We start from the raw sequence: 144179 nt of genomic DNA on the forward strand, positions 1-144179 counted from the left end.
TGATAATTCAATATTTTTGTGTGTAACACCATCATATCATATTTACACACAAGGATATTTAGAAAGATGAAATCACATTCACAAACACGATACATTCAATTTAAACATGTTTTCATGATACAATTTTACATGGAATGCATAATCAAATCAAAAATAATTTTATGCAAGCATAAATAGTTATGTCAAACATTGGAATACATTCAATTATTCATATCACAACAATGTCAAACATGTACCTACAACAAACACACTCCAATATCCCACTAACTACTACCATGACTAGCATGGAATCCGAACTACAATAATAAGAGCACTTCTATTCTCATACATTCAAATCATGATTAGCATGATCTTCAAACTCTAGCAAAATAGTCTTAGATATCCATAACTAAGTGAGTGTGTGAGCAGGAAAGTGTTGCATCGTAGAAAGTAAATAACATGTGATGCACTTGCATCACTTACTCACCACGGGTATTTACCCAATTTGCATGCTTTTGTATTTGCATTTTTCTTGTTTCTTTTCGCATGACATTTTAAGTCACATGCGATGCTTAGTATTAAGCATCACGCATTTTGCTCTGCTGCGCACCTGCAATGCACATTTATATAGACAATACAATGCAATTTTTAACATTTAGATTTCTATCATACAACCGAGATTTTAAATGATAACTAAGAGGCAGGATGACCGCCCTGCCTTGCACGAACAAAGAGGCAGAGAGACTGCCCTGCATGTCGGATGGCCCAAATGGCAGGGGCGAAGCCTCTACCTTATGAGGTCTAAAGAGGGGGAAAGGGGCAGAGACAGGGGGTGCACCCCTGTTTGTCGAGGAAAAAATAGGGGCAAGGGCAAAGCCCCTACCGAAGGAACCCCAACGGCGGCAGGGGCATTGCCCCTGCCTATCGAAACAAAAAAGAGAGACTGAGAGGGGCAGGGACATCACCCATACCGGCAAAACCAAAGGCGGCAGGGGCCTTGCCCCTACCTGCCGGGAAAGAGACAACGAGCAAAGGCGAAGCCCCTTGTCGGGAAGGTAGATGTGACAAGCCTCTGCTTATCCGAAATAGAGAGTTGACAAGCCCAACTTGTTAGCAAAAAAGAAGTGTCGGCAGGCCCAGCCTGTCGGCAAAGAAGAAGGTGGGGAGGGGTCTATGCCCCTCCCGCAATGCCAGTGAGAGAGATAGAGAGAGAGCGAGTCATCTGAGCGGGGCCGGTGAAGAGTCCGCCAGCGTCGTCACTAGAGGGTTGGACCGTGGAAGGTAAGAAAGGAAAAAGGATGAGCGAGAGAAGAAAGAGAGAGTGGAAACAGAGGGTGTCGGTCGGGGTCGGATGCCCAACGAGGCTACCGGAGAGGGAGGCAATTGGGTGCCTATCAAACCAAAACTGGAGAGAGAGAGAGATGACAGTGGGGACATGAGGTGCTCTGGTTAAGGTCGCCGATGGTGGTAGGTGGCCGGACATAGGGTGGGGTTGCCAGTGAGCTGCACGGGACAAAGAATGGAGAAGAGAGACACGAGACAAGAAGAAAAAAGATGAAGAAGAAGAAAACAGAGAGGGGGAAGAGATCACCTGAGAGGGCCAGACGTGGAGTGGGGGTCGCCGGCGTTGGGTGGCCGAAATACGGCGAGCGGGAGAGAGGGCTCACCCGAGGGAAAGGGGCGACAAAGGGGGAACGACCGAGGGAGGAGAACGTGAGGTGGTCGGCGAGGTCTTCAGAGGGAGCTGTCGGTGGGCCGTCGGAGAGCGGGGGTGAAGATGGCGAGCAACGCAAGGGCGGTCGACGAAAGAGGGGAGAGAGAGAGAGCAGGTTTGCAGAGTTAATTTTGTGCCATAGATGGGTTGTTTTACATTGAAATTTAGCGATGGATTAGTGACAGAAAAATTTTGTCTTAAGATCCATCGCTAAATAGTGATGGATTAGCGATGAAAAATTTCTGTCGCTCATCCGTCGCGAAGTTGCCATAGAATGTTTCTGTCGCTAATTAACGATGAATTTTGAGACAAAAATTTTTTGTCGCTAATTTTGCAATTAATTTCAATTTTAAAGACGATTAATTTTTTCTCGCTAATCCATCATAAAATTACCATGAATTGTTTTCATCGCAAATTTCTGTCGCTAATTAACATTTTTCTTGTAGTGACCACATATCATGTCTTATTCGCTGAGATCAACAAGGCCTTTTCCCACAAGCACCATTTAATATACAATTTCAAGTAAACAACTTTTCAATATATTAAAAACACTTTTTTGCTTGCCTATTTTCATTATATATACATATATGGAGAGAGAAAGAGAAAGCCATACATATTGTTGTTTTTATAAGGATCATCTCGTTGTCACTATACCTTTTAACAATTTCTTACTCTCTTCCTAATTCTCCAACTGTAGTCAAGCAATTAGACTAACTTGAAGTAATTGCATGTCAATGGATGCTCTATCAATTATATCTTCATTATGTGATTAACGCACTCACTTGTGAGTGGTTTGCTTTATTTGTGCATTGACAACTATGTTGGACGTGCTCTTTGTGGGTTTGCATATTACAAACTTTTATACAAAAAGTAAAATATAGACGAGTACAATGGTTTTCCTGGTAGCTTTATCATTTATTTCTTATTGAAAATATATAGTAGAAACAAAATAAAATGTTTTGACTGATTTATATTTTGAAACTATGTATTCTTTGGTAAGTTCCATTTTTTTTGCCATAGTTAGTTCAATCTCTGCCCAAGGACTTCTCAATTAACTGGGTAAATTGTCAAAACAACCACGAAAAAACATTGCCTATTCTATGGAATATTCATGTTTTATATTGGGTTTGTGACTTTTGTCTACGAGGGAAGCAAATTGATGTGGATGCATGAAACTTATATCTGGTCAGGAAATTGCATAAAATTTCAGTAAGTTTGCAGTTTTTGAACTGTGCAAGCAAGGTTTGAAAAAGTTCTTTCAATTAGAGTTCTTGTATTGCATGATGCTAAACTATTTTTTGCATGCTATGCTCCAATGATTGACCTGTAGTTTAGAGTTGAGGCTTGACATTGCTTCATATAATTCTTGGCTCAAGCTTGTTGGGAATTGAAAATTAGCTTCAACTGTGCAAGTCCATACCATGTTGTGGTGAACATAATGTCACCAATTTGACATGATTTACAGTTGTTTTAATGGAACATGGCATGAGATGAGCTTGAGTAATCAAAGTCTTTTGAGTTGATTATGAATTCAATCATGTTTCTGCCTTTGCACATCTTGCATGCCCTAAATTTGCATTTTGGCTAAGTGAAGTCATGTTCAATAAACTTTCAAATGGTTGATTTTTCTCTGTCGTGACTAACCATGCCATGTGATCCTTAGTTACAAATGTGTTTTAAGGTTTTTAATTAATATTAGGGGTACTAATGTAGTTGTCTTGGTTTACACTTTAGAAATTTTCCTTGAATGACATTTATTGCAAACACAACTCTTGGCATGGAGGACAATTTTTCGATGAATTAATCTCTTGAATTTAGCTCCTTCCTGTCAGTTATATGGATTGTTGCTCTTGTAATCTCCATGTATCTTGCTTATGTAACCAATAATTGGCTTTTAAGTTATGTAAGATGATAAATATACTACCTTGATAACATGTTTGAGTTTATGAAAGCCATACAATGGAGTTGGAGTGGGACAGTTTGCTCATATCAGGGTGGTGTGTGAGACCTCTCTTCCTTAATAGGTATTTGGTCATTGATTTTGTCTCTTTATTTAAAGAAGTTGGACTTTTCGGCCTTTTCATGTTATCATTAATATATTATCATCATGTGATTGAGATAGGAAAGTTCAGCCTAATTTTATTTTGTGAAAAAATTCAACTTAAGTTCAATTATCCATATAGAATTGATGAATTTTGTTAGTGAAATTCATGAAGCTTTTAAATATGATATGCTGCAATTTGTATTGTTGAATCTCTTTGTTGAGTATTGAATGCTGCCTCAAGTCTAAAGTTGTATATATTTTTTTAAAAAACTAATTTTTAGTTTTTTATTTAAAGGTTTATAGCATATAATGACAATATCCATGTCTCATCGTTATAGCCTATAGATAGGGGTGCACACAAGCCGAGCTCAAGCCAAGCTTAGTCTCAAAAAGCTCAGCTTGAATTGAGCTGAGCTTGAAAAATTGTGTACAAACTCGGCTTGAGCCTGGCTTGGATCCGCTCGAGTTGCATTAACTTACATTAAAAAAATCAATTGCATAGAGGATACAATTTGAACCCAAGACCTCACCCATACACGATATATAAGTTACTCACTTAGCTAAAAGCAAGACTAATAGTCAACAAAAATAATACATATCTTAAAATTAGTCTCTATATGACACAATTAAATAAGCTTAATCAGGCTAATCGAGCTTAATCAAGCTTAAATGCCTGATCAAGCTCCTTAAACAAGTTCGAGTTGGGTTTAAATGAGTCAAGCTTGAGCTAGCTCGACTCGTTGTGCGCTACCTATAGGTAACCTATAACAGCGAGCCAAGTATCTGGCTGTTAAAACAACCTTGCCGTTAAAGATTGCCTCGGTGCAGTCGGTGTTCCCAATTCCAGCGAGATTCTTTGTTGGTATTGGTTTACTCTTTAATAGTTAGTATGACTGTTATTACTCAACAAAAATTATATATTTTTTTCAGTAAATTTTTGGTGAGAATTCTTGTGGTTATAAGCCTATAGTGGCCAGATATATCGCTGGTATTAACCTGCATGCTTGTAGTGGATCTCAAAGCACAATTGGGATCTCGCTGGGACTTGCCAAGTTATGGGACAAGATATACTGAAAATGGGTAAATTGTGTTGCTTCTTCAAGTTAAAAAATGCAAAACAGATAAGGTTGTACCTTATTTCAACCTGGATCTGACTATTTGCATAGCAATTCTAGTCTATATCCGGATAGACCTGATCATATTGTTTTGGGTCCAACAGTATTAGTTTGTTCCAGTTCGTACTTGGGTCCAGATGGAAAAGGCTAAAACCCAAATTTAGATTAAACACCTAATCGAGATATAAGACGTATATGCATGTGGAGTCGATAACCCATAAAATTCAGATACAGATGTAATAATACTATACAAAACCCAGTTCCAATTATTAATCAGACTAAGATATCCGTTATATTCAGATTGGATCAGCCATCTGAACCGTTACATCTATATATAAACCAGTTCAAGCCGTACTCGAATCCAACCCCTGACTGATTACTAGGGATTCAAACGGGTAGGATCCAATATTGGGTTTTTGTGATTTTTTGGCTGTTCCCACCCATCCGATCCGGTTGCGTCCCTAAGTGATATCAAGGTACAAGCCTGTCTGTGCAACATTATGTCTGTGACGTACCTCAGCTTGCACTCGTGCCGTGTCCCCTCTACACGCATTGAATCGGTACCAGGGTAGTTCCTATTTCCTACCGACCTAACTCGGTAACGTATCCGGACCCCAATAGGTGGGTCAGTGTTGGGTCTTATCCGTACCCGAAGAGCCCGGCCCCGAGGCATTTACTATTTGCAAGGGTGTTTTCGTCAATAAAAAACTCTCAATAAGTCAAACACAATTAATGCTAGGGGTGGCAAAATCTGACCTGACCCGCCAACCCGCTTCTTAGTCAGGTTAGGGTTTAGCTTAAAGGGGTTTGTGTCGTAAATGGATTGACCCGCCTAACCTATTTATTAAACGGGTTGTGTTCGTGTTAAGGGTATGCCAACATGTTTAACCTGTTTATTAAACGAGTTAGGCGGGCGGGTCATTTACGAGAAAAGTTTAGTTATTTATGTTTATCTTGATGAGTGTAAGACAATTTGGTGCATATGTTTGTAGTATGGTTGTAACTTGTAAGACAATTATGTTGATGTTGTCTTTATGTTTATGGCTTTACCTTAAGTTTTATATTGATGTTTTATGTTAATGTTGGCAGTATAATTTCATATTGAGATTTGGTAGAAAAAAGTATGATATGTATTTTTTTTATGTGTTTTTAATTGTGTTATTGGGGTTATCGTGTCGACCGGTTTAATAAATGGCTTGTCGTATCGTGTCGACCTGACCCGTTTATTAAACAGAGGTTAACCGTGTCATGTCAGGTTACCCGTTTAATAAATGGGTCGTGTTTGTGTTTGCCACATTTGACCCGTTTAATAAACGGGTCATGTTCGTGTTGAGGTATTTTGACCCACCAACCCGTTAACCCGACCCACCAACCAGCCAACCCGACCCGATTGCCGCCTTTAACGCCCGTTTTGGTGCAACTCGAGAAAGTGCCGCAAGAAACCTCAACGTCACGTCGCATTCGCATCTCTCTCTCTCTCTCCACTCTACACGCAAAACCTGAACTTTAAAAATCCTAGCTCGCCTTTGAACTTCTGTAATCGCAACATTTTCCGCGATTTTATAGCCGAGGAATCCCTCTTTTCTCGACCACCGACCTGCAGATATCGCGATATGCCAAACGCGCACCGCGCTACCCATCGTGACGCCCTCGCATAGAGAGAAAAAGAGAGGGAGAGGGGGGAAAAAGGGAGGAAAAACGAAACCCTAGAAATTTCCGTCCGGCGCCGGTGACGCTTTCGTCTCCCATCTCGTCGCCGTTTCAACGAGGCACCTTCGCCGGCGTTTCGTTGTCGTCTGCTTCGTTGGGAACTCGGAGAGGCAAGGGAAAACTAGGGTTAGGGTTTGGAGGACGGACTGGGTGGGGGTGGGGATGGTGGTGGTGGCTTGTGGCGGGTGCAGGGGATGAGCGGATGCCATCGGGAGGAGGCGATGCCTCGGGGCGCCGGAGGAGGTGCGGCGGCGGAGAAGTCGTGCCGCTCCGCCGCGGCGATGGATTTGTACGCTCAAGCGCGGAAGGCACTCTGCGAGCGGTCGCCGTTCGAGACGCCGGAGGAGGCCGCTAGGATCCCGTCGCTGCCCGTACGGCTCTCGGCCTTCTTGTCGAGATTCGCTGGGGAGAACAGCCGGCGGAAGCACCGGAGGTCGCACCACAAGGCCGACACCGGAGAGGGCTCTCACGTCCCGTTCAGGTCAGAGAAGAGCATTTGGGCGAGGACGGAGGAGTATTTCCGGCCAGTTACGTTCGGGGACGTCGAGACGCTCGCGCCTTTGTCCAGGATCGATTTCTTGTTCGGGGACGGCCCCGTGGATCCTTGCCTTCTGAACCCTTCGTCTGTCATTGGCGGAAATCCGCCAGAATTTGATCGAGAGGGCAACACGGGCAATTCTGTTCAAGGTGTTGTGAGTGGTGCTGGCGGGGAGGAGGAGAAGCCCGTTCCAGCTGCTGGCGGTTCTGGCAGGGAGGAGGAGAAGTCCGTTCCAGCTGCGGGTTGTTCTGGCGGGGAGGAGGAGAAGTCCGTTCCAGCCGCAGGCAGTTCGGTGCCGGTTGTTCCAGTTGTTGCTGATGTAGAAGAGAAAACGAAGACACAGATTCCGAATTCGAACGTGCAAGGAACAAGCTGTGAAGAGGAGAAGGACCACTATCCTATGGAAATTGATACACCAGTTCCAGTGAGAGTGTTAGAGAATGGCAATGCTGATGCACAGTGCGACGGTGAGGGCGAGGGCGCTCTCAGCGTGGAAGTTAAAGAGGAGCCAGTGTCAAAAACAAGGAAAGGAAGGGGAGGAAGGACAAGCAAGAGGAATCTCAGGGGCGACCAGGTCAGTGTACTTGGTCGCCGGCAGGTTCAGACTCGCTCTATGTCCCCTCGAATGGATTCTGCCACTCCTACTGGTGCTGAAGACTCTGAAGTTGGTGGCATGAGCTCTGGTTCTGTCTGCCAAGTGAGGTTGCTGCAGTCGAGTGATATTGGGCAGCTAGTGAGCTCGAGGAGCAAGGTAATTCCACCGAAGCGTAGTATCAAGAAGAGGAATCTTTCAGAGAGTGATCCCGAAGTGGAGAAGTTGGTGGTTTCACACCCGAAGTGGGGGGATGATACTTGTACTCGTTGTCATGTCTGCTGTACGAGCACTGGCGAAGAAACTAATCGGATTCTGTCATGCGCTTCTTGCCACCTTGTAGTGCATCAAAGATGCTATGGAGTGAGTGAAGTTCCGGCAGGACGGTGGTTGTGTTCTTGGTGTTCGTATGTAGTGAGCTTGCGCAGGAAGCAAGGCTATAGGCTTAAAACCAGTGGCAAGCTCTCGGCTGAAGATGGTGCAGATTCTTTGAATAGGCCTTGTGTTCTTTGTCCAAACAGCGGAGGGGCTTTGAAACCCATTGCCATGGCTGGTGAAGATCGTGAGAAGTGTGGGTTAAGGTTTTCCCACTTGTTCTGCTGTTTGTGGATGCCTGAGGTGCACGCCGAGGATGCTCAGACCCTGGAGCCAATCGTGAATATTGAGAGGATAAAGGAGAACTACAAGAAATTACCTTGTGCTTTGTGCAAGGTTAAGTATGGTGCATGCATCCTCTGCAGTAACGGTATGCGTGAAATGCTTTAACTGGTTACACAAAAACTTTCTAGTTGGTAATTCTAGTTTTCCTGCTAGGTTGATGCTAGCATCTTAGGCCACGAACTTTCCTTTGTTACTTGCTGTATTTTCGATTTATTTATGACATGATTTTGAAATGCTTGAACTGGTTACACAAAAAGCCTATGTACACATGCACTGATAATGTTCACACACGTGTGTCTATATATATGTGAGAGAAATTGGATCCTCTTACCGTCCATAGGGTATGGACAGTGCTGATTTTCAATGTTCTAAGTCATATTTTACAAATCAGTCCTCATAGAAGTGTTCAACATGTTTTATTTGCTAGGAAAAGACTGTTGGATCATGTTTTTTCTGATAAAAAAATATGATTTTATGAGCTTTGAAATTTATGAAATTTTTGCGTCATTGATTTTTTAAACCTTATAAAAGCATGTTCACATGTCAAATGATCCTAACGTCAATTCCTACTAAACAAACCATGTAGATCACATCCGGAAGGTCAGATTAGAAAAAAAGAACCAAAAAATTAAAAAAATTTAGAAATCAAAACCATCTGTTCTCTCCCACCCGGGTAGGAGGAACCACTCACTCACACACACACACACTCATATATAATGGATTGGTAATGGTGTCATTACGTACAAATAAGTTTGGATCTTGTATGTACAAGTTGTTTTGATCCAAACTGGCCTCATGGATGGACCCAGCATGTTCAAAACAGTGGGAACTGGCTTTTGGATCATGTTTTTTTGATAAAAAACATGATTTTATGACCTGAGTAAGTATCAACATTGTAGGCCGTCAAGTTTTGAAGCCTTGTAAAATCCTACTTACGTGTCGTAGTCTAACGATTCAAAAGCCAATCCCCACTAAGTGAAACATGTAAATAACATTTATAAGGTTGTTTTTATGAAAAACAGCAGAAAAAAAGGAAAAAAAAGGAAAAAAAGGAAAAAAGGGGCTTGTAGGTCATGGTGACATGACCAAATCTGGCCCATATATATATAGTTAAACCTTTTTATATTAATGCTAGCATTGTTCAACTGATTGAAATGACCAAAACACCCTTAACAGTGATGAAATTCATTTCTAAAACTATGTGGTTACTTTTTGGTGTAAAGTGAGTATTTTTGTTTTGTAGACAAACAAAAAGCCAAACATATTTTTTAAAAAGTGATAATGTGTACTTTATAATTTGAATAGGAAAAGTGAAAGTGAGTTTTTTGGCTCCTGAATATAAGTGTTTTTTCAAGAATGCTATTGTTTTTAAAGGCGTTTTTGTCATTTAAATAAGTTTTTTCTGAGAAGTCATTTCAATCAATTGAACATTGCTAACATTAATATAAAAGTTTTGACATTAGAAACACCCTATTTATGTATATATGACTGTTAATTCTTATTTTCTAAATTTGATTTCTATTATAAATAAATTGTATGAAAAACTAAAAAGAGATCTTTTTTTTGAAGTAGAAAACAAGAAATTTACTTTGGTGAGAGAATTTAGCTTTTCTCAAACATAGATGAGATTTAGGGTTTCCTATTGCAATGTTGGGGGGCGATTTCTTGTCACCAAGTGTAGTTACTAGAGGCTTCTACCTATCTTTGGAAGTTTGTTTCTTGGAAAAATACTTTGGAAGCTGGAAGCTAGGCTTTTCCAAAATTCAATTGCCAATCAAAGAATTTGTCTGCACATCAGCTTTAAAATGGCTTCCATAAATGAGTGCAGTGGCAACTGAAAACATGTAGTTGCTTGCATTAAAGAACAGAATATGGTGGAATTTATGTACTGCGTTATAAAAGGAATGCTTGCGCTGATGTTTGAGGCACCTGATAGGCTTTTTAGATGCTTAATATCTGACACATTCTTGGTTATGGTATACATGCTAATGTCATGGAGCACATATTACTGTCTAATATGATTTTATACCTTATTATGTTCCTCTTATTTAATCCGTTTCACAACATCACAGCTTCGTGCAGAGCATCTTTTCATCCTTTATGTGCTCGTGAAGCAAAACAAGGAATGGAGATACGGCGGAAGATTGGCTCCGATGATGTAAGAGACATCCTTTGTATATGGATCTTGTGAACTTATATGTGTCAATGTAGAGAGACATTCCATCATGCAAGTTTAACTTGATGATCTTTGCAGGTTAAGTTGCTGGCTTTTTGTTCAAGACACTCTCCTGTTCAGGAATTTGGATCTCCACAGTCAGGACCCTATATGCATGGCACTAAAGAAGACCCATCAGTGGCTAAGCTCTTCTCCAGCTTGCCATCTGCAAATGGGCCTTGTAAATCCAAGAATGAAATTAGAATAAAGAAGGCAAAAGTAAAAGGATGTCGATTGGAAAAAGTAATTAATGAGAGTTCAGAGAAGGTAGCTAGAGAACGGTTGTTAGATGGCAAAACTGAGCTAGTTATGGACTCGGATGTTATGACTACACAACATTGTAGTGCTTCTTCATCCAATATTATTAGGGCGGCATCTGGAAGTGTTGAAAGAGATGGTTGTGTTGATACTGGAAGACTGGACAGCCCTGCTTGCATTATGACATCAAAAGAGGTAACTGAAACCTGAAAATGCTAGTCTCCTTAAAGATTGCTATAGCACATTTAAGTCCTCATACATTTAAAAACATAATGGAAAATGGGGTTCTCTTAAAACATTTCTTTCAGCCTGATCCAGTGGCTGCTTACTACATGTGGATTGGATTCAATTGATATTCATCTGGTTTGGTTGGTCAAAAATTTGGCTGCATTATGCAACTGGCCAAGGTCATGAATTATTGAAAACTCTGTTAGCTAATATTTTTTAGTGTTCATTTTGATAGTGCAATTTTGCAGTATGTATCATTTCTAATGTTTTGTTTTGGATCAATATTCCAATGAACAACCCACTAAAAAATGAAACTTGTTCTGAAGTATTCAGATGCCATAGACCCTTTTTACCCATTGCATTCAGTAAATCAATGTTTAGTGGGTTATGCTTATGCATGCCCACATGAATTTAGGTATTTCCGCTTCCTGTCTTCTCTCTGTTCTAGAAATAACTTTATTTTTATATTATTTTGAATGATTTAATAAGTTTTGTTGGTGTTTCTTTCTTTTTGCTATATTGTTTAGGGGTGTATTTTAGCGTTATATGTGCAGTGCTTTTTGCCTGGTTGAAATTTGGAATGTGAGGTGCCAAATGTCAAAAAGCATTATATCAGTTCTGCTCAAAGTGAGTGTCACTCAAAACTATTATGAGTAACATATTTCTTTTATATCTATCAAAGCATACTCTGTGGAGACCATGATTTTTAACTTTTCTTACATTTGTGTAATGCTCTTCTGTAATTTTGGAAAAGATGAGTGGTTCTAGTTTTGTCTGATAATAGGGCTGTATTTTTCTTCTCTTGGCAACCTGGAACACAGTTGTATGCCTTTCCTATTAAGTAAAGCATTAACATCTTGTGTTTCTTTTCACATTGCTTTTCTTTCCTGGAAGGCAGCAGATTCTGATGACATAGATGAACTCCCTATTTCGTCCTTACGGCCCAGGAGAAGAAAGAAAAGTGGAAAATGGTTTTTGAGGGATAGTGGGGCAGGTAGCTCACCTTTGGAAACAGACATGCATAAGGTAAACTATGGAAAATTAGGTGACAAAGATGCTGAAGAGACAATGCTAAGCATTGAATGTGATGGAGATGTTGATAAATCTTGTTGTGTGGATCAAGAATGCCATAACTTTATGGAGCTGGAAGTCATGGAAGAGGTAAATGTCAGTTTAACTTTTCTTGTGTATATGCATGTCAGTTTAACTGTAAATTTGTATATCTTATGAAGGAGCAATTGGTACATAGAATTGTATTACTGGAGGTGCTGAGATTGTTTTTTTTCATCATACTTGATGTTCTGTGTACTAGTTTTCTTGTTCAACTTTTATCCCATGTTAGATCATGCTTAATTGTGCTATTGTTACTTTCTCATGAAGCGGATTGCCCTGTACTCTTTTGAAACAGAGGGCTTACTGCTCTATATTGTGTTTTTATTTCTATTTAATGTTAAATCTCATTCTTAATTTGTGGTATGTAATGGAATTTTACCCACTTATTTAAAGCAGAAAAATACTTTGGCAAATGGTTTTACTGTTCTGTGATTATTGTTCATACTGCACCTTGCTAATATTTTATGTTAGTATGTACATGATTTATTGAGAATATAGCATTGTCTTTTCATTTGTTCCTGGTCTTATTCACTTTCCAAACTCTTACACTTTTTGCATGAAATTATATGGCAGTAGTGCTTAGAGTTTTAAGAACCAATCTTTCTTCTATGGGGGGTGGGGGAAATATGATGTAACTTTTTTTGTTTTTTATTTTTGTTTTGTCCTTTAGATCCTTAGTGAGGAATCTTTCTTGAGAAGATTTTTGGGATTTTTGGCCTTCACCGATAGTGAAGACTTTTGTGTAGAGCATGTACTTCGGTAAGCAATGTGGAGAGCATATGCAAAGACTTAGGATTCTTAGTACTTTGTGAAGTTGAATATGGGAGAGTATGGATCAACTCTTTAGAAAGTTCAGTCTTTTTGGCACTGGATGCTTTAGATTCTTTTCTCCATCTTGCTATTGTACATGATCCAGGAGAAAATGGAAATTTATTTCGGGGATTTGCTTTTGCATTCATTCTTGTTGTTTGGAAGGAGTTCAAGTCCTTTTTTTTTTCGGGTGGTGATGGTGGTGTTGGAAATCTCCCATACATCCTCCCATGAAATTTTATGTCCAGTAGGACAAAATAGCATGTGCTATGAAGTCAAGGGTAGGGATTTCAAGATTACAACTTTTACATGTCCTTTCATTTTTTACCCCTCTTAAAGTTGAGATGAGCAAGTGGCACACTTCATTTAATTGAAGTAGATTTCCTATAGTTTAATATCACAAGCTGTCAATTAGAGGACAATGGGGTAACTTGAAAGCAGTGAACAAAGGAGGAACTTCCATATGAACAAGACCAAAAGTGGGTAGCCAACATCATAAAACAAAATATTTTCGCGGGTAGGGGGCTTTTTGTTACATGTATTTGTGCCACATAATGTGGAGCCACTTAAAAGTTAACATCTCTCATGTTTGCATCAATGTGACAAATACCGGCAATATTTAGAAAATATCACTAAAAAAACATGATATAATAGCTCACCATTTTAAACTTTAAAATACCTCGATATTTAGAAAATATTGCGGTGTTTTTGTTAAATAATAAATGTCACTTTTTTTATCACAATAATTTATGTTTTCATCACGAGATTTAGCAAATTACAGAGATAATTAACTGCTTTAAATTATTTTGAAATGCAATACTAGTAAAGTGTAGCACATGTTTTCAAAACATCCAACTTTGGAAAGTGTTGATGAATGAATGCTTTATTTCCTGTAAAAAAACATTTGGAAAGTGTTGAGAATGGAAACCAGTTTCTTAAATTTATCTTGAAAATTAAAAGCTTTTAATGTGTTGGCCATTAAGAATATAAAACAGTTTCCCAAAATCTATTTATGTTTGAATTTTGAACAAAGACCTAGAACGCGAGTTATTTTCTAAAATTTCTATTTTGCCCCATATTTTTTAAATTTAAACTTATTTTACTTTTAACCAATATTTTTCAAAAAAAAATGCTAGATATACAAAACTTTTCAAAATTTCACGAGAAAAATCTAGATGATGAATTGGCGTTTTAAACTTTTGTCACAATGGTCTGCTTGTCATTGTCTCCCTTGGCTCTATTAGCTAAGCTGCATGGGAACCCTTCATGCGAATCCGAAGTAAAGGTTCTCTCTCTCTCTCTCTACACACACACATATATATATATATGTATGTATGTATGAATGAATATATACATAGATACCCCACTCTCCCCCCCTTCTCAGCTAACTAGTGTGGTGTTGTCACCATTTTCTACATAGCATTCATGGGACCCATCAAGGTTATCATGGCATGCACACATATGTTGGATGTGCTTCACTTCTTTGTTGAGGTTTGAGGTTTTGCTTTCAAGTGAGTTGTTCCACTGATGAACAAACAACATAGTATCTCCATTTTCAAGTTATTTCTTTATCCTTTTGTCTTTGTGTAATGATTTGGAGAAACAATTATATGATTCTAGTGTTCCCTAACAGTCCAAGTTTTTCCTCCTTTCTCACTAAGAATGATTGGAATGTTATTTTAAAGAGACTAAGTATGGTACTGAGAGAAAACTCTTTTGTTGTAGCTCTTCCAACAGACTAAATTCCTACTTCTGGAGGGTTTCAGGTTGAGAGAAAAGTCTGTTCTTGTCCTCTTCCAATCAGCAGAATTCCTAGCTCTAGATGACCTAACGGCAAATCTTTGTTCAATTTTCCCAATATAGACTTTCCTTTCTGAAAAAAGAGAGCAATATGTATGGTTGGGCTTGGTATGTTATTCCATTAATTTCATATCAATACATATCTAGTAGCCTTATGATATTGTCGAGGGCATGACTTAACAGTCCTTTGTTGGTCTTTTTCCAGCTAAGATGCTTGAACATCCGCTTGATGTAGAATGCGCGTATTGTGTGTTATTATGTGTTTTTCTTGCTTGGTTTTTTCTGTTGAGGTTTTCTTGGATTGTTGTCTAAGATTTACCAAACCAACATAGCATCCACATAATATATGCTAATCCTATGATTTTCTACTTTATTTTGGCACCAACCAGACCTATAACTTTTTTCGTCTTGACAGATGGGCCATGTATCATCATTATCTGGGAATCCGGATTCAGTTGTTGAATATGAAGGTATGTATTAATTAATTGACAGAATTTAAGACTAAGGATTGTGTTTGTTTATTTTTCATGTGGATGCAAGGGCCTTCTATTTTTATTGTGAAAATTCATTGTGCAACATGTTAACTAGGTGAATTTGGATATGTTGTAGAAGCAGAGGAAGTGATTTTACTCTCTCTCTTTACTCTTTCTTTCTTATTCTTCCTTTTTCCACCTTTAATTAGGGCAGGTGTTCCCTCTTGTGCGTTCACTAAGGTGGTTGTATTATATCATGGTTGGATGACTTTTTGTATTCTTAGATTTATCACAAAACATTCTATTTATGGACCTATATGATTAATGATTTGTCTTTGTTTCATTTGTCATTCTGTTGGTGATTCTCCTGCCATGCCCGCAAGCTAAAGCTGTCATGCATGTTCATGTTTGTTTTTTATTGTTTGACTTTATTAGGTTGAACTTGCCAAAGACATTTCATTTCCTGTTGAATTCAGTGTATTTTTTGGCACTTTAATAGACAGAAATTTCCTCCAAAACATTTTATCTAAGTCACAGGGATTCGGCCAACCGGGTGCCGCACCTGCGTCGACGCGATGCGGGTGTGGGTGCGGCGCCCGGTGCGGTCAACCGGACCTTGGGTGCGGTCAACGCACCCAGGGTCATTTGTGTCCATTTTTTGGACAAAAAAAAAGAAATGGCTGCTTGATAGAGTATTTGTTTGCTTCTTGTAACTTGTGTTTGGTTGGTAAATACTAGCCGACACATGTTCCTCGTCATTATGGAAAAAATAAGGACGTTACCACTAATGGTTACTTAAAGGGGTTTCATGGAAAATGAAAGAAGAATTAATTCTACATGATTTTTAGTTACTTTTATCTTGGGAAGAAACTTCTTAGAGGCTAGCAAAGGAACGGTCTGCTCAGTTCCCATTCCACGGGACTCCAATTTCTAGGATAAATTCATGATGAGAAATGCTATGGCTATATACCTTGGAGGTGGCCACCACCAATGGAATTTACGGCCTGTTTGGAATCTCGGTGCTGGGATTGGCGTTTATGCATTTGGGATGAGAAGTGAAGCCCTTTCTCTTTTGTATTTAGGCTAAATCATGAATTTAGCAGCTGCCACTTCTTCAAATACGTAAACTTAATAAACACCCATCCCAACTACAGTTTCTAAACAGGGTCTTATGGTAGTCGGGTAGAATCACTTTAAAGTTCAAAGGTGGTACTCCTCAGGTGGGCAGAGGGGACCTCAAGGGTTTTACCAACTGGAGGCCAACCAATGTGCAGTCAGTGAGGGGAGGAGGGCTTGTACTATCTAACAAAAAAAAGTTTCAAGGTGGTTAATTACTCTCTCTCTCTCTCTCTATAAGTAATCAATAAATGCATTAGAAAAGTTAATTGCTTTGACCGGTAAAATATCATGTTCATTTATGTTTTACGCTGCTGGAGTGTAGGAATGAAAGTGGGGTTGGGTAGACCTAACCCAACCCGAATTGACCTAGCTCGACTCGGTCATGCCCAAGATGAACATTCATTAGTGTTAATGTTGTTAACTGTTAAAACTTAAAAATTATATATATATATATATATATATATATATATATATATATATATATATATATATATATATATATATATATATATATATTTGCTGCACCCCCACACCCAAGATTTTTTAAAGTGCCACACCTCCGCACCTGCACCCGCACCCACACCCATTATATATATATATATTTGTCGCACCCCCTACCCAAGTTTTTTAAAGTGCTGCACCCGCACCCATGTGACATAGCATTTTATTATTATCTTTGTAGAAGGAAGATGTGATGCGCAGTCACCTGGGTAGAGAGAGAGAGAGAGAGAGAGAGAGAGAGAGAGAGAGAGAGAGAGAGAGAGAGAGAGAGAGAGAGAGAGAGAGAGAGAGTCGGCTACACAATAAGAAACTCGTTAAGATGTTATTAGGGCTACTCTCTATGTTAAATAGAGAGAGGCCAAAAAGAATAAATTACATCCAAGTCCATCATTAAATTAAAATTTCAAATAACCTCTAATCTAAGAAGACTTAAACTTAAAACCACCTATTCTCAACACTCCCCCTCAAGCTGGAGCATAGATATCAATCATGCTCTGCTTGTCACAACATTTTGAGAAATTTGGTCTAGCAAGAGGCTTTGTAAACATATATGTAACTTGGTCTTCCGACTTTAGATATTTTGTAGTGATTTGACCAGCTTGAACCATATCTCTTACATAGTGGCAATCAACCTCAATGTGCTTTGTTCTCTCATGAAAGACAAGATTGTTCGCTATATATGTTGCAGCCTTGTTATCACACATCATGGTCATAGGAGAGGAAACCTTCACCTGAAGATCATGAAAAACAGTACGAACCCACATCAATTCAGCAGCTGTTTGGGCCATAGCCCGATATTCTGATTCTGCACTCGACCTAGAAACCACATTTTGTTTCTTACTTCTCCAAGAAATCAAGTTGTCTCTCAGAAACACACAGAATCCTGTGGTAGATTTTCTATCCACTACAGATCCTGCATAGTCAGCATCAGAATAGGCCACTATCTCCAGAGTTTCAGCAGATAAGGCTGAAATAAAAGTTTTCATCTGATTTCCAACTCTGACATCGGAGACAAAATGAGATATGGGATATAATGTACATTGTTGTGTCCCCTTGCGTAGAGCAATAGGCCTGTTATCATCATCATAAAGATCACTATTGTCAGTAGAACTTACCTCAGGGGAAGAAGAAGATGAAGGCACTTGCGGAGGTGGAGCTCTACGCACATATACCAATGGAGGATTATTAAATCTGGAAGAGGATGAAGTTTGGTTCGGTAATGAGGGCACAAATTCCAAAGGAAAAGGAGGTATAGGTAATGGAAAAGACTCAGCTGGATCAACCTGCAGCGGGGAACCGGTACTAGAGTAATATGGAGTGGATTCCAAGAAAGATACATCTGCACTGACATACTCTTGGCGAGAAATAGGATCATAACATCGATATCCCTTTTGATTTTTTGGATAACCTATAAATATGCATTTTGTAGCTTGAGCAACTAATTTATCACGGTGAGGGCCAAGTTTGTGTACAAAACAAACACATCCAAATATTTTTGGTGAGAAAGAAAAGAGTGGGGCATTAGGTTTTAGGATATGTAATGGAATTTGATCACCCACAGAAGACGAAGGTATGCGGTTGATCAGATAGCAAGCAGTGGTAATCGCATCACCCCAGTATAACGCAGGAACATTAGATTGAATCATAATGGTCCGGGCAACATCAAGTAGGTGCCGATGTTTTCGCTCAGCCACCCCATTTTGTTGAGATGAATAGGCACATGAAGTTTGGGGTTGAATGCCATGATCTTGGTAAAATTGTAACAGACCTTTTGATTTAAACTCGAGCATTATCAGTGCGAACAATCTTGACAATAGATTCAAATTGAGTTTTTATTTCAAGAATTAAGGATTTGATAATACTTGGAACTTCAGATTGTTCTTTTATTAAAAACACCCATGACAACTTAGAGAAATCATGAACAATAACAAGATAGTATCGACACTGAGTCCTAGTAGGAATCTTACTAGGATCCCATACATCTGCATGAAGAAGTCCACAAACTTTATTACTAGACTGACTCTGACTCGAAGGGAACGAACTTCGATGATGCTTGCGCAACTGACATGCTTCACACTGAAATGATGTAGTGGAAGGAATTTGAGGAAAGACCGAACGAAGCTTTGACAATGAAGAATGACCAAGACGACGATGCCACTGAACAGGACTGAATGAGTGTTCCACTGCAGCATGAACATTACCCACTGGATAATGTAGGTAGTAGACTCCATTTGCTTCATAGCCTCCACCAATCTTCTTCCCCGTCAGCAAATCCTGAAAATGACAACCCATCGGATCAAATATTACTCTACAATTTTGTTCTTTTGTAAGACAACTAACAGAGAGTAAACTTTGAGGAAAGTTTGGAGCATGAAGAACATTTTTCAACTGTAAGGAGGAGGATATAAAAATATTTCCCTGACCAACAACCGGGGAGGAACTCTCATCGGCTAATGAGACTCCTCGATGAACAATAATATCCGTTAGATTTGAAAAAACAAGTGAATTTCCACACAAGTGTCTGGATGCACCAGAGTCAATAATCCACTTACTGTCAGTCGGATGAAGATGATTTCCTGTTGAGTAGGCAACACCAGCTGCAGGAGGAGTAAAACTCAAAGGACGAAGAGCTATCAACTCATCATATTCAGCACGACTGAGGGTGATACTACGGTCACTTGCAGAGATATTATCCTATACATTTGTTGCCTCGATAGTAGTAACATTTGCTTTAGGAGCATATGACTTTGATGAAGAAGAGGTTGACCGCCCATGCTTATCCCAGCAACGATCTTCTAAATGTCCAGATTTTCCACATAATGTACATTGAAGCTTTCCTCTGCCTCCCATACCACGTCCACAACCTCGTCCTCTGATATTCTGAATATTTTCACGCCCATAACTAGATGAGACAACAAGAACAGATAACTGAGTCACAGGCTGAGATTGTGGAAGAGAGATCGCAAGTCTACTCAGACGATTGTATGCATCAGCAAGAGTAGGTACATCTGATCCAGTCAACATTTGGACTTTTGCAACAGAAAATTCTGAAGAGAGACCTGTAAGAAAGCGAGCAACCATGGTTTGTTCTTGATGATCCTTTTGCTTCGAGCAACAAAGAGGTCTGTGAGCATTAAGTCTTTCAAACACAGTTTTGACAGAGGCATAGTACTAGTACTGGGCCATGGTCTGATCTCCCTGCTGCAAATTATATATCTCCTGTTCGACTTGCAGGATACGACTCACATTAGTCTCTTGTGAGTACGTATCTCGAAGATTGTCCCACATCAGTTTGGCTGTATTATAGTAAATTAATCCATCTGCAATATGGGGTTCGACACTATTCATGACCCATGACATAACTATGTCATTATCTTCATCCCAAGTAACATATTTTTCCAATTTTTCGGTGGGTTTGTCTTCCAACAAAATATGTTTTCGACGATGTCCAGATACCAACATCATAAAAGTTCTGGACCACCTGGCATAGTTGGTTTCATTCAACCTTACAGAAGAGCCGTACGAGAAGGGATTGGCAAAAGCCTTATACTCCCCAATATGTTGAATTTTGGAATCACATTTCGAAGTTTCAGCCATACTGAAGATGTAATTCAATTTCAGCAAAAAAAATCAGATTACCTCACTTGAACAACAAGTGTTTTAATCACGCGTCAGGCAATATGACCACCAGTAAAGAACATCAGCCCACAAACAGGAAGAATTTTCCAACACAGCAGGGAATCACACCTGCTGTTTCCATGACAGAAAAAAAACAGCAGCCCACAAACAGGGAAATTTTCCAACATAGCAGGGAATCACGCTTGTTGTTTCCACGACAGAAGGATAACTGAAACTAACATGCTTCTTCCACAACACGCATGTTAAAAAAAACCACGACACAGCAGGAAATCACGACTGCTGAAATCCATATTCTGAAATAAAACAACCAACTAAAATCCAGGGAATCACGACCATTGCTGCTCCCAAACAAATCACGACCAACGATAATATGCAAACGCAGAAAATGAATCACGACAACTGCTGCTCTCCAAACATATAAGGCTCGACAACCAGTAAGAATATCAGGTCTTCAGGGCACGGTTAAACAAATCAGTCATATCTCGATCACACGCAACAACACATGAAATGAATCTCGATCACACGCAACAACACAGGAAATTAAAATTTCTGCTGCTCCCAAACAACAGGAAATCACGACAGGAAATCACGAAAAAAAAATCACGGCAGGAGATCACGGCAGAAAAAAAAAATACTCCAAACTGAGGAGCTCAAGGGTTACGGCTCCACATCTGCTCCCTTAGATCTGATGACAGATCTGGGTCAAATCCCAGATTTGTTATCAGATCTTCCACGACAGAAAGAACAACAAACCTGATTTCAATATAAGTTTTTTTTTCGTCGGTGAAGATCAATCCCTATTGATTACACTCCCGAGATCGAAGGCTCTGATACCATGTAGAAGGAAGATGTGATGCGCAGTCACCTGGGTAGAGAGAGAGAGAGAAAGAGAGAGAGTCGGCTGCACAATAAGAAACTCGTTAAGATGTTATTAGGGCTAGTCTCCATGTTAAATAAAGAGAGGCCAAAAAGAATAAATTACATCTAAGTCCATCATTAAATTAAAATTTCAAATAACCTCTAATCTAAGAAGACTTAAACTTAAAACCACCTATTCTCAACAATCTTATGCATATATGCATGCTTTATTTGTGACCTTTATCATTTTTTACGACGTGCATTTTGTTAAGAGTTGTATGTGCATGTATATGAATACATATTATATGTATTATATATGTAATTTTATTTATAGATTGTATCTAGGTCATTTTGTATTTTTTTTTGTTTTTTATATATAAATATGTATACACATATATGTATATCAATACATATATATGAAATGAAATGGGGATCTTCGAAACACGAGCTTAGATTAACAAGAGCAAGTGTCAAGAATGACACTAAAGCATAACCCTTAAAAAGGGTATAACTGGAAACAAAATAAAAATAAAAATGTATTCTTTATTGATATGAAAAACCAATTGCTTAAGAAGCATTGGAGTAAAATACAAGAGGGGCTGCACCCCTTTATATACACAGCTGAAAGAGGACTCAATAGAGCTGTTGGGCACAGTCCAACAGCTCTATTTAGAGCTGTTGGAATGTGTCAGTCCAACAACTCTATTAAGAGCTGTTGGAATGTGTCAGTCCAACAGCTCTATTGCTAGTCAAGTCTGGACAGGACTTGACTAGCAACAGTCATTCTAGTTCAAACTGAACTAGATGACATAAAGACAAAAAATAAAAAATAAAGGAAAAAAATTACAGAAAAGAAAGAAATGAAAAATGTATATATATATAATATAATATTATTATATATACATATATATACAGTTTTACATTTTAACACTCCCCCTCAAACTTACGGTACAATGAGCGAAAGTTTGTCTAAGAGAAAGTGAAATCGGGGAGCAGCGAGAGGCTTTGTAAAGAAGTCTGCTAACTGATATTCTGAAGTGACATATGGCAGATCAATTATCCCGTGTAGATATTCCTCTCTGACGTAGTGACAATCCATTTCGATGTGTTTGGTGCGTTCGTGGAATGTTCTGTTACTGGCAATGTAGATCGCACTTTTGTTGTCACAACACATTTGTGAAGCCTTTGTTGCTTCAACTCCCATGTCAGCAAGCAGTCGTCGGAGCCAAACTACTTCCATGGTCGTGGTTGCCATGGCTCTGTATTCAGCTTCGGTGGATGAGAGAGATACCTTCTGCTGCTTTTTACACCTCCACGAGATTAATGATTCCCCTAAAAAGACACAAAAGCCAGTGGTTGAGTGTCTGTTATTGGGATCACCTCCCCAATCAGCATCAGTATATACAATTAGATCAAGAGAAGAGGAGGAAGATAAGAAAAGTCCTCGTGAAAGAGAGGACTTGATGTATCTGATAATACGCATGACTGCTCCCATATGAACAGAAGTAGGAGCATGTTGAAATTGACTTGCTGTATGAACAACATGTGCTATATCTGGTCTGGTAATGGATAGATAGGAAAGTGCCCCGACAAGCTGTCTGTAAGGAGTAGGGTCTACAAGAAGTTCTCCATCATCAATCTTCATTTTAACATTAACAACTTCTGGAGTGTCGACTTTCTTATCATCAGTAATACCAGACCTGAAAACAATATCAAAAGCAAATTTAGTCTGAGATAATAAATATCCTCTAGGAGAATAAGCAACTTCAATGCCTAAAAAATATCTCAACAAGCCCAAATCAGTCATTTCAAAATGAGATTTAAGAAGTGTTTTGATTGTTTCAACTCCCTGTTCATCGCTTCCGGTGATGATCATATCATCCACATAGAGAAGAAGCACAATGATCCCTGCATCAGAATTCTTAATAAACAAAGCAGTGTCAGTTAAACAGAATTGAAAACCAATATCAATCATAACACGACTAAACCTATCATACCAAGCTTTTGGTGCTTGTTTAAGTCCATAAAGAGCTTTTTCTAAGCGAAGGACTTTACCCTTAGGAATACTTAGACCAGGAGGGGGTTCCATATATACTTCTTCAACTAGCTTTCCATTTAAAAAAGCATTTTTGACATCCATTTGAAAAATAGACCATTTTTTGATAGAAGCTAAGGCAATTAAGGTTCGGACAGTAGTCATACGAGCCACCGGAGCAAAGGTTTCTTCATAATCAATCCCATATTCTTGGGCATAACCTTTGGCTACTAAACGGACTTTATATCTTTCAAGAGTACCATCACTCTTGGTTTTAATTTTATAAACCCATCGACATCCTATAGTTTTCTTCCCTGGAGGAAGATCTTGAATATTCCATGTAGAAGCCTTTTCAAGTGCATCTAATTCAGCTTTCATGGCTTCTATCCATTTGATATCATTTTTTGCTTGAAAATATGTGGATGGTTCTTCATACGAGTGAATTAATGCAATAACTGCCCTATATGTGGGTGAGAAAGACTCGTATGATACAAACTTTTCTGGAGGCCTCGAGATTCGGGTTGATTGTCTAGTTGGAATGTTAGAATATTTCTCAAGTGCACATGGAGGATTAGACTCTTGTCGCCTGGAATATTGAATACTAGTATCTGTATGAACTTCTTCATTTTCAACATTAAGATCAATAATTCTTTGATCATCATCAAAGTTACAGTCAAGGTCATATTCATTAGATGTTGATGTTAGATCTAGCAAAAAGGAGTACTCAGTGACGTCTTTTAATTTTCTAAAATCAAAGAAGCTCTCCTTTTCAAGAAAGGAAACATTTCTAGACATATAGTTTATTATTTTTGAAGTCAAAACATCTATAACCTTTCTGGTTTTCAGCATATCCTAAAAAGGCACAGGGAATCGCACGAGGGAAAAGTTTATCATTTTTGTCAGTAAATATGAAACATTTGCACCCAAATATTCTTAGTCTAGAGTAGTCTGGAGAAATGTTCATAAGTTTTTCAATGGGAGTGATATTTTGTAACGAAGAAGATGGCATCCTATTAATGAGATATGTGGCAGTTAAGGCAGCTTCTGCCCAAAAGTCTTTCGGGACTTGATTTGCTATTAATAAAGTCCTAGTGGTTTCTATAATATGGCGACGTTTTCGTTCTGCCAGTCCATTTTGTTGAGGTGTATAAGGACAAGATCTTTGATGTGTGATGCCATGCAATTTAAGATAATTTTGAAAATCTGTGGATAAGAACTCTCCCCCTGAATCTGTGCGAAAAATAGTAATATCATTTTGAAACTTGTTTTTAACCATATTATGAAAAGTTTGAAAGTATGAAAATACTTCAGACTTATGTTTGAGAAAGTACATCCATGTATGTCGGGAGAAATCATCGACAAAAATAACATAGTAAACAAATCCTCCTTTAGAAATTACTGGTGCAGGACCCCAAACATCCGAGTGTATTAATTCAAGTGGTCTTGAAGAGAAAAAGGTTCTGTTCTGAAATGGTAATCTTTTCATTTTGCCGAGAATACAATCTTTACAATCAAATGATTCAGAATTACAAAATTTCCCTAGATTTGGAAAATGTTGGATTTTGGCTATATGTGGGTGACCAAGTCTCTTATGCCACAGTTCCAACTCTATTTTTTGAATATTATAACAAAAAGCTTTCTTTGGCATTTTCAAAAAATCCATGTAATAGAGTCCTCCTTCTCTATGGCCTTCCCCAATCAGCTTGCCTGACTGGCGATCCTGTACCCAACAACCATGAGAAGAAAAAGAAATATTACGCCCATAATCAGAAATTTGAGATACAGATAAAAGATTTAAATTTAATTTGGGAACATGTCTAATTTCTGGAATAAAAAAATTTTTTGTTTTATAAATTTTTTCAAAATTTCCTATTCCTTCTATTTCAAGAGAAGTCCCATCAGCAGTAAAGACCTTTGACACACTTGTTTTATTTTTAACACATTTGGATAGACTTTGATTATTTGGGGTCATATGAAAAGATGCACCAGAGTCAAGAAGCCAAGAAATTTTACCTAGATCAGAAAAAGATGAGGCTGCTGCGCCGGTTGAAGCTTCAGATTAGGAAGAGACACCTTTGATGAGAGGCTGAAGAATCTCCATTAGTTGGGCCAGGGAAACTGGTGCATCCTGATCTTTAGGCTCCGATCCAGCAATTGCAGCTCTTTTTTCTCTCAGCTCCTTAAGTTTGGGACATTGTGGCCTGTAGTGTCCCGGTTCATGACAGTGATGACAAATAACTTTTTTCTTATCATAGTCACCATTTTGTCGGTTAAAGTGAGGAGGCCTATATGATCGAACATGATTCTCTGGTCTAGACACGGCTAAAACGGAATCATCTTCAATTTTTAAAGAACCTTTCCGGAGACGATTTTCTTCCATTGTTAACTCTTCAATAGTTTCAACAATAGAAGAAATTTTTCCCCGGTGAAGTAGGGCCGATTTAGTGGTTTCAAATTCCGGCCTTAATCCAGTGATAAACTGGTAAAAATGTTCGGCATCGAGTTGTTTCTGACGAAGCTCGATGTCTTCGGCACAATGCCACTTTGGTTCTAAAAGGGAAAGTTCTTTCCAAAGTTCGGACAACCCATTGTAATATTCACGAATAGTTTTGTCTCCTTGTGTCATCATTCGAACTTTTTCTTGGAGGTTGCACACGTGTGCAATATCTTTAAGGGAATACATATTCTTAAGGTATTCCCATGCCTTATCGGCATGATCAAATTTGGCAAGACTTGAGCATTTTTTAATGTCAACGCTATTGATAAGCCATGACATTATCTTCGCATGAGATATTCTCCATTCTTTCCATTTCTTCTCGTATGAGGCAATAACCTTGATTTTCTCTTCTTCCGATAGAGGGACCTCTTTATCTCCCTCTTTTTTAGTAAGAGATAGCTTAGGTTCCGAATCGGAACCATCCACAATCCCCCATAAGCCTTTTCCCCATATATGGTGCTTCATGATTGAAGCCCATGTTACATAGTTCGTATCGCTTAGTTTCATAGGCATGATGGTGACTTTATCATTGTCATCCATCGATTACAAGGAGAGAAAGAATAGGGATAGAAGAGAAACAAGGAAAATGAAAAAGAAAGAAAAAAAAACAATACAACAAGATGTGAAATCTTCTCCAATGAAGTGATAAAACACTTCTCTTCAAGTGGCGAACACTTTTGCAAACGGGCACGGAAACCGAGGCAGTTTTTCCTCAAGATTTAGTACTTCCGCGGCTTTGATACCATGAAATGAAATGGGGATCTTCGAAACACGAGCTTAGATTAACAAGAGCAAGTGTCAAGAATGACATTAAAGCATAACCCTTAAAAAGGGTATAACTGGAAACAAAATAAAAATAAAAATGTATTCTTTATTGATATGAAAAACCAATTGCTTAAGAAGCATTGGAGTAAAATACAAGAGGGGCTGCACCCCTTTATATACACAGCTGAAAGAGGACTCAATAGAGCTGTTGGGCACAGTCCAACAGCTCTATTTAGAGCTGTTGGACTGTGTCAGTCCAACAGCTCTTAATAGAGCTGTTGGACTGTGTCAGTCCAACAGCTCTATTGCTAGTCAAGTCTGGACAGGACTTGACTAGCAACAGTCATTCTAGTTCAAACTGAACTAGATGACATAAAGACAAAAAATAAAAAATAAAGGAAAAAAATTACAGAAAAGAAAGAAATGAAAAATGTATATATATATATAATATAATATTATTATATATACATATATGTACAGTTTTACATTTTAACAATATATGTAATTTTATTTATAGATTGTATCTAGGTCATTTTGTATTTTTTGTTTTTTTATTTTGTTCATGGGCATTATGGTCTTTTGACCAACTAGCCATTGGGAGCTCCCAACGGCTTGATATTGTCACTGTTGGGAGCTCCCCAATGGCTAGTAAGCCTCTCTTGTTCCTCTCTCCCATGTATATATATGGGACATTAGGGTCCCAGTTCTTCAATGCATTATGCTAGGCATTTTATATTAATAAAATAATTATTTTTATATTGTTAATGTGTACAATATCTAGCCGTTGGGAGCTTCCCAATGCCCAGTAGGCCTCTCTTGTTCCTCTCTCATGTATACACATGGGACATTAGGTCCCAATTCTTCAATGCATTATGCTATGCATTTTATATTAGTAAAATATATTTTTTATATTGTGAGCGTGTGCCTTTGTACCTCTTGAGAGCTCTCCCTTTGTGGATTGTGTTGTTTAGCCATTAGCTCTTGGGACCTTGTTCTTGCAATTGTTGGCATCTACTTTTTCAAGTGATAGTGGTGCTCATGTTTGTGGATCCTTCATCCTTCTCCCTCATTTTTTTTCATCTCCATGATCGAGAAGGAGGTTGTCACCATCATCCCTATCAACTTCGATGGAAAAAACTACAATAGATGGGCCATGACGATGAAGAGATTCCTTGTTGGAAGCGAACTATGGCACTTAGTTGATGGTTCTACACCGGAACTCCAACTGGTTTAAGTGATAGTGGTGCTCATGTTCGTGGATCCTTCATCCTTCTCCCTCATTTTTTTTCATCTCCATGATCGAGAAGGAGGTTGTCACCATCATCCCTATCAACTTCGATGGAAAAAACTACAATAGATGGGCCACCACGATGAAGAGATTCCTTGTTGGAAACGAACTATGGCACTTAGTTGATGGTTCTACACCGGAACCCCAACTTGTTCTTTCCAAGAATGTGAACGGGGTGGAGGAAGCTCTAAAAGATGGTGAAAAAGGTGAAGGCTCTGTCCGATTATCGAAAAGCCTGAAGCCTGGGGTCCTTTTATTGCTCATGAATAGCATAGACCAAGATCCATATGATGACATCTTGAGCTTTGAAAGGGCCGATGAAGCATGAACATTTCTAAAGGAGATGTATACTAAAAAAGATGCTGCCTATTTGTTTGTACTTAGAGATAAGATTCATTCATGCAAGCAAGGTGATCAAATCTATGAGAAAATACTGTGACAAATTAAAAAGATTGTGGGATGAAATGGCTAGGCATAATCCCATATGGGATACACCTAATGATGCCAAGCAATGGAAGAAGCGCATTAAACAAGAACAATTCTTCCAATTTATGAAAGGGTTGAGATCCAAATATGAAAACTGCATATTGCTATTATATATAGACAAGAGACTCGTGAGACTATCTCACTATATGAAATTTTGGTGGAAGTGTGTACGGAGAAAACAAGGCTGAAGTCTTCAATGAAGCCAAAAGAACCCAAGGAAACTGTGTTGGTCGTATCTAGGCCCGGTTCAAATTTTAAAGCCTACAAACCTCTTCACTTCAACAAATTCTAACAAGATAGTGATGAGAAGAAAATGATTATTTGCCATTTTTGTAAAGAATCAGGGCACATCAAACCTTATTGCCCCAAGATGAAGAAGGTGGATGAGAAGAGGGTGGTTTGGGTTCCTTCTCAAGAAGGACAAAGAGTGGATTCGCTGATGGTTCTAAAACCATTGGATATCTCTTTTTGTTTCAATTGGTGGGGGCTCTTCAACTGCTATTCAAAGCTCCATCCACCACCACCGGTGTCACAGTCTCCATCTCTTCCCCTCCCGGTATGAACTCTTGGCTCTCGGATTCAGGAGCATCTTTTTTGAATAAAGTATGTGAAAATTCAAATATGAAATGCACAAGCACAATACAAGTCCACCAAGGGACAATACAAAGGCACTAAGGCACTACACAAGCACAAAGTGCATACAAAAGACTTCAAAGAGTAAAAAACATAAACACAATTACATCAAAAATATTAACTTTATTACGAGAGAATGCTTAGAAAAACATTAACAACAAATGAGGGGGAGATCCCCTTTATATACACATGAAGAGGCTCAAAGAGCTGTTGGGAGTAGGGATGCACACCGAGCCGAGCTAACTCAGGCTCGGTTCAAGCTCGACCTGTTTAAGCTCGGCTCGAGCTCGTCCATGAAAGAAAATGACCCGAGCTTGTAAATAAGTCTAGGCTCAATCTACATAAATGAGCTGACCACTAAACTCGATAAAGATAAAAAAGCTCGACTAGGCTTGTAAAAATAGCATATATAAAATATGTTTGCAAAAGTATAAACAACAATCAATGTTTCTCTAACGGGCATGCTTTCAACTTTTTTTGGAAAGGCCACAGTATCAAATCAGCTGCTAGTATAACTTTTAACGTTTTACAATAACTTAGCCCATGTTTTTAGAATATGTATTATTTTTTCCCCATAATAGTAAAAAATGGACAGTCTGGCCTAACGATGACGTATTTGTACACATTTTGGAGAGGTTGGGGATCGAGTTTCACCTCTTCAAAAGTGAAAGATAAATTATTTTTTAAACCTCGGATAAAGCTCTGCTCAGCTTGAGCTCGAAACCGAGCCGAGTCTGGACAAGGCTGTTCCACCTCGGCTCTGAGCTCGAGCCGAGCTTGAACAAGTTTTTTTCTGAGCGGGTCAAGTTTGAACAGCCTAGGCTCGGCTCAAACTTGGTTCGTGTGCAGCCCTAGTTGGGAGCATCCCAACGACTATAAATATAGCCGTTGAGGGAGCTCCCAACGACTCTTAAGGCCTTTGACAAAAATGCCCTTAGCCAAATACAAAATTACAAAAATAAAAGAAGAATAAAATGACTGATGTGCTCGTAACGGGCACAACCTATTATAAAAGATGATAACCCTAGAGGGTATTACCTATTACAACATTATAAATAATTAATATATATATATATATATGTATGTATGAAAATACATATATTATATATATATACATGTCAAACTTAACACTCCCCCACTCCCCCTTAAACTTACATTGTGATTACCGAGAGTTTGAAAATACAGAAAAGAACAAATGGAAGGATCCAAGTCTTCATTGATAATCTTCACCAAATGCCTTCATCGGCTATCTCCATCTTCATGATGCTTCAAATTTCTTTATCAACCCATGTTATCTTTAAGGACATGCAAAGAGAACAAAACAAAAGTTTCAACTATACAAAGGAAGATACCTTAACTAAATAGATTTAAAAGAAAACATAGGTTATATGTATATAGTTTCAAAATAAATACATTTTGAACAAGAAAAATACACACACATATATATATATATATATATATATATATATATATATATATATATGGAAAGAGAATGATTAAGTTCCATATCAAAAACATAAAGACAATAATTTTAAAAGCGAGTAAGATATGCACCTTAATCATTAATTTTAAAATTTTAGAACCATTAGCAACAATTCAAGCAAGGTACAATAACCATTAAGATAGGCATAAGAAACATGCTTTAGAATCATTTTTTAAGAATTTCTTGTTTAGACGGTCATAACCATAAAAACAACATACAAAATTTCTGTACATAGTATAATTTTGATCACTAAAATTCAAAAAACAAGCACATATTAGAATCCCAAGAGAGTGCCTTAAAGGCTACAATGAGATACAAATCTAAGTGGTCACTTATGGACCAAGAACACTCTCATAAAGAAGATACACGACTTACTAAGTGTCCCAAGTAAAAAAGTTGTTATTAACAAAATGCTTAGAAAAACACATTAAAATATCAGTATGATATAAACAATTTTGCAATAATGTCTCAACGGATTGGGTAAATATTTCAAATAAGATACCATTCATTAATTATACTAAGCAAAATACGACATGTATATCAAATGTAAGAACTCAAAGGAGTACACAATAAATGAGGAATTAATTAAAATTCATCCAAAACATTCCAGACAATCAACATGGAACAAATCTAAATATCCTCGACATATATATCCAACATGCAATTAAAGCATATTCAATGCACATAATAATGCATCAGAATTTTTTTCAATGAATAAACATTTTACATGCAGAAAAACGAGCAGTGAAAAAGATTAGAAAGTTCATAGAGAGATTTTAAAAATCCCATATTCAACAATTTATAACATAAGAAATGATATTTGCAAATCTCAACTCCAGTTCGCTCATCATAAGTGATCACCTCTTATGACCTCCAACTCAACGCCCTCAAAATTCAAGTGTATCAGCGCATAGGACAAATGATCAGACAAAAACGTTAGTAATAATCATACCAGTGACCATGCATCAATATTACTGGCTATCTAAAGGTGCACATAACTCACTACAATCATGGTTGTAAAACTGATAAACATAGATCTCTTATCTAACAAAAAAAGGTCACTCAAACAAGAGAGAAGAGTGGAGAAGGCAGGATAGGCAAAAGTACTGTAATGAAGACAAACTAATGTAAAAAAGCAAGAAGATTTAAACACAATATTCAAATCAAAGCAATAAATTTTGCAACAATATGTGATTTAATCAATAAGGACCAAAATGATTACAAGCAAATAACAATTGAGCCATTACTAACAATGATTGATACGAACATACAATAAACAACAAAGGCTAAATAAACAATTGAGTGATACAACTCACTCATAGAGCCAGAGGTCAATCAATTATCAGTGAGAGCCAAAACATTGACAATCTATACTGATAAGAAGACAAAGATGCACAAATAACTCACCTCCACAACTAACTCTGACTCCACAACACCGAGGCACACAAGATAAGCAATTGAATGATACATCTCACTCATAGAACCAGAGGTCAATCAACTATCCTTCAGAGCCAAAACATTGGCAATCTATACTGACAAGAAGACGAAGGTGCACACATAACTCACCTCAACAACTAACTTTGGCTCAACAAACACAGAAGTGCATACAACTCACCTCGATAAGGAAAAACAAAAAATAATGGATGTATTGAAAGAAGTGTGATGGCCTAAGCTATACAAAGAAGCAAATAGGAAATCCTTGAAAGACATTCCAAGGAACAAGAACCGATTTGACAAAAAAATTCAAATCAAGTGAAATCCTCAAATAAGTTTAGTAAAAACATGCAATAAATGCAATCATATGACAAGATAAGATGTCCACTAATAGATACAAAATGGACAAGCACAAAAATGAACCATAAAGGGCATGCACAAAGAAGGCTCTCATAATCCATAAATTAATATTTTATTAATACCAAGTATGCAAAAAGCATAATACTTAAATCCCATTGAAGATAATGTTCATTAAAGAGTCATAACACAATCACAAGACATAAATGCCCCTAAGGTCTCTAAAGAGAGCCCTCACAAAATCCTTTTCAATGAATTTTTTTATTAATGATTATGATGCACTAAGCATATAAGGCACAACTCATTCATGTGCTATGTCACACGGACTCGGCTAGGGAGGCGCCACACTCGAGTCGACACGCCTCGACACGGGTGCGGCTTCGGACTCGGCCCAGACTCGGTCAACGCCGAGTCGGACTCGGCCCAGACTCGGTCAACGCCGAGTCAGACTCGGTCAAAGAGTCGAGGCCGAGTCCGTCCACATTTTGGACTCAGTCAACTTTGACCGAGTCCAAAAATGTCCATTTTTAAGACGAAAAACAAAAAAAATCATTTTTTATATAACTTTTTTTTAAAAAAATGTATATAACCTGACTGCAATGCACAGACTGTGCAACTGCAACTGCAACTGCACAGTCTGTGACTGTGCACAGTCTATGCAACTGCAGTCCATTTAATTGGGGATGTGTGATCTTTAAGGGGAAGCGTGATTCCTCCAACGAAGGGTGAGCTGCCTTCTAGAAAGTTGCTTCTCAGTGTTCAGGACCAATACTTTGAAATATCTTTCAATTTATCAATTTAAAGGAATATAAATACAATACAACCAGGATTTAGCCAGAGCAAAGGTAACTGAAACATGAATGTGCCCTCTTCCTGTAAGATGTATATTTTCATATGCAAGTCATATTTTCTCTACTGAAAAACTTGATATTTTTATATATTCATGTACTGATAAATGACAATGAAATTGCTAATAAATTTTTTCTGTTGCTATGTTATTGCTTCTATATATATATATATATATATATATATATATATATATATATATATATATATATATATATATAGCCGAGTCCCCGTGTCCAAAATTTTTGAAATTGCGCCACACCCGTGTCGCACCCGCACCCATGTGACATAGTTCATGTGTAACGAGTGTACTCACATAAAACACCTTCCAAGAGGCAAGACCACAAGCCACAAGTGGGCACAATCACAAGGGCCACTAAAGAACCAACAAGAGAGCACAACAACAACAACAACAACAACTGCGCCTTCATCCCAAAACAAATGGGGTCAGCGATATGAACCAAAAAAGAAATTCATTTTGGGTCTTCCACATGAATCCTTTTCCTCCAATCATTTCTATCCAACGCCATGTCCTCGGTGAGGTTCAAAGCATTCATATCCTTTCCTATCATCTCCATCCAAGTCTTCCTAGGCCTACCCCGACCTCTTTTAACTAATATATTTTCCCATTTCTCCAACCTTCTAACTGGAGCATCATTAGGCCTTCGCCGAATATGTCCAAACCACCGTAAACGATTCTCTCGCATCTTATTTTCAATGGGTGCAACACCTACCTTCTTACGTATCTCTTCGTTCCGAATCTTATCTTTTATTGTATTTCCACACATCCATCTAAGCATCCGCATCTCAGCTACACTCATTTTTTGAATATGATGTCTCTTGGCAGCCCAACATTCCGTACCATATAGTAAAGCGGGTCTAATATTCGTCCTATAAAACTTTCCCTTCAACCGCAATGGCATTCTACGATCGCACAGCACTCCAGTAGCACTTTTCCATTTCATCCACCCAACCTTTATCCTATGATTTACATCTCCATCAATTTCTCCATACTTTTGAATGATGGATCCCAAATATTTGAAATAATCATTCACCGGTATATCTTGCTCACTAAGCTTCACTACACTCCCATCACTACTTCGTTGCTTACTAAACCGACATTCCATATATTCAGTCTTACTCTTATTCAACTTAAAACCTCTAGCTTCCAATGTCTGTCTCCATAATTCTAACTTAGCATTAACCCCAGCTCTAGACTCATCAATCAAAACAATATCATCAGCAAACAACATACACCACGGTACATTTTCTTGAATTGATCTCGTAAGCTCATCCATCACTATCGCAAATAGGAAAGGGCTTAAAGCAGATCCTTGATGTAACCCAACCGTTATCGGAAAATTGGTTGTCACCCCTCCACAAGTGCGGACATTGGTTACTACTCCTTCATACATATCTTTAATTATACTAATGTACTTGGGAGAAACACCTTTCTTCATCATTGTCCACCAGAGAACGTCCCTAGGTACTCTATCGTATGCCTTCTCTAAATCAATAAAAACCATATGCAAATCTTTGTTCCTCTCTCTATATCTTTCAATAAGTTGTCTAAGAAGATGTATAGCTTCCATAGTTGATCTTCCAGGCATAAAACCAAATTGATTCTCCGATATCATGACAACCTTCCTCAACCTAGACTCAATCACCCTCTCCCAAAGTTTCATAGTATGACTCATGAGTTTTATACCACGATAGTTTGTGCAATCTTGTATATCACCCTTATTCTTATATAAAGGCACCAAAGTACTCTTCCTCCACTCATTAGGCATCTTATTTGTTCGCCAAATCAAGTTAAAAAGATTTGTCAACCATTCTAAACCTTTCTCTCCCAAGCATTTCCAAGCCTCGATAGGTATACCATCTGGGCCAACTGCCCTTCTTGATTTCATTTTCTTCAAAGCCTCTGCAATTTCTTTCTTTTGAATCTTGCGCATGAAGTCACGATTTATCTCATGAAAAGGAATGGAGAAGTCTCCAAGATCTTGAGCATGACTATCATTAAATAGCTTATCAAAATAATCTTTCCATCTCTCCTTAATCTCCTCATCTTTGACTAAAACCCTTTGCGTTTCATCTTTGATACATCTAACCATACCCAAATCCTTCGATTTCCTATCTCTCATCTTTGCAAGCCTATAAATATCCTTCTCGCCTTCTTTGGTATCCAACTTGTCATAAACCTCCTTATATACCTTAGCCCACGCGTTTCGAACAACTTTTTTAGCTTCCTTCTTTGCTATCATATACTTCTCCAAATTCTCATTATCACGACTCTTAGATTTCTATAACACTCTCTTTTAACCTTAATAGCTAATTTGACATCCTCATTCCACCATGATGTATCCTTACCTAGTGGTGCACCGCCTTTAGACTCACCCAATACCTCCTTAGCTACTTTTCTCATACCACCCGCTATCTTATTCCACATTGATTCTGAATCCTCCTCGAGACACCAATCAACTTCCTTAACTACCTGCTCTACAAACATTCCTTGTTTAGCTCCTTTCAGTGCCCACCACTTAATTCTAGGATCTATCCTATGTCTATCCCTTTTGCGGCATTGTCTAATTCTAAGATCTAAAATTAAGACTCTATGTTGTGTAGCTACACTTTCTCTTGGTATAACCTTACAATCGATGCAACAACCCCTATCTCTCTTTCTAAGTAGGAAAAAATCTATCTGACTCGTATTAACCCCACTTTTAAATGTTACTAGGTGAGACTCCCTCTTCCTAAACCAAGTGTTTGCTAAGATCATATCATAGGACAAACAAAAATCTAAAATCCTTTCTCCACTTTCATTTCTTTCTCCTATACCATAGCCTCCATGGATATTCTCAAATCCATCCCTACTAATGCCTACATGTCCATTAAGGTCACCGCCGATGAAAAGCTTTTCTCCATAAGATGTCTCTTGTACTACTCCATCTAAATCTTCCCAAAATTGATGCTTAATGGAATCATCTAAACCTACTTGAGGTGCATAAACACTAATAATATTAATAATATCCGTACCTAATACTAATTTAATAAGTAAAATTCTATCACCCTTCCTACGGACCTCAACTACATTATCTATAAACTGACGACTCATAACAATCCCTACTCCATTCCTATTCCTATTTATTCCTGTATACCAAATCTTATATCCCCAAGGTTCTATCACTTTAGCTTTCTCACCTACCCATTTGGTCTCTTGAAGACATAAAATATCAATCTTTCTCCTACACATAACATCTACTAACTCTACCAACAAGAGAGCACATAATAACAAAAATAATTTTAAATTTTTTTACAATGCATATTCAAAACAAATTCATAAACCTCATAGAGGAGTTCAACATAAATTTCTCAAGGATGAGAGCATAATACCCATAAAAGAACAAGTTATACATGAAGAAATGATGCTCAAAACCTTATGCACAAATAAACAAACTCATTCTTCAATGGGTATGGAAAGACTATCATAAGTGCACAAAGATCATGTATTCAAATTTATAACAAAATATCCATGATCACCGAGACCCAACCACGTATGATACCATGTAAGAAGAGTACACAAGTTAAATGAAGTCTCATAAGATCATAGTTGTGAAAATCACACAAAACCATTATTAAAATAAATATTTCAAATCATTTAAAGATATTTAGCAATAAAGAAACAACACTAATATTAGTTCATCAATGTCCAATATAAGGATAAAAACACAATAAATTTGAAATCATACATAAAGACATATTTTGACACTTATAACCACAAAATGTTCAAATAAAGTATCTAAGTGTCAAGAACACATAAACTTAAAAAAAACACTAGGTCACATACTTACACATTAAAAGGATTTATAAAAGCATTCACATTAATAAATATTATTTCACAAAATCCTTATGAAAACAGTTTAATAAATTAGCACAAATATAAATGCAATTTTAATCTAACAAGTTTGAAAAAGACATTTAAATTTTTTAACAAATAACCTCATGTACCCAAGGAATTTCAAGAAAAAACAATCATTTACTAATTAACAAACATAAAACAACAAAAATTTCAAAAAAAGGTTTTAAGAAATAAAAAATAAATTTTCACATATAAGAAAAAATTAGTGTTTTTCTCATGCATAAAGCATGAGATAGACAACTTCAAAAGATAATTATATATATAAAGATTTAAGATACATTCCGAGCCAATATCTCCCTTGAATCCAAGTCATATATCGATCAATATTCTTTCACGAATCACGAACTCAAACCAAAGAATCTCAAGACCCAAAAAGGCAAAATACTAAGAAAATTTTCTTGGCTTTGATACCATGCAATGAAGTATGTGGAAATTCAAATATGAAATGTACAAGCACAATTACAAGTCCACCAAGGGACAATACAAAAGCACTAACGCACTACACAAGCACAAAGTGCATACAAAAGACTTAAAAGAGTAAAAGACATAAACACAATCATATAAAAAATACTAACTTTATTATGAGAGAATGCTTAGAAAAGCACTAACAACAAATGAGGAGGAGTTTCCCTTTATATACACATGGAGAGGCTCAAAGAGCCATTGTGAGCATCCCAACGGCCGTTGTTGAGGAGCTCCCAATGGCTCTTAGGCCTTTGACAAAAATTGCCTTAGCCAAATTCAAAAATTACAAACATAAAAGAAGATAAAAGGATTGATGTGCCCCTAATGGGCACAACCTATTACAAAGAACGAAAATACTCCTAGAGGGTATTACCTATTACAACATTATAAATAGAATATATAATCATATATATATTATATATATATACGACTTAACACTTTTCATATGACCCCAAATATTGATCTTCTTTTTTATTATTATACCAATTTAAATGATTCTTTTGTTTCTACGACTGATGAAACTTCTTTACACATAAAAGGTATATGAAACATTGATAAAATTCTTGAAAATTCAAAAAAGTTTTTTCTTTCAAATGTTAGACATAGTCCAAAATTAAGTTTAAACCTTCTTTTCGTTTCTCAAATATCCGACCATGGGTGTGATGTTTCCTTATCATCAAATGGTTGTTGGGTGCAGGATCGCTGGTCAAGAAAGCTTATTGAGCAAGGCCATAGAGAAGGAAGCCTCTATTACATGGTCTTTATTGAATTATCTATTTTTTTTTGTAATATTGCTAAACATATTGATTATGTAATTTGTCCTAAATGTTTAGGTCATCCTTGTGTATCCCAAGTTTCATATTTTTTTTGTTTGGATTTTTTTTGTAATGAAGAAAATCTTAATTGTGTTGATTGCATACTTGGAAAAATGATATCTCTTCCTTTTGCTAAACACAATTTCATTTCTTCCCGATCTTTTACTATTCAAGGGGAGAGTATGTTTCAAATGATTTTAAAAATTATCTTGATTTAAATGGTATTTGTTATCAAATGTCTTGTCCTAATACACCTCAATAAAATGGTTTAACAAAAAGGAAACATAGACACATTATAGAAACTGCTAGAACCCTTTTGATTTCAAACAATGTTCCAAAATATTTGTGGGCCGAAGCTGCCCTCACTGCTGTTTATCTCATAAACTGAATGACGCCATCTTCCTTGAAAAACATTTCCTCTGTTGAAAAGCTTTTTGATGTATAACTAGATTGTAGTAGGTTGAGATTTTTTGGTTGTTTTGTTTTAAATGAATAAAGAGACAAACTCTCACCAAAAGCCAATTCTTGTACTTTTATTGGTTATGCTAAGAATAAAAAATGATTGATATTAAAAATACTAAATTATATGTTTCAAGAAATGTTTATTTTGTTGAAAAAAGAGCTATTTTGACTCTAGTATGCCTACGAAAGATGATGAATATTCATTTCTGTTAGACTTGTTGCCTAAAGTAAATATTGATAATGATGTTGATGTGCTTTATCAAGAAGAAAATGTTACAATTTTCATAATGAGAATGTCACTTCCGAAATTGAGCCCCCTCTCCTCATATTCTAGAAGATCCACTGAGAACCGACTTAGTGCTTTAGAAAGATTCACTCAGATTGAACAAGATAAACCTTCCAACCTTAGGAAATCTACTAGAGTTTTGAGACTCTTCGATCGCTTTGTATCCTATGAGCCTTTCTCTCCCCAACATTGGACATGTTTAGCTTGCGTATACTCCTATTTTGATCCCAAGACATGGTCAAGTTAAAGATCTTCTGGAGTGGGTCAAAGCCATGAAATTGAGTTGGAAGCCTTAGAAAAAGCTAAGACTTGTGTTATTGTGAGATTACCTAATGGGAAAAAGCTAATAGGACGTGGATGAGTATATAAAATCAAAACCAAAAGTGATGGAACATTAGAAAGATACAAGGATAGATTAGTTGCCAAGGGATATGCTCAAGAATACAGAATAGACTGAAAAAACCTTTGCCCCTGTAACAAGAATGATCACTGTTAGGACTCTCATAGCCTTAGCTTTCATTAAAGATTGACCTATATATCAAATGGATGTGAAAATTATTTTTTTGAATGGAGATTTGAAAGAAGAAGCCTGTATGGATACTCTCCCAGGTCTTGAGGTTTCACCTGGATATACTCTATTTAAAGAAAGCTTTATATGGTTTGAAATAGGCTCCTAAAGCCTGGTATGATAGATTCAATTTTGTCATGTTAAATTTTGGATATAGATCATGTTTTTATTTGTTAAGAATATGATGTAGGTATCGTCATCCTACTGCTGTATGTAGATGACATGATCATCACCGGTGAAGACAAACAAGGAGTTAGTCATATTACGAAAGTTCTTAAAAATAATTTTGAAATAACTAATCTTGGATTTCCCATTTACTTTTGCATCAAGGAGAAGAATTGGACGTCATTAGATAATTGAAAGTAAATCTATACATACCGTATGTAAGGGGAGAATTTGAACATTTCACTCACAGTGGGATTGAAGAGGTTTTTTTATTCTGTTTACTGGGATTTTTTTGTTCCTAGGAGGGGATGGGGAGTATGGGGGATTATGGATAAGGAGGGAATACTTTTGTCGACACGTAATCATGAGTTTTTTTTTTCATCTGAGGGGCTTGAGGCAAGATGACCCCTATCATCATCACTCTTTAATATAGCTGGTGAGAGTTCAGATCTATTCATGAAGAAGGTGATGGAGATTAATTTCTTGAAAGAACATCTTCTTAGGTATCTCTTATCGAACTCTTATCTAGTTTGTTGATGCTTCCTTTTGTTATATGAATTAGCAAGTACGAGCTAAACATGGCATGCATGTGGCTTTATGTTGAGGATTAATGAAGTGAAACAAGGCTGCTATTATTCCATGTGGATAAAGTAATTAGCAGGGTGGCATCTATAGACCTTGGCTGTCCTATTGGGAGTCTGATCAGGGCTCACAAAATAATATTTGGAAATTTCAAGAGAGCACCACTGGTTGCCATAGAAGAGAGTATTAGCAAAAGAATCCAATCTTGGTAGACATTCGTACTTATCAGTGCTGAAGCTGTGCTTTTAGGTACTGCCACATAGAGATATGCTATACAATAATACATAGGATACATTCCATGTCTCTATAAATATTTTACACCTTTGTTTTTCTTGTTATATTTTACTGGAATATTGATTTGCAGCATATATGTATGTCTATGTGTGCAATATATGCAGCCCAGCCACACCCTCACCCTTTTTTTTTTGTAAAATAATCATGTCGTACCAATCTGTACCTATGCGACATGGTGTGCTTGTCATCTATCCATGACATGGAGAGTAATACTATTAAGCTATGCTCTTACGAGTGTTCCATCTTTCTTTCTTTTCATAGTATACTAAAACAGGTGGATAGAAGGGTCAAGAATGTTTCCTTGATTCTGTAAGGGAGCCTCTAAAGGTTATCATCCAGTCTAGTTGAAGCAAGTTGGCTTCCAATCTCTCTAGGAGGTTTGGAAGTAAGAAAAATCAGCATCATTAACAGACCTTTTCTAATTAAATATCTGTATTTGATTTCAAAGAGAATGCATGGTGGATGAGTAGAAATAAACATGGTCTAGATGGTTTACCTTGGAGATGGATTAATAATTCCAGATAAGAAAAGGGTTGTCTGTGGAGAAGATGGTTTAGAGTCTTATCAAGTTCAAATAAATTCTAAAGTTTATATTGGGCAATGGATCTAGATGAAATTTTTGGACCCTTCGATTGGTGTTGAAACTTGAATCTTTGGTGAATTGCTTCTAGGGCTGTCAACATAGTTGTTAAATCCGGCGAGTCAACATGGGAATCGCCCGAGTCGACCCGGATTGGACACCAACTGGGTCACCGATTCAGGTCTGCCGATCCACATGCCTCTTATGTGTTTTTGTCATGCATTTTGTGATTTTAATGCATAATTCTCATAAAATAATACTTGTTATAAAGAACTATATGTTTTTAAGTCATAAATATTAACAATTATGTATAGTTGAATACTTATATAGCTTAGTCATTGATGTCGTGCTAAATTTAGTGATTATACAATATGATTTTTGATTTTTTCTATATCTTAACACTAGAAAATTCATAGTCCTAACCCGTCCAAGTTACCTAGTCGACCCGCTGACTCGCGAGTCAAGGGTTGGGCGATCTGATTCCGAGTCACAAGTTTGGCAACGGATTGGGTTAAGGTTGACCCAAACCTTCCCATATAAGTATTAATCGGTTTTGGGTTCTATCGGGTCACAAAAATAAAATTCCATACTTGGACCCACATATTAAAAAAATTTATTTTTATGAAAAATATATATAAAATACTCGGGTGGGGTACCCAACAAGAAAGCCAGGTGGGGTCAGGTCCCCGACAAAAATCATGACCCAAACCGGCCTTCATATTGCTCGGGTCGGGTTCGGGTTGTCCCAAATATTATTTGGGTTCGCACTTTCCCTACCCATACCTAGGGGTGTCAATGGGTCGGGTTTGATCCGGACCCGACCCGTACCATACCCTATAAGGTCAGGGTTTGGTGATAAACAAGAAGGTCTGATTAGAATCTGGGTCGGACCCGAAGGGTCCGATTAATATATGGAGCTGGGTATGGTTTGTGAAATTTCATACCAGACTCGGGCTTGACCCGAGTTCCGACTAAGATTCACATATTTTCAATGTAAAAAAGGTAAAAAATATTATTTTACCAGGTATGATCCGGGTCTGGTTCATGAAATCTTTATAGGACCCGGGTATGGTTTCTCTTATGGTGAGTACAATTAGACTTGGGTTCAGACTCGGTACCATAATCTCAAATCAGGCATGAGTTTGGGAACAACTTGAATTTGGCTGACTATTACTTTGAAATGGTAGTTGATTTGTTTGAATGGGATGCATGGAAGGTTATGATGAGCTTGAGGACTCAGACCATACCTTTGTTAGAGGATTTTGTTGGCTGGAATTACAGGAATTATGGGATATTTTCTTTGAAATCTTCCTACAAAGTCCTTATTGATTTGGTGAATTTTCCTTTTTTTCTAGAGTCTATTTGGGCGAGTGGTCCTTAAATGACCACTTTGTTTTGATGATTTATCTCTTTAGATTGGTGACAAGTGACAACCAATTAAATTTGAAGAAAAGAGGTTTCATGCTGGCAAGTCATTGTCAGTTGTGTTTAAAGTGGAGTCCACCTTCTATCTGTTCTGGTCACATCTGTTTTTCGAAAGGTATAATGACTGGGCTTGGCCAGAGTGGAGTCTGGGAGCTGATCAGATAAATATGACAGGTCGTGGCATCTTAGATGTGGATACGAATTGGTGTGGTTTGGCATTGGTTGAAGACTTCAGTGTTGTGATCATTTGGTTGGAAACTGTTACATGGACACTTCACCTAAGCTGAAGTGTCGGTGTTGGACACTTCCCGACACTGACACTGACACAGACACCAACACTGGCACCCCTGGACATGGCACCGACATGCCATTTTTTTAAAATTAGAAGTGTTCAAAAATTTGGACATGCGTGTTGGGTGTCCGACACCTTAAATTGTGTTTGGAGTCTGGACATGCTGTGTCCAAGGAGTGTCCAGTTTCTTGCATAAAGGACAGGGGTGTCCAGCTTTATGTACACTATTCTAGGGTGTAGAAGATACTTGTGAAGTATCCATCACGCATTGGCACTCCCATTAGTCATTGATGATTTGTTCTTGACTTTTTGTGCTTACAATCTTACATGTCCCTAAAACTGTAGATTATCAAGGATCAAATTACAAATGGGAAAGAAATGTGCATTTTATATTATATGATTTTGTTTGTATAATTTCTTTAAATCTCTCTTTTATCTCTTATATATATATTTCCGTGTCCAAGTATCTAGTTTTTAAGACCTGCTGTGTTCGACATTTACTTCATGTGTCTGACACGGACGTCCACCGTGTCAATGTCCAAGTAACATAGGTTGGAAAGAATTAGCAAAACTTTCAAGAATTATTATGTGATCTGAGAGTTATACACTATGTCACAGGGATTCGCCAAGACAGGTGCCGCACCCGCGTCGACGCGATGCGGGTGCGCGTGCGGCACCCGGGCGGTCAACCCGACCTTGGGTGCGGTCAATGCACCCAGGGTCATTTTGGTCCATTTTTTTTATTAAAAAAAATCTGCTTTGGAAAAAAAAAGAGACCCTTGCTTTAAATTCATTTAAAATGAACTGAACAACATTATTTTCAAGTGAATAAATTCTCATTAAACTCTCTCTCTCTCTCTCATTTAATAGTAATAAAACTTCCTCTCATCCACCAAAAACATAAAACTAGTTTCTCAACAAGGCAGCTTTGGAAAGTGTTGATAATAGAAAACTGTTTCCTAAAATCTATCTTGGAAATTAAAAGCTTTCATTGAGAATAGGAAAGGTCTCCTAAAGTCCAACGTGTAAATTAAACCCATATTTTGAAGTTTTAAATTATTTTATTTAGATTCTTGGAAATTAAAAGCTTTCATTGAGAATAGGAAAGGTCTCCTAAAGCCAACGTGTAAATTAAACCCATATTTTGAAGTTTTAAATGATTTTATTTAGAAGTTTCAATTTTGGACCCCCCTTCTATATATATATATATAATTTTTTTTTACATTTTTGCCCCTGCCGCACCCCCACACCCTAGGTTTTTGAAAGTGCCGCACCCCCGCACCCGCACGCGCACCCATGTGACATAGGTTATACACCTGTGGTTACAGTCATCATTATGATTACTTGCTTGAGAGAGATGGTGGGGCATGGTTATTGATTAAATTGGTTCACTAAGGATCGGTTTTAATATAAGCACATTGTCCGTTCATATTTGGTTTCTTTTTATATCCTCTTTTGTTGTGGGGTGACTGCTCATCACCTTTGGTTTTTTCTTGTTATTAAGGAAAGTCCATCTTTCCTTTAAAAAAAAGGAACAAATTATCTCCCTTTCAGAAAAAAAGATTTTATAATTATCAGCGACACAGAAGCAGCGTGGAGTGTGTAAATGCAAGTTATTTAAGCTGCCTATAGCCATGAAATTTTCCCATGATTAAATTCTTGACCTTTTTTCCCACCAATAACTAACATGCAACTGCTGCACGTTTTTGATATTTATGACTAGGGATGCAAGCAGATCAAATCTGGATTATCTAAATACATAGGAAAGTCGGATCCGGTTTGGGCCAGAACAGCCAAAAATCATAAAACTTCGACACAGGATCCGTTCCGTTTGCATCCCTAGTTGTGACTGCTAGCTTATTTTTCTGTCTCCAATGAATATTTGATTTGTATTTAACGATTTTGGTTTGTGGAAATCACTCTTTATGAAATTACTGGTCTCAGTGCATTCCTTCATATTCTGCATTTGTGCATTCTAGCATGTTCTGCGCTTGTGTTTGTCTTGTCATTTATGTCATGTTCCAATAAGCTCTGACATGGCCAGACCTTTTACTGAACCTGCAATAACCAACCAATCTCCTCTCAAAATGTTCGTGTTCTGGCAGTGTCAGATTGTCCTGCCTGCATGACATGGTTTCTTTTTCTGTTTCATTTCTCTTAATTTTCTGCTCATGATGACCTCTTTCCATGATAAATAATGGGTGTTTTCATAGCTGCCTATATACGTATATTATGTTAAAGAAGCTTCCTAGGATGCTGTCACTTGGGTATGGGTACGGGTGCACTACGGGTATGGGTACGGAGTGTACGGCACAGCAATTCCAAAAAATGTGGGTACGGGGACACAACTATATATATTAAATATAACATAAATACAAAATAAATTCAAAATAAACTGAATATAATCTATATATATATGTTATATCTAAAATATATATTATATACTGAAAATATATAGTTATAATCTGAAAATATAATTATAAATTGAATACAAACTTTTATGTACGGAGGGCAAAATGACACATGTCGACACGGGTACGGAGGGCAAAATGGAGTGTCCATGTGACATAGCTAGGATGTTAGCACAGAGAAGTTTGCTTGTCTGCAAACAAGAGCATACTGTAAATGACCATTTTGAAACGTGCAAGATCTATTAATTGGAGTGATACGTAGCTCTCATTTAATATCTCAGAATGGTTATGAAGCCAATTTTAAGTTTTAGATGATTAGTTGCCATTTTGAAATTTATGCTGAGTCAGTGCAGAAAGAGAGCCTATTGAGTCATTTTCAGCAATCTTATCCTGCAAACTCATGACAGAATGCAATACTTCACGGAAGCTTTTCTCGCTGAAGGTGCATTATGGGCGCATCCAAATGAAATTGTACAGTTAGGGTTTGTGCTTGTTATTTGACAACCCAAATCCATGTAGTCGAATTTGAACAAGGAAACCGACTCCCATTAATAATCAGATCTGGGATTCAGTTCAGAGCTTTGTATCTGAATGCAAATCTGACTAACATCTGAATCGGAATACATGTGAGGCATATTTGAGAAGTCGCTAGTCTGATCTGGATTCAGTACTAGCCTATTTCCTATTGGTCCCGATCCAAATCTGATTAGGCCAGAACTGATCATGCCTGATTCCTAACCTATGTCACATGGGTGCGGGTGCGGGCGCGGGTGCGGGTGCGGGGATTCGGCACTTCCAAAAAACCCGGGTGCGGGGTGCGGCAGGGGCAAAAATGTAATAAGTAATAAGTAATAAGTAATATATATATATATATATATATATATATATATATATATATATATATATATATATATATATATATATATATATATATATATATATATATATATATATATATATATATATAAAGGGGGTTGGGGAATAGGCGGTTTTTTTTTTTTAAAAAGGGGGTTGGGGAATAGGCGGGTTTTTTTTTTTAAACTTTGCAGCTGTCAGGCAGTTGCTGTCAGCAGCTGACAGGCAGCTGCTGACAGCAGCTGACAGACAGCTGCTGCAGCTGTGCTGACAGCTGCTGTCAGCAGCTGTGCGTGAAAACTGAAAAACTTACTTTATGCTAGGCAGCTGACAGACTAGCATAAAGTTTTTTAAAAAAAAATTTGAAGCCCATTTGGGCAAATTTTTTTTTTTTTAAATGGACATTAATGATCCTGGGTGCGGTCAACACACCCAGGATCGAGTTGACCGCACCCGGTGCGGCACCCGCACCCGCACCCGCGTCGAGTCGACGCGGGTGCGGCACCCTCCTAGCCGAATCCCTGTGACATAGTTCCTAACTGAACTTGTTTACATTGCTACTTGTAGAACTCTCCTGCCTACCTTGTATACAGTTTGTTTTTCTCTACTATGATCAGGAGCAACATGGGCAAGCATCATCATGGTCTGCTGTGAATGCTCGTTGTCAGTTCCATTAGTTATGTTTTTTTCTTACCAGGTGACAAATTTCTTGGTTTCTGATCAACAATTTTGGTTTGCCTGTATAGTGGATGCAGACAAAAATTCCTCACATACCAATGCAGGTCTGGAAGGACCATGCCAGTCCATAGTAGAAGCTAACTCATGCATAGGCTACGAAAATTCTGATTCCTTGCACGATCTCAAGTGAGTATGACATGATCTATTCAATTTTTCACTTTATGGAATGACCGTATATGCTCATGATATGTTGCTGCTAAAGGGTTATGTTTGCCTTTTATGATATGCCTAATGGTTTCTGTTCTAAATGCTGCTTTGATTTTCTTTTTCTCTTTTTTGTGGTTGTGAAGCACCAAGTCATCTCATTCATCTCATGTACATCCATTTATCCGGATGAAATTGATGCAAATGCAGAAGGCATTAGTTTCCAGGCAGGAAAATTGCCAATTACAGAACAATGGTAAAGTCCATCGACTATCTTTTCTCTGAAATAGTTGTTCATTTGTTGCCTGTTGATATTTTATGTAGCTCATACCTTATTGGGTATTTATGTAGTAATATGCTCCTTGCCAGATCAGAGTGACCAAACCATGTTTGACCCAAAAGTAGTTTCAATTGGGAGTTCTTCCACCAAACAGCAACATAGGCAATTTGAATATGGTGGAACAGATCATTCATCAGATTTAACAAAATGCAGACAGTTGGATAAGGCGAGGAAGATGGGCATTCTGGATCTTTCACCAGCAGATGAAATAGAAGGAGAAATTCTTTTCTTTCAAAACAGACTTCTTGAGAGTGCAGTTGCCAACAAGCATCGATGTGGTATTACCATCTTGTCCTTCTATTTCATCTTTCATCATTTTCGCAGTATCCTGGCCATAGGTTGGATGAAATGTTTCTGTAGTTTATCTTGACTGTGTACTTTCTTTTTCCATGATGGGATGTTGGGTGTTCTTGCAACTGTTACATCATTTCAAACATTTATGCAGAAGATTTAGTTTTCAAGGTTATTAAGAATCTCCCAAAAGAGCTGGAGTTACTAAGAAGGCAAAGGTGGGATGCCCTGGTTATCAACCAGTTTCTTTGTGAGGTTAGAGAGGCAAAGAAGCAGGGGAGGAAGGAGAAAAAATATAAAGAAGCACAGGCTGTACTTGCAGCTGCTACTGCTGCTGCTGCCGCTTCTTCTAGAGTTTCGTCCTTAAGAAAAGACGCACATGAAGAGGTTAATGCTGAGAATACTCATCATGAAGTGTGGCATCTATTGAGTCTGATGATTCAATTTTATCTTACTAAATCTGTTAATTAATGGCTTGGGGTTCTTAATACCTACAGGGTCCTCTAAGGCTTACTTTTACAAGCGGTAGGACTGGTTCTTACTCTCAGTTGGTTCCTCATGCGAAGCAAACATTGTCAAGATTGGCTGTTGGAAAATTTTCATCAGATAAGCACTCAGAATTTCGCAAAGAACATCATATGTTCTGTAATATTTGTAGAAGACGTGACAGAGCATCAAACCGTGTTTCTGTTTGTGTCAGCTGCAAGGTTCTGTATTTTTTATGTAGGAAGCTTGTCTGTATGCGTTCTTGGTGGCATTTATAATTAAGAGATGATTTCATGTGCAGGTTTCTGTTCACATGGATTGCTATCGTATTCTCAAGAACTATGTTGCTCCATGGTACTGTGAACTGTGCGAAGAGTTTTATAGGCAGTACAGAGGATCCACACATGTCAACATGCGAGAAAGGCCCGATGTTCAATGCAGTTTATGTGGTCGACTAGGTGGTGCATTTCGAAAATCTACTGATTCACAATGGGTTCATGTGATTTGTGCTGAGGTATTAAATGTCTTCGTTATTTTAGTGCATGCATGTGTGTTCATGTTGAGAGAGAGAGAGAGAGAGAGAGAGAGAGAGAGAGAGAGAGAGAGAGAGAGAGAGAGAGAGAGAGAGAGAGATTTGTGCAACTATGGTTTGCTTTATAATAATTTCCAAAGTGACCATTAAACCTTTAGGATTGTAGTGTCATTATTTAATTTTTTATTTGTGGCATTTAGGTGCCTTTAGGAATGAGAGAGAGAGAGAGAGAGAGAGAGAGAGAGAGAGAGAGAGAGAGAGAGAGAGAGAGAGAGAGAGAGAGAGGTTGCCCTAATCGGGACAACTCCAACCCCCACTAACACTTTTACCTTTTTTTCCTTTTTTAAGATTGTTGACCCCATTTGACTTGATGCCAATTAAGGTGCATGCCTCATGTTTGAGGCGCAGTTCGAGGCAAAAGCGTGCTTCAAAGCGCATGCTTCACACCATTTGCATTTTTTCCTAGCAACTTCAATATTTTCTTGCTGCTTCTTGAAGCACACTTTTAACAACATTGAATTAAACAAACCATGTAGGTGATATCCGTGGTGCTTCATCCTGAAAAATCAAGAAAATGTGAAAAAACAGGTGGTCTCTACTAGAGAGTATGGTATCATCATGCGTAGTCTATATATATATATATATTTGCAACTCAATCAGACAATTATCTTTTGACTAAACTTATCATCTAGGTGATATCCATGGTGCTTCATCCTAATAAAATCAAGAAAATGTAAGAAATCAGCTGGTTTATTTAGAGTTTATGGTATGGTCATATGTTGCCTGTGAGTGAGAGTTTCTATGATGAATCATACACTGGATGGGTCAGAAGGAAATCTTTTTGTGGTTGATCGAAATATCTGTGTGAACTTGTGGATCTGTGTGTGTGTGTGACATGCTGTGAAGTCATACCATCCTCCAGTGTCTGCTATCTATGAATTATAACTTTTAATTTTCTCTTTTCTCCTTTTGAGTTTCGAAAAGTGAGCTGGGTATGATTCCGATGTAGGAGCTCATTGGGATACGTACTGAAATAGTGTAACTTAAGTGATTGAGAACTGAACTTGAAAACCTAATTTAAATAATATGCTAGTGTTCTTACCCTTTGATGTATGTACCATTGTCACAGATATTGGCTATATTTTGAAAATATTGCTGATATTAATGGTGAAACATTGTGAAATTTTCAAAATTCATGTTTATTATGATATTATTGCGATAATATCGTGATATTTTCAGTCACTTTTTTTCTTTTATATTTCTTTTCTACATTTTAAAATGTTTTTTTTCTTTCTTTTATATTTTTTACATTTCAAAAATTTTATAACTATTATTTATATTTCTACAATAACTTTATTATCTAAACATATTCTTTTCTTACTTATTTTTGCTATTTGTTATATTTTTTTAAGTGCCAAGATTTTTCCAAGATTTATTAATGCAACCTTTATTGTCGCAAGATTTGGCTTACCGATATATAGCTGACTGATTTGTGACTATGGTGTGTACACTGATCTTTGGGGTCATATTTCCATCTGTTACAGTGATACTATTCCTTCTCCACCCAACCAGTACACCCATCCACTTTTTTCTTGGCTTTTGGTCTGCAAAATGATATCACTTGTATACATAAACCTGGGATTCACTTTTTCTTATTTTGGAATTAAGCCGAGTTCTTTTCCAGACATTATTAGCCATTTTATGTATAGTATTCACCTCCTCTATGCTTGCCACATTCTTTATTTTGCCTGTGTTCAAAATTTTATGCAGGCCTTTCTGAGTTAGATCTATGTTCTTGTAGCTAATGAATATTCCCTTGTTTTAGTTGTACCAGGAATAGTGTTACTCAAGCTGTTGATTTAACTGCTTTTGTGTTACAGTGGTCGCTGGAATCTACATATGTGAGGGGACAACCAAACCCAGTTGAAGGAATGGTATGTATGGATTGCTTGCTTGATGGATTTTCCTATGTATGATTTGCAGCTTGAGATTTGTGCATTTCATTGGTATAATCACTTGATCTGGTTCATCTCTCTCTCTCGCTTCATTTCACATGCAAGAGTACTGGGGAACCAACTTATATGTGTCTCCATTGTCTTTGAGCAGGAATCCCTTTCTAAAGAAAGGGATTTGCATATTTGCTGCTTTTGCCGTAATAAACAGGGTGTGTGCATAAAGGTTGGAGCTGATACCTGCTGTACTGTTTTGTGATGCTACTGAGTACAAAAATGTGGAATAACATTGTTTGTTTGCTTCTATATTGTTCTTGTGATTGTCTTGCAGTGTAGTTCTGATGACTGTGACAGTACCTTTCATGCTTCATGCGCTAGGGAGGCCAACTTATATATGAGTGTGAAGGTTATTGAGGGAAAGATTAAGCACAAAACTTATTGCAGGGCACATGGTCCAGATCAGATGGAAAAGGTTCTGCTACTTTGTTTTCAACTATGATACTATCATTTTGTGTGGACTTTTCTATATATTATCATGTCTAATTGTTTGCAATTGAAAACTTCAGGTTGAGCCTAAATTCCATGGAGCAGAAGAGCTGTCCATCATCAAACGGATGCGGGTCGGGGAAATTCCCAACTTTCTTTAGTTTACATGTCTTCCCATTCTTTAAAAAAAAAGAAATCCGTCTTTCCATTGATATGTTTTGTTTCCTTTGTCGTGTTAAGCTTTCATGTAGTTTTGGCCTTGCTATACTTTTTTCTTATATATTTTGATTTTAATACATGGAAACAGATTGTGGCACCATTCCTTTCTCGTAGAAATTGGTTTAAGCATTCACAGTTCATGAAGAGTTGTTCTGTTGCTTCGTTTGTTTTCTAGCAGTTTGGTATTTCTTCATTTAGCCTCATTGTTGCAGTATTCAAACTTTTAGGCTGCTTTGAGATTTGAGAATTCCTAAATTTTGGGTGGTGTATGTTTTTCTTGTTAGACATGCTTTATAGTTGATTTTAAGGTATATGTTGATTTTAAGCTATATGTATAACTTAAGTGATTGGTGTGTTAAGCCTATGTTTATCAACATGTAGTCTTTGTACATAAAAGAGCATGCCTCCTTGCAAAAATGAGCACACACACACACACGTATATGCGACTCAGCTGTGTGTTGGGCTGTTTATATCTGTTGTCGGGTCCTTTTATGAATCAAGTAAGCTCAACAAAGCTTTGAAGAAAAATTACTTAAAACACTATTCAATAACTAAAGTTTTATTAAATCCTTATCTTATAGATAATGACAATGCCTTTTAAAAGATAAAACTAACAAAATTGGTGACTCTACAGTCTATTCTAGATTACGACAATATTCTTACCAGTATATTCTCATTGAAGTATTGGTTGTGCATCTTTTGAAAATTTCACTACCTCTATCTAAATTTTTAATCTGAAACAATAGAAAATGATTAATCTCTGGACTAACATTAACCAGGCTGGTAATGTAATGAAATATGACAAATACAAATAAATGCCTCTTATGGGCAAGTACAACATACACAAATGGAGACCACTTATGGGTCAAGATACAATCACATACACAATGCCACTTATGGGCAAGAGAGACAACATAAAAATCTAAAGAATCTATTGAGAGAGTGCTTGAGAACAAGCATAAAAGAACAAGAGGGGGTTCACCCCTATTCATACACAAGAGGCAATCTCTAGAGCTGTTGGACTGTTCCAACAGCTCTATTGACTAGTCAAAAAAGAACTCAACAACTCTATTTGGTATTTGACCAAATAGTCCCTATAAAAACAGAAAAGGACAAAAAAATAAAATAAAGTAAAAGTACTAATATGACCCTAATGGGCACAACCTATTACACGGACTGAAATGACCAAAATACCCTTAATAGGTATTACCTGTTACATCATCATAAATACATATATATATACATATATACTATGTCACATGGGTGCGGGTGCGGGTGCGGGGATTCGGCACTTCCAAAAAACCCGGGTCCGGGGGTGCGGCAGGGGAAAAAATGTATATATATATATATATATATATATATATATATCATGTATAGTGTATAAGTATGAGGTCCATGACATTTTTGCCCAACTTTTTACCATTTTTTTATCTTATATGGTTGTCCCCAAAGATGATTGTGGAGCCTGATTTATTGTTTTTGCCCTTGCAGGAAGGGGGGTCCGGGGGCTCCCCCCGGCGCGGTCAGCGGGCTCCCCCCGGCGCGGTCAGCGGGCGGGGGGTTATAGGGGGGCAGCGCCCCCCCAAAGAATTTTTTTTTTAATTTCGCAGCCCATTTCATAGGGCAATTTTTTTTTTTAAATCCAAAAAAAAATGGACAAAAATGACCCTGGGTGTGGTCAACGCACCCAGGGTCGGGTTGACCGCACCCGGTGCCGCACCTGCATCCGCACCCGCGTCGAGTCGCGTCGACGCGGGTGCGGCACCCTACTAGCCAAATCCCTGTGACATAGCATATATATATATATACATACAACTTAACAGGTAATATCCCTATGATAAGTCTGATGGACTGAGTGACACTCCAAGATCAGTGGTACAGAAATCTCCTGTAAGGTCCTAAGAGGGATAGCATACCATTTGGCCGACAGTCAACTTGCATTTTTTTGAATAAAACATACTTTAGAATTGTAGGTGCTTTAGTTCAATATGAACAATCTCCTTTCAAAGTTATGCATTACAAATTTTCTAAATTCAGTTTTCGTTGTTAAATATGATTTTTTTTATAACAAGCTGACTCAAAGAAGATAAAATCAAAACTAAAATAACGTGCATAAGTTGAAAGAACAACTGATCCATGAGATCTGTATCTAATTACCTTTTAAAACAATAGGTATTGTTCTGAATTTTGAGTCAGACATATACAAAATCAATTTAACTTGAGCAAGGTTGTTAAACAAATTTCAATAGTTTTGTGATTTATGGAAAATCAATAATTTTAGGAAATAATCCAACAAATATGAAAGTTGTAACCAATTTTTTAGTTACTAGATTTGGTTGCTAATTACACACTTAATGAGAGGATTAACTTCAAAACATTCAAATAGAAGTTACTCAAATTTAAAAAATTCTTACTATAAGTACAGAAAACTAAAATTAATTAATGACAATAAATTAATTTATCACAGACTTTATTCTAATTATTAAAAAGTTCTGATTATCATTTTCACAAAACTAATATAAGAAAATTTAGCTCTAATTATGGAAACTATAATTAAGTTACTTGCTTAATGACCACAAAACTTCTCAGACCTTTATTGTGCCTCTGCTCCTTGTTTTGTCTATCCTTCTTTCTTTTCCTCTCACTTCTTAGAAGCGGTTTTAGAGGAGGTAATGATGTGCCTAGGTCAGTTTTTAATATTTTATTGGTTTTATAATTATTATTTGGATCCCTGGCTCTGTAGCTTATTTATAGAATGTCAAATTCAAATTCTTAATGAATTGAATGTCAATTCCAAGTTGTTTGATAAGGTATATAAGGAGGTTTATGACAAGTTGGATACTAAAGAGGGCGAGAAGGATATTTATAGGCTTGCAAAGATGAGAGATATGAAATCGAGGGATCTGGGTATGGTTAGATGTATCAAAGATGAAACACAAAGGGTTTTAATCAAAGATGAGGCGATTAAGGAGAGATGGAAAGATTATTTTGATAAGCTATTTAATGGAAGTCATGCTCAGGATCTTGGAGACTTCTCCATTCCTTTTCATGAGATGAATCGTGACTTCATGTGCAAGATTCAAAAGAAAGAAATTGCTGAGGCTTTGTAGAAAATGAAATCAAGAAGGGCAGTTGGCCCAGATTGTATACCTATCGAGACTTGAAAATGCTTGGGTGAGAAAGGTTTAGAATGGTTGACAAATCTTTTTAACAAGATTTGGCGGACAAATAAGATGCCTAATGAGTGAAGGAAGAGTACTTTGGTGCCTCTATATAAGAATAAGGGTGATATACAAGATTGCACAAACTATCGTGGTATAAAACTCATGAGTCATACTATGAAACTTTGAGAGAGGGTGATTGAGTATAGGTTGAGGAAGGTTGTCATGATATCGGAGAATCAATTTGGTTTTATGCCTGGAAGATCAACTATGGAAGCTATACATCTTCTTAGACAACTTATTGAGAGATAGAGAGAGATGAACAAAGATTTGCATATGGTTTTTATTGATTTGGAGAAGGCATATGATAGAGTACCTAGGGATGTTCTCTGGTGGACAATGATGAAGAAAGATGTTTCTCTCAAGTACATTAGTATAATTAAAGATATGTACGAATGAGTAATACTTAATGACTGCACTTGTGGAGGGGTGGCAACCAATTTTCCTATAGCGGTTGGGTTACATCAAGGATCTGCATTAAGCCCTTTCCTATTTGCTATAGTGATGGATGAGCTTACGAGATCAATTCAAGAAAATGTGCCGTGGTGTATGTTGTTTGCTGATGATATTGTTTTGATTGATGAGTCTAGAGCTGGGGTTAATGCTAAGTTAGAATTATGGAGACAAACATTGGAAGCAAGATGTTTTAAGTTGAGTAAGAGTAAGACAGAATATACAGAATGTCGGTTTAGTAAGCAACAGAGTAGTGATGGGAGATAGATCCTAGAATTAAGTGGTGGGCACTGAAAGGAGCTAAACAAGGAATGTTTGTAGAGCAGGTATTTAAGGAAGCTGATTGGTGTCTCGAGGAGGATTCAGAATCAATATGGAATAAGATAGCGGGTGGCATGAGAAAGGTGGCTAAGGAGGTATTGGGTGAGTCTAAAGGTGGTGCACCGCTAGGTAAGGATACATCATGGTGGAACGAGGATGTCAAATTAGCTATTAAGGTTAAAAGAGAGTGTTATAGAAATCTAAGTAAGAGTCGTGATAATGAGAATTTGGAGAAGTATATGATAGCAAAGAAGGAAGCTAAAAAAGTAGTTCGAAACGCAAGGGATAAGGTATATAAGAAGGTTTATGACAAGTTAGATACCAAAGAGGGCGAGAAGGATATTTATAGGCTTGCAAAGATGAGAGATAGGAAATCGAGAGATCTGGGTATGGTTAGATGTATCAAAGATGAAACGCAAAGGGTTTTAGTCAAAGATGAGGAGATTAAGAAGACATGGAAAAATTATTTTGATAAGCTATTTAATGGAAGTCATGCTCAGGATCTTGAAGACTTCTTCATTTCTTTTCATGAGATAAATCGTTACTTTATGCGCAAGATTCAAAAGAAAGAAATTGCAGAGGCTTTGAAGAAAATGAAATCAAGAAGGACAGTTGGCCCAGATGGTATACCTATCGAGGCTTGGAAATGTTTGGGAGAGAAAGATTTAGAATGGTTGACAAATCTTTTTAACAAGATTTGGCGGACAAATAAGATGCCTGAGTGGAGGAAGAGTACTTTGGTGCCTCTATATAAGAATAAGGGTGATATACAAGATTGCACAAACTATCGTGGTATAAAACTCATGAGTCATACTATGAAACTTTGGGAGAGGGTGATTGAGTCTAGGTTGAGGAAGGTTGTCATGATATCGGAGAATCAATTTCGTTTTATGCCTGGAAGATCAACTATGGAAGCTATACATCTTCTTAGACAACTTATTGAGAGATAGAGAGAGAGGAACAAAGATTTGCATATGGTTTTTATTGATTTGGAGAAAGCATACGATAAAGTTCCTAAGGACGTTCTCCGGTGGACAATGATGAAGAAAGGTGTTTCTCTCAAGTACATTAGTATAATTAAAGATATGTATGAAGGAGTAGTAACCAATGTCCGCACTTGTGGAGGGGTGACAACTAATTTTCCTATAACGGTTGGGTTACATCAAGGATCTGCTTTAAGCCCTTTCCTATTTGTTATAATGATGGATGAGCTTACGAGATCAATTCAAGAAAATGTGTTATGGTGTATCTTGTTTGTTGATGATATTGTTTTGATTGATGAGTCTAGAGTTGGGGTTAATGCTAAGTTAGAATTATAGAGACACACATTGGAAGCAAGAGGTTTTAAGTTGAGTAAGAGTAAGACATAATATATGGAATGTCGGTTTAGAAAGCAACGAAGCAGTGATGGGAGTGTAGTGAAGCTTGGTGAGCAAGAAATACCGATGGATGACTGTTTCAAATATTTGGGATCTATCGTTCAAAAGTATGGAGAAATTGATAGAGATGTAAATCATAGGATAAAGGTAGGGTGGATGAAATGAAAAAGTGCAACTGGAGTGTTGTGCGATAGTAGAATGCCATTGCGGTTGAAAAGAAAGTTTATAGGACGACTATTAGGCCCGCTTTACTATATGGTACAGAATGTTGGGCTGCCAAGAGACATCATATTCAAAAAATGAGTGTAGCTGAGATGCGTATGCTTAGATGGATGTGTGAAAATACAATAAAAGATAAGATTCAGAACGAGGAGATATGTAAGAAGGTAGGCGTTGCACCCATTGAAAATAAGATAAGAGAGAATCGTTTACGGTGGTTTGGACATATTCGGCGAAGGCCTAATGATGCTCCAGTTAGAAGGATGGAGAAATGGAAAAATATATTAGTTAAAAGAGGTCGGGGTAGGCCTAGGAAGACTTGGATGGAGATGATAGGAAATGATATGAATGCTTTGAACCTCACCGAGGACATGGCATTGGATAGAAATGATTGGAGGAGAAGGATTCATGTGGAAGACCCAGAATGATTTTCTTTTTTGGTTCATATCGCCGACCCCAATTGTTTTGGGATAAAGGCGTAGTTGTTGTTGTTGTTGATATTATTGCTTTGTTTCAAAAGTTTGGGATTTTTTTTTTTGATAATTTGATTGTTAAAAGTGGTTTTCTTTTATGAGCATCCTTTACAACACGGTTTAGATATTATATTACATAAATATTTATATTATTCTCTATATCAAAATAAAAATTTACACGATCCCAGCGGAGTCACCCAATTGGCTCGGCCGAGGCCAGAATGAATCATAACCAAATTGTGTCACAAGCCAGTGGATTGTCAATGTCAAGGGAGTGGTTTTTTTTACCTTGGACAATCATCCTTTCAATGATGATGAACTCCTGAAGCAGCAGTATACGGGGAGGGGATATGCTCTTTGTTGATATTGTAGTTGCAACTGATACTTTCGGTTTTTGCTTTTATTTGTACTAATGCTGGTAGTTGAACTGGTTGGTGTCTTAGATGCGAAGTTCTTACACAATCTGTTGAAGGTCTACTTTCTGTGTGTTGTAGTTTCCTTTTAAGTTGACATAAACTAGTGAAGGTAGGTTTACGCATGGCCGAATACATATTTGCTTTGTCAAATTTGGAAAATAGTCCATTTTCTAGTTTCTGTATCTTGTGGTCGAGACATTTATGCCTGTATCCTCTTTGTTTCAATTTTCAAAATGATTATGTAATGCTACTCTGAAATAGTATGTGTTACAGGTTGATTTCGAGCAACTACGTATCCTCTGTGAGCGTATTATCAAAAGAGAAAAGTTGAAGGTGAGTTGGTCTTGGTTATATATTGTTATATACTGCAATTATGGCAATATGTGTTTTTCTTTTCCTCTCTTTTGATTAATGATTGATCATTGTGCATGTGTCATGTGTGTGCAATCCTCCACATACTGTTACTCTATCTGCATTCTCACAGATTGGCTTTAATACATGCTAGTATTTAGACATGCATTCCCATGTAGGCTGGTTATGTCTATATGCTGGACCATTATTATTTTTGAAATGGAAGAACATGAGGAAACAGAGGCATATCCCTGTATAATATGGAGATCCTAAATTTTCAATTTCAAATTAGCTCTAGTGAAATCAGGACACAAATGCTGCATCTTGAAACTCCCTTTTCTGCATGTTCTTGTCTCAGGATTCCATTGGCACTGCAGACTATGACGTTAAAGAGCTATCCTTTTCCTGGGTCTGTCTTGAGAACATGCAAAAGTTTTGTGCTCTTGGTTATTGGCATGATTGTGACTTGTAAACAAAAGCAGGACAACTGAATACTAATATATTCTCTTCTGCTGTGACTTTACATTCATAGACGGACTACTCAATGCTAAGCAATATCTGTTTTGGTCCTTTGGTGAAGGACTGCATCTACTGGTGTGTTGATGGATTATAAGAGTCATCTTCACTTGATTTTTGAACCAAATCTGGTTCAGTGTTGGCTGGAAAACTACACTTCAAAAAAAGCCTAGGTGCTTTCACTGGGTGAGACGTTGTAGTGGCCTGAGAAAGGGTATTAGGCATCTGTTGTCTTTATTATCTGATTGATAATTTAATCTAGATCATGAAGTGGAATGCTGGTTCTTAATGTGGATGCAAGGGATTTAATTGGGATTATGAGGGAAACCATCTTTTTTTCTTTGGGTTGTTGTCTTCTGGATTGTGGGATTCGTTGTTGGGGGCATAGACTTGCTTAGAAGGAAGTCCTTTTTAAAGATTCTCACAGTGGTCACTTTTTCCCTTATTGTGGACTTCATTCTGGTTAGGATTTCTGTATGTAGGCGTTTTAATCATTTGTGCTTATGGATAGGGGATTGGACAAGTTCTATGCGTGTGATAGTTTTTAGAACCTCAATTAGTTTCCAACAAAGGTTATTGAGCATGGACAATGTTTAGTTATATGATACATTATTCACACTGGTAATGCATGATGACCTCATGTTGGTATGTTGATGACATTAGTTTTACTGACCAGTCAGCTAAGCTTTTATGCGCTAGATTAAATACAAGCTATTGCTTTTGTCAGGGAATTTGGTGCAAGCTTGTCAGTTAAATTTGTAATTAATATGTTTTTGACCGACAGCTTTTACCAATACAAACAAGGCAATAAACACTGCATATTACCAAACTTGGCTTTATTACCAAACTTGGCTTTATTATGTTTCAGTATTGGAATTGGATATGGAACTATAGATCCATCATGACCTGATGACATAGGAAGATTTGGAATCTGAATTTATTTGAACCTAGGAAATAACATTTTATAATGTACCTGAAAAACTGTTGAATATGAGCCCCAAGGTGGGTTGGCGTAGTGGGGTGGGCCTTGGCTGCTAGATGGGCAGTCAAGGTTCGATTCCCATGGGCGTCACCCCTCCGCTCAAGCCAATGCATAGCATAGGCCCCTGGGGCAGAGGTCCTAACCTTGGAGTTTTACGCTGCCGGCACGACGACCATAGGTATGGCAGGCTGAGCCAGCGTGACCAGGTCTTCGTGTCGGGTGCGGTTTCTTCGGGTTATAAATCCAAAAAAAAAACTGTTGAATATGAGAAAATAATATGTATGGATCATCATCGTGAAGTTTTATATTTTCTTCCCTTTATTCCTGGAATCTGCACTTCACTTTTTCCTGAAAAGTGAATTTTCATTAATTACTGCACATTTTTTTGTCAACTAAGATAAAAATATTACTATTTGCTATTTTAAGTTCAAGTTTGTCAGGATATTGCAAGTATAATAGTGTGAAATATTGACACTAGTTTCCTTAATGGTTATCATTAACAAAAGTTACTTTATTTGTATACTCTCTCTTTCTCTCCAAAATATGTTAGAAATTGATATAGAAATTATTTTATTTTGGTATGTGTCATTTTCTCCATGTGCCATGATAATGTCACAGAAATATCACAATTTTTTGTTTTTAAAATTTTACAAAACTTAAATTAATGTCTTCATGATCTTGTTTCAATACTTTTGATATTCTTCCAATGTTTCCCATTATCTCTAAAGAGATTACTGTCGTTTTGGTATTTAGTTTGCTCTTGTTTCCAATCTTTCTGAGTTTTTCTAATATATTTGAAAGAATCTAATTTCTTTCGATAAATTACTTTGGTGGAAAGTTTCCTTTATGAATTTTGATATCTTGGTGTCTGTGCTCTCTCTTGAGCTATGGATGTCTCTTTTTGTTCGGCACATGTTTTCATTGCTCACTCTATTTCGAGCGACAGTTTTTTTGCATTTCAATCCATCTCTGGGTGCCAAAATCTATATCACTATGATAGAGGAATGAAATATCATAATCAAAAGCCCATGAGCAAACTGACTCTAGTAGAAGCTAATTATTCGTTATCTTCCCATGCTGCCTTCGGCAGATGCTTTCATTGCTTACTCTATTTCGAGCCATAGTTTTTTTGCATTTCAATCCATCTCTGGATGCCAAAATCTATATCACTATGATAGAGGAATGAAATATCATAATCAAAAGCCCATGAGCAAACTGACTCTAGTAGATGGTAATTATTTCTTATCTTCCCATGCCGCCTTCAAAAGTGGATGTTGATAAGAAAATCAAAAAGGAAAAAAAATAAACCAAATTCAGATGGAAGGCATGAGAATAATCACCAAACAAAATGTTAGCTAGACATATTGCGAAAGAGGATGAAAAGAATTATTTTAACCTAGATGGAAGAAAATAAGCATAATCATCAAACAGAACACAGTTGAAATAAAGTGAAAGGAGGATGGCATTTTAGGTTGGAGGAGGCTCAGGTATGTTTGGTTACGTGTGAAATAAATCAAAAGAAAGAAGCATAATTTTATTAAGATCAACTTTTGTAAGGCCCACTAATTGTTAATACATATGTGACATTTATGTGAAATAACCAATTCTCTAAGCTATAACTACTGTATGCATTATTTTGTTGATGGACGTACATGAGGTCAGCAATGTACATCGATGCCACCACAGACCTATATCAGCTGGAACTTCACTCAAGGCTTTATGTGCTTGCACCAACATGGCACTGACATGGTCGCCTACTTGATAAACAGACATGATATGACTAACATTTCTTGGCCCAGTAAACAATTTACACAATCAACACCTTGTCTGCAATTTCACAATTGCCTGTTTTATCTTGATTGCTTAAGTTATTGCTAATTGTTCCTTTTATGCTATGTCACATGGGTGCGGGTGGGGGGATGCGGCACTTACAAAAAACCCGGGTGCAGCAAAAAAAAATTTATATATATATATATATATATAAAGTCCAAAAGTTGGACATAAATGACCCTGGGTGCGTTGACTGCACCCAGGGTCAGGTTGACCACATCGGGTGAGGGTGCGGGTGCGGCACCTAGTTGGAGAATCCCTGTGACATATATTAAAAAAAAAATTCTTGGCAATTTTTTTTTAAGTCCGAAAAATTGGACTAAAATGACCCTGGGTGCATTGACTGCACCCAGGGTTGGGTTGACCGCACCCGGTGCCGCACCCACGTCGCGTCGACGCGGGTGCGACACCTTGCTAGCCGAATCCCTGTGACATAGCTTTTATGTTTATAATTTCTCCGGGTTCATAGCAATTTTGAGTTTTTATTTGGTAACTTATCAATTTTCAATAGGAATTTGGATTCTTGCTGTGCTTCTCTCTCTCTCTCACTCACACACACACACACACACATACATACACAAACATACCCATCCTATTGATTAAGTGAATAATAAATATATAAATGTATGCCTGGGTTTTACGTTTATAAAGTTGCCATGTTTGTATCCAGTGTGCAGTGTCTGCATCCATGCCCATGTAATATAACTAATTTCAACACATGAAGCTATTGCATGCAATTTAGTTTTTTCAGAGTTCATAGACATTAATGGCTATAAATTGTGGCCCACTGACAATAAATATGACATGTAACAAGCTAGTAGCTTCATAGGAAAATTTCAAAATGGTGGATAGTGCAAGGGGATGAAAACTTTCTTTATTATCCTAAAAATCTTAGGAATGTTTGAAATAGTTGAATTAGAATTGAACATAATAGAAAATAATAAATTTCCATAGAAGTTGAGAAAAATGATATTTTCTATTTTCCTAGTTTCCTTCTCTTTTCAAGTCTGTTACCTCCCAGAGAAAGATGACTTGTAGTCAAGCCATCACATTTGGCTTTGTTTTTCTTTCTCTTTTTTGTTGCTAAAAACTGAAGTTCTTGGAAAAGCGAAAAAAACTCCATGGTACCGAAGACTTTACAAAATTTTTGAATTTCTCGTATGCTCTAAAAACTAACACCATTTGGAGCATATTTCCCTTTTGATTCTTAGTCCATTCAACAACAACAACAACAACAACAACAACAACAACAACAACAACAATGCCTTCATCCCAAAACAATTGGGGTCGGCGATATGAACCAAAAAAGAAAATCATTCTAGGTCTTCCACATGAATCCTTCTCCAATCATTTCTATCCAATGCCATGTCCTCGGTGAGGTTCAAAGCATTCATATCCTTTCCTATCATCTCCATCCAAGTCTTCCTAGGCCTACCCCGACCTCTTTTAACTAATATATTTTCCCATTTCTCCATCCTTCTAACTGGAGCATCATTAGGCCTTCGCCGAATATGTCCAAACCACCGTAAACGATTCTCTCTCATCTTATTTTCAATGGGTGCAACGCCTACCTTCTTACGTATCTCCTCGTTCTGAATCTTATCTTTTATTGTATTTTCACACATCCATCTAAGCATACGCATCTCAGCTATACTCATTTTTTGAATATGATGTCTCTTGGCAGCTCAACATTTCGTACCATATAGTAAAGTGGGCCTAATAGTCGTCCTATAAACTTTTCCTTCAACCACAATGGCATTCTACGATCGCACAACACTCTAGTTGCACTTTTCCATTTCATTCACCTTACCTTTATCCTATGATTTACATCTCTTTCAATTTCTCCATACTTTTGAATGATAGATCCCAAATATTTGAAACAATCATCCACCGGTATTTCTTGCTCACCAAGCTTCACTACACTCCCATCACTGCTTCGTTGCTTTCTAAACCGACATTCCATATATTATGTCTTACTCTTACTCAACTTAAAACCTCTTGCTTCCAATGTTTGTCTCTATAATTCTAACTTAGCATTAACCCCAACTCTAGACTCATCAATCAAAACAATATCATCAACAAACAAGATACACCATAACACATTTTCTTGAATTGATCTCGTAAGCTCATCCATCATTATAACAAATAGGAAAGGGCTTAAAGCAGATCCTTGATGTAACCCAACCGTTATAGGAAAATTAGTTGTCACCCCTCCACAAGTGCGGACATTGGTTACTACTCCTTCATACATATCTTTAATTATACTAATGTACTTGAGAGAAACACCTTTCTTCATCATTGTCCACCGGAGAACGTCCTTAGGAACTTTATCGTATGCTTTCTCCAAATCAATAAAAACCATATGCAAATCTTTGTTCCTCTCTCTCTATCTCTCAATAAGTTGTCTAAGAAGATGTATAGCTTCCATAGTTGATCTTCCAGGCATAAAACCAAATTGATTCTCCGATATCATGACAACCTTCCTCAACCTAGACTCAATCACCCTCTCCCAAAGTTTCATAGTATGACTCATGAGTTTTATACCACGATAGTTTGTGCAATCTTGTATATCACCCTTATTCTTATATAGAGGCACCAAAGTACTCTTCCTCCACTCAGGCATCTTATTTGTCCGCCAAATCTTGTTAAAAAGATTTGTCAACCATTCTAAATCTTTCTCTCCCAAACATTTCCAAGCCTCGATAGGTATACCATCTGGGCCAACTGTCCTTCTTGATTTCATTTTCTTCAAAGCCTCTGCAATTTCTTTCTTTTGAATCTTGCGCATGAAGTAACGATTCATCTCATGAAAAGAAATGAAGAAGTCTCCAAGATCCTGAGCATGACTTCCATTAAATAGCTTATCAAAATAATTTTTCCATGTCTTCTTAATCTCCTCATCTTTGACTAAAACCCTTTGCTTTTCATCTTTGATACATCTAACCATACCCAGATCTCTCGATTTCCTATCTCATCTTTGCAAGCCTATAAATATCCTTCTCGCCCTCTTTGGTATCTAATTTGTCATAAACCTTCTTATATACCTTATCCCTTGCGTTTCAAACTACTTTTTTAGCTTCCTTCTTTGCTATCATATACTTCTCCAAATTCTCATTATCACGACTCTTACTTAGATTTCTATAACACTCTCTTTTAACCTTAATAGCTAATTTGACATCCTCGTTCCACCATGATGTATCCTTACCTAGCGGTGCACCACCTTTAGACTCACCCAATACCTCCTTAGCCACCTTTCTCATGCCACCCGCTATCTTATTCCATATTGATTCTGAATCCTCCTCGAGACACCAATCAGCTTCCTTAAATACCTGCTCTACAAACATTCCTTGTTTAGCTCCTTTCAGTGCCAACCACTTAATTCTAGGATCTATCCTATGTCTATCCCTTTTGCGGCATTGTCTAATTCTAAGATCTAAAATTAAGACTCTATGTTGTGTAGCTACACTTTCTCCCGGTATAACCTTACAATCGATGCAACAACCCCTATCTCTCTTTATAAGTAGAAAAAAATCTATCTGACTCGTATTAACCCCACTTTTAAATGTTACTAGGTGAGACTCCCTCTTCCTAAACCAAGTGTTTGCTAAGATCATATCATAGGACAAACCAAAATCTAAAATCCTTTCTCTACTTTCGTTTCTTTCGCCTATACCATAGCCTCCATGGATACTCTCAAATCCATCCCTACTAATGCTTACATGTTCATTAAGGTCACTGTCGATGAAAAGCTTTTCTCCATAAGATATCCCTTGTACTATTCCATCTAAATCTTCCGAAATTGACGCTTAATGGAATCATCTAAACCTACTTGAGGTGCATAAACACTAATAATATTAACTATGTCACATGGGTGCGGGTGCGGGTGCGACACGGGTGCGGCGCAATTTCAAAAATTTTGGACACGGGGACTCGGCTATATATATATTAAAAAATAAAATAAAATAAAATAATATATATATATATATATATATAAGACTCGGTCAAAGTTGTGCCCATTAGGGGACAGGTGATGAGTTGTGAAGGCATTCTGTACACTTTCTTCATACAGGAATAATTCAATTTTGGGCACTTTTTTCATACACTGTAATAATTCACTTTCTTCATACAGGAAAAAACCACAAAAACTTGAGTTGTGCCCATTCTGTACTTAAAACTTGAAAGTGTACAGGGTTTTTAGTTGTGATGGGTTTTTTTTCCTTACAGCTGTAGCCCAGAAAATTTAAAAAAAAAAATTAAAAAAAAAATTTTTCCAAAAAATGGACCAAAATGACCCTGGGTGCGTTGACCGCACCCAGGGTCGGGTTGACCGAGTCCGAGCCGCACCCGTGTCGGTGCGTGTCGACGCGGGTGCGGCGACCTTGGAGCCGAGTCCGTGTGACATAGAATATTAATAATATTTGTACCTAATACTAATTTAATAAGTAAAATCTTATCACCCTTCCTACGGACCTAAACTAAATTATCTATGAACTCACGACTCATAACAATCCCTACTCCATTCCTATTCCTATTTATTCCTGTATACCAAATCTATATCCCAAAGGTTTTATCACTTTTGCTTTCTCACCTACTCATTTGGTCTCTTGTAGATATAAAATATCAATCTTTCTCCTACACATAACATCTACTAACTCTACCAACTTACCAGTTAAAGACCCTATGTTCCAAGTGGCTAACCTAATTTTATGGTCTTGGACGAACTTCTTTACCTCCACCCGTCCAACAAAGTGAGAGAACCCTTGCCTATTTGACACCACACCCGGGCGTGCGTCGCTTCTGGGCGACGACCTAGCAATCCTTGCCCATTTATCACTGCCTCCGGGCCTATAGAGTACATCGCGTTGCTCAGTAGGGAACGCCCTAACAAAATTCTCATATTGGTTCATATTCATAAGGTATGATTAAGTTTTTATGCTGGCTGTCACTGGCCTACCGCAACCCTCCTCCTTTATCCGGGCTTGGGACCGGCAGTGTATAACTAAACAGTTATACACAGGCGGAGTAAAATATACATTGGGTGTCTTGTTGACTTATAAGCATTCATGTGTGATGTGCAAGCTATCATACTATATTCATTGGTTTTGTGGTTACCATTAACTTTCTTTTGCACTTCTTTTTTTCTTTTTAAGAAAGTCCGCTTAACTGTGCCTTAAGTATCTAAACATCGGACACTTCTTGTTGCTTTTGTGTTACCTTCTATAATATATGGGAAACCCTACTTTGGTTGTTTGGCATGAGTCCCACCATAACATCCTCCTCAAACGTTCCATCTTATTGCGATGTAGAGCCCAATTACCAATATTATATGACAATCCTGAATGGCGTCTACCCCCTTTCCCCATTTTTCTACAATGCACGTGTTTTTTTTGCTTCCAAAATAGTGTCTAATAGGTGTGGAGAACAGACACAATGGGAGTGCATTTAGACCTGACAAATGCTATATCATTTTGGCAGTCTATATATAGACATACCAAGCCAGTGGAAGAAACATATGCAATATAGGATGCAGCAATTAACAAGAAACTGGACTAAGAATATACCACCAGTAAACTGTTGCTGTTGCTGATAAGGGCATTTAAGTTATTCCCCCAAATGCATGTGGTTTTAGTTGAATTGGAAAGGATTTCTGGTTCATCTCTCAGACATGCCTTTTATTTCCTCACGAGTCACGGGTTGAGCTGTTGAAATCAAAGGATCACTTTGTGCCTGTCACATGGGCGTGGCTGCTCCTATGGGGATATGGCCATTTTTATCAAGTTTTTAATATAAGGAACACAATACAGGGGCCGAAATGGGGGTATCTGTGTGACATAGCTTTGTGCTTCTATTTTTTTCATTTTATTCAAGGGAAAAGAAAAAAAAAGCAGTCTTGCAGGAGTATTACTTTCAAAAGGGTTCTCCGCATAGCTATTGGGTGCCTAGCATAGTGAGCTTCTCACAGTCATACTTCTGTTATGAAAAGCATATGTTTGGTCAGCAATAGGTGCTGCATTTTCTTTTGTGGCCATAAAACAATAGATATGGTCAGAGAAGTGGGCATGCACGTCTCTTGCCGGGGGATAGCCTATTTTCCCATTCACATAGGGTTTCATACTTAACCCCTGAAAAATGCTGGTAAATTTTGGCCAATCGTGGTTTGCTTACAAGCTCATTCAAGCTTGACACGTAAACATGGTGGGTTCAAACAACCAGACTGAATGAATTTGAGCTATGTCTTCCATGGTTCAGCACACCACACATGCACAAACTCATATGAGAGAAAAGATTAAAAGCTTCAAGATGTGAGGCTTTAGTGGGGACCTTTTTCATGTGTTGAGATGATTTTATTTATATCTTCCTTTTAAATCTTTGTATATGGTCTACCTAATTAGTCGTTCTCATTTATTAAATTAAGCTTTTGCATGTTTGTTTTTCAAAAATCTTGTGATTGGGTGGAATCTGTGTGCAGCGGGATTTGGTTGTGTTTTCATGAGGACAAACTCGTATAAGAGAAGATGTTAAAAGCTTCAAGATGTGAGGCTTTAGTGGGGACCTTTTTCATGTGATGAGATGATTTTATCTATATCTTCCCTTTAAGTCTTTGTATGGCAATCTGCCTAATTACTTGTCCTCATTTGTTATATAAGGCTTTTGCATGTTTGCTTTTTGAAAATCTTCTGATTGGGTGGAACCTATGTGCAGAGGGATTTGGTTGTGTGTTCACATGACATACTTGCTTCAAAAAGGGACTGTGTTGCTTTCTCTGTTCTTTACAACAGTTCTTTTCTCCCACCTGATGTGAGCTCTTGCTCGGTGACTACATCACTTCGGGGATGTACTGATGACGACAAGTCCTGTAGTGAAGTAATGCAAAGATCTGATGACGTAACAGTAGATAGCACTCTCTCTGGTGTCCGTAGTTGTTCACATCCTGTCCACTTGGATATGGAAATAAAAAGCAACGAGAGATCTAAATCAGAAAAGCCTTATGCAAGGAAGAGAGCTGATGAAATGCCAATTGCAGGCAAGCACCTTCCTGAACAATCTGTGTCTGCTGGTTTCTGGAGCTCAATGGATGAAAAGGGTCGGAAACTCAAGTGTAGGAAGGTAACATCCACAGTTTGTTAGTTTTGCCTTTCTTCATTAGGGTAATGGCTGATCTCTGCATTCTTTTTTCAGCACACAGAAACTCTTCAGAAAGAGGTGGTGATGACACCAATTGAAGCCTCAATGCAGAATCAGCGATTGCCTAAAGGTTTCGCTTATGTTCCTGTTGACTGTCTTTCCAAGGAGCAGCTGGTCAGCCATGAACCTGAGGTGCATGACTCCCATAGCTAGAAGGGTTCATCGTGCTGGTAAGATATCCTTTTGCATGCTTGCAGCACTATGTTCATTGCTCTCGAGCAGAAGCCATCCACCTGGGTGTAAAGCTCCAGCAGGAAGTGGTTGTATTTCCCATTTGTGAAGGCCATAATGGAGCCAGAGAATGGATGGAGTGATGGTTGAAAATCAAGGATGCTCTGCTCGGTATATCAATACCACACGCACTTCGATTCGAACGATTTTGGAGATACACTTTGTATATCTATTGTGAGAGCAAAAATGTACAGAGGGTGAGAATTATCTTCCACCAATGTATGTATCAGGGTTGACAGGCTGCCCACATCTCTCTTTAAAAGGGCTGAGAGGATGCTTGCCTCCTCCGGTGTAACTATACGAAAATGTATAAGAATTCCTGCTTTGCAGGTTTTGTATGACTTTTGTTCATTTTCATATCTTGGAATTCAGGAAATTGAGGCACTAGTCAAAATGTTTCAGAAATTCTCTTTTCTCCGGGTGCTCATAATGTTGATCATGATGATGAGCGTGATCTTTAACTTGTGTGGTAAGCTTATGCTTCTATATAACATGTTCGCGGTTTTGTCAGTTTTTGGTTGGTTTATTGAGGTTCACTAACATCTTAGGTTTCAGAGTTTTCAGTTGAGAGTTGATTCCTCGTGGAGTTGTAAGCTGCTATCTGTTTGTTTTGTTATTCCTTATTTGCGAGTCTGCAATGGGTGTGAGCCTGTGTGCATGCATGTGTCTGTGCATATGTATGTAGTATAATGTCTTAGCGCGCACACACACACGTGGTATTTGTAGCAACTTAAAACTCTTGCCCAAATTTAGAAAGATGGTGTCGGTCAAGCAGAAACATAATCAACTTGTAAGTGATTGACCTTGGTAGAAGAATTTTGTTGATCTGATTTTATGTATCCTGTTGTTTCTTATCACACCTACTTTCCTTTTCTACAGGTGAAACCGGCATGCTTGGAAGATTAAGATTGTCCAGTACAGTGAAGCTTGATCTTCTGTGCTAGCCTGTGTGTCTGTGTTGGTTGCCTTTGTTTGAGGGGTTTCCTGGGACTGTTCCTCCTCGGTCTTGAGGTTGGCTTGCTTCTTTGTGCAAAACCACTTGCAAAGCAGGAGGATATGAAGCTATAATATCATTTCATGAACACTGATTGTTTGCCTGCGCACTGGGTCTTTGCAGTTGCAAAGGGGTAAGTAATGCAACTATGTAGACATCATCATTTGACTTTAATTTTCTAGGATTTTTATTTCTCAGTTAATCTGTAATGAATGTATGGGCGACTACTCTGCTTGAATAATTATAAGAGTTGGGTTTTTTTTTTTGTTTCCCCAGTCTTATAGACTACCTGTTTCATTAGATGTGATATCTGATTTGCAGACCTCTGCTTGAACAGACTATTCTTGATCTGGCATGCGTGGTTCTGCTCTTTTATGATGTGAGATGATTCCAAAGCCAAAGCCTGTCAAAATTGACCATCGGTAACAGCCGATGCAATCTGTAACTACTTTCCTCTTGGACAAGGTAATGAAGTTTCAGTTTGGCGTGCTGTTTAAACAAGACTCTGTTAGGGGCTGGAATATGATATGTTTCGGTCATAGAAGGATTGCTTTTCCTCATGCAAGTTACAAATTTTAATTCTGTTGATAAGATGGAGAATGTTGGGGTGGGGATAATTTACAAGTTCTATTAACAAAAAGGGCATGCTCTTGCAAGGGGTGTGGAGTGCATTCTGACCTCAATGAGGCGCCTCTCTGCTTAATAACCATTTTCATCGGGTAGATTGGTTTTTCTCGATTTGGTTATCTATTAGTGGGCACAATGTTGTGGAAACATTCTTCTCCTTTCTGTAGTCATTATAATGAAGAAAAAAAGGTGTCTAGAAACATTCTGTTTTGTGAGCAGCTGGTTTGTCAACTCGGTGATCATTTACTAGTCAGGATTGCAAAAGGCGATCCAAGATCTGATTATAATCAGATGTTGATATGGTTTTGATTTTTTGCTACTGAATCTGACAAATATTCAAATTTGAGGGATATCCGATTCCACTTGCATGTTATAGTGGATCTGGTATGAGCTTTTCACCATCCATATTTGAATCCGTTTAGCCATCAGATTAGTTGAATATGGTAGTGGCTACATTTGTTCCTAATCCAAATTGTATACATCGGTAATTTGGTACGCTTGAATCTTAGTCACGCCTCGCCTCGCATCTACTATTTATTTATTTAGGGTTGGCCATCATTCGGAAATGAATGTTGGATGTGACTCGTACTGAGAATCAAAATTAGTCACGTCTCTCTCTCAAGCATACACCACATGTAGACAGAGAGCATGTCAAGTCAAAGGCTGTGTGACAACGCTGTGACAACGTAACACGTGACCGACTGGGTCCCACTAAAAATGGTTGCAACGGAGCTAATAACGTTCTTTTTTTTTTTTTCATTTTCCCCTTCACTCTCTCATGCGCGTCTGTGCACACCTGCCAGTTTTGTGGCATGTGGATTGGGCTGCATGCTGCTCCCCTTCAACACAGATCTCATCATTTTATATAGGATGAGTTTTATCATACATTCTCAATTCTATCCAATGTCTGACTAAATGGTTCTGCTGGATGGTTAGGATTGAATGTATGATGAAACCCATCCTATTTCAAATGATGGGATCCGGAGGTGGCCCAAGGATAAAGTTAGGGATGTGGCTGGTGGGTAGCTGCTTCATCTGCAGTAGATGATTCCATTGTTTGAAACTGATGAAAAAATTAAAAAAAAATTGTCCCCATTTCCTGTTTTTCACAAATTTTTATACTTTTGAGTCGAAACCATGTCACGTGTCTTCATGCCTACGTATCTTTGCGACATAACATGTGCATCAGTGCACGACCCAACTTATACCTTACTATGCGCTCAAACAAGCGTACCGTACTATCTACTATAGTACCGAAGTGAGGAGTCTGAATCTAGTGCAATCAGGCACAAAATTTGTACATTAAGCACCTGATTGCCCTACATCAGGCCTTGGGCCCCACAACTGACAGGTCCGGTCCCCGAGATAGAGGATGACCCGGTGCTTATTGCACAAATATTTGTGCAATCTTTTCACCCGAAGGGGGGGTATTCCACGGCATAAGCTTCACTCTCAACCATTGGACCAACATGATCAAGGAACCGTTGAAAGTTTCAAATAACTGTTCAAATAAGGTTTTAACATCCAGTTTTCCCAAAGTTTTGCTTGCCATCTAAAAACCAAAGATCTCTTGAGCATCAGAGATCTATCGGCATCTTCATAACACTGTTAGTGGCCGTCTTTCTATCAGATCCAACGGAGTTTCTAGTTGAAGTTTGTTCAGGGAGCGTTTTCCAAACCTTCTCTTCCACAAACTGCTGCCATCGTCTCCCTGCACTGCATCCTTTAGATTCTGCAGTCGCGGATCCATCCGCATACTTCATGACCAATGTCTTCCTCTTCCGTTTCCGTTCTCGCAGGTGAACTCCCTGTTCTCAGATTCTTTTATGTGCGCCCACTTGCCGGAGAACACCCTCTTGAGCTTCACCAGAACGCTGCTCTTTGCATCTTTGCTTGAGCTTTGCTCTTTGGTGGACTTAGAGAAGGTCTGGTGGTATCTTATCTGGCCCATGCAGCCTACTTCAGGTGAAGTGGGCTCCGGGTGGGCTGAGCTGTTGTTGGGGAGTTTGAAGTTCTTCCGTCTTTGGATGATTCTCTTGCTGCCTGCTACATCTCTTCTTGGGCTGAAGTAAAGCGATTGAATTGCTCCGAGCTGGTATTGGTCACCCGAATATCTGTTGCTGATGCTTACCTTCTTCATCTCCTTCATCATGCCTGCCATGAGAGAGAGAGAGAGAGAGAGAGAGAGAGAGAGAGAGAGAGAGAGAGAGAGAGAGAGAGAGAGAGAGAAAAGCTTCGTGGCTTTTCTACCTTGTCATGACCAATTTTGTGTTATATTAAAAAATGGCGACTAGGGTTGTGGTTTTCTTTCCTTTTTTTTTGTTTGTTTTCCAAAGGGTTTGCATCCCCGAAAGATTTTACAGAATGGCAACGGCATACCTAAATGGTGGAGTGAAAAAATCAAATTGCAAAGGGTGTTTTTGACTTGGTGGTCGGTATGCTAAACTATGGATTCTTAACATGCCTAAAATGTTTGCGTAAATTTAGGAAACTAAAGATGCTTTATAATTTTAGCATACCTGTATACAGACGTGTTTGGAGATTCTGTGCAGGGAAAATGTCCAGGTTAGTGAGTTCAGTAGATCTAGCAGGTCCAGTTTCGTGTTTGGATTCAGGATGGATATATTTGGTTATTTTGGTTCTCTTTTTTTTGGGGTCTGGGTTCTGGTTCACAGTTTTGGATCTTGGACCACTTTTTTTTTTCTCATTTCAATTCTTTGGAGAACATTCTTTAAATGGGGCATCATAAAAAAGCAACGCGTTCCTAGCTTATGGGAAATTCATTTACTCTAATCTTAATACCAACGATGTCGGAATTGGTTTTTGAACCAAATCGATTTTTTAGAGAAAAGCCCGAAATTCAATGAATCAGATTGAATTGAATTGATATTTTAGAAGAAAAAAATTTAAAATAATTGAAAAAACACAATTTACAACACTTGTACATATAGGCTGATTCGGATCCGATTCAGGTTGAATCCTTGACTTGGGTCTGAATTGGCCGATTCTATTGGGCTTCATAATTCGCTCCTTCACTGAATCAAAATGAGGTCAACTGGATTCGATTCCGGGTAATTTGGTATGCCATCTTTATCTGCTATGAATATTGCATTTGTATTACCTTGAGCAGGCATGCTAACTTGATCATCCATAAGCCCAGTTTTTCTAGACATGTTATTGTGTTGGGGTGCTGATTGAGTGAGCAAAGTGAGTGTAAATACAGTGTTCAAGAATTAATGCATGAAGATTGAAGCATTTAGGATGCATAAGGGAAAGCAGTAAGAAGCAGTGACAATGGAAGTGACAGAATGCATGAATCAAATAGTGGTTTCTTTTAGGGTTGCAATCGGGAAGCCAAATTTGCAAAATTTGGTTATCCCGAATCCAAACCCATCCGAGTTTCCAATGTATTTTGGAATCCAAAATCCGATCCGTTTGCTTCCCTAGTTTCTTCCTGTCATCCAAACACAAGCATTACCATGTTGACTAAATTTTGGTCTAGCATTGGTTGGTTAACCACGAGAATCGTAAGCAGATCCAGTGATATAAGTGTTCGGCTCAACCACTGGTTCCCAAGTGGCAGGCTGCCCCTTATTAAAAAGGGAGTTGAGATAAGATTTTTTCAATATCTAGTGACAAATATCGCGAGATTTATGAAAATATCGTGAGAAATTGCCTGAAAGTTTAAAGCGGCAATTTCTCGTGAGGTTTTCAAAATATCGTGAGATTTATGAAAAAACATAATTACCACAATTTTAAATGCGATATTTTCATTTTAAATGGCTACTTATCGCAAGAAAAAAACATGTATTTTTATTTTTAAACAATTTTTATTAATATTTTCTTGTAAATTTTTTTATAGTTTTTTAATTTATTTTTTTATTGCCGAGTTTTTGCAGAAAAAATGCGAGATTTATGAAAAAAATTCAATTTCTCGCGAGTTTTTGAAAAATTAGAAATTGCCGTTTAAAACGTTTGTCACTATGGTACCAAGCACTACCATGGGGAGTCCTTTTAGGCTTCTCTTAAGGGCATTTTTTATACCACCTTTTGGGCTTTCTCAAAGACATTTTCATACTACCAGGGCATTTTGGTGATACGGCCCTCCGTGTGGTGGATATTGAAACTCACATTTTATCCCAACCTTTTCAAAAGGTTGATCACCGAACCATGCCGCTTGAGAATCCCTCTAGGCAACAAAAAGGGCTGATGTGTGTAGCTTGGCCTGCCATCATGAGATGCCTCAATTTACTTAAAGCCACAGATCACATAGAATCTCATGGCTATGCCTCGAAGAACCCAACCCAAATAAATCCACTCATCCCTCTGTCATCCCCATCGTCATACCTAGGGGTGGCAAAACCTGACACGACCCGCCAACCCCACCTGCCAACTTGCCTCTTAGGCGGGTTCGGGTTGAGCTTAAACCAACCCGTTTAATAAATGGGTCGACCCGCCTAACCTGTTTATTAAATGGGTCAGGTTCGTGTTAGGGGTATGCCAACCCACCAACCCGGCTGATCCGTTTAATAAACGGGTTAGGCGGGCGGGTCAACCAGCCAACCCCTCCGCCAACCCGAGCTGCCAACCCGTTTACCCGACCCAACCTGTTTATAAATGGGTTGGCGGGTCATGTCGGGTTACCCGTTTAATAAACTGATCGGGTTCGTGTTTGCCAAAGCCGACCGGTTTAATAAACTGGTTGGGTTCGGGTTGAGGTATGCTGACCCTCCAACCTGCTGGGTCAACCCGACCCGATTGCCACCCCTAGTCATATCTCATTAATGCAAATTGTTTTAATCAAACCTGACCAAGCCGTTGGGATCTATAATGGTCAATTTGCCAAGAATCAACCCTTGGATTGCATTTTTGTTGACTAAAAAAATATGAATTTCTAAATCATCAAATTTTGGGGATGTTTATAATGGTTGATTTTTGAATTGCTCTGATGAGTCTAATACCGATATTCACTAAATGGACGATGCAGATCACATCTACTGGATTGAATTTGATCAAAACAACTTGCAACAATAAGATCTCGAGGTGGGTTATGACAAGAGGGATGAATATAACTGAATTGGAATCACAATGCTCACGCAAAGAAGAAATAAGTCCAAAGAAGTCCGAGCCAAAACAAGGCCTTTATGGTCACAAGGCAAGATGAATAGCTTTGGAGTGGCAACTTGGACCTAGCATCCTTATTTGGAAGGAGAACAACTTAGTCCCAATAAGTTGGATGACTAACTTGCTTGATTCTTGACTTCCAACTCCTTTTGTGGAATTGTGTTGTAGAGCCATTAGTGGTTCGGATGACGCCGGCTGGCCGCTTTGAGATTTGAGGCCACTGCCTAGAGCCTCTTATTTTGGAGGGGCCTCCAAATTTTGGAGTTTACATAGAATGAACACATGGCTGATCTTTCTCATTTAAAACCTAAAAAACCTATTTAGCATGTTTGCATAATTGACATAGTGATTCATGACAAATGGGTTTTTTTGGCCTTTTCGGTGTTTTCTTTCGCAATTTTGACCCCATAGATGTGTTAGGTACTGTTGATTTACTAAGAATCAACATCCAAATCATGTGTTTTTAATAAAAAAGGATATTTTGAGCATTAAAAACATAAAAAATTTCTTCAAATCTTATAAAAACCCAATCATGTGCCATAATCGAATGCCCTAAGAGCTGACCGTATAAAATCAAGTACATAGATCACATTTATATGGTCAGAATTTTAAAATAAAACAAAAAGACCCAAAGAACTATTTGGCATATATATATATATATATATATATATATATATATATATATATATATATATATATATATATATATATATATATATATATATATATATATATATATATATGTGTGTGTGTGTGTGTGTGTGTGCGCGCGCGCACTCTCCATGGACTTGAATTCAAAACAATTAAGTCAGATAGACTTAGCAATGTGGCAAAGTAAAATTAATTAAGCCTGACTCTCTCCTTTTGGCTTTTCTTGAAATCTCTCCTTCTCTGGCCCTCCGCGGCTTCACCCTCTCTGCGACCTCACTACGGTCCCCTCCCTGCCGCTACCTCACATCCAGGCAGCCCAAGCCCCCACTCTCTCTTTATTCCATGGTTTCGCCCTCCTCGCAAGCCGAATCCCAAGTCACTATGCATTTGTGCCCACCCCTGCTTAAATTCCTGGCTCCGCGCCTTGCTGAGAGCACTCCGGAGCTCTCCTGAACTGTCTGGATCTGTTATCTCCAAAATAAAGAATACCAAGTGCTATTCCACCTAGCATTGTAACTTTTAGTTAGAGAATCCTGACATAAAATTGGAGTAGAAGAGTTGAAATGTGGATGGTGAGGGGCCTTCTAGTTATTTGTTAGCCTATGGTTTACTTGAAATTAGTGGTGGCAATTTCTGACACGACCCGCCAACCCGCCTCTTAGGCGGGTTCGGGTTGGGCTTAAGCCAACCCGTTTAATAAACGGGTCGACCCGTGTAACCCGTTTATTAAACAGGTCGGGTTCGGGTTGGGGGTATGCCAACCCGCCAACCCGGCTGACCCGTTTAATAAACGGGTTAGGCGGGTGGGTCAACCCGCCAACCCGTCTACCCGACCCGTCAACCCGCCAACCCGACCGCCAACCCGACCCGTCAACCCGTCAACCCGTCAACCCGACCTGCCAACCTGCCTACCTGTCAACCCGCCAACCTGACCCGCGAACCTGAAAACCCGTTTACCCGACCCAACCCATTTATTAAATGGGTTGGCGGGTCGTGTCGGGTTACCCGTTTATTAAACGGGTCGGGTTCGTGTTTGCCACAGCTGACCCGTTTAATAAACGGGTCGGGTTCGGGTTGAGGTATGCTGACACGCCAACCCGACCCGCCAACCCGACCCGCCAACCCGCCAACCCGCCAACCCGACCCGATTGCCACCCCTACTTGAAATAGGTGGTCAAGGAAACTATTATTTTTTAGGTAGCATTACAAAATTATTTTTGAATGCAGCAAGACGTGAATGTGGCGCCGTCCACTCCAAGAAGGAGAGACTGTTTGGATACAAATTTCCTCCAAAAATTGTCTGATTTTTCTAAGCATGGGCACCATGCTTCTCAAAGACTTTTTTTGCTCGGACTGGATCTGTCTGCCATACTTACTGTCTTTGTCCTACCGGAGTAAAATCAAGGTCTCTTGCCACTGGGAAGTCACCACATTTCAGCTTGCACAGATGGTGACACTCATGGGATGCTGCTCAAAGACTTTTTTTTTTAATTTATAACCTGAAGAAACCATAACTGCCACGAAGACCAGGTTGTGCAGGCTCAGCCTTCCATACCTAAGGTTATCATGCCGGCAGCATAAAACTCGGAGGCTATTACCCCCTGCCTTCCAGGCCAATGCTACGCATTGGCTTGCGCAGAGGGGCAACACTCATGAAAACCGAACCTTGACTGACTGTCTAGCAGCCAAGGCCACACCCCACCCCACCAACCCCCTCTCAAAGACCTGCACACAAATATCCTTGGTGAATTCATTGTAATTATTTAAAATATTTGGTGTCGTGCAGATAATATTATTTAACATAAGGATGATGTGGTGATGAGGTCATTTGCATCTGTTGAACCGGTTCTTGCGCCTCATAGTAAACGGCAAGGAGTTTTTATTTTAATTAGGGATGTGTTAATCTGTAAATTAGAAAATATTTTATCATTGTGGTCCCTAATGCTACTTATTATCTACACCCTTTAGTAACGGACTTCCCTTAAGAGGACTATTAATTATAAATAAACCACCGACTAGACCATCGATTTTGAAAATGGGTGCTCCACAGCAAAAGGTATTACGTCTACTAATGACTTTCACAGCTGGTTGTCGAAATTCTTTTCTTTTTAGAGGGAGAGAAACAGTAAAATTCATTAATTATAATCCAAATCTTATTTTGGACCACTCTTTATGGACGGTTAGGAGGAGAATATTTATATATATAGTGGGGGTGTAGCTGCGCAATCCATAGGAGCGTAACCCCGAGTGGAATGACGTTGAGCATCCATCGCAGGAGTGATGGACGCTCAACTTGTTTCTTGCAATAAATGCTAAAAAACACGTCAAAAATGAAAAAAAAACTTTTTAGTGGCGGTTCTCGAACACTGCTAAAAGTTTCAGCAGTAGTTGAGACCTTTAGCAGCGATAAAAACCCACACTTTTAACATTTTTTGGGTTGGCCGTCCATCAAGCCTTCCGATGGAGGCCAGTGCAATTGCGCAGGTAGCTGCACACCTAAAGGTTGCACAACTATCATCTCTCTCTCTCTCTCATGTGTGTGTGCGCCCGTATGTTAACTGAAAATATGTGAACAGGAGTGTGAACTGAGATTTTTATAGTTTTTATCTTAAATTTTACCGTATGGATATGATTATTTGATTATGATGCATAAGAATAAGAAAGACCTTTTAAGGCTTGAAAATCAGTAGCTCAGAATATTAGTAAATATTCAAACATCCATATAAATCACATTTTTCCACAAAAAATACATGATCCAATAGTTGATTCCTAGAAAATAGTTGCAAAAAAAGTGTAAAAAATGCCTAGTTCACTTTAGTTCACATATTTTCAGTTAATATATTCTAGCGGCCCTCTCTCTCTCCCCCTATATATATATATATGAAAATGAGAATATACTAAATGAAACATGCTACTAGATTTTCATATATTTTTGTGTTTTTTCAAAATTTTGATATATATATATATATATATATATATATATATATATATATATATATATATATATATATATATATGTGAAAATGAGAATATACTAAATGAAACATGCTACTAGATTTTCATATATTTTTGTGTTTTTTCAAAATTTTGACAGTACAGGTGATCTATATGCTTATTTTTATAGGGATCACTTGTTGGAGCATTTGATTCAATAGGTTTTTATAAGGTTTCAAAAATCACGGGCCTACAAATTTCATAAATTTTGAGGCCCCAAATACCATTTTTTTCATTGAAAATGCATGATCAAAATGATGATTTTTAGTAAATCAATCATGCTGAACACATCTATGAGGTCAGAATTTAAAAAAAAATATTGAAATTCTTTGTTTAGTAGGTTTTATATTTACTAGGTTCCCTCTCTCAAAAAAAGTATTTAGTAGGTTCCCATTTCAAAATATATATATAAACTAGAAATATGAGAACTAGAGTATAAACTAAGCATTTTTTTACACTTGTTTTTTTTTTTTTTGCAAATTCAATCTTGTGAATGCGTTAAGGATGGTTCATTTGCTAGGAATCAAATAAAAACTTTTGAGTGGTTTACTTTCAAGGCTTAAAAGACCCTTCTTATGCAACACAATATGATGAGCTAAAAAAAGCACGCTCTTATATTGGAAAAACATGATCTAAAGTCTTATATCAATAGCAAAAAAATTACCATCTTGAACACATGTATATCATTAGACTGAGTTGATATAGCTTTCGTACAATTTATAGTACCAAAAATATATATATATATATATATATATATATATATATATATATATATATATATATATATATATATATATATATATATATATATATATATATATATATATATATATAGTCACTAGAATATGAGAACTGAAATATTAAAACTATAAATATGGGCATTTCCAACATTTTTTTGCAAATCCAACCATGGTGAATTTGCAAGGAATCAACCATTGGATCATATATTTTCGATGAAAACATGTAATTTTTTAATGCTTAGATATTTATGAAGATTATGAGCCATTGAATTTAAAAACTTAAAAAATCTCATTTATTAACAAAATCAGATAATTCAAGAGCGGGTTCTTACAAAACCAAGCATGTAGATCACATTAGTAAAGTTAGATTCAAGAGAAGAACAAAAGCTTCACACATTAGTTCTCATCTTTCTAATTATGTGAATATATATATATATATATATATATATATATATATATATATATATATATAGTCACTAGAATATGATAACTGAAATCTGTGAACTAGAATATGAGAAATAGAATTATGGGCATTTCTAACACTTTTTTGCTAATGGATGTACTTGGCATGGTGAATTTGCTAGGAATCAACACTTGGATAGTGTATCTTCAATGAAAAATATGATTTTTGAATGCTTGAATATTTATGGAGATTATGATCCATTGATTTTAAAGCCTTAAAAAAAATCTTGTTTATGCATCAAAATCAGATGATTCAAGAGTGGATTCTTATAAAACCAAGCATGCAGATCACATTCATGTGGTTAATACAAAATAACAAAAAAAATCCATAAAAATCATGGTTCACACATTAGTTCTCATATTATATATATATATATATATATATATATATATATATATATATATATATATATATATATATATATATATATATATATATGACGTTGGTAATTTGGCAAAGTCAAATAAGCCAATATCTTTCTTTTTGAAAAGAGACAAGCATCTTCCACGCATTTGACCAACAAGCGAGGGAGAGAAAGTTTATAGTTTTGTGGCCACAAATACATTTTAAATACAAAAACACCAATTGGGGTTGTGGGGATCGAAGAAGGTAATAAACAAATAGAGCGGGTGTTTATGGTTGACATTTGCTAAACCCAAGAAATGATAGTTAAGTCATGGTTTTTGGATTTCGTACGAATTTCGTATGGAAAGGAAGAAGAAGCAAAATCTTGGGGAATTTAATTTCCATCTTTTTCTTCTTGTTTTTCAAGCAATAAAAAGTCAAATCTTTGATGCATTCTTTCTTCTCTTTCTTCTGGCCATTTATACCTCTTATGAAATTGAGATTTATTTCCCCTACTTCTTGCCATCTACTGAGATAGAGAGCTTTGAAGCTTTCTTTCTTCTCCTCCGTCTGGACCATTTATACCTCTTAGGAAATTGACCTTTATTACCTTTACTTCTTGCCATCCTTTCAGAGAGAGAGAGAGAGAATGCCGACGAATGGGAAGGAAGACAGAGTAACAGGAATCGATCTTTCAGTAAGCACGTTTGAAGATAAAGGAGAAGAAGCAGAAGAAGGAGGACGAGATGAAAGAGTGAGAGAGGAAGAAGATGGTGAGAGAAAAGAAACCGGAGATAGCATTGAAGATGATGAAGAGGAAGAGGAAGGAGAAGAAGATGCCTCCTTGAAGCCTAGCTTGCACCAAGATGAGGTAATTGCTTCACATATGTAGGCACACATACAAGGGGTTCCTCTACCGATTATGCTTGCATCCCACAAGGCACCTCTTTGGAGAGGGCTTCCCTTATATCCACCTCGTCGACATCTTTGAGCCCTACGATCCATCATCTATCTCCAAGATGAAAATTAAGGAGCCTTTAATGGACCTCCCATCCTTGGATATCATCATTATCATCAAGCCTTATCCCAACTACATGACGTTATTTTCATAGGATATGACTAGATTCACGGCCGTTTGCCACTGACGCCAACCCTCCATTATCCGGGCGCGGCTTGAGACTGACACTAGTCGGGTCGAAACCCCCCTAATGACAGAGTTCCCATCCCGTTAGACATGTGGTGTTAAATTATTACACCACTATTACAAACTCAAAATCTTCTTTTTCCATTAATTACACAGGAAAATCTTCTTTTTCCAAATTGCACATAGGTCACATTTATACATGGTTTGAACTTTGAAGGGTGGCCAAGTTCACGAAGTAATCACTTTTAGAAAAATGATTTGGCATCTTCACCGTCCGCATTGTACATGGACTATGAGCTGAGGTCCTTGTGGGATGAAGTAATGGACGGTCAAGATGTATTTGACAGATCACCTGATCTGTTCTCCTACTACAGATGACAGGGTTCATGAACTGGGACATTTTTTGCTATTAGAAATGTTGGAGTTCATGAACTTGGTCACGCTCGCCTGGATGTTATTAATGGCCCTTAATATTAATTAAAACTAAGCTTCAACAGTCAACCCTTCTAGAGTCGATCGATCTAATAAATATTCATCCTTGGAGGAACACAAACTAAGGTCTTTGGCTCGCACCATTGATTTCTCCAAGGGAGTGAATTGGGAGCGGATTAGTATATTTTGTGAGACTTACTAAATACGCAAAATAATGCAACCAATTTCTTCGTTGGATGTCAGAGATGCCATTAGCATAATTTACACCCTCCCCCCCCCCCCCCTCCTCTCTCAACTTATTTTCCTTATTTTTCTAGTTATCTGCGTTAAAGAGTGAGATGGGACGCATGAAGGAAGAAAACAAGATGCTGAGAATGGTTGTGGAGCAAACCATGAAAGACTATTATGATCTCCAAATGAAGTACGAAGCCCAAAAACACAAAGTTGGCGACATAGCTCCAACCACACAAAATGACCAAGTAAGCCCAACTTTTACATGCTCATATGAGAGAGAGAGAGTTATAAATCTATATATTTTGGTGCTTTCAGGATCAGATCTCTCTCTCTCTAGGAACAAGCTCGATGACCCATGTGAACGATACACAAGGACAAACGGTGCAAAACTCACCACCGGCAGAAGCCAAGGATTCTACGGGGTTGGATAACTCCAACAAGTTGGAACTCTCTCTCAACATTCAGACGGGCAGCTGCACCGAGCGGTCTGGCGAGAAGAGGAAGGAAGAAGAGAGTGAGCTCAAGGAATGGAGCCCATGCACTAAGATACAGAAGACAGAACCTGTTGCAATCCATAGCCAAATTTCTCCTCCCCAGTCAAGGAAAGCCAGGGTTTCGGTTCGAGCAAGATGCCAGGGAGCCACTGTAAGCATGTTTTTTGTTTTTTGAGAGAAACTGTAAGAATGTTAATGAAATCACCTAATTAATCACTATACTGTATATCTTTCCTATAGTTACACTGGTACTCGATATGCCCTAGCATATGACATATCAGGCATACCAATATACCAATACTAGATACCGGTACAAAACTCGTCTGCTAAACCATAAACTGAAGTATCAAATGTTTAAGAAGCTGGCCTCAATTACTTGAGAAACGTATACATATAAACATATTTTTATTATGTTATAAATGAGTATAAGTTTGTTTCTATTATCATTTTTGCATACATACAAGTACAATTTCATTTTATAGACACTTATTTTATAAGATAAATAGCTATTAACGTGTAAACAAGTATTTTACTTACATATAAGTATCTTTATAAAAAATATATACTTTGTATCAACTTTTGAGAAACTCATACCAATTTTTGAAACTACGTGTTTCAAATAAAAGTGTACCTGAAACTTTTTATGCCCTCATGTACCTGTACCAATACATGTACCCGTTTCTAGCAACTTTGATCCTTTCATTGGCACAATAAAACACAAATATTCTATTTTATGTCAAAAGGAGTTCAATTTTTATTTCATGAATGCTTTTTCACAGTCATGATACCAATTCACCATGCATTCTGCATCACTATTGTCATCCACATGAGACTAAAACATGCCACCGCTGCCATCTCATTGTACCATATATCTTCATGTGCCATCATCACAATTTTATCTATGTTTAGAGGATAATTTAAGTTTTCATGTGTACTTTCGTAAAAGGGTGAAGTGGGTCACTTTCTCTGTATTATAGGAATGAGTTAGTTAATTTCTGCATTTTGATTTCTATTAACTAGAAAACCATCCAGCCCCCCACGTTATTGAGAAAAACCAACCCCCCTATTGTTAGAGCAAATCAAGTAAAATGCTGTTTTACGAAGCTATTGTGAAGTGCCAACACAAGACTTGACACCTGTCCTGTTCTTCATACACCACCAGCTGGTAGGCCAACTATGTAAAACAGTTGTCACTTCTCTATTGAGAGTTTTACATAAGACGTTTTACCTGATCAACTCTGCCTAGTTGGCTATTATTTATTTACGTATGACATATCCTCTTCTTGTGATTATAGATAACACACATACCTGTGAGCTGTCAACTTTGAAGATGTAGTTGGTAGATGACTACTTATTACAAAACTGGCATGATTTCATAGTTATTTTGAGATGAACTTCATGCTTTTTTAGGGTTTAAACTAGGGGTGGGCAATGGGCCAGGGTGCTCGCTGGGCCAAGCCGACCCGGCCCGCCATGGGCAGGGTTTGGGTCAAGGTCATAGGCTAGGGCCTGTTAGCTACCGGTATAAAACCCAGTCCGTTATACACGTGGGCTGGGTTTGGGTCGGCCAGTGGGCTACTGGGCTGGCCCGACGGGCCTGAGCTATTTTTGTTAATTTTTAACAATATAAAAATTCTAAAAAATAATTAATTACATAATAACTTGGTAAATAATATTATTTACCTAATTAGTTGCATTAATTTTATAAAAACTAGAAAGATAATTAGTTGGGTACATGAAAACTTGTTAATTATTTTTTTTTTTACCTAATTAGTTGGGTTTGGGCCTGGCCGAGCCCATTAAGAACCAGACCAAAGCCCGGCCCATTAGTAAATAGGCTGGGCCATCTCTAGGCCAGGCCACACTTAAAGCCCGGTGGGCCAAGCTCTAGATGGGCCCGGGCCGACTCGATGCCCACCCCTAGTTTAAACTATCTAATTATGTGTTTTTACTTTAAATCTTTTTTTTTTAAGAAGTGTTCTTACTTTTACTTAAAGCCAAATGAAGTGTTTCATATAAAATTACTGCTAGCGCACCACAAACAATGGGAAGGATTGGATAATTTAGTGTAAAAAAGAGCGTGAAGATCATATTCAAAATTCAATAATAAATAAAGATCAATTAACAAGAGAGGTGTCTCCCATTCTACAAAATACTCATTGGAAAGAAAGATGTCTTCCTTTGTCAGGAGAATTTGTGTACATATTATTACCATTACTTACATTGCAAAATGGAATATAAAAATGACAACATATAGGAAGGATGAGTAGGAGTTGTGAGTGTTTGTGAAGAAATAAAAAACACAGTAGAAGAGACACACAGTTTACGTGGTTCGGCCAATGTAGCCTACATCCACGGAAGGAGATCATTCATCTTTTATTCTCTCATATCTTTGAGTACAACAGGAAGAGGTATTTATAAAACAGTCCCACAGAGATAGGGAAAGTAAGATAAACATGCCAGAAAGCAAATGAGAGAAATAAGGAAAGTGAAACCGCCAGATCTCCCACGATAGGATATCGATCATCACTCCCCCTTAAGTGGAGCATGTATGTCATGACATCCCCACTTACTCATTGCTTGGTGTAGATCAGATCTTGATATTCCTTTGGTTAGACCATCAACAACTTGCTCATTGCCTTCGATGAAGAGAGTTCTGATTTCTCCTGTTGCAACTTTGTTCCTCACATAGTGACAATCAATTTCTATGTGTTTAGTTCTTTCATGATAGACCGGGTTAGCAGCGATATGTATAGCAGCTTTGTTGTCACAGAACATATCGATAGGTTCTTTTGTGGAAAACCTCATTTCTTTTAGAAGATTCTTTGTCCAAGTGAGTTCACAGGCTTCATCTGCCATAGCACGGTATTCGGCCTCAGCACTGGACCTGGCTATAACCTTCTGTTTCTTGCTCTTCCAAGTAACTAAGTTTCCTCCGACGAACACACAGTATCCTGTAGTGGACTTCCTATCAAGAATGTCACCCACCCAATCTGCGTCTGTGAATCTAGTGATGTCAGCATTGTTATTCCTTTTATACCAAAGCCCTTGTCCAGGTGATCTTTTTATATAGCGAAGAATACGATCAACAACATTCATATGTGATACCTGAGGGTCATGCATAAATCTACTAACATAGCTAACAGCATAACATATATCAGGACGAGTTACTGTAAGGTATATTAATCGTCCAACAAGACGTTGAAACCTTTCCCTGTCAACCTGTGGTTCATCATGTTGAGCACTGATTTTACAATTAGAGTCCATAGGAGTATCAACTGGTCGAGCATCAATCTTCCCAGTTTCTCGAAGGATGTCAAGAGCATATTTGCGCTGAGATAAGAACAACCCTTTGTTGGAGTGAGCTATCTCAATGCCAAGAAAATATTTGTTTCTTCCTAGATCCTTGATATCAAAAGTGACTTGAAGATATTCCTTTAAGTCCTTTATTTCTTTTGCATCATTACCAGTAAGAATGATGTCATCGACATATATGAGAATGAATGTGGTACTAACTTTGTTCTTCTTCATGAACAAAGTGCTATCGGTATGGCATTTGAAATATCCAATTCTCTCAAGAGCTTTGCTGAGCTTAAGATACTAAGCTCTGGGAGATTGCTTTAAACCATATATGGCTTTATTAAGCTTGCAGACAGAATCAGTACCTTCTTGAGGATGACCAGGTGGAAGTGTCATATAAATTTCTTCATCTAGCTCTCCTTGAAGAAATGCATTCTTGACATCAAGTTGATGAAGAGCCCAATCAAAGTTACATGCAATAGAAAGTACAATGCGCAGAGTATTCATTTTTGCAACAGGAGCGAAGGTTTCTTCGTAATCAATACCTTGAGTTTGGGTGTAGCCTTTGGCTACGAGACGGGCTTTGTATCGGTCAAGAGTTTCATCACTCTTGAATTTTAATCGATAATGCCATTTGCATCCCACAGCCTTGAACCCTTGAGGGAGTTTCACAAGATCCCATGTATGATTTTTCTCTAAGGCTTCAAGTTCCTCTTCCATGGCTTTGCTCCAGTTCTTGTCGTCCTTAGCTTCGAGGTAAGTTTTAGGTTCTTTTCTGCTATCAAGCTCTTTGATGAACATAGCATAGCCTTTTGAGATCTGGTTATATCCAATGTGATTTTCTATGGGGCAGGCAGTAGAGCAGTAAGTCTCATAGTCAGCTAAATACCTTGGAGTACTCTGAACGCGTTCAGATCTTCTGAGTTGAGAGGAGCTTTCAGCTGATTCTCTTGGATCATCATTCATAGAAGAATTTGTTTGATTAACAGACTGATCGCTCTCTAAAATAGTCTCAACTGTCCAAAGAAGATTGTCATAGTCCTCCATTGTCTGAGTAACGTTCTCCCCCTGACTTTTATCCTGACAAACATAATTTAAGACAAAGAAAGGAACATCTTCATTGAAGCATACATCTCGCGACACATGAAGCTTATCATTTTCTGGATCATAGCATTTGTACCCCTTTGAGCTAGAGCTATATCCAACGAACACACACTTTTTAGTTCGAGGACTAAGCTTGTCTCTTTTATGAGATGGAATCCATACATGAACTGTACACCCGAAAGTGCGAAAATAATGGATGTTGGTCTTGGACCCAGTCAGAAGTTCAATTGGACTCTTGTAACTTAATCGTCTACTAGGCGTTCAGTTAATTATGTGACAGGCAGTGGCAACAACAAAGTTCCACAACTGTTTTGGAACCTTACTTTGAAACATAAGACTTCTTGCAACTTCAAGTAAATGACGATTTTTTCTTTCAGAGACCCCATTTTGCTGGGGGGTGTCAACACAAGAAGTCTGATGAATAATGCCCTCATCTTTGATGAATTCCTCAAACCAATGATTTACGTATTCTGTCCCATTGTCAGTACAGAGCATTTTAATCTTGCGAGCATATTGGGTTTCAACCATTTTGTAAAAGGCCTTAAAGTGATTGAAAACTTCAGACTTGTTTTTCATCAAATAGATCCAGGTAACTTTGGAGTAGTCGTCAATAAATAGAACAAAGTACCGGAATCCGTGAATGGATTCAATAGGAGCAGGTCCCCAAACGTCTGAATGAATCAGATCAAAAGTATTTTCACTAACACTTTCAGAAGTGGAGAAAACAGGTCTGGTCATTTTTGCATGCTGACAGATGTCACAGAGACTATTATTGAATTGGACATTGGGAAACAAAAAATTTAAAACACGAGAGGAAGGGTGACCCATCCTTCTATGCCACTTATTTCCTTCATTATTTCCTGCAAAGAGAGCTCTGTCAATCATATTTAAACGATAAAGCTCGTTAGTAAGGCTTCCTTCACCAATCGTTTTCTGAGTCGTCTTGTCCTGAAATACCACATTTGAGTCAGAAAAAATGGCATAACAATTTAGATCTTTTGTAATTTTGGCAACTGATAGAAGATTTTCTGAAATGTTTGGCATGTATAGAGCATCCAAGTTGTGATCAAGCAACCGAATAGTACCTTTTCCTTCGATCGGTATATGAGAACCATTGGCTGCAATAACCGGATTGCTGTTTTTGGATAGAACAAGATTATCACAGATATTGCCATGGTTCGTCATATGATGAGTGGCTCCCGAGTCCACAACCCATTGAATATTACAACAACAATCAGACTTTTGAATCATACCTGCGTTAGCAAATGCCGGCTCTGTTGTTTCAACAACCATTCCAGCCGACTTTTGATCGTGAAGACATTTAATCATCTCAACCAATTTTTCCAATGTGGCTTGGCTATCTTCAGCGTAGACCTGATTTGCCTTTCCTTTGTAGTCATTTCGATCAAAGTTCTTTTTGTGAGTATAACCACTATTCTTTCCCGGACGACCTATAATGAACCAACAATTTTCTTTTGTATGCCCCAACTTGCGGCAGTGAGAGCACCGTGGCTTTCGGTCCATTAGTTGAACTTTATTTTCAGTTTCATTAGCATTTGTTCGAGAACTAATAAAAGCCGATTTGTCTATTTTTTCAGCATCGTCGGTCATGACGATTTCATGATGAGTTCCCATTGCTCGACGTCTAGATTCTTCACGCATGAGAGTAGAACAGACAACACTTAAAGAAGGAAGATCTTGAGTCATGAGAATCTGACTCCTGAGTTGTTCATACTCATTTCCAAGACCAGCAAGAATTTGAAAAATTCTTTCTTGTTCCTTTATTTTTTTTATCTGCGAGGGATCTGTGGTGGAAGGAATGTAGGAGTCCAGTTCGTCCCACTTTCCTTTCAACATGCCCAAATACTCGCTTAAAGGAGTTGTTCCCTTTTTTTGATTTCGGATCTCTTGAGTAAGTTGATACATGCGAGCAATGTTGTATTGCTCGCTGTATAGTTCATAGGCAGCATTCCATATGGCTTCAGCAGTCTCGAGAAATAAGAAACCATTCGCTATCTTTTGTTCCATAGAATTTAGAAGCCATGACATTACAAGATGATTGCTGGACTCCCAATCATCATACTTAGGATCATTCAAAGGAGGTCTAGGGTTTCTTCCATTTATCAGACCAAGTTTGAATTTTTCACTCAAGAAGAGAGTAGCAGCTTTAGACCAAGCAAGGTAATTAAATCCATTTAAAAGAGTATTGGTGATCTTGAGACTCGGATTACCTTGTTCGTGAACCACAATTTTGGTGGTAGATCCTTCACCATGAGAAATTCGTCCAGCGTTTTCATTGTGGTGATCCGTCATGATTTTTCAGCACCCGTGACGAACGATCAGCCTTGCTTCAACACCCGTGACAATCAGCCTTGCTTAGGAAATGAACCTGGCTTTGATACCATGAAGAAATAAAAAACACAGTAGAAGAGACACACAGTTTACGTGGTTCGGCCAGTGTAGCCTACATCCACGGAAGGAGATCATTCATCTTTTATTCTCTCATATCTTTGAGTACAACAGGAAGAGGTATTTATAAAACAGTCCCACAGAGATAGGGAAAGTAAGATAAACATGCCAGAAAGCAAATGAGATAAATAAGGAAAGTGAAACCGCCAGATCTCCCACGATAGGATATCGATCATCAGTTTGTGTGAGGACCTTGATTCTCTCCTTATTCGGAAATGAGAGATATACATCTTGATTGTTTTAGGCGATTTTCTTTATTGTGAAAGTGTTCTAGGCAGCTTTCACAACTCTCTCTCTCTCTCTCTCTCTCTCTCACACACACACACACACACACGGATGGATCCATAGTGCCAAGGTGTTTAATTGTTGAAGAACATTGTTAATCTACTATCGATAGAGCCAAGGTATTTTTTGTTATTGAAGGTCAAGCTACTATCAGAGAGAGAGAGAGAGAGAGCTTTATGATCATCATAACAATCACATAATCACTATTATATCTGTTGCATCGTACACGATCGACACCACTTTTAAAGTTGTTTTCTTCCAACTAATACTAATTTGACGGATTTGCAGATGAATGATGGGTGCCAATGGAGGAAGTACGGGCAAAAGATAGCGAAAGGGAATCCATGCCCAAGAGCTTATTATCGTTGCACAGTTGTGCCTGGCTGCCCTGTTCGCAAACAGGTCGGAGAAACGCGCACGCACATACACATGCTTGCACGCACACACACGCGCACCCAAATGCAACTAATATATATATATATATATATATATATATATATATATATATATATATATATATATATATATATATATATATATATATATATATATGGAATGCTTGTGGTCGTCCATCACAAACACAAAAGGGGCAAAAATGCGCTATTTGCCCTTTTAGCAGGAACTGAGGCCTTTACCAGCTTTCAAAAACCGCTGCTAAAAACGTTTTTTGCACTGGCTGTCCATCATCCATCAAGCCCCGCGTTGGACGGCCAGCACAATTGTGCAGGTAGCTGCACACCTAAGGGTTGTGCAGCTAACACTTTTTCCTATATAGATAAGATCCAGTGTATCATCGGACGCTCCTGGGCGTCGAACGAGGTCGGACGCGTGTCCAAAATTTTTTCAAAAAGAACCCTTTAGCGTGGTTCCTGACCTCCGCTAAAGAGTGACAAAAAACACAAAATATATGCGCCGCTGACGTTTGATCAGCAGTGCATATTGCGTCCAATTTGTGTGGAACCAGATGGGTGTTTGACAATACACCCTTCTCTTTTTTCTCTTTATATATATATATATATATATATATATATATATATATATATATATATATATATATATATATATAGAGAGAGAGAGAGAGAGAGAGAGAGAGAGAGAGAGAGAGAGTGGTGTATCATTGAACCCAAAAAAAATCAGACAAAAATAGGATGCACATACCGCTAATCGTGTGTTGCGTGCAAAGAAAAAAAAAGCCAGTCTTTTTTTTTTGCCCAAACCTTTAGCCGCTAGTTGTTTTTTTTATGTTATACTTGGTGCAGGTTGGGCACGTCCGATTTTCATCGGACTTTTGGGGGTTCAATGATACTCTGAACCGATATATATATATATATATGAGAACTAGAAATATGGCATTTTCAACATTTTTTTTGCAAATCCAACCATGTGGATGCACTTGGCATGATGAATTTGCTATGAATCAACCATTGAATCATGCATTTTGGATGAAAAAAAATATAATTTTTGAATACTTGAATATTTATGAAGAATATGAGCCATTGATTTTAAAGCCTTAAAAAATCTCATTTATGCATCAAAATCGGATGATTCAAGAGTGTGTTCTTATAAAATCAAGCATGTAAATCAAATCCATATAGTGAGATTCAAGAGAAAAGAACAAAAAATTCATGAAAATTGTGGTTCACACATTAGTTCTGATATTGTACTGACTATATATATAGTCACCGGAATATGAGAACTGAAAAATGAGAACTAGAATATGAAACTATAAATATAGGCATTTTCAAGACTCTTTTTGTAAAACCAACAATGTGGATGTGCTTGGCATGGTGAATTTTCTAGGAATCAACCATTGGATCGTGTATTTTTTATAAAAAAATATGATTTTTAAATGCTTGAATATTTGTAAAGATTATGAACTATTGATTTTAAATTCTTAAAAAATCTTGTTTATGCATCAAAACTGGATGATTCAAGTGCAGATTCTTATAAAACCAAACATGTAGATCAAATCCATATGGTAAGATTCAAGAGAAAAGAACAAAAAATCCATGAAAATTGTAGTTCACAAACCATCCAAATCACTTTTAAAAATCAATTAAAAAATATTTTCTGACAATTATGACCATATGGATGTGATCTCCATGGTCAAAAACCTAAGAACCATCTCTTGCAGCAATTTTTTTTGATGTAGACATAGGATTTTATAATGTGCTAAAATCAGCAGTTTGATTTTGAAGTTTTCTTTCAATCTAATGGAGTCCAATTTATTATTCTTTAAAAAAATTGAAGTTTTTTTAGATCATAAAAACCCAATCTATGCATAAAAAAGATCATAATAAGAGTCAGTTCTTAGGTTTTTTATCATGAAGATCACACACATGTGGTCGGATTTATCAAAAATTGCTTTTAAAATGATTTTTGAAAGTGGTTTGCACAGTTTATACCTTCTTTTTATTGGATGGTCCACACACCCGTGTTTGATTTATTGGTAAATCTACGCCTATAGATGTCATCTACATGGTTTACTTAGTATGAAATGTACGTACTAGTTATGGTTCATGTGCTTTGATGCACGTACAAGCAAGAATTTCAAGACTTCAAAAATAGATGGGTCAAAAAATCATATTTTTACATTGAGAAAACATATTCAAGGTGTGCTAGCAAACAAAGCATATATATGCTCAAGAGATCTATGAGGTCAGATTGAGTTGATACCAACTTGTGACTATAATTTTCGAACTAGGTTGTACACATATGGTCGACTATAGCAAGTACATATTTATTTCTCAAACTTTTTTAGTTTTCTTTCTTCCTATGATGATTGACACCTCTTTTTCTAAACACGCGGGTAGGTACAAAGGTGCTTGGAGGACATGTCCATTCTCATAACAACATATGAAGGAACTCACAACCATCCCCTTCCAGTGGGTGCAACCGCCATGGCCTCAACAACTACAGCTGCAACTTTCATGCTTCTCTCTGAGATGAACTCCACAAATCCAGAGACACAAAACCTTAACACTTTTTCATATAATCCTTATGTGAACTCCGTTCTTGACAATAGTGCCAGTAACATTAGTCCTTCATCTAAGGGCATTGTTCTAGACCTCACAAAAACCCCTCAATCCTCATCATCATCTTCACCATCTTCTTCTTCATTCCAATTCAGTAATTCCTGGTTAGCCAACAAACCTCGCAGTAGCACAGTGGGATACCCAGGAGGTGGGGTTAGGTATGATTTGAGCTCATTGGACACACAGATGTTTGGAAAATTGCTGAATGAGCATGTTGGAAAGAACTGGGCTGGAGGTCAGTCTATGGCTGAGAATGTGACTGCTATAACTTCAGATCCCAAGTTCACTGCAGCCATTGCTGCTGCACTCACTTCCTTCATCAACCAGGGAGGGCACCTCCAAAGTGCAAACTCAAGTGCTCAAGCAGATGCTGATGGCTCCACATTCAAGAGATGGGCAAGTGAGCAATTCTCCACAATGTCAAGACATCCTTTGTAGTGTGTTTGCATGTTTCATTTCTTTTTTCTTCTTTCATTGATTTTGATTGTGAATTGGAGGGTAAGTTTGGATTGCACTGGGTAGCAGTTGAGGTGAAACTTGTACATATGTTTTCAAGAATGAAGAGATTAATATTTAATGCTTTTATCATGGGCTTTCAAGAGCTATGTGTATTCATCAACAGAAGAATGTGCATATATAGGTGTGTGCATTGTGCAACATACCCATGCTTGTTATTGTTAGACCAAACGGTGATCTCGAGAAAATGAAAACTAAGGAGTACAGATTCAACGTTAGTGAGGAGTCCTCGGACAACAAGGAGAGAGAGTTTCCTATTCTTGTGAAGTATATGAAATATAAGGAAAGTCCTAAATTAGAGTGGTTGTGAGGATGGGATTGTAGAGTCCCATGTAAAGAAAGATTCCTCTGTGTAAAACGTGTGGGGGGCTTTCCTCCTACATACATCTCTTGTAACAAAATAAATACGAGAGCAAGGAAATCTTATCTCGTGAGTGTATGAGATAAGATCTAGTACCGTAGATGTAGGTCTGGTCATAGACTGAACCATGTTAAATCGTTGTTTCCTGTGTGTGAATCGTGTGCATGAAAGCTAGCATACTATGATATGGTATCAGAGCCAGCATCAATGACAACTTCTTCATTGAGCAGTTCATCAGTTTCATGTTCATGCTCATCGACTCTTGACTCTAAGTTCTCTTTTTCAATCTCTCAACACGTTCCAGCACTTACAACAAAACTCACATCTGAAAATTATTTGTTATGGGAGTCTCAATTCCTTTCATTATTGAATTCGATAGGTTGAACCCCTGCCATCTAAGTCCAAGGAGATAGCTGGTGGCCAACGAGCGATCAATCCTGATTTTCTCATGTGACAGAGGCATGATCAACTGTTATTGAGTTGGATCATCTTCTCTCTTTCCAAGTCAATGCATAGCCAGATGATAGGCATCTTGAAGACTTCGTATGACGTTTGGAAAGCACCTAGCCAGCCAAGTGGGCTTGAGGGCTAGGTCAAAAGGAGGGGGTGCTCTTTCCCCTCCCACGATAAATGTGGTGGGGGAATGAAAATGACCCCCGCATTTAAAATTTTAATGAGGGGACCCCTCTTCCTCACCCGCTCATGGAGTAGTGGGGAAGAGGGAGAGGCCCCTCGTTAATGAGGGAGTAACCCCCCATTACCCATGGGCGTATAAAATCCATGGATCCCCTCTCTCATCCCCTCCATTTTTATTGAAAGTGATAGAGAAAGAGAGAGCGGGATATCACGATCTGGCATATGGTAAGGCACCTCTCTTCTGCTTCTTTTTGTGTAAGAGAAACAATGAGACAGAGAATCGAGTTCTCTATCTTAGCCGCCGTGCCTATAGCCTGACCGTCTTGCTTTGGGTTAACCCAGACCAAGTTTGACCAGGTTAGAGGCAAAATAGATAGAGGTCTCTCTCTGTCTCGATCAGTCATGAGCCAGCCACCAGGCCGACTCAGTCTGGGCAAGCCTAGACTAAGCCAGACAAAAAAAAAAGGGCGAGATAGAGAGGCAACCCTCTCTGTCTCGGTTTGTGGTCGGTTGGCCACCAGGCTGACCCAGCCTGGATGAGTCCAGACTGGGCCTAGTAGGGTTAAAGCCAGGAGGCTCTCTGTCTCAGCTCGGCCGGCCAACACCCAACCCATTCGGTCTGGGTGAACCTAGATTGATCCCGACTGAGAACAGAAAAAAAAAAAAGTGACAAAGAGCTAAGCTCTCTGTCTCGATGAGGAAAATAGAACCAGATCGAGTCGGGTCTAATAGGATGAGACAAAGAAATTTCTCTCTCTATCTTGGATCTGCAATAAATTTTTAGACCGACTCAGTCTAGGTTCACCCAAATATAGCCCGATCACTGGCACAAGGCGAGATAGAGAATCCAACTTCTCTGTCTTGGCCTGCATAACAAACTGACTCGGTCTGGGTGTAACCCAGACTGAGCATGGTCAAGTCAGGGGTGAGACAGAGAGTAAAAGCCTTCTATCTCAGCCTGTTTACTAACCGACTCGGTCTGGGTGAAGAACCAGACTGAGTCTGGTCAAGGCTTTGACGAGATAAAGACTCGGTCTGGGTTCACCCAAATCAAGAGGCGAGATAGAAAGCTAATGCTCTCTGTCTTGGTCCAAATGAGATGAAACCAAACCCAGTTTGAATCAGACTGAGTCTAATACTCTCGGGTCTTGGTAGACCTAGACTTAGTTTGGTCAAACATGAGTGAAACATAAAGAAATCTTTCTATGTCTTGGTCTATGAGAGCCCAGGATCGGCTCAGTTCGGGTTTGAGACAGATCGAACCAGCCACAACCCTCGGTTTGGGTGTAACCCAGACCGGGTCAAGTGGGTTTGCACCAAGACCAGTTTGGTCTGGGTGAGACTGGGACAAAGCATGGGTTAAAAATAATATATATTTATATATATATATATATATATATATATATATATATATATATATATATATATATTTATATATATTTATGGGGGGAAAACTGAGACAAACATTGTCTCAATTTCTTATCATGAACCGGATATGGGTTTGGATCCAGTGAGACCAAACCCATAACAAATCAGGTTTGGATCTAGTTTGGATCCAATTAGACCAAACCAGATAGGATCAAGTTTAGATCTAGTGGGACCAAACCAAAATATACCAGGTTTGGGTCTAGTTCGGACCCAAACTTAAACTAGATCTGTCTAGTTTCATTCTATACCAAACTCAAAATGAATCAGGTTCGGATCAGTCATATCATATTTGGATCCAATATATGAAACAAAGACTAGATCTTTGTCCAGTTTGATATTCACATTATATTAGATTTGGATCTAGATCTGAGTTGGAGAAACAAGAACTGAAGCAGGAAGGTCCAGTTTGGATTAAACCTAGACCAGGCTAGGTTTGGGTTAGGGTTAAAGTGAGGATAGGACTGAACCCAGTCTCGGATGAGTATGGGTTAGGTGAAAGGTTAGGTTCAGTGTATTCAGGATTATCAAAAAAGAAAAAATATGAGATGATGATGTTAAAATTTGAACCCCTAACTTCTCATGAGAAAGCAACTACCCCTTACTAGTAGGCCAACCCAGTTCAGTTGGTCAAAGAGAGTAAATAAATTTTATATATATATATATATATATATATATATATATATATATATATATATTGTGTGTGTGTGTTTTGGGTATGTATATAAGATTCAGATCGGGGTCGAATCTGATCTAAAATTTGAGAAACAGATCAAGAGGGTCAGCTGCGTGAAGCTTGATGTATGGTTGTAGACCCATTTGAGAGGTACAAAGACTATTTTGTCTTTATTATGCCTAATCAATAAATCAGGCATAACTCTTCACCACAATATCGGATTTAGGTGATTTTTAGACCGTTGAACTTCTCTTTTTGAGAGAGATCAATTGGAATATGGGAAAGATGGCAAACTCTAAGAGTTTGATATTAAAGTTTGGCAAAGTGGCTTAGGGGTATTTAAATAATTCTACATAAGTAGAGACTTGATGATATTTATTATTGTGATTTTTTGCTCATTTCAGAACATCATTTGCAAAAAGGTTAAGGTTGATCATTAGTTTGAGATTTGGGTGATTTGAGGTTAGTGGACATTTGCAAATAACTTCCTAGATAAATAAGAGACAAACTTTTTCATAAATGCATCTTGATATGTGATTTCATATACTTTATAAGTATGTTGATGAATAGATCAACTAAATTTCATGCTTAGGAATCTATATTTCTGATACTTTCAATAAGATGCATGAAGATTATGATACATATTACATGTTTATTTTAGTACTTGATCATGTCATGTAAATGCGAACATATGATATGACTTGTGTCATGTTTGTGCTTGTTGTGAAAATGAGGATAAAAGTCTTATACATGTAATATGTTGTGGAAAATGAAATGAAATACTAGGCTTTGAGAAAAAGAACTAAAGTTTCACGATTCTTAGAAAAAATGATTTATTCTGAGAATGTCACACTTATACCTTGAGAGAGGTATTGTAAGTGTCGTGACGTGATTAGTGATAATGTGTCTCTATGATTTATTGTTATCCCTAGAACTATAACATGTATATATGATTACATGTGGAACATTAGTTAGTGCAGATACATTTAAAACTGTATAACACACTAACGCTAAGAAAGCAAAGGAAAGAAGAAAATGAATAATGCACCTAGGGTAATAACACAGAGAATGATAAGAAACTCTAGTAGGAAGGACATGGTCTAGGGCTTTGTTAGAGGTGTGTATACCCCGTTTGTGCTTAAAAAAATTTAGAAATTCTTAGGTAACCTTTAAGAGTTAAAAAACAGAGCATATTAGACTAGGAAGTAGCATGAACCACAAACTTTGGAGGCATATATAGCTCCTTGAACACTTTGGGGGTAGGTATAGCTTCTCTAGCTCTTCGGCTAGCTACCGATGAGCATATTAGGCTCTTCAGCTTGCAATCGATGAACAAAGCTACATTGATTAGAAGTTCATTGTTTGGACCAATTTGAACTATGTTGTTATGGAGTGATTCATATGTCTGGCCAACAAACATAGACTCTGGAGTTGTCACATGGGTTGCTACGTCCTAAGAGGCTATTTTCGGAATAGCTGATTAGTGTAGAGTACGACATTGAGAATGTCTACTCTAGAAATGAGGATGATTTCAGGAAAGATAATGAAAAAGGTAAAAAGGGAGAGAAAAATATATAAAGAACATGTATGCTAGTTAGAGCACTAAACTCAGACTAGGAGCTTAAAGCTCAATATAGTTGTAATGATCATGTCTTATATTTGTAAATTGAATCTTAGTAAGTTTTAGTCTCACCAACACTTGGTTATAACTGCAAGATTGAAAAGCGCAGTGAACAGGAGGACTTAACTCGTGGACTTGGACTCAACTACCAGTGACCTGAAGCAATGTAGAGTACTTCATTTTATTTATACATTTTCTATTATAAGCATTTTTTTAAAACTTTAAGTTAATGAATATGGATGGTTTGGCATGTGATGTTGGACTAATGTTTTTGATAGCGATATTGAGACCTTGTTATATATAAAAAAAATCTAATTGGGTTTTTGAGGTTGTTTTGGTATTTTTCCTTTGAAAACTAACATCCATGAACCCGGGCTCGAACAGTTTGGGTCGTTAGATAAACAGTCATATGCGGCTCACTCGAGGTATTGAATTTTATATCCTAAGAATCAACTGCATGAATTGAAGAAAAGTGAAAAATTAATAGATGATTATATTCAGTGGGCAAAACTGATTGTTCATTAGTTTGCAATAGCCGAAAAGCTTGTTGATGAGTATAATTTGGTTCTTCACATCCTTCATGGGCTACCTAATAAATATATAGCCTTTAAGACCTCGATTGCCACACGTTCGGGATCTGATTCTATCGTTTTGAATCAGCTGCATGGGATGTTGCTTACTCAAGAAGCCCAACTTATCGAATCAGAGAAGAAACACGATAAATCATTTGTGCTTGCTGCCAATGTTGTTTTTAACGCCAAGGGTTGCAAATTAATCAAAATCGGCAGTTCAGCCAACATGGTGGCAGATTCCTTAGAGGCTGAAATAATCGAGGTCGGGGTGGTAGGTTTCAGGGCAGAGGTCAAGTCAACCAAGGTGGTAGAGGCCAGGCCGACTATGGTGGGTACAATCATGTGGTTTGTCAGGTGTGTGGCAAACCTGGGCATGAATCCTAACAGTGACACCAAATTGCACATATCTTTCAAAATGAGACATGCAGCCACAAGTTTATCATGCTTGTCAGACAACTGTGGGGGACGATAGTTGGTACCCTAATTCTGTCGTGACACACCTTGTGGCTAGTGATCTCAACAACCTATCAGCCAACTATCATTGCCCAGATACGGTAAAACTGATTAGGTTTGTTTATTGAAAACGTTAGTGATTCAGTTGTTAAGCATCATGACAAGTCTTAATTTTTTAAAGACATTTTAAACATCTTTCTTTGGTTGCAGGGGGCGTTATGGATGTTGCAGGAACAAGCACGACAGGCGTGGGAATAGCTTCACAAGCCTCTCTTCTCTTACTGTGTGTGTGTGTGGGGGGGGGGGGGGGGGGGTGTGAGTGTGTGGGCACGGGGGAGTGATGGATGCATCAAGGTGTGTGTGTTGGTGTGCGTCAGGGTGTGTGTGTTGGTGTGCGTAAGGGGATGAATACTGAATGTGTTGTCGGGTGAGCTTGTGACTGTGACTGTGTTGTGCATGATCCATTCTTCCATGATCACTGCTCTGAGATATTCTTTCCTGTAAAGGATCTTGTTAGCTATTATGGTTGCTTTGGCAACCTCAGTTATAGATAACATGTCACAACATTCAGGGACAGCAGATCAGTTTGATCACTTTCAGGTTTTCATGGCTACTGCAGTTCGGCTTTCTGACACAGGACTTATCTTGCAATTCTTGCAAACCTGTATTCGTTGTGTCAACGGGTCACAGAATATTCGGTTTTATCTATTCTTAGGGAGGACTGAGTATAGGCGATTTCTCTCTATCTTGAACAGCATTTGGTGGATCCTCTCTCTTTGTAGCCGGAATGTTGTTTGCATTTGCCTTTATCAGTGGGGTTGTGGTTGTGCCTCTGGTTTTCTTTTAGAGTTATGCAAGCCAGTGATATCTGCTGGATTCAAAGAATTAAGACTGCATCTATGTTTGTTCTTTGTCTTTTGGTAACAACAAGTGATATCTCATCACTATCTACTGTATTGTAATAGTTTTATTCCGATATGTTATGAATGATATCTTCTTTCAAAAAATATTTTTTAAAGATATTTTACATGTTTTACATATTTCTCAAAATTTAGTGTCGGTTCAGAAGTTTTTTCAAGACAATAATGCGGTGTTTGAATTTCATCCTTCTTATTGTGAAATCAAGGATCAAACAATGGGTACCTTGTAAACACCTCATTTTTAACCACGATATTTCACATATCAAAAATCTTATGTTTTCGACTTACTCCAAAATAAGGGCAACTTTGATCCTATTTTTGTTCAAAATGACTTCTTCAAAGTTTCTAACCAAAATAAAAATTAAACTGGAAGATCTCAGTTTTCTAACAAGCCAAAAATCAATCTAATCTGACATCGAAATCCAAATTTATAGCAAAACAAATTTGTCATCTCCTGACAACACATCATGTGTCATTAGCAGTTTAGTTGAATTATATATATTTTTTTGTTACAAAGATCCATAGTATATACATTCCTTTTATAAATAGTATATATAGACAAATGAATATATTTATATAAATTATATTTGTTTGTAAATGTATCTATACAACAGAAACAAATAGAGGCACCACGTTGTGGAGGCTGCAACTACTATCCTTGTGTTCTTAGCTCATCAAGTTCTCTATCCTTGCTAGAGATAATGAGGTCCGTTCTAGAGAGCAACACTGCTTGAGTTTGTGAAAGCTCTTGTAGACCCAAAATAATGAGCTCCTAGATAGAAAACACCATATCATTTGATTCAAGCAGATCCTCTGTAGTCTACAGATTTTAGCTCTTGCAAGAGTTAAGTCTACACCCTCTCCACTTGAAGTCATTCATTTCTTCTATCTTCCCACCCCTATTTGCTCATCATTCTTTCATTTGTAATAAAAGTATATATAAGTATACAAGGTAATAAATTTATAATGAAAGTAAATTTGTAAACAAAGTTAATATATGTATATGCGCATTATCATCTCCTTGAGGCCCCTCTTCATCATATAATGACTTGACAATTATTGGGTGTTGACAGGTACATTCTCATGGAGATAAAGTCCCATGAAATACAAGTCGATGTCATCATCACCATCGTTGCAATTTTCTATTTCAAATGAGAACAACATAGGATAATCATTAGACCTATCCCTCAAACAAGTTGACACGCTTTTGCTAACTATAGGAGGGTGATGGGGTTATTGTTGAGCATATCCAAATTGTCGGATAACTTGATTGACCATATATTTGATATTCAACTTTATTCATGTTATTCAACAATATGTTTTTCCTCACGAGGTTCATGACTTGGATAACCACATCCTTCTTAATTACATCTTCTTCATAGGAGTGCCATGTTACCTACAAAATGAAGTTTCATTTATTGTTAATCCTATATTGCATTATTTATAAAAATATAACTACATTTACAACATATACTTACATGTGCTTCGGTCAGCACGCATAATTTTTTTTCTCTTCCTCTTCAGTGTGACCTGGTTCATATTGAAATACATAAAAATTAAGGGATTGAGTCACGTCCAAGAAGCCTTCCATTGAATATGTGCTCTCATATCCAAACCTATAAAGATTAATACATAAATTAGTAAATAAATATAACAAAATAATATTTTCATAACAATCAAATCAAACCAATATTCATACCTCCAACAACACCAACATGTCAGACAATTTTTTTTCTACACTTCACTAGATTGATGTGATCTAGGTCTTGCAACAATTTCATATATAATGTATGGATTGTCTTCTCATCACTATCGATGAATAAACATGTGCCTAAGAAGTAGAGTAAGAATGCCCTCAACCTCCTCTCTATCCTATGATCGACCTTACCTCCAATGCAGGGTATCTTTCTCTTTATTCTCTTGGTCATGTTGCAGTCATATGTCTTCCTCAACCATGACAATTTTAACATTTGACCTTCGAATGCATCCTCGAGTTCTCCTAATAAAACTTTACATGAGTGCTTTAAATATCCAAATCGAGATGCATTCACTAGCTCCTCATGGCACTTCAGTCCAATGATGGGTGTTATATCTTCTAAGGTGATTGTCATCTCAAAATCGAAGATCTCAAACATGTTGGTTGTTAGGTTGCATAACTGCATCACAAAATTTACAAGACTATGACAAAATTTTCATGGTGTGACCTCCAAGAATTTTAAAAAATGCATTTTATCCAACTAGTTTTTCACTTTCTTTGATAGTATTAAGAACCAAGATTATGCTTGGAACCAGTAGAACTAATGCATACGGGGTGTTGGATCCTCCAACTCTTGAGTATGTAAATCTTGCAATCATAATAAAATTTGCATGAAATCAGTCAAATATTAGAATTCATAAAAAAAACATATAACCTAAAATTAAAATTTTGATATAATATCATAATTCAAATTCAAAACCAAACACACATATATATGAAAAATTAATGAATGATTGAATGTAACATTGAAATTAATCACAAACATCTTGCAAACATATTGTCAATGCAACTTTTTTTCTTGGAGCATGCACTTGCTCCTCTAAGGGCTCATCTTAAACCTTCTCAGACTCTTCAGCATCCTCTTGTACACTCTTCACAACTAGAGCCTTTTCCTTTTGTTGAGGTACCTCTCTACAAAGGGATTCTCTCTCCTTTGATTGAGGATTATTAACATCATTCACTACCTCACCATTTTCACCTCCTATCTTCTCTGCCTCAACCATGGCATCCTTTCTTTATGGAGGTACCTCCTTTGCCCTTTCCACCCTCATAGTGTCCACACTATCCATCTACATCTCACCACTGCCATTGCAGGTGGTCACATCTCTTGATTCCTCTAGTCGGGCATTGAGGTTAGCAATAACCTCAGACTCAATCAATGGCTACTTCAACTTCTTCACCACTGACTGCACACATGAATCTCCCTTAAATGCTTTTAGGATGGAAGACATGGTTTTGACCACAGGCTTCTCAACCTTTTCTTTTGCAAAATGGCAACTGAAGGTGTTGGTTGCTTCTAATTTGAGCTCAACTTTCTTGGCCTCCTTTTACTCATGTTACATTTATCATGGTATATGTTAGTCACCCATATTTTTTGCCACAAAGCAAGTTCCTTCTCTATCCATGTGTCAAGCCTCAATTGTACTTCATAGCAAGACAAATCAGTATGTGGGTAAGGTATTTGTTTCTCTCATTGCTTTATTCCATCAGTAGGTATTGGTGTCTCCATGATAGTTTCTTCAATCAACATTTTATAATCAATAATTAAAAAAATTCTATAAAAATAAAACAGACAAATTGATGATTGACACTTATTGCCTTTAAAACTTATTATCCAGGAATTATATTAAAAATCATAGCTCAAAAGAGAAGTCAATCCATGTATATAAGAAAAGATATTATGATCATGAACATAACTCTAAAAATAAAAATCAAAATGCACACTTGCATCTATCAAACATCATATCATACAAATAGATATAAATGAGAAGAACCTTGTGCAACATGAACAAATTATAAGACAAATTAAGAGGCATATGAGAAGAGAGAGAACTTTTTATCATGAAACTCAAATCAAGATCTATAAAATGTATTAGATTTATGACCAAGAGTGAAATCAAATAGCATCAAAAAATAAAATGTAATGTATAGGATAACAAGGAATGCCTAAAAGTAAAAAATATGTAGAAAGAGACAATGCCAAAAAAATGTGCTTACCAAAAAAGAGTGCCAAAATAACATAAATAGGTAAAATATGAAATAATTTTTAGAATTGTACATTTATCTATTCATTTAACATGAAGAGATAATAACAAAATAATCTATTCATGCCAATGTTCAGTTTAAAAAATGGATTGATGCCAGAAATTTTAAAGAATAATTGTTTCAACCATTAACGATATACTTACCAAAATATCTCACAACCGATGATGTCCCAGACGCTAAAAAAGTCATCGATGAAGTACCGTTGAACATGAGATTGGATGCATCTTAGTTTTCACACACAGGTTTTGGCTCAAATATCTCATCGTTGATTGGGTCCTTGTTTGTTCTAGATGTTTGTGGGTCCAGGTATATGGGCACACACAAGTTTTGGTTTTTAGTTTTCACACAAAAAACCAAGTTGTTTAACATTTTGGAACTGATCTCACCCATGGGTTCATTGAAACTGAATTGAGCGGGATCATGTATAAATTGGTCTAAGCTCTTTGGTTTGATTCAAGTTCACCCAACCCACTTTCACCTCTAACTAAGATGGTTCATGGATTCTCAACTATAGAGATAGCATCATTTTTATGGAAAAGATTAAATTCCTCATGGGAACAAACAAAATAAGGATATGAATTGATTAAATGGAAATAAAAAAGGGATGATTCCATTCTAATATAGAAGTAAAAGGTTTGTTGAAATACTCTTTATATTCCTCTTTGTATTTTTACTCAAACAGGGTTTGGGTGTCACGAGCTTGAAAGTGAAGGCCCCTGTGTCATGCCTTGGTGCTCCTCAACACTGAAGGCTGGCTTCCTGAGCATGTGGGTACAGTAACACAAGCACACATTCACACAATCACATAAAGAGAGCGAGAAAGCAAATTAAGAGCAAGAGAAAGATAGAGAAAGCAAGAAGGCAAGAAAGCATAAACTTCTTATAGCAAAAGTAAGTGTGTACAAAAGGTCTTGTATCACGTAGTACACAGAGGGGTTTTAGAGAAAAGCCTATTACAGCACTTGGAAAGGGCAAAGGGGTATTACATCAGGTAAAAACAAAGTGAAAAACTTGGCAGTCGGAAACCTGCTCCCCCACCTAAGTTGGTGTCATCATCAACATTAATTGGGCATGGTACTCCACGAGCTAGTGATGCTTCCTCATACTGGATGCTTTGTCCCATGTTGCCTCACTCTTCGGTAGTCCTTTTCACTGCACCAAATACTTCTTTACTTCATCGAGGTAGTTGTTGGAGTGGTTCAAGATCACTTCTGGTTCTTTGCTCAATGTGTTGATTATTGAAGGCATTTGTTATGGGATGAAAGCATGGTGCGGTATGCTCTATAGTGGATCCTTCTTGTCTTCACGGAACAACTTCAGGTTGGATACGTGAAAGACTGAATATACTTAAAAATATGTTGGTAAGTCCAACTTGTATGTCAAGTTCCTAACGTGCCTTGTGATGGTGAAGGGACCATCATATATGCAAATGAAACCTCAATGGTGTCTCTGAAATATAGCTATGTGCTTGGTGAAGAGCTTCACCAACACCTTGTGTCCAACGTGAAACTCTGCAGGTCGACATTTCTCGTTTGACTATTTTTTTATGTGTTTTGTCACCTTATTTAAATACTTATTTGCTAACATTGTTTGGTCCTGCTAGTTCCTAATCAACAGGTATGCATAAGGTGCTTTCCCACATCCTTGAGTAGCAAGAGACTATAGAGTATGCAGTTTTTGTCTTATTACAACTTCAAATGGACTTCGGTCAGATGAGTCACTTTTCTAGATATTATAGCAGAATTAGGTGATATCAAGAAAATCCATCCAATCTCGCTAGTTAGCAATAACAAAGTGCCAAAGGAATTCTTTCAGCATGTGATTGATCTACTCGATCTACTCATCAGTCTAGGGATGAAAATACATGTTGAAGTGCAAGTATATCCCCATCAAGCGGAATACCTCTTGCCAAAATTTTCTAGTGAAACAAGCATTGCGATCACTTACAATACCCTTTGGGATTCCCTAATGCTTGACCACATGCCACAGGAATAGCTTTGCGGTATCAACAGTTGAGCAAGTGTCAGGGGCAGGTATAAAGACAACATACTTTGAAAACTTGTCCATAACCACAAGAATTGAGTTTCACCTGTGTGCAGTAGGCAAGATGACAATAAAGTCTATGGTGATACACCCTCATGTGATGACTCGACATGAGTAATGGCTCCAATAATCCTACAAGTCTCTGGTTAATGGCCTTGTCTTGCTGACAAATCAAACAAGTGTGCATATATCCATCAACATCATCATGCATTTGCGGCCAATAGTATATATGCTCCAATCATGCCAATGTCCTTTGCTACTCTTGGTGAGCAGCCCGGTGCATGTCATGACATTCTTGTATCAAGCACCTTCACAGAGTACCCTACCATGGGATATACAAACGAACTCCAGTGGTGCAGAGAAAATTGACTTCCAACCATAACCTTCGAGTTTTTCCTTCCTTCACTAAGGTGATAAGTTGTTGGGCAATAAGACCATTCTTCAATCCTTCTCGAACCCGCTCGAGAATATCGCTCATCAATTGGCTAGTTCTACCTTTCCCTTCGTGCAGTGCTGCAAGATCAACCTTCCAACTCAATATGTCAGCATCAACATTGGTCATGTCTGCCTTGTACTTTAGGACCATATCAAATTTTACTAGAAATCCTAGCTAGTGAGCTTGTCTCAAACTCAGCTTCTTATGGGTCTGAAAGTAACTTGTTGCAACATTGTCAGTTTGTACAATGAACTATAGCCCAGAAGTTAATGCCTCCACACACAGAGATAATGCACGATAGTCAGCATCTCAGAATCATGCATTATATAGTGTCATTTAGCTTGCGGCTTTCAAAAGTGATGGGATGTCTTTCACTATAAGAAACATGTGGATTAGCGATGACCTAAATCCGTCGCTAAACAGTTTAGCGACGGATAGCTTCCATCGCGAATTTTTTGATGCTAAGTAGCGACAAAACTTATCTGTCACTACTTTCGTCGCTAATTTGCGATGGATTAGCGACGGAAATGATCTGTTGCGAGTCTGTCATTATTTTAAATTAACGATGGATAATATCCGACGCGAGTCCTTTGCTATTTTAAATTAGCGATGGATAATATCTGTCACTAAATTTAAATAAAAAAAATAAAATAAAAAAAATAAAAAAAAAATCTCCCTACCGGACAGTATTTCGATAGCAATAGGTCAGACTTGGACCGATTCGTCGGCGGCGACGGAGGAGGAAGACGACCCACCACCGGATCCCAGCAAGTCGTACTCCCTCGGCCCCAAGATCTCTGATTGGGTCTCGCAGAGGTCGGAATGGACCGATCTCATTGTTGACGGCCATGACGGAGACGAGGCCAGTGGAGGTAGGAGTCGAGGACGCACTTGTGCTCGGTCTAGGTGGTGACGGCGTGCTGCTTCTTGTTGCGGTAGAAGCGCATGAGGCCCTTGACGGAGATGTTGTTGGACTCAGTGGCACCGGAGGTGAATAAGATCTCCTTGGGGTTGGTGCCCACAAGGGAAGCGACCTTCTCCCTGGCGCGCTCGACCGCCTCATTCGACTCCCAGACGTAGAGGTGAGTGCGGGAATGGGGGTTGCCGAAGCGGCCAGTGAAGAAGGGTAGCATCGCGTCCAGCACCCGCAGGTCCACCAGCGACGTCGCCTGCAAGTCCAGGTACAACGGCTGCCCCACGATCCGCACGGCCTTCATCGAGATTCCCCCACCCTCCTCTGTTGCGCCAGAGTTGGGCGACTGCTCGACGATCGTCGCGGTGGTCATCCGACGAGCCTTACGGCGGAGAGCACGAGGCTTCGCTTCATCGGCCAGCGGGATCGTTCGGCCAGCGGGATCGTTCGGCCAGCCTTGCCAGTGGTCGCTTGACCTCCTCGACGCCTGGGCTCCGATGGGGCCGAAGGGGAAGATCAGGACGGAGGCAGGGAAATTGCTCACAAGAACGCTCATTTGGGAACGATTTAAATCTCACAACAGTTTAAATTTCGAATGGGGAAGAGAGGGAAAATTTTGCGTCTTAGGTGGGACGGTTTAAATCGAAAAGTAGTGGCGGAATTAGCGAGGAAATTTTTCCCTCGCTAATATGTCGCTAATTAGCGACGAAATATTTCCCTTGCTAATTTCGCCACTAAGTTGCTACAGTTTTTGCGACAAAAACTTTTTGTCGTCGATCTGTAGATAATTAGCGACGGATTTGAAACAGAATTTGTACCGTCGCTAATTTCAAAAATATTTCAAAGATTAGCGAAAGATAATGTTCTCTCACTAATTTCGTCGCTAATTTACGACGGAAAAAAATTGTCACAAATATATGTCGCTAATCAGGGTTTTTCTTGTAGTTTCCTGCAACAACACCCCTCTAATCATGAAGTCAAATGCATTTGTCTGCACTTCGAATGGCTTCTGGTCATTAGGCAACTGCAACATGGGTTCTTTTGTCAATACATGCTTCATCTTCTCAAAGGCCTCCTTACAAGCATCCGTCCACAATCATGGCTTGTCTTTCTTCAGCAGATCAGTGAGTGGGGCGATGACTAGTGAATATCCCTGAATGAATCGCCAATAGTAATTGACAAGCCCCAAGAAAGAGCGCAACTCGGGAACCATAGTAGGCAACTCCCACTCTTGAATGGCCTACACCTTCTGGTAATCCATCTTCAGCATGCCTCCTCCCATGACTTGGCCAAGAAAGTGCACGTCTTTCTAACCGAATAGACACTTCTCATGTATGACATGCAACTTGTTGTCCTTCAAAGTCTGAAACACAGTCTGAAGGTGTTGAACATAATCTTCCATCGAGTTGTACACAACTTTGTCATCTAGGTAAACCATGATGAACTTGTTAAAGAACAGTTTGAATATTTTGTTTGTCAAGATGTAAAAGGTCACAAGTGTGTTTGTCAAGCCGAATGGAATCACGAGGAACTCGAACTCCCCATAACATTTCACACAGATGGACTTGGATTCATCTCCTACAACAATTCTTACCTGCAATAACCTGATCTCAAGTCCAATTTCAATAAGATCTAGGGCTTCCAAGTTTATCAAACAAGTTCGTGATCAAAGAAAGCAGTTTGATCTTCACTATCAATTTGTTCAACGCTCAGTAGTTAACACACAAGAGCTTCGACCCATCGTGCCTTGCTTGAAACAATATGGGCGCTCCAAAGGGAGCTCTGGATGGTCGAATAATCTCGGCTTCAAGCATGCCATCAAGTTGCTTCTGCAATTTCAATAGCTCAGCAATCGCCATGTTGGCGGTTGTGCACCCAACACCAACTCAATATGGTGATCTATCTCATGTCACGGAGGTAGCTTCTTCGACAATTCGTCAGGCATCACATCACCAAATTCCTTCAATATTGGTACCAAGGCCAATGGGACATCAACAACATCACCCACATCTTCCACTTCGTAGATTGCCATAAGAAAGGTCATGTCGCTTCGCTTTAGACCTTTCTTTACTTGGAGTGCGGACACCAAATGCTCACAAGTCTTCTCTATAGGCAGTGCAACAATCATGCTCGAAACTGACAGTATTCAGATGAGGCATTGGTACCACCTTGTTGCTTCACAAGAATTATATTCTAAGGATAACCTTGAAATCATCTGTCAGGGCTACATAAAATGCGGCCCTTCCAAACCATCTCAAGATGCGTATTGGTGCATTTCAAACAACACCATAGATAGATTTGGCTTTGGAGTTGACTGCCTTCATCCAACTCTCATTTTTTCAGCACAATATCAGTCACTTCACTTCTTTGAGAGAAACAAAATTGTGTGTGGCACCCGTGTCTACCAAGGCCTTGGTAATTCTCCCATTTAGAAGGACTTCTAAATACATCAACTTTTATTTATGGGCGGTTTGACAGCAAGTGTCACCTTCACAACATTCATCATTTGCATAACTCCTACAATTGGTGCTTCTGCAGTGGCATGTCCCTTTTCAGTTTGAATGACGTTCGCAGCTCTGGGCTAGTAGTTATTTGCATTTCTCTTACCATGATTTCGATTAGGACATTCATTCGCCCAATGGTCACTGTGACAGTGATTACAGTCACAACGACAATAGTCACCCCCTATAGTTGTTATTATTGTGTTGATTATTATTATTTTCATCCTGTCGACCACTATTTTATTGATCATTGCCTTGTCAGTTATCATTGCCAAAATTATCCCCATGATCATTCCTTTTGTTATCTCTTTATTTGTTGTTCTTACGATTATTTCTGAATGGTTTGCCTTGAAATGTAGTATTTTTTTATCAATCTCAGCTAATTGCTCGATGAGAATAAGCATCGATGTGAGATCCAAGGGGTCTTGTCGACTCAGCTCTATAGCAACCCACCCTTGTAGTCCATACATGAATGGTATTTATGATCTTAGTCAGTTATATTCTCGATGTCCAACATCAATGAGGTGAAAGCCTTAACATAGTCATGAATTGACCCAGTTTGCTTTAATGACATCAACTTGTTAAGGGCATTTCTCTCTTTATTCTTTGGCAAAAAGTGGTTGCACAATTCTTGTGTTAGATCATCCCATAAATGAATTGCCACGAGACCACGCCCAACATCACCTAGGTAGCGTCCCCACCACAGCATTGCTTCATTCGCAAGGTACATTATTGTGGTGTGCAATTTGTATACCTCCTCGACTCTTGTAGCATCGAGATATTGTTCCATCATGTAAATAAAGTTTTCAAGATCCTTCAAATTGTGAGTACCTTTGTACTTTGTAGGTTTAGGTAACTTGATATGCGGCCTATCACCATTTGTTGTTCCTCCAGCTGAGGTTGTTCTTCCTGTGGATCTCGGCCATTTCTTCTGCCATAGTGTTGAACCTTTCAAGTAGTTCTTCAAATTTGGTGGTAAGATTGTACACAAAGTCTTCCATTCCTTTCACAGTAGACTTAATCTCGTGATCAAGCGTCAGAAAACATTGTTTGCATCGTGAACCAACTCCTGTATGTTAGTCATGGTATCCTTCAACTTGGCAACATTGTGTACCAAAGTTGTCACACGATCATCCACTATGAATTCTTCGAGAGGAACCTGACTCCCCTGAGTGGCTTCTTTCGAATTCTAAATGTGAGTTCTCATGTAAGGCAATTCGGTCAACTTCGAATGCATGATCAACAAGTGACATCAGATCGCTCGAGATTGCTTGTCAAATCCCTTTCCCAGCTTCAACAAGACTCTGGTACCACTTTGTCACAGGCACGAAAGTGAAGGCCCTCGTGACATGCCCCGGTGCTCCCAAACACCGAAGACTAGCCTTCTGAGCACACATGCTCAGTAACACAAGCATGTGCATGCACAATCACATAAAGAGAGCAAGAAGGCAGAGAGTAAGAAGGCAAGAAAGCGAAAACTTCTTATAACAAAAGTGTATACAAAGGGTTTTGTATCACTTCATACATGAGATATCTTAGGGCAAAGCCTATTACAGTACTTAGAAAGGGTGAAGAGGTATTACATTGTGCAAGTGTGGATGAAGGTATGGGTGTAGATGTGGCGATGCAGCACTTTAAAAAAACTTGGGTGCAAGGGTGCGGGGAGGGTATATATATATATACAATTTTAAGTTAACACTCCATGTATTTGTGTGCATTTATGTATTTATATATATATAATATAGATAAAAATAGATTTGATTAGGGTTAACTTTTGGATATAAGTGGACCTCCGTGGTTGACTTCACCTAACACAAAGGAAGTTGTGTCCAAGTGTCGCACCCGCCTGGGCACGGGTGCGGTGCCCTGTTAGAAGAGTCCGTGTTACATAGAAACAAAGTGAAAAACTTGCAAGTTCGAAACATTGAGAATACAATTTATTTTCCCTGTCATCGTAACAACCCTTTTTTTTCTTAATCCAAATGAGCTTGGGCTTGGCTTAAGCTCATGGAAGGTGGCTGAGACTCAGCTTGAAATTGTGATGATACAAGCTCATGCGTGGGGCTGTCAAAACAAGCTAAGCTTCAACAATAAAAACTCGACTCACTTGTCCATTACATCCTCTTGGTATGTGTTTTGGATTTGGCACCTTCCCAAATTTACTCTTCTCATCAAGCCCATGTTTAGCTTTTATGTCTGAGATGGACTTCTTTCAATTTATATACTTTGTTCTCAAGATTTAATGAAAAGGAAAATTAGAAACCAAATAATGTATTTACCATGTTCTGGATACAAAAGATCATAGCAGAACGTGTATCAATTAATGTATAATAATGTTTGAGTACCAAGGACAAAATAAACATGGGATATTTCATTACATTCTACTCACTAATGGACTGAGTACAACATCCATCTACAGCCTGAGAAAATGCCGTGAACCCCTTTACAGAAATTTTTCTGTAAACTCTGTAAAACAAGAATGATAAATATGAACAAGCTTATGAGCTTCCAAGCCAAAACTTACATAAGGGATTTCTTGAATCCTCTAGCTTGACAATCCATTGCTTAACCATAATGCCCTCTGTGAGGACACAGCTAATCAATTTGGAAAGAACATGCATCACACTCTTGGCACCCCTTTTATCAATTGAAATCAGCAGCATGTCAGAATATTTGATTAATGAAAAACCTTGCAAGAAAGCTCAAAGAACATTTCAACCCTTTGCTAGTCCTCAGTTTTAAGCTCAGAAAAGAGCACTCCAAACAGCTTCATCTCCTTCACCACAACGTGCATGTACATCTTTGATCTTCTCCACTGACTTGCAAATACCACTGCAACTCCAATCAAATGATGCGATACACACATTCCCAGCCTGGGCCTTCCACTCACAATCTTGATAACAAGAAATAAAACGTAAATGGAAATGCCCAAACCATAAGAAAGGGAAAACAAAGAGAAGACTGAAGTTTTAGGAAAAACATTCTTTCTTCCATCTCATAAATAGTTCAACGGAATTCTTACCTGGTGGAGTTCCACAGCACATGTTCCGCTCATCTATCTGCTCAACATCCAGTCCGATAAACCAAGAACCAAGTGAGACATCTTCATTGGCATACTTGTGTAATATAGCCCTACAGAATCACCATAACAAACAATTAGTTTACTAGGAATAGCCATCAGCGCATGCAAAAACCATAAGTCATAGTTTATCACTTACTGGTTGATTGAAATGTATGTAGCCAGATCCTTTGAGATTGCATAGATCTGCCCAGTTGCATGGCGGAAGTACTTGTTTCCTTCCTCTCCAAATTTCCAGTATTCTGGTTCGTGATACTTTACATTTCTACAGTGCATCCAAGAAAAGAAAATACATTAACAGTGCAGGAAATTAAGGCTGAAAGAGGAATTATTATGTATATGAAGTGATTTACTTATGTGAAAGAACTGGTCCAGACTTCATACAGCCTATGTAAACCCTAGGCTTTGAACGGTGCCGAGCAAGAGTTGCAGCAAGCATGCCTGTTAAGTGTTAACACAATCAGTGGCATAACATATCATAAATGCATGAGAAAAGGTTCAATGATGATAATGAACACCCAGAATTTATACCTAAATTGACATGAACATCATCATCTACTTTGACATAGAACTCAGCATCCCATTTGGCTACTGCAGTGGAGAAAAATATCTTTGTTTTTGCAGATAATTCATGATATCCTTCAACATGCTCCTGCAATTGATGTTGATACATCATAATCAAATGAATATATATATATATATATATATATATATATATATATATATATATATATCTTATAACAGTGTATTGCTCATGGTCTAATGGAACCAAATGGTTGATCATGTACCAGTCTAAGGAAATCATGATGTTCTGCATCTTCTGAATCTATGGCTCTATCCAAGATACTGTTGGCTGTAGCACTGAAAAAATAGATACCATCCAAATTAAAATCCTTCTGCACATCATTACATTACTAGTTCCCAACTAAGGAAGAAACATATAGTAGCAAGGGAGGGTAAAGAAAGAGACCAGAAAATAAAGAACCTTGAATAAAAAATTCTATCATATTGACTAGAAAAAATATTGTCAAAAGCACACACTAAAGTCGCAGATATGATGAAATGTCATCCACACACACACACACAGTTCAAAAAACGATAAAATGTAGAACCTGAGTTTCCTTTTTGCATAGTTTGATTTGTGTTTAGTGAACACAGAATTTCATCCTCAACAAATGGAAAAAAGTTCACTCCAACATAAGGGCTAAATCTTCATTGTATCAAAAGGAATGGTAAGTCTTCCACTCGATTATAACAGTGAGTTTCCAAACTAACCATGAGAAACTTTATAGATTACCCATTTCATAATGCAAGTACCCATGCTATAGCAACATCCATTAATGATCAAAGTGCTATATATTAATAAATATAAGGGAACAACCTTAATATAAACCAGTCACAAATGTCATTCTCGACAATTTCTCAACATTGGAATATATCGGGAGATTTTAAATTTTTTTGTTTTTCTGGGGAAAATCTTAGAAAATATTGGTTAGTTAAAATATTATAAATAAAAATATTAAGAAGAATTTTTAAACAAATAGAAAACAAGGTAGGAATGATAAGATATATATTACCTTATTAAACAAATAGAAAACAAAGTAATAAGATATTACCTTATTAAAAGTACTTTGGATAGGCAACTTATTAAGTCACTATTGAGATCCTCCAAAAATAGTTCCATATTGAGGAGGGCCACGGAAGTTGACCTCTCCTCTTTCTATTGAAGAGGTCTTATGTGCCTCTTCATGATGCATACTTGTGTGATTGTGTGGTGTTGCCCACGTGAACACCTTCTGAATGCTTTTTTAAAAAGCATTTAATGTTGCATGAGCTGGCAGTGGGCTAATGTACAGTTATGCGTCTTTTTTGTTTTTCTGTTTTTCTGTTTTTCATCTTAGAATGCCGTGATAATATCATGGTATTTTCACCACCGTGGGGTTCGCCCGCATGGCCAGTGGGGTGGTTATGAGGGTGCTGAGATGAAGGCACCGGATCAAACCCCACTGGCACACGGGTGTGTCCGTAGCTTTCAGAGGTGGGCCACGTAAGGCAGGGTGGTTGTGGGGTGCTGAGATGAAGGCACCGGATCAAATCCCACTGGCACACGGGTGTGTTTGTAGCTTTCAGAGGTGGGCCACATAAGGCAGGGTGGTTGTGGGAACCCACCCAGGGTTTTCCTCGCTTCAGCAAGGGTTCCTCATCAAAAAAAAAAATTTGTGGTATTTTCATAGTTATCAAGATTTTGAAGATCTTGCAATAATATCGTGATAGTCATGGTTTTTGAACAAAACGTGATAATATCATGAGATTTTCAAAAACTAGGCAATATTTGTGACTATGATATAAACTATGATCACCAAAAGGTAGAAGAAAGCAGAGTAGATAGAAGTGTTATATAGTGGTAGGAAGCAAATCTTGGAAGTGTGGGACTCGTTGCTTCCAAAACACAATGGCAATTGTGCTAGCGGCAAATCGGAAACTGTGCTTCTTAGAATTGGAAACCTTAATTTTTAGCCCAAAAAAAATTGATTTCCAAGAACAGATCCTGCTGTTTGAACATGTTATGAAAAGAGTTAAGTACTGCTTTTAATTAAAAAGAGCTAAAATTATTGAATAATATGAGTTGAATCAATTAAGTTCAAATCACATTGAAGTCATGTCACATTGGAAAAATGGAGAAAAGTAGAGGTGAATCAATAAGAATGTTAGAAACAAGACATAGATAAAGTTTGATAAAGTCAATGAACCAAAAGGCCAGCAACAAATTATTAATTCGTTTAACAATGTTTAACAACTGCAAATCAATCATTGGATTTAATATGCATTATAAATTTAAATCCAAGTAATAGTGAAAACATTTGTTTTCAAACAATGGAACTAAGGCTATGTTTGGGATCCTGTGTTAGGAGCGGCGACGGTCCATGAATCCCCATCGGTATAGCCATCATTTGGCCTCCTGTATTTGGGGTGGGGAAGGGAGATCAAAGCGAAGATGGGAGGGGCGATAGAGAACAAAACCACATATATCAACAACTTCCTGGTGAGGATGTTGTCAAAGCTGTAGATTTCATGGCCCCTCTCATCGCCCCCCCCCCCCAGCAAAACCAGCTCCCAAAAAGAGCCTAAAAGTCTACACAATGTGCACGAAACATTGGAATAGCATAGTGTACCTATGACCAATCATAAAACGGATAACAATTCCCTTCTCTCGCTCCAGTTGCAACAGCTTCTCTCCTGAATGAACCAAAGAAACAAATGTTATAACAAAAAATCTACATACTGACATGAACTTCAGATTCAAAGCATGCCAAGACAAAAAAGGTTTATATTCATAAGATCCTTACCACTCACATGATAAGACAGTTTATAATTTCAGTATATTATTATTCAAAAAGATATGATATTCTATTGTAAACGTATGAAAAAAACAAGGCAACGATTACAATATGATGGATAAATAAAAACTGACCTTATAAGGCTAAGCAAAGGCGACTAAATGTTATAACATTATGAGCAATTACACCAAATTAGTTCTGGCAAAGACAAATATGCAGTTTCATATCCCCAAAAAAAAGCGAAGGAAAGGTTTTGTGATCTCTTGTTTAATAAAAAGAGGAACTATATAACATGACAGTGAGAAATGTGCTACAAAATAGATTGGCAGACGAAAACCATGTGTGAGGGCATGGAATATGTGATAAAATGTTATCCGAAACAAATGGACCCACATATCCACAGGCAAGTTTTTCAACAAGCAGAAGTAATTCATTAACTGTTTTCATAACATGAAGCTAATGGGAACATGAAAAAAATGCAGAAGAATGAAATCTAAAATAATAAACAATGAGAAACTCAAGAATGAATTAGGCAAAACCCATGGATTGGCTACTAAAATCAGGGTTAGTAAAAAGTGATGCATTGATAGATGCAACTGTGTCAAAACTTGATAAACCAAGCATGCTCAAGGAGGCTTCTCTGCATTTTATACACTGTAGTTGTGCAGATTAGAACTAACAACATGGACAGATTAAGAATAGATCATACAAAGGTCACACATGGAAGAATACAGGTTGAACAATACATGTTAAGCACTACAGACGATTAGAGGGGGGGAAAAAACTTGGATGATGCTTTTTGGGGAAACTCAAGCAAATGCTGAAATCATCAGCATGACCAATCTATACAAAGAACTGCAGTGTTCTGTGTACGGATTAAAGATACTAGTTACATATTCTACAAAAAAAAGCATGATCATTTCAAAGACCTTGAGGCATCCAGGTTTCTCTAACAGAGTCTCTCCGCTTTCTGCTACTAAAAGCTGTATTAATGCCAATCACAACAAAAGCCTTCTTCCGTGAAGCAACACTGTGATGAGAAGATTTCAGTGCAGGAGGCAAATCACCGGTGCCAATCTCTTGTGAACCACGAGTGGCAGCTAGCTCCATTTGCAGTGTAGATATTGTTTTATCTAAGTACCTGGAATCATCAACCAAAAGCCTCAATTTTGAAAAAGAAAAAGACGATGGAACTTTCAACCTCACACTAAACAATAATTTGAAATATAAATTCTTTCACAGTCATCAATGGTGGAATTTTAGAGGTTCACAAGCTCAAATGTCAAGCACCACACTTACTTTACAGCATCATGTGTCCGGTGAACCTCATCCATTATATCTTTATCTTGATCAAGCTTCTGCTATGAAGGAAAAAGCAGGCATCCCAGTGAACATCAGACAGTATAGCCCACCAAATATGTTCTAAAACAAAAGTTGCACACACTGCTAAACCACTTCGAAAGCATTCATTTACCAGATTTAGCTCTTGTTCTTGCCGTCTCTTCGAGATAATTCTCCCACCTGACTCAGGAGGAACCCATACCCTAACAAACAAAAGCATTTCAGGGAAATTGTCTAAGCTTTTTTTTGTTGCTTTATTTCCACAAAAAACTGCAAATTTTGTGTTTTGCCAAAATGGCAATACACGCGATCCCCATTTTCCTCAAAAACCATCAATTAATCCCCATTTCCTTTTAAAAACGAACGTGAATTCGAAAAAAAAAGGAAAAACAGCCGTCTTCGTCAATGGTCTATCATTTCCCTTCAAAACCAAAAGACCCTTTTCCCCTTTCCAAAATCACCAATAGAAATCACTACACTCTTCAAAACCCATCAGATGAACGATCTAGATCTACAAAATCTAGAATGACACTTTCCCAAGGTGTTATCCGAAACCCACCAAGGCGAAAACCCTTAATCTATTAAAAATCTTCAAACCGGATCCCATCTTTTCCCAACTGAAGAAAAAAACAAAAAGAAAGACCCTACAAACATAAAAAGACCATCAAGTTGAATTCACATCCATTGTCTCAAATATGACAGATCTATGAGGACAAAAACCCATTCAAGAAGAGAAAATTTTACTTCAAGAAACAAAAAATGCAAAAGAAACCCAACGTTCCCACAAGTTTCCAACCACAAGAAACGTTTTTCCCACCGTTTGCGGTGGTGGATCTAGGGAAAAGAAAACTCTATCGCCCTCAAATACCAATTTAATAATAATAGCAACCAGGAAGAAAAGAAGAAGAAAAAAAACTGAACTTTTTGAACAATTTATCGATCTGGGTGTTCATATTTCCTCGGAAAAAATAAAAGAATACGAGAGGGGGAGGTCTCTTCTGACCTGTTGGTGAAGAGCATGCCGATGACGAAGCACGCGATGCAGAGGATGAACATTCCAGTCCTGCTCATCCCCGTCCTCTCACGGCCCCCTCGACCACCCTTCATCTCTATCGATCTAACAACAAAAAGCCTTTTCCTTGCTTTCTTCCTCTTCGATATCGATCTAATAACAAGAAGAATTTTCCTTCCTTCCTGTCCTTCTCCGCTGAGGACTCTCTCTCTCTCTCTCTCAATCTGATATCGGTCTAATACCAAGAAGCCTTTTCCTTTTCACCTTCCTCTTCGATATGGATCTAATACCAAAGAAGCATTTTCCTTTTCACCTTCCTCTCCTTCTTCTCCGTTGAAGACGTCGGATTGCTGCCTTCGAAGCTAACGCAGATAGAAGAAAGGGAGCAGACAACGACGAAGACTGCTTCTTCGTTCTTGCGTGGGGCTCTTTTTCTTCTTTCTTTCTCCCGCGTCTTGTAGGACGGAGTCATTGGGGGGGGGTCCCACGGACTCCCTCGCTGTCTATTGACAGCGCCACGTCAGAACGTCCAAACCGCGTCACGGGCCCCACGTCCTCCACAGGGGACCCTCTCTCTTTGACCCCCGACCAGGAGACTGTTGCCACGTTTTCTCTGCCAATAGCGCAATTGTTACTTCTTTTGTTTTTTAAATTTTGGGGAGAATTTTTCATTTAAGGGCCAATCTTTCACTTTATTTTAAAATTTTACTGTATTTTTAGGTAATTCTAAATATGAGACGCACTTTTTTTAAAAGCAGTCGAGTAAGAACCACAAGTCAACATCTCTAGTCTTGAAAACGTCATTCCCTTTTTGACTGCTTGGAGTTATTCTGCTTTGAAAATTGAAAAGGAGTAATTTATCCTTAAAAAAAACTGAGTTTAAACTCTTAATGATGAAGGTTACCATTATAATTCGACTTATGATTTAATTCAGAATTAAAAGGATAATAATAAATTAGGCCCTTTGTTTGACTGTTTTTAGGAAAAAAAAGAACCTCACGCTAAAACCTTCAAAACGTAACCCTTATGATTAAGGGCGAAAGTTGACCCTTAAATAGAATTTTGCCAAAACAATTTTGTTACCCAAACGGGTTGGATATGGATTCCCTTATAATAGACTTGAACCGATCAATAGTGTCGCAAATGATTGAATCTAATACCTTATCTGAGTCCAACATTATTTCCAAATTTAGATCCTCTAAGTAAAATATGAACGTGCATTTGAATATGTTTAATCGGATTTGGGTCGGATTCAGATAAGCATTTTAAGTTGGATTAAGAGTTTATTCGAATTAAAATCCGACTCTATTGTATTTTTTATACAAAAAATGATTGTATTATACAATAAAAATGACTTGTGTAATACCCATGAATTTTTTGGTATTTTTTTTATTAAGAGAATGCCAATCTTACTTATGGTTCATATCTCTAAGATCTAGAATAAGAAATTAATAGGACTAATTAAACTTAAAATAACTAGTCAAAAATAATTTTTTGAAAAAATATAACCTTGTAAATGAATTTTAGAAAAATATAGCCTTGTAAATAAATTTTGAAAAAATATAACATTATAAATAAATTTTGAAAAAATATAGCCTTGTAAATGAATTTTAGAAAAATATAGCCTTGTAAATAAATTTTAGAAAAATATAGTCTTGCAAATAAATTTTAGAAAAATATAGCTTTGTAAATGAATTTTGAAAAAATATAACCTTATAAATGAATTTTAGAAAAATATAGCCATGTAAATAAATTTTAGAAAAATGTAGCCTTGTAAATAAATTTTGAAAAATATAACCTTATAAATAAATTTTAGAAAAATATTCCTTGTAAATGAATTTTGAAAAAATATAACCTTGTAAATGATTTTTAGAAAATATAGCCTTGTAAATGAATTTTAGAAAATTAGATACTCAATATATAATTATGAGAAAAATAATATCCAATATAGAATTAGCATAAATTGAGGTTGCTAGATGGAATATCTAAGAAATGATAAAATAATAATTAGTTAAAGTATATAGAAAAGACAACTAGATAATAATGATTGTTAGAATCTAACTAAATGAAATGATGAAAAGTAAAAGTAACTAGAAAGTACAACTAAGTAGTAATTTCCAAATTAAATCCAACCAAATGCAAATACACTAGAAGGGGGCGATTTTTTCTAGTGATGATTTTGGATTTTCTAAATCCAATAAAGAATGTCCAAATATTTTTTTAATCCAAGAGAAATACACTAAATCCCATATGAATCTCCAAATATTTTATAGGTGGAACAAAAAAAGTATAAAGGCTAAAACATCTAGCTTGAGTAGGTTTCTATATTAGGAAAATTCAACATGAGTTATAAGGGTCAAGGGTTATGCTTGGGAGAAAATTTTGAGAGTTGAGATGATTTAGTCTCAACCCTTTATTCATTTTAATTCATCTTAGCCATCCATTTAGAAAGTAATCATTACCTTTCCCTTATAAATACCTCATCAATTTGAGAGTTTTAAGCATCCAAGAGTTTATCTCTTCCTTCTCTTTCTTGTTCTTCTCTCCCTTTCACATTTTTTAATTTTCTTATTTCTTCACTAGAGAGTAGTGAATGGTGTCTCTTTAGAAACTCTTTTCTACCCCCTTGGTGCTTTGAAACATCCAAAGCAAAGAGAAGCTCAAGCTTAAGTTCTTAAGTCAAGGTAAGTAAATTTATTATTTATGCATCTTGATAATTTTTCAATTTTCTTTTCTCTTCTAATCTCTTTCTCTCCTCACCTATATAAACATGTGTTTTCATAACACATATAGATACATCAAAGGGATATGCAAATTTTGTTATTATTTCTATCTTATGATTCTTTCTCTTAAGTCACACGATTTTATCATGCGCATGATTTGAGAAAAAACAATTAGGGATTTTTAATGATAGTTCATTACCATAAAAAATTTCATTGATGTTATAGAATTCTTACTTTCTAAAGCATAAGGCATATCATGAATTTTGATTTCAAGTCTATCTAAGAAGAGTCATGCTTCTCCCTAAATTGGATGATTTTATAGAAATAAGTGTGAAGATGTTATTATGAAATACATTCTTGAAGTCAATATGAATATGAAAAATTAGATTCTTATGAAATTTCTCAAAGTTAGTATAGAGTAATGAAAGGCAATTAGGAGAAAAGAAATAAAAAAAAAATCCGTACAAGCATAATTAAATTATGAGAATATGTCCAAAGTAATTTGGATGATTTAAAAATTAGATTTTTGGAAATTGGACTCACTCAAGAAATTCAGATGATTTTTCAATAACAATTAGATTTCTTTGAAATTCGGATTCACTTTAAGATATAAAGTAATTTGAGCAAATGTGACTCAACATTATTTAGATTTTTGAAATTTGGATTCATTCTATGACATAAAGCAATTCAGATTATTTTCAACATTAGATTTTTGAAATTTGGATTCATTCTATGATATAAAGCAATTCAGATTATTCTCAACAACATTAGATTTTTGAAATTCGGATTCATTATATGATATAAAGCAATTCAGATTATTTTCCAACAACAATTGGATTTTTGAAATTCGGATTCACTCTAAGACATGAAGAAATTCAGATGATTTTGACTCAACAATAATGAGATCTTTGAAATTTTGGATTCACTCAATGATAATAGATTTGAAATATTTGGATGAATTATGTCTCTCTCAAGGAAGAATAAAACTTGAAGTTGATGAGTTTAGAAGAGTAATTTCTTAAGAATTCCAAACTCCCAACCGGACCTTGGGAAAATGTCAAAAATATTCTACCAAAGAAATTATTTTCAAATATGAGTCTTATGCAAATCTTTAGAAATGATTCGATACAAAACCTACTCACTTTAAGGATATTTTGCTCAAAAGGGATGATGCTACAAAGGAGTTCTCATCCAATACTCGAAATTGACATGATTTCAATCATTATGAGTCATAAATATTGTTGCTATAAGAAGAGCTAGATATGTCTATACTTAGACCTTAGTCCAACATTAAAAAGAGTTCATGTATGCAAGAGGCAACCAAAACTCTACGAAGCTCACGCCAAGGGCTAGGCAACAATACAACAAATTATGTATGAGAAACATATACATGTGCTTGTAAATGTGTCAAATGTGTATTGACTTAGACTAACAACTTATGCTTGAAGTACATTACATACTTGTCTATGCATAGGCCAAAATATCATATAGATATATACGACACTCGCGTGATAGTGTGTGAATTGCCTACAAAATGAAAGGTTAGACAAAGAAAATGCATATGACAAATAAATGCATAAGTCACAAATGTTGCATATAGGACAATGATATTGATATTCATACTTTCATACATGATGCCTTTGAAAAATAAAATATTATTGGACCCAACTTAGCATGCTAATTATTGATGCATTAAGGCATGATGAACATCTCATATGTGTATAGAATTAACTAACTACAAAAATGCATTAAGTGATCTGCTGAGAGCTAGGTAGTTGCACCCCGTGAGAAGAAGTCTCACTACTTGTATTAACTCTCACATATTTAAATATAATATTTATGTCGTCACTGGCAATGTGCTTTTTGAAAAAGTGCATGATTTGGGTTAGGTATAGACCTTGTCATGACATATTGCCCTGTGAGGAGTATGAGACTATTGAGCCTTGATACCTCATGTAACGCCCCGGATTTCCAAAACAAAGCTAAGTTAAAATTTTCATGAATTTCTTTTTTTTTTCTTTGCAGCGGAACTTACAAAAGCTTTTAGCAGCGGAATAAGACGATAATGAGTCGTCGGTTTTAGAAAACTCCGAGCACGTTGCAGGTATGTGGCCAAGCAACTCATTGACCACCAAAGTGTTCCATTTTATCGAAAACATATGTTTATTACAACACTACTGCTTAGGAAAGCAGTGTAGGTTCAATAAAAGGAAGCAGTACAACTCTGTCTAGAGAAACCCTGGAACTTGATGCCGCCTTGCTCCGCATATCGCCATGCAGGTTCAATACCTGAAATCCCCATAAAACGGGGTCAGAACCACTGATGGTCTGGTAAGCATGCAATCATGTAACCATTCAACTCAAGTACGATAATGACCACTCAGGGTCGCAATGCGCAATAACGACGCTCAAGCCTCCAAGACTTAGCGTATATCGCAGGAGCCTCCTCAGGGCTATGAGTTGAACATCCGCTCGAGTCCTCATGACTTAGAGTAAGCCTTTTCAGGGCTGTGATTTGAATAGCCGCTTAAGTCTTCACGACTTAGCTATGACCTCTTTCGGGTCTCAAAGTGATGTCTGGCTCAATTCTTCATACTTGGCACATCCGTATCCCACGCATCTAAGGACAACTCCTCGAGCTTCGCTTAGTCGTGCGGATACAACACGGGTCTTTGCCCAGTCGGTCCAGTAGTATACCGAACATGACACCTTCACAAAGGTTATGCAGGACTGACTCAACACGTCAACCACTCATACATTCAAAGCATCGCTGTACCTAGAACTAATGCATTGTTTGATAATTAACCGCTCCCGCCTTTGGTACGCAGGTAGAGCTATTGTCCGGGCATCAACGCGACGTTCTGGGGGTTGATTATTCTATGTATTTTAGATACCCCAGAGGCCTGTTGACCCTATCCATAGTAGGGCAGTGTGTTTCAACTGGGAGAATCCTACTAGGCCCATATTCGGATGCATCCTCTACTTGCAGTAGTTGGGTTCAATCCTTAGATCTTAAGGATAACCACGACCCCAAAACCCATGAGTGACTGAGGCCATCGTGGACTCTATCAGGTCCAAAGTAAAATACATGTCACTCAAGGCTGTACCATCACTGTCATTCCACAGTGAGCATAATTCCTGAAGGGGTCTGCCAGTCTTACAATTACTTGGACAGAATCTGCATGCCATTTAGGCAGCCCGTGCTTTCAGCACTACGGGAGTATGTACCCGACCCCATTCAGTCTTCCCCAACACAGTCATTACTGAGGGGGTACCCCTAACACGATCTTCAACCGCGGGGTATGTGCGACCTTAAGTCTTATTCATATGCATGCAGAACACCGCTCTTTGGCACTTCGGCCACCACGAGCATCACACCTCTTTGGGTGGAAACAACACACTCTGGCTCTTCGGCCTTTACGAGTCTGGTTGTGTAACCGTTCTCAATGAGCATGCATATGACTCGATCTAAATAGATCGGCTACTCGGCGTATTTTTACGCAACGAGTCCAAACCTAGCCAAGGCGCAACCTCTACTCCGGCTCAGCGGCCCTTACGAGCAAGGTGCCCTTGCAGGCACAAGGATACGAGCCGATCTGGCATCGTTCCATCAACGGACATCATTATGCCGTTCCATTGGTTCCGGCAGCTCTTCTGCCAACCATTTCGTCAGAACCCTTCTACGTTGTAGAGGGCAAACCATGAACTGGGTAGCACTCTGCTATATGTCAGAGTATCCTGCTACGTTCTTTCTGAGCTATTCATAGCTTCTTCAGAAATTTCAGCAGCACTTCCTCTCTTTTACGGAGAAAGCGTGCGTTTCTTTTATCCATTTCAGCGGCATCTCCCCTCTTTGGTAGGAAATCGCCACGCTTAATTCGGGAAATGGATGCGCACCGTTGTGCGTACTTTGCATCCATCAAGGTTGCAGGAACCCTTGGCCATAGTCAGGCCATACGAAATTGACTTAGTCATTACGTAAAGAGCATTTTGCCAAAAACCGAAGCCTTTCCAATAGGGGCTTCATTCGTCAAGCAGAATCTTGAACGAGAAGCGGTCAAGGAATCACATGGGCGATTTGGAGTTTGATCTCCATTTGAACGCTCATTTATGCGCTATATATGTAGTATAAGCAGAAGCCTGTGCTTTATACAGCGGCGGCGTAAAGAAATGCATATACTATTGTTCAGGGTGTGTAACTGAACGAAATATTCTACATATATAACAAAGCAGAAGCCTTGGCATCGTTCGACGCGACGGCGTAAGTAAAGACATTGCAGAAAGCAGGAGCCTTGGCATCGTTCGACGCGACGGCGTAAGTAAATGCATAATCGGAAGTGCAGAAAACAGGGAGTCTTGGCATCATACGACGCGACGGCAAAGGTAAATTACATAGCCTGTGCGATATAAGACGCGTCGGCAGAATCAGCAGATATACACCTAGATCCGCATCCAACGATAGTTACGAGGCGAGCGGGTGAACACCGAAGTGTCCTAAAGGGCTCAACCAAGAACTAAAGCGAGATACCATTTTGAAGAACGCATATACTGCGTGTTTGAACATAGATATATCCGACGATAGTTACGAGACGAGCGGGTGAACACCGAAGTGTCCAAAAAGGGCTCAATCAAGAACTAAAGCAAGATACTACTTCAGAAAGTATATTCTATATACAAACAGTCAAATACTTGAGAGAGATGGATCAACGAAGCGAACTTACTTCAAATCGTGGAAGAAACGGCTCCGGGTTGCTTCTTTGGCTTCGAGCCTTCCTTCGAGAGGTCAGACTAAGTCAGATGAAGCTGACTTAGTTGGGAAAGAGGTAGAGTAGGTCAAGCTACTCAACCTAAGTGGTTTGAACCAAACAGGGTTCGATCCAAGTCAACTGGGTTCAGCAGGTTCGAACTCAGCTCAAGTAGGCTAAGTCTGGGTTCAGAAATCCAAACCGGAATCTGGACCAAAAAGGACTTTGACTTTGACTTTAAACCCAACTAGGTTCAAGTCAAGTCAACTGGGTTTGGACCAGGTCAAGTGGGTTCAGACCCAGGTCAGGTGGGTTAGGACCAGGTCAGGCAGGCTCAGGCTAAGTCAGGCAGGCTCAGACCAGGTCAGGTGGGCTCAGGTGGGCTAGGCTAGGTAGGGGAGGTTTAGGAGAGAGAGAGAAGGCAAGAGAGAGAGGGGGGGTCGATTTTTATGAGAAGAGAGAGAGTGGGGAGGGCTATTTATAGCCCAAGCCCACCTCCTCTTGGGTTTTTCCATGCCCATACTACCCCCTTGGCTTCTTTTTAATTCCAAGAGGTTCCTTGGTGTGGGGCCCACTTGGATATTCCATGGGATATTTTTGTGGGTCCCACCAGATATTTTCTGAGGAATATTTCTGTGGGTCCCACCAATATTTCCGTGGGTCCCGCAAGAATTTCGGGTTTCCGGCGATTTTTTTCCGAAAGATTCTGAGTACGCCATTTTCTTCGTATTGACGTAACTAAGAAAGTTGGCTCGTACGAATCTATTGATTTCGTTTAGTTAGAAAGTTATGGCTTCCCGAGTATTTGAGCATATATTCGCAATTCGACGAATATCCTAAGTATAACTGGCTCGCAGGAATTGATTCGTTTCGCATTCTGAGAAGAAATGCTATTTTTACCGGTAAATGCCTCATGAATTTTATTCAGATATTTTCTGAAAAATTGCGGGTCTTACACCTCATCTGACACGAGAGCATGACCACTAACATACCCATAATGAAGATAGAGCCACCCATGTCACCCATTCACAACTGGTTCACCAAGAGAGGGTGAATGGTACAACCTCAAGTGACAAATGTTGTGTGCAGGATTTTATAATTACATGTCATATCGACTTGAAAAAATGAGGAGCAAGGCAGCCTTAGACCTCCGTCACTCGGAGTCAGGGAGGTCCAGGTCACCAGATAGAGGGTAGACCTTAGTTGTTGCAGCGATAGGGATTGCAATTTGAATTTACCCATGCATCGATCATCTCTCGATCCTTAGGAGGTCGCGGCTTGGGTTAAGGATATGGGTGGCAGAGATTACGAGAAATTTACCCCTTGCATAATGAACATTATAGTATCTCTCGTTGTCGCGATGACTACCTCTGTGTACCCAGAGGAATAAGATGATCGAAACTTAATACTAACCCTGCTAACACACTAACATAGTTAGTTGTAATTTATTTGAGATTATGTGGTTATTTCTGAGATTTTGTTGTTCTTATTAACATCTCATTATTGTGATCATGCTATTGATGCTGTTAAGCTTAAGAACATGTCATTTCATAATTCTAGCATATTAGTCGTATTGGTAATCACATATTGGGGAGTATGATAGATATTTTGATTTCTTATCATAATGCATGATGCTTAAGTTTTGCTTACCTACTCGCAAGATTTTGACCTCGTTGTTATGGAGCGCAGGTAATGAAGAATGATGCAATGCAAGAGCTCAATGCATGGCGGGACCCTGATCTAAATATCTCTAACTACGTTCTGATCTTGGAACCAACTATTGCTTATCTCATTCTAATGAGATATTTTATTAAACTTTTGATGATGTATAAACTTTGATAACTTGTTATATTTACCATGCATGGAATGGTTTTAATTCCTTATGATTATGCAATAGAACTTTGTTTCAAATATATTTCTCATTTTTGTAACCCGCCGGGATTGTCCGACTATTTCAAAACCCAAACTATTTCCACTGTGTTCTTTCAAAAAAATTAGGGTTAAAATTCTAAGCTTTTAAGTTGGAAATTTTGGGGGATATAACGTGTTTTCTTAAAAATCCCATAAGCTACTAAATTTTACTCAATGACAAAAATCACAAATAGCCAACTTCATTAGGACCTTTTCACCCTTCGCATATGCGAAACTCATGAAGTTTGTGTGATATATCACTCTGCTTATCAGGTATTGCAAACTCTCACTTAAAAGGAGGTTCGCACATTTTTTTTTAGACCTCATGAAGTGTGCAAAAAAATATGTTATTTATGTGGTCTTCTTTGTTAGTCACAAAATTGCAAATACCTTAGTAAAATTTTATATTTTATACCAAAGTTGCAGAAAGCCATGCAAATTTTCTTTCTCCTTCTTTAACCCTTTTTGAAATGTATGTTCACACATATTTTTTTGTGGTCTTCACGAAGCATGCAAAAACAAGTTTTGTGAACCTCTTTATCATAGTAACTTCGCAAATACCTTAGCAAAATCGCATATATCTGGTACATATAAAATGTAATTTTCATGATTGCGGTTTTTTGTTGTATAAAAGTGATTATCTAGACTCCATGACTATTTTCTCATTTTTTAGGGTTTCTTTGTGGCCTCCAACTTGCTTGATCTTCCACAAAAAAAAATTGGCCATTCTTTTACGGTGATTCATCAACGATAGTTTATTGTTGTATTCCGACAAGGTTGGGGACCCAGTTAGGTCAAAAGGTGAGTTTCATACAAACAATATATATGCATATTATTTTATTGTCATTCTGAACTTTTTTGCTTTTTTATAGAAATGAGCATTATCTAGGCCCATGTGTATTTGTGTGTAGTTGTTTGTTTGTCTTGTGTTTTATTTATATTTTTTATGTGATTTTCTGCTTAGAGGTTTATTATGTGTTGTACATGATTTATGTGTGTTTGCTTGTCTTTTATTTAATTTTCAGTGTCTCTGTGTTGGTGTAATGGGGCTAGGGTAGTTCGGTGTTTTTTTATTTAATGATGTCTTATATCTTCTATGTATATCTTAGGTAATTCACGATGAATAATTATAAACTATACCAGAAACATCGCAGCAAAAAGTCGTTCAAACCTCCATCTCCAACCCCAAGCAAAGAAATAATTGTAGTACCCAAGATATTTGTAAAGGTCGGTGAGAAAAATCAAAATAACCCGAAAGAGTATGAATTTTACGAAGATACTTGGATGGCAAGTGACTTAAGTGTTAGGTTTGCATGTCCATTTGTTTGTTCTTTTGTTATATTTGTATGTATACTCAAATGAATCTAACATGAATTTACCATATATATAGTATTTAGCAAGATACATAGAGAGACTAAAAAAAGCCCACAACCGAGATATGAAAAAATGATATAATCTGCCAAAGACCGTTTACCTTACCCTTTATTTTTTTATGGGTGTAAAAATCAATGTTTTGTTGTTTTACTATTGACTAACAAAAACAAAATTATAAACATTGACTGGTTACAACAAATGCTCACCACTGAAGGGTAAGAAGAAGGGGTTGTTGCATGCTTGAATGTTGATGACAACATGCTCTATGTTTGGTTTAAAGTTGACAAGATATCTGTTGGACAATGTTGCATACACAACAAATATAAATTTGGGTGCCCAAAGCAATCTTAAACTTGATTTATGTTGCAGGTCTTATTTTCTATCAACTGAGGCAACAACCACTAGGTTCTTTGATAATGGACCTGAAGGTGAATAAGTTCAAGTTGTCCAATTTAATTTGTAGCACAACTTGCACATATAACAACGTATGTAGCATAGTAAGTTAAGATTACTTATTTAAACATGATCTTATTGCTATCTCGTATTAGTAGGTTTATTGTTTTATTTCAAGCTAAATTTTTATAGCGTTGATGGGCTACAACTGTTACTCCAAATGGATGGTCTCACTTGTGGATGGTGTTCTTCGGCAAGAAAATGGTTAATTACTTTGCATATATGTTTATTAATTCAATTAATGTTTTGTATATGTTATTGACTTGAAATATTTATGTCACGACTATAACTATGGTATATTTTTCTTTTTGTATATGCAATACTTGGGCAAAAAATGAGGAATTGACCTTCACCCAAGTACGTATTTATGTGTCCTTGTTTTTTATGTTTATGGAAGATAAGTTATATTAGTTGTTTACTAATAATTATTTTTTTATAATTATGTCACAATCTACAGGAATCGTATGATCTCATTTTATAAAAAAATAAGAAAGAATGCTAAGGTAAAGAACAAAAAAAGACCACAGCAGAAAACAACAAAGGCTACAGAGACATGTTGCAGAACTGTGAGCAATTATGAGTTTAAATTTGTTCTTTTGATTAATATTATAATTTATGAATTATCAAACTTTAATAATTTAAATTATGAGTTTAATTTTGTTCTTTAAATATTTCATGTTTAATTGGGCCAAAACTTATAGCTGATTAAATTTTTCATCCTCGCACCGACTTAGGTTAAAATCACATATCTTAGATTTGACATTTCATAAATTTTCCAAACCTTATGTTCACAAAATTTTTTTGCGAAGTTCCGCATCCTCGCGCTAACTTAGGTTAAAATCGCATATCTTAGGTTGAAATCACATATAAGGAAAAATACTTATTTAGTGTTGTGAATGTCTCTAACTCTTTTTTTGTAAAACTGTTTTGCAAAAGACGCAAAATTTCTTATGTTCGCAAAACTTTTTTGCAGAGTTCCACATCTTCGGACCGACTTAGGTTAAAATCGTATATTTTAGGTTAAAATTAAATATCTTGTATTGAAATTGCAAAACTCTTTTCTAAAGTCATGACTCTTTTTTTGTGTCTCTTCTTTAGCAAAACTGTATTGAAATTGCAAATATGCATCATTGTTCATTATAACTTATTGCAGATTTCTCCAAAATCGCAACTCTTCTTTCACAAAATTATTTTTTAAAGTCACGAAATTCCTTAAGTTTATAAAAAAAATTTGCGGAGTTCCTCATCCTCGCAACAACTTAGGTTAAAATCGCACATCTTAGGTTAAAATTCCAAATCTTGTATTGAAATCGCAACTCTTCTTTCATAAAACTGTTTTCAAAAGATGCAACTTTTTTTGTATCCCTTCTTTTACAAAATTGTATTTAAATAACATATATTTGTCATCGTTCACAATAATTTATTGTGGATTTTTCATAAATCACAACTCTTCTTGCACCATCCTTGTTGTGAAACACTTAGGTTAAAATTGTATATCTTGTATTGAAATTTGATATAAGGAAAAATGCTTATTTTGTGTTGTAAATGTCCTGAATTTCATTTACATCTTATATATTCGTCATTGTTCGCAATGAACCTATTCATACATATATTAAATCATTTATTAAAAAATAAACATACTTATACATATATTCATTCATTCAATCACTTAAAAATGAATCAATTTATACATTCATTCATTTCATTCATTCGAGATGAACCACTTATTCATTCTAAAATGAATCTGCTCATACATACATTTATTCAAAAATGAACTTGCTCATACATACATTCAAACATTTGTTAAAAAATAAACATGCTTATACATACATTCATTTATTCATTCATTTAAAAATAAATTAATTCATACATTCATTCATTTCATTTATTTATTTCGCTCATTCATTCTAAAAATAAACCAGTTCATACATTCATTCTGCTCATTCATTCTAAAAATGAAACAGTTCATACATTCACTCATTTATTCTAAAAATGAACCAGTTCATGCATTTATTCAGCTCATTAATTTCATTCAATTGAAATGAACATGCTCATTCATTAATTTCATACATTTATTCATACATATATTTATTCACTTATTCATCATAAATGAATATACTCATACATATATTGAAAAAATAACTTGCTCATACATACATTCAATCAATATTTAAAAAATAAATATACTCACTTGTAGCTCCTCAGGCGCGCTCGAAGTTCCTCGATGACCCTAGCATAGTTATCAATAAACTCAACCTGATTTTGTATAATGAACTCCTTTACAACAAGCATATCCTTTATCATATAGATTTTTTCATGTGCAAGAGTTCACTCTGCATCTGCTCCACTTGTAGTTCTTTTGTGCTTTTTACTCATCAGCCCATGTTCCTCCTCCTCTCTTCAATAGCCCTCTTTATGTAAGGACTGCTTGCAAAATGTTGTGATTGAGCAGCTACATTCTCGTTATTATCGGCAAGTACCATGGAGGACAAGTCAATATCATTGCCTCAGTCTTCAAGTTTAGAGAAGAATTGGATGGGGTAATCCTTTGTCTTATCTTTTATTGTTATCTGGATGGTTTTGCTAATTGCTCTAGGGTGACTGGTTGGTTGTTAAACATAGCCAAATTGTTGGACCACTGAGTTGGCTATTTGGCATTCAACCATACTCATGTTGTACAACCAAATGTTCATCCTCACAATGGCCTTTGCTTGTATAACCACATTCTGATTATCCTCCTACTACTATGCGTCTTCATAGGGGCACCACTTTACCTACATAATAAACATGTATTCATGTTTAGTCTTATAGTACATTACTTGTAAACAAGTTTAAAATATTATAAAAAATACTTATATTTACCCTAGTCATTGTTCACAATAATTTTAAGTAACAGCCTATGCTTATGTGATGATCAGACATTCTTCGATCAATCCCCTCTTCGTTGCTTGATCGACTTCACATTGCAACACGTGAAAAGTCAAGAAGTATGTAACATCTTAGCAGCCTTCCAATAGATATGTGCTCTCATATCCAAACCTACAGAGATTCATACAAGGATTAATACATATTAATACACAAAATATTATATCAAAAATATTAAATAATATTTTAATTTAAATCAACAATTTAGGTACAAATAAAAGAATAACTATCTCCAACAACATGAACATGTTAACAATGTTTATTCTTTCAGTCCTCATGCTACTCAGATATGCATAAAGGTGTGCAAGTATGGTAGCTCCCTATGCATATTATTTGACACGATTCAAGTCTGTCAATATACTCTAATATGATGGTCATCTCAATATCTCTAAGCTAGAATATGTTGGTTGTCACATTCTAAAACTGCATAATGGCCTCTATGAGTGGGTGACTAATGTTCCATGGTGTGATCTTCAAGAATTTTAAAAAATGCATAAGATCAAGCTTGTCTTTCGCATCTTTCGATAAAGATATGAGCAACTGGTGTGCTTGGAACTAGTAGAACTGATGCATGTGGCCTGTACAATCACTCTTCTCACCTTGGGACACCTATAGTATATATGTATCAATTTAATAAATAATTGAATGTAAAATAGAAAATGATTGCAAACATCTCAGAAATGTTTATATATAAAATAATAAATAACCAAAGTACTTGTCTAGGAGCACTAGACCTTCATCCTTGCTTTGATCTCTTCCTCAAAGCTTTCACTTTCTTCTCCTCATTGTCCCCTTGTTGAGATGCCTCCTCCCCTTATTGAGGTTTCTTCTGCCGTTGCTAAGGTGCTTCCTCTTATTCCCATTGATGAGGTGCCTCCTCTCATTCTCCTCGTTGAGATTCTTCCTTTGCCCCTCTGTCATCCATATTCTCTATGGTCATATCTCCAACTTCATCTATCTGATCATTGAGGTTAGCAACAACTTCAAAGTATGTGCATGGGTCAAACTTTTTGTTAACTTTTTGTTCATTGAGTTTTCCTCCTTAGATGCTTCTGGCATTGGGAGACATGATTGTGTTCGCAAATGCTTCATTCTTTTTAGCATATTATGCTTTGATTTTGCGCCACTTATGAGTTGTTAACTACAAATTGACCAACATTTTAGGTATTTTGTATTGCTCCTTTAAGGGTGACTCATAATTGAGCTTGCATTTTTTGTGTTAAATGTCTGACAACCAATATTTTGGCCAGGGAGCAGACTCCATCTCTATCCATGTGTCAAATTGATGGCGTACATCATAGTAAATAGAATAACCCAATGTTTTTCTTCTTTGGTATTACTAGTAGATGATGTGGGTGTGGTTCCCTCATACACAGACTTCTCAATCGTCATAGTGTGTCAAACTCTGCAAACTCAACATTAAATTCTACACCACACTAAGAAGCACAAAATATATTTATTAATGAGAATAAATTATTAATTGTAGCTATCATTACTACACCAGTAACAACACTGCACACAAAACAACTTAAAAGAAATCAAGCAGTGAACTAAACTAAAAACATGAGTCTCAAGCCTCTGGGATTTAGAAGTTGAAAGTGCTCATAGCCATCAAACGATGTTTGTATGTAGTCCAAAAAAGCTAAATTAAAAAACATGCTTAAAAAGCATGAAATAATGTTTAATGGTATTATATATAGGAAAAAAAATTGCAATGCCTCTAATGTTGTTATAGTTTATCGAAAAACTCATAAAGAGAGATACAAGAGAGAAGGTGCAACAACTTAATGAAAAAGGTTACCGGAAAACTCACCAGAAATAATGTGCTTACCGAAAAAACTCGTCGTTAAGAATGTACTTATCAAAAAACTCATGATCAATGAATATGAAAAACTCAACGATGAAGTGTTGCTAATGAATCATCGAAAATAGTTGTCAGAAAAGTCGATGGATTTTTTTGCGAAAGATCAAGAAGAGGAACATAAGTTGGGGACTACAAAGAAATCCTAGAATATGTGAAAACAGCCTTGGGGTGTGGACAATCGCTTCATATAACCTCGAAGAGTCACATTTATTCTATGTTGATTCGTACAGTATCCAATGACTTTAGTACCAGATATATGAGATTTTGCTAAGGTATCTGTAAAGTTACTATCATAAGGAGGTTCGAAAAAACTGTTTTTACATACTTGGTGAAGAGCACAAAAACATATGTGTGTACATACATTTAATTGAGGGTTAAAGAAAGGAGAAAGGAGGTTCGCACAGTTTTCTATGACTTTGGTATAAAATATATTATTTTATTAAGGTATTTGCAATTTTTCTATTAACAGAGAAAATCACATAAATAACATAATTTTTGCATGCTTCGTTAGGTCCACAAAAAAATGTGCGAAACTTCTTTTAAGTGAGAGTTTGCGATACTCGATGAGTGAAGCGATATATCGCATGAACTTCATGAGTTCTGCGTATATTCACAAAATTTGCATATATATAATGGAGTTCTCATAAATGTATTTGTGAACTTCTTGTAACTGAAACATGTCGAAACTTCACAAACAGTGCATAAGAGATTTACAAATTTACTAGACTTTAATGTGAACATCTTCATATTGGTCATTTTTCGCCTATATTTTATACAGACTTTGTGAGGTCTTTCTAATAAAATATTTGTGATGTTACTATTATAAAGAGGTTCGTAAAACTTTGGTATCATATATATGTGATTTTGTGAAGGTATTTGTAATGTTATTATCACAAGAAGGTTCACAAAGTTTGTTTTTTAGCGCTTCATAAAGACCACAAAAAATATGTGTGAACATACATTTATGTGAGGGTTAAAGAATAGAGAAAGGAAAGGTTTGCATAATTTTTTGCAACTTTGGAATAAAATATATGATTTTACAATTACGAGAGAAGACCGCATAAATAACATAATTTTTTACCTGCTTCGTGAGGTCCATAAAAAAATGTGGAACTCCTTTTAAGTGAGAGTTTGGGATACCTGACCAGTGGCGCGATATATCATATCATGCAAACTTTGTCAGTTTCGCACATGTGAAAGGTGAAAAAGTCCTAACGAAGTTGGCTATTTGTGGTTTTTGTCATTGAGCGGATTTTAGCAAATTTGTGAGATTTTTAAGAAAATATGTTATTTTTGTTATATAGTATAATATTTTTTTATTTTTTATATCTAAATAGCTTGTTTTGTTCTATCTTTTCAGTATCTAGTATTACCGCATTTTTTCGGATCCAAATTCAATCTTACCTCTTCGGATTTGAAACTATTGTTCACTTATATGATTCAATTTTGAATATGACAAGATCAAGCCTGAATCTGACCCGTTTTCACCCCTACCAAGCATCCATCTTTGTCCTTGTTTTACTCTACCCTTATTTCATAAATGTAAAAAAGCTCTCAGTTACCCAACCAAGATGGAATCAGGTTTAATTAAGGGCTTGTCCGTGATTAAAGTCTTTTTTTTTTAGGCGTGCATGGTGATACCATTCAATTGACCCAATATCTGAAAACTGTGTTGTAATTTAGAAGTTGTAGGCCTTGGCTACCGGATGGGTAGTCAGGCAACGGGTAAGCCCTTGCTTATCCTTGCTCAGCCGAAGTTCGAAACTCTTAGGAGACAAAAAGTGCGTCACGGATTTTCATTGTTGCGATAGGCTTAGCCAGTGTGACTAGGTCTCTAATCTCTGTGGTTGACCTTTCCTTCATGGGAAAAAATTAGAGGTTGTGTCATGGGTGACACAACTCTTGACATGGATGAACATTTTTTTAGCACTCTTAAATATTATTCAATTTTTATAATATTTTAATGAAAATGTTCTTATATATAAAAAATCACAGAATAATTTTCATTTATTAAGAATTAAAATAAACCATGTCACTATACCTTATTTTTCAAAGAATACAAAAGAAATTCAAATCATGTCACATCATACCCATTCCTTTGTGACATAGGTTGAAAGTAATGTCACATATATAGTAACCAGGTTTTTTTTTCTTGGATAGTCAAGTTGGGGTTGAGTAGACCCTATCAGTTCACTGAACGTGGAAAACTGGTCCCTATAAAAACACCCTTCCATAACCACCAGTATGCTAATATTTCCATCGTAGGATTTTTATAAGAAAAGAAAAGCCTATGATAGTTTTCGTGCCACAAAAAGTCGAGGGATTCCAAGGAAACGCACGACCTCAATGTGTTTAGGCAGGACCTGCAGCCTACAGTTAAAAACACGGGATTTTCTTTTCGCATGAAAAGAGTCTCGTTTTTTCTAGGGGAGGGCCATGCTTTCAGAGGAAACAAAGTCTGAGGGAGGTGGTCGAACTTCATTTTTCTACATACAGGCTCTGCGCTGGACAATGCGTGGAGAACCTGTCCTTGCACACAAACGTGTCCTGAGGGCAGAGCCGGACCTGTCAAGAGGCCAATGAGACTTGGGCCTCAGGGCTCCTGGGCCAAAAATTTTTTTAGGGGCTCATTTTTAATAGGGATTCCATTTTCAACAAGGGCCCTCAAAAAATTGGAGGCGCTGCCCTCGAACTCTTACTATTAATAGGGGGTTCAAAAAAATTCTGAGGTCCTACCTTCAACTCCTGCTATTAATAGGGGGTCTATTTTTAGGGATCCCATTTTTAATAAGGGCTCAAAAAATTTCGAAGCCCTGCCCCCAGAACTCCTACTATTAATTAGGGGGGCCATTTTTTACCTCCGCCTCAGGCCCCATAAAACACAGGTACGGCCTTGCTTGAGGGGCATTCATCTCACCCCCTTTGGCATGGAAGAGATTCCCCTTTTGTACCAGAGGATAATCAAACACGACTTTGAGAAATGTGTGGCAAGGCAGACATATCAAAAGTCTAAGAAATAGAATGTTTGGATGCTGTGAGTGTGAATAACACCCTGGCTCGAAATCACCAGTGGTCCACACTCTCAACTCTTTTACAGTTTGAATGCCTTTATGTATCATACTTTTTCATTACATTTGTAGTTGTATAAAGAGTTCAAGTTTAGGACACATTCTTCTGTTCATCCCTCAAGAGCCTCTTTATATTTGAGTATGTGACTATTGGAACAACCCCTAAGAGTCACCTTAAGGCCATATAGACCTACAAAAAGCACCATTCTCGTTTTCTTACAATAACACTATTGAACTTTCTCCTTTGGGAAACCACTTTCTCCAGCCTTTTTGTGTGAAAGTGACTTCCTTGAGAGGGTCTATATAACAAATGCTTCTTCAAAGAAAAGAATTTGGAAAAAAAGTAGCATTTTCGGTATTTTGATGGTATCAGCTTTTTGAAACAAAGATCATGTTCTCTTTTTTCCCCAAAATAACAGTTCCAACCGGAGACCCAATATGGGTTTTTAACGAGTCCAAGAAAAACCATGAAATATCACATATCCCAAAAACATAAAAATCAGAATCCGACCCAACCAGAACCCAAATATCAATGTAAGGGTTAGTTTTGAACTATGGTTTTTGTCAATATTCCACGGATGTAACCTGACCGAGTATATTTTAAATGTAGTTTAAGTTTAAAAAACACTTCAGATTATGTGGGTCAAGTTTGAGATTTTATTTTCTTAACCAGACATAATTAACCCGAACCGGACTATAGCCCTTATTAGGGGTAACGGGTGGGACTTGGGATGGATCTTGTCAGATCCCAGGAGGTAAGGTTGAATCTAAATCTGAAATACATGTGGTAATACTGGATCCGAATTTTTTTTTAGCAAAATCAAGCTATTTACATGTAAAAAATGTAATCGGGTCACTTTTTGAATCAGATCAATTCTAGATCTGACTTAAAAAGCTGATCTGAATCTGAAAATAATCTGATTGAACTGATATGAATCCAATCCGAATGTACATTTGGGTTTTACTTTAAAGATCCTTATCCTGAAAAACATGTTGGTCTCGGATTGAATATCCAGCCATATCTCTGTCTTTTGCAGCCCTACTAGGGGCGTTGGCTTGGGAAGTTGGGATGGATCTTGTCTGATACAAAATCGAATCAGATCTGAGAAGGTAAGGTTGAATCTAAATCTGAAATACATGTGGTAATACTGGATCCGAAATTTTTTTTTAGCAAAATCAAACTATTTACATGTAAAAAATGTAATCGGGTCACTTTTTGAATCAGATCAATTCTAGATCTGACTTAAAAAGCTGATCTGAATCTGAAAATAATCTGATTGAACTGATATGAATCCAATCCGAATGTACATTTGGGTTTTACTTTAAAGATCCTTATCCTGAAAAACATGTTGGTCTCGGATTGAATATCCAGCCATATCTCTGTCTTTTGCAGCCCTACTAGGGGCGTTGGCTTGGGAAGTTGGGATGGATCTTGTCTGATACAAAATCGAATCAGATCTGAGAAGGTAAGGTTGAATCTAAATCTGAAATACATGTGGTAATACTGGATCCAGAAAAAAAATGAACAAAAACAAGCTATTTACGTGTAAAAAATGTAATCGGGTCAGATTTTGAATCGGATCAATTTTAGATCCAAACTAAAATGCTGATCTGAATCCTAAAGTAATCTCATTGAAATGATCCGAATATACGTTCGGATCTCACTCAAAAGTTCCATATCCCAAAAAACATGTTGGTCTTGGATCGAATATCTGATCATATCCGATTTGTATACCACGGCGATGGCACCGGAAGTTGGGAAAGAACAGGTTTAATGATGGACCTTTAATTCTTGGATCGGGTTAAGTGGAATTGTTAGTGGGTTAACGTAAGACGCGGAGGTCGATTTTGAAGGCTGCCGAATTTCTTTGAAGATGTTGCAATTAGACTTTTCTTCTCAAGAAAAGATAGACTTTTTGGAATAGCCATAAAAAGCATTGGGAAAAAAAGTCGATAAGGTTTTGTTGACACGTGTCAAATTGAGTACATTATTACCAAAGATAACCTCAACCTTTCTCGTGGTTCCCTTCGCCACTCTTACAGTGCACACATGGCAGTTAAGGACTGGTTTCCTTGACTTCTAAAAGTTCCTCGATCGCTGTGGAATATGACAGATTCAAGCGGTGATGTTTGAAACGCAATTTCTGGTTCTTGACCTTGACTCGGACTTTTGTCTTGACTCTTTGGACGTCCAGGAGACCTCCACATTCATAGGACTAAGAAGACCTTCTATATGACTCTAGAAATCAGGAAGGTTCGATTTTACTGTTTTTTTTGCTCAGAGAAAATCGCTCCAGGATCAAAGACTTGGCCGTGCTGGCTCTGCCTGCCGGTCAGTGTGCTGATAGTTAGGGGTGGCAAAATCTGACACTACCCACCAACCCCCTTCTTAGCCGGGTTCGGGTTTGGCTTAAATGGGTTCGTGTCGTAAACGGGTCAACCCGTTTATTAAATGAGTCGCGTTCGTGTTAGGGGTATGCCAACCCACCAACCCGGCTGACCCGTTTAATAAACGGGTTAGGCGGGCAGGTCAACCTGTTTACCCGAACCTGACCCGTCTGCCAACCCGTTTACTCGAACCCGACCCGTCAACCCCTTTACCCGAACCCGACCCGTCAACCTGCCCGCCAACCCGTTTACCCGACCCGTTCCGTGTTGTGTCGGGTTACCCGTTTAATAAATGGGTCGGGTTCGTGTTTGCCACAGCCGACCCGTTTAATAAACGGGTCGTGTTCATGTTGAGGTATGCTGACCCGCCAACCCGACCCGATAGTCACCCCTACTGATAGTATAAAACTCCGAGAGCTTACCCCTTACCTCCAGGGAGTCACCACACTTCAGCTTGGTCATGGATGATTTTTCAAAGACATGAAGATATTTCAGATGGTTGGTTTTTAGAGTTACTCAAGCCTATCAATATGGATCTGGCAGGCCTGACCTAATACAAGATCCATTTTCAAGTATTTTTTTTGTTTAGAGTTGTAATTGGGTCGCCCACATCCTGAATTGATTAGACCTGACCCGACCCATTGTTAATAGACCAATGGGTTTGGGTCTGCACCAAAATCTAGGGCCATAAATAAAATGGGTCAGATCTTGAGTATAATGAATGCAGACTCAAACCCGTTTAGGCCCGACGCAAATGGTTCTACATAACGTAAAACCGAATCGACCCGAACCTGAACCCAATATATACCCAAACCCATTTCATACCCAAACCTGAACATATTATATATCCAAACTCGTTTTCTACTTGAACCAGCCCGAACCTGTTGAGACTTGACCACCATTAAAACCGGATCAAACCATTTTTGTTTAGCATAGGTTTCCTGTTTTCAATTGGTTTCCTTTTGATGAAAACTTCCTTACCTCAAAAAAAAAAAGAAAATTCAATGGCGTTCTCTATGAAAAAAAGAAAAAGAAAAAAAAATCCACCAATGGGGGCTCAGTTTGCCTGGTAGGAGCAGCTAGCGGATGTCACCTTGTGTTGAAAGGTTGCAAGTTCAAATCCCAATGGTATTGTTGTATAACTGGCAGGGGTCTGCCTAACCCCAGCTTACTTTTCAAAAGAAAAAAAATCTACTGGTGTGTGAAGGTGAAAGATGGTGCAATATGATTGCACAAGTATTTGTGCATTAAGCACCTGATCACCCTCGATCTTGGGGACAGGGCCTGTCAGGTGTGGGACCCAAGGCCTGATGGAGGGTGATGGAGTGCTTAATGCACAAAGTTTTGTGCAATCATATTGCACTCTATCCGGACTCCAAAGAGGGTCGCTATAGATCAGGTACAACTTTTGCAACACCTTACGGCAAATTTCTACTTTACGATCATTTTATTCAGTTTTTTAGTTTATTGTTTGCCATCAAATTTTCACCAATATCTTAATGAATAGTCGATTTCATTAATTTAGATATTTACATTTTCACTAGGGCGCGACTAGGTTTAGAATACTAATCACACAGAGGCTCGATCTAAAACCCGAACCTGTTAAGACTGGAACCAATCATACGGAACCCATTAACCGATATGGGTCTATATTTTTCAATCATACCCTACCTTGAACCCGAAACAAAACAAAAGTGAGTCAGGTTTGGTTCTAATCTTCAGACCCAACTAAAAATCAGGTCTATTCATGACCGACCCAATTATACCTGACTTGATACATACACGAACCCATTGACCCATATGAGTCCATATTTTCCAACTATACCTGGACCCCAACCCAAACTCAAATTAGAATGAATCGGTTTTGGGTTTAACTTTTAGACCCAGTTCAGAATTGGGTCTTACAGGACCTGACCCAGTTACACACCTAGTTTGGTTTTAGATCAAGTGCTAATTGTATCTCACAATAAAGTTCCAGATCCGATTGAGATATGAACCTGTGTGGTACTGGATCAATCCACAGAAAACAGGTAAAATATATCGTGCTTAAGTGAAAAGATAAAATGGATGGTAATAGGCCCTGTGTTGACCCAGATCTGATCATATTTGTCCATTCAGTTTTGACCCGGAACCAAATAGACCTGACATTATGATTTGAATCTAACTAATATTCTAATATATACTATCTGGATGGATCCGACAACCTGGACTGGATCTGATTTGGACCTGCATCAGAATTTCAACCCATTTGCATGATATATATATATATATATATATATATATATATATATATATATATATATATATATATATATATATATATATATATATATATATATATATATATATATATATATAGGTAATGAAAGGGTGCTCCCGGAGCATCTACTCCCGCCTAATAAAAGCTTTATATTTTTAAAATTGTGAACTTTTTTTGTTGATCAGACCATATAGATGTGATCTACAAGCATTGTTTAGTAGAAAATAAGTTTTGAATCATGTGATTATAGCATAGATGTAGGTTTTTTAAGACCTTTAAAAATCAACGGTTTACAATGTATCAAAATTTCATAACTTAAAAAATCCTATTTTTATGACCAAAAAATATGATTTGAATCATTATTCCTATCAAATAAACTACGTTGAGTCTGATTGAGAATATGCGACCTACAACTATGATTTTTACTACGTAGGAAGAAGTGCTCCCAAGCGCCATACAATTATTATTATTATTATTATTATTATTATTATTATTATTATTATTATTATTATTATTATTATATAAAGTTGTTGCATCGCTTTTTTAGCATATCTTCAACCTACGTCTAGTGTGTGTTTGGTATGATCGATTTACTAAGAAAAAACACTTGTACCGTGTTGCTTTGTTAAAAAAAAGGATTTTTAAAGCATTGAATATTTATATAAATTTTAGACCATCGATTTTCAAACCTTATAAAAACCTACCTGTGTATTGGAATCGAACTATCCAAGAATAATCAAGTCTTAAAAATCAAGCATTAAGAACAAATTTTTGGCATGATTATGCTTGTATATTATTTATGATTTAATTTTTCAATACTATATTTTAAGATAATTTTAATGATCCAACTTTAAATTCAATTGATTTCATATTTTTATTAAATTTATAGTACTTAAAAGGGAAAGGCATATGACACCCCTTGCTTCACGTTGGTTGGTCAAGTTACTAAGTCTGTTGGAGGTGGCAAATCATTCAAGCTAGGAAAATGTGTGGCAAGGGTTTATGCAATGATCATGCTTTTCAATTATTCATAATTTCCATTCCATGTTTATGCCCAAAGAATTAAGGAAAACTGATTCCACATTTTAGTATTTTTCGATTCACTTTCCTCTTATATTCTCTCCTCCCATTCAGTACTCTGGAGAAGATAACCGGCCTTGTGAGGTGCATCAATGAGATAACATGATCAGATTCAGGAAGACCTCTGATCCAAATCCAATGCATTGATTCTGGACACAATTATGGACCATATATATGCTACCTGCTTTTGGGAACACCTACTCCCACCTAATAGAAACCATATATGTAAGTTAT

The 144179-nt window shown here is 37.6% G+C and overlaps 3 protein-coding genes across 8 annotated transcripts; 2 read left to right on the forward strand and 1 right to left on the reverse strand.

Moving 5' to 3' along the window:
- Positions 1 to 6281: 6281 nt before the first annotated feature.
- LOC149841204 (uncharacterized) lies at positions 6282 to 69479 on the forward strand. 4 transcript variants are annotated; one of them, XM_090003675.1, is made up of 19 exons: positions 6284 to 8437; positions 10425 to 10510; positions 10607 to 11020; positions 11594 to 11680; positions 11948 to 12214; positions 15192 to 15246; positions 47056 to 47173; positions 47338 to 47447; positions 47561 to 47809; positions 47977 to 48209; positions 48320 to 48529; positions 48610 to 48822; positions 50721 to 50774; positions 50947 to 51018; positions 51124 to 51264; positions 51359 to 51412; positions 58253 to 58312; positions 68361 to 68765; positions 68838 to 69479. In XM_090003675.1, the coding sequence occupies exons 1-19, from the start codon at positions 6757 to 6759 to the stop codon at positions 68994 to 68996; spliced, it is 4668 nt and encodes a 1555-aa protein (XP_089859801.1). In that variant the 5' UTR covers positions 6284 to 6756; the 3' UTR covers positions 68997 to 69479. The 4 variants fall into 4 exon arrangements, with proteins under 4 accessions (XP_089859804.1, XP_089859801.1, XP_089859802.1 ...); XM_090003678.1 differs by lacking the exon at positions 11594 to 11680 and having other exon boundaries at positions 6282 to 8437; positions 47980 to 48209; XM_090003676.1 differs by lacking the exon at positions 11594 to 11680 and having other exon boundaries at positions 47543 to 47809.
- A 13691-nt stretch (positions 69480 to 83170) lies between these two features.
- LOC149841205 (putative WRKY transcription factor 72) lies at positions 83171 to 93947 on the forward strand. The gene is made up of 3 exons (XM_090005214.1): positions 83171 to 83467; positions 90763 to 90876; positions 93288 to 93947. Exons 1-3 carry the CDS (start codon positions 83171 to 83173, stop codon positions 93945 to 93947), a joined length of 1071 nt encoding a protein of 356 aa, XP_089861340.1.
- An 18697-nt stretch (positions 93948 to 112644) lies between these two features.
- Positions 112645 to 119560, reverse strand: LOC149841206 (beta-1,3-galactosyltransferase 7-like). 3 transcript variants are annotated; one of them, XM_090003668.1, is made up of 11 exons: positions 119146 to 119560; positions 118276 to 118345; positions 118101 to 118159; positions 117731 to 117942; positions 116637 to 116700; positions 114252 to 114324; positions 113995 to 114115; positions 113817 to 113904; positions 113603 to 113728; positions 113407 to 113516; positions 112645 to 113277 (listed from the first exon to the last, which is right to left on the reverse strand). In XM_090003668.1, exons 1-11 carry the CDS (start codon positions 119247 to 119249, stop codon positions 113129 to 113131), a joined length of 1176 nt encoding a protein of 391 aa, XP_089859794.1. In that variant the 5' UTR covers positions 119250 to 119560; the 3' UTR covers positions 112645 to 113128. The 3 variants fall into 3 exon arrangements, with proteins under 3 accessions (XP_089859794.1, XP_089859793.1, XP_089859795.1); XM_090003667.1 differs by having other exon boundaries at positions 118101 to 118162; positions 119146 to 119557; XM_090003669.1 differs by lacking the exons at positions 118101 to 118159; positions 118276 to 118345 and having other exon boundaries at positions 119146 to 119384.
- Between the last annotated feature and the right edge of the window lie 24619 nt (positions 119561 to 144179).

Source organism: Nuphar pumila, chromosome 4, assembly GCF_984573655.1.
Source record: "Nuphar pumila chromosome 4, dmNupPumi1.hap1.1, whole genome shotgun sequence".
NCBI lineage: Eukaryota > Viridiplantae > Streptophyta > Magnoliopsida > Nymphaeales > Nymphaeaceae > Nuphar > Nuphar pumila.

Bases quoted from the DNA above. Each gene is read 5' to 3' on its own strand.
- LOC149841204 (XM_090003675.1), top strand. From the start codon at position 6,757: ATGAGCGGATGCCATCGGGAGGAGGCGATGCCTCGGGGCGCCGGAGGA. The intron at 11,021-11,593 runs GTAACTGAAACC...GGTGTATTTTAG, and splicing joins GCATTATGACATCAAAAGAG to CGTTATATGTGCAGTGCTTT. The intron at 11,681-11,947 runs GTGAGTGTCACT...CTTTCCTGGAAG, and splicing joins TTATATCAGTTCTGCTCAAA to GCAGCAGATTCTGATGACAT.
- LOC149841205 (XM_090005214.1), top strand. From the start codon at position 83,171: ATGACCCATGTGAACGATACACAAGGACAAACGGTGCAAAACTCACCA. The intron at 83,468-90,762 runs GTAAGCATGTTT...ACGGATTTGCAG, and splicing joins CAAGATGCCAGGGAGCCACT to ATGAATGATGGGTGCCAATG. The intron at 90,877-93,287 runs GTCGGAGAAACG...ACACGCGGGTAG, and splicing joins GCTGCCCTGTTCGCAAACAG to GTACAAAGGTGCTTGGAGGA.
- LOC149841206 (XM_090003667.1), bottom strand. From the start codon at position 119,249: ATGAAGGGTGGTCGAGGGGGCCGTGAGAGGACGGGGATGAGCAGGACT. The intron at 114,325-116,636 runs GTACACTATGCT...CTATTTTTTCAG, and splicing joins CGTTTTATGATTGGTCATAG to TGCTACAGCCAACAGTATCT. The intron at 113,905-113,994 runs GTATAAATTCTG...AACACTTAACAG, and splicing joins TGATGTTCATGTCAATTTAG to GCATGCTTGCTGCAACTCTT.